This window comes from Cryptomeria japonica, chromosome 10 (assembly GCF_030272615.1).
Source record: "Cryptomeria japonica chromosome 10, Sugi_1.0, whole genome shotgun sequence".
NCBI lineage: Eukaryota > Viridiplantae > Streptophyta > Pinopsida > Cupressales > Cupressaceae > Cryptomeria > Cryptomeria japonica.
Window position 1 is genome coordinate 771,472,330 of NC_081414.1, and position 144,179 is coordinate 771,616,508.

The 144,179-nt window shown below is 34.8% G+C and overlaps 1 protein-coding gene across 1 annotated transcript; it reads left to right on the top strand.

Annotated features, from left to right (window-relative positions):
* The first annotated feature begins 38,764 nt into the window (after nt 1-38,764).
* LOC131026999 (L-ascorbate oxidase-like) lies at nt 38,765-87,597 on the top strand. Its single transcript, XM_059212790.1, has 7 exons — nt 38,765-38,957; nt 40,809-41,011; nt 41,180-41,292; nt 41,349-41,556; nt 41,764-41,934; nt 42,042-43,064; nt 87,355-87,597. Exons 1-7 carry the CDS (start codon nt 38,765-38,767, stop codon nt 87,595-87,597), a joined length of 2,154 nt encoding a protein of 717 aa, XP_059068773.1.
* Nucleotides 87,598-144,179: the final 56,582 nt, after the last annotated feature.

Genomic DNA, 144,179 nt, shown 5'->3' on the forward strand with positions numbered 1-144,179 from the left:
TGCTATTCTCACTAAGATCATGCATTTTCAGCATTCAAATCCTCCATCTAAGTGTAGTCAAGTCACTCAAATTTGTATAATCCGATCTGAGAGCATTTTTCATACTCGCATTTACTAGGAGGCAATAAGTCGATTAGCTATGGTTTTTCATTTCATTGATTTAATCTACTAACCATGCTTGCAATGATTTATTGAGTGCATTGTGTTTGAAGGTACAGGTACACTTCACAAAGCACGACATTTTGGCACCCACCGTGGGGCCGAAATCATCATTTTCAGCCTCCCAAGCTTCCTCAAACTTCATCTCTGCCGAATCAGAATCAGATTATCATACAAGTTGTCTTTCTAGCTCGTAGGAACTTCCTTTCAGTCTCAGATGACACCTCATCCTAACTCATACGAGGTATAAATCCGTGTCGTACAATTTTTTAGACTATAAATTCTTTACTCATTTTAGCTCATTCCTGTGTCGTATGAGTTAAATTTCACTGTCATATGAAAGCTAATTTTGTGTCATACGAATTTCCAGCTATTAAATCTTATGTTGTACGAGTCAATTTTGGTCCCTGTGTGAAATTTAATCATTTGTCATTATGTCTGATAAATCATTTCGTACGAGTTTCTCCAGCTGTGATTTAAAAAAACAAAAAACTGCAAATTAGAAATTTCAAATTTGTTTATATGTCGGTAATACATAAGTTATGCCTATTTGAAGTTAGGCTAAAATTGCATCTAGAACTCTTGGAGACCTTTCCAACGAGGTAAACGGCTTGTAATTTCGAGTCCCGAGCAGCAAGTTATGCCTATTTGAAGTTAGGCTAAAATTTCATATAATTTTTCTGAAAATTTCAAAGTTTGGATCACTAATGCTAATCTTGTTATGTCTATGAGATGTTTGTAGCCTAACTCTTTTCTTGCAGATACGCTTGTCAAAGATACCCTTGTCAAAGACAAATTCAAAACACAATCATGACTACTAATGGATCTATTTTGCAGGTTGCCTAAGGATTCAACAAAAAAATTATGTATTCTTTAACATTTTTAGGCACACTTCAATTTGGGCTTAAATAAATGAACTATCATGTCTTATGTGCTTGTGATGATAGGCGAGTATGCTCTCACCTTCCTTAGGTGATCAGAAAGCTAGACTCATCTTTTTTGCTTTCAATAGTGCATGCCTTTAGTGGGCCTATCATAGTGGGAAAAAGTAATCACCCTATGAGAACGACCCAAGTGAGTACAGCTGGACCTGAGCATTCCAACTCACTATAATAAATAGGTCTCTAATGATTAAAGTCTCAGAGGATGGGATTATTTGAGTCTTCTCTTTGAGATCTATCATATCGGACATTTTGTAGGGCCTCACCATCTCAATCACGTTTACGTGACTACAGCTTGTTTCGGTATCTTTTCGGGCTATAGGCCTCAATCACGCTTGTGTGACTTCAAGGGGTAATTTCAAATGGAATTCCTGACTAAGAACTATAAAAATAGAAGCTACCTGATTCACCTCCGAAAGGGTGATAATCTTTGTGCAAGAGAGATAGTAACTCTCCCAAGACACTTGCCATATCGTGCCCCCATTAGCATTTGGAATCGGACAATACAGCATTGAGAATCCATTGCATGAGACTCAACAGCCGTATTCTGATTAGCTATTGGGTGTGTACCTAAGTTAGCAAGCAAAGGTTTTCATTCTCAGCCAACTTCCTTAGGGTTTAGCTTGATTGAGAGTCATGTATCACATCATGTGTTTGTTGTGTATTCATCCCTAAATTGCAAAATCAGACACTTCAAACTGGAAAACCAAAGTAAAACATCAAAATTCAGTGATCAAAACTCAAACAAACAAACACTTTTTATCACTATTCAAATACCTGTCGTATGAGTCAAGAGTGTCTGTCGTACGAGTCAAGGTTCTATGTCATACGAAAAAACTGTTGTTCACATGAAGTCACTAGTCTATCATTCTGTCTTGTATCTCTTGTTGTCCTATGCTACATAATCTGGCATACGAAACATTGCATTTGTTACTCCAGAACTGTGTCTTACATGCCTAGTTTTAGCTTTATCATTTCTGCCTGATCAATTTGCAGTAAGCATAAACACCTGTTATCTATCAATCTTTGCTTAAATTGTCTTCTTGGTTTCCTTGGTCAAGTCATCACTCATCAAAATCAGACTCTAGAACATAAACACCTTAAGATTTTCAAAGTGCTTACCCCCAACAAGTTGAAGTTCTAAACATATCAAAGTGCATTATCACCCTCTTTGATAAACTGGTCACTCAAACATAGTTTCTCATCAGGATCAATCATCCTTTATCATGAAACTGAAACATTTGGTCAGGATAATCTTGTCCCATATCATAGGATACATCGTTCCTACTGGACTTGGTTCTTATCAATCATCATCATTGCACTCCTAAACTGAAGATCGAAAAACTTGCAAACTTTTAAACACTTGAGTCCTCTTTTAGTGTCATATCACTCTATGGCCTTAAAATTGACTATTGATTAGTTACCAAAACAACCTTTAAACAATCAAATCTTAGGACAATATCAAACACAATCCCCATTTTAACAAGAGAGCAGAGACATACGATCACTGAAACATTTGAAATAGCTGAAAATCATATCAACATGACATACCAAAGCAAAACACAAGAAGAAAACATGACAAGCCAACATATCAGAGAAATCAAACAAGTTCAAAATCAAAATCCAACTATGTTAAAACCTCACAAGGATTTAAATACATCTCAAAAGAAAGGTGGCTCTTTTATGCACCTCTTAAAGAGATCCCTAAAGGATTTGGCTAAAGAAGATCAAAATTGTGCACCTATATCTAACAATGATGCATCCATCCATAAGAAAATTGATGCTCCAAAGGCATCTATTCCTACACCTCCTAAAAGCTTGCAAGAACCTTCCATAGCATCCTTGCCAAACAATACATCCAAAGCTGAAATTTCCCAAGCAATATCCATCAAGCCTATTTCAGATGATCCTATTCAAAGCTCATCTCCTTCATATCCAACCATTAATTCATTGCAAAATCCTCATAGTGCTCCCTTGCAAATTGAAGTCCTCATTAATAGAATGCTTGTTAAACATGTCCTAATAGATGGGGGAGCTAGCTTGAACATTTGCTCTATGAATCTTGTCCTTGCTCTAGGCTATTCAAAAGATGCAGTTAATCCCAGGAAAAGGATAAAAATCAAAGCATATAATGAAGAAGAACATTCATCTAAAGGAATGGTGATATTACCCATCACAGTGGGGCCCTTGCAAAAAGATACAGCATGCCAAGTCCTAGACTTGGACCTACCATACAATATACTCTTAGGAGGACCATGGTTACAAGATATACAAGCTATTACATCAAAATGTCATCAGTGCCTAAAATTACCTCACAATGGACAGGAAATCACAATAGCAGCAGACTCAAATCTAGTGCAGTGTTGTAATAATCAGAAATCAGCTCAAGAGGTCATAGTTTCACATAACAGAGAGGAAGCACCTTCAAGCACACAATCCACGGAACAATCATTTGAATCAATTTTGTCAAACATGGAAGAACAAATGCAGCTAAAAGATCAAGGATTCGGAGAATATTTGCTATCATGGAAAAACAAACAAGAGCAACTTCAAATTGAGAGGGATGAAGAAGCAGATATAGTAATAGATGTAGTTCACACATATGCAAAACAAATGTTAGGAACTAGCCTACTTGAATCAGAATCACATTTGACTGACATGGACTTAACTGAGGATGATCAGGATTTTCTTATACGAGGTCATTCTGATGAGAGTATCATTCTAGACATCGACATACATAATGAAAGCTCTGACATCTCTATCATGACCCCTAATATCTTTGAAGCTATTCAACTTGAAGATCATTTATCCTTAAGCTATCTTGAACCTATGGAATGGGAAAATGAAGGACATACTGCTATTGATACCTTTCTGAATGACCATGCCATATCCTTATATCTTAATGAAGTCAAACCTGCAACAACTTTCACCAGGGATTCTGCTAACGTATCTTCAAGTCAAAGGGATGTCAAATCTCCTAGTCACAAAATTGAAAATCAAGAAAACAATATCAGGTCTAATGTTGAAAACCATTTATTGGCAACATTAGACGAGGAAAAAGTAAAAATAAAGGATGCATCTAATGGTGAAAACCTCCTTGAGGCACCAAAAGATGGGAGATTTGACACCTTACCTGAATCTTATCAAGAAAAGTAATCTATCCTAATAGCACCAACAAAGGCAACTATCATTGGCACAACTGATCTACATCCAACAATATCTTTATCAGAACTAGCAAGGCAAAAATATTTGAAACCATTCAAAAGATGGCAAGTCAATTTTACCTGTTCATATATAGATGTTCCAGGGTTTGATCCATATCTTACAATACATCACCCGAATATCAATCCAAAACAAAGCATCAATAATGGAACACATCATGGATCAAGAACAAGCAGCAATAATGAAACACATCATGGATCAAGAGCAAGCATCAATAAACAAACAAAATATAAATGAGAAGTAGGCATTCTATTTATCAAAATGGTAGTAGAATGGAATATTAAACAACTTCAAGTCTTTGGAGACTCCGAGCTTGTCATTAATCAAATCAATGATGACTATCAAACAAAAGATGACAAATTCATGCCTTACAAAAAGATGGTGGATGATATCAAGAAGTACTTTGTAGAAATAACATTTAAATAGATCCCCAGAAATGACAACAAAGCAGCAGACGCCATGGCTACACTTGCTTCTCTATTGCAGACACAGGAAAATCAAGAGTGTTATGAATTCCTGGTTGAAGAGTTGTTTCATCCTACCTATAATTGTCTTGATTCCCAAACCATCGGTCAAATCATTGGACATGATTCATCATGCTATGGCCAAACTTACACATACCTAAAAGACAATATCTTACCTCTTGACTTATCAAAAAACCAAAAGAAAAACTTTATTCGCCAATCCTCTCATTTTACTCTCATCGCGGATACCCTGTATAAACGAGGTCTAGACGGTACTCTCTTAAGATGTCTTGAACAAGAAGAATCTGAGAAAGCCTTACATGAAGTCCATAACGGCATTTGTGGCACTCATTCAAGTGGTCTTACCCTTTCGAAGAAACTCATACGCTTGGGCTATTATTGGTCGACTATGGAACAAGATTCTTTTAAAATAGCAAGAACATGCAAACAATGTCAAATCCATGGGAATTTGATCCATGCACCAACACAAGAACTACATGCTTTAGTAACATCTTGGCCTTTTTGTCAATGGGGACTTGATCTAGTAGGAAAGATAAATCCTTCTTCATCTAATGGACACAAATTCATCCTAGTAGCTACTGAATATTTCACAAAATGGATTGAAGTGGTACCTCTCATCAATATCACAGGAGAACAAATCACTGCATTTATTTTGAACTATATCATCTGTCGCTATGGAATACCAATGACCACTATCATTGATAATGGGCGACCATTCAAGAATCAAGATGTACAAGAGCTATGTGAGAAGTTCAAAATCCAGCACAGATTCTCCACACCATATTATCCACAAGGAAATGGGCAGGTAGAAGCATCTAACAAAACTATCCTAAAAATACTTAAAAAGATAGTGAACGATGCTAGGAAAGATTGGCATATCCAACTAAATCCTACTTTATGGGCCTACCGCACCAATATCCGCACACCGACAGGTGCCACACCTTTTTCTCTTGTATATGGATCAGAAGCCATATTGCCAATCAAAGTAGAGATACCTTCTCTACATGTATCACTAAAAGGACTCATCCCAGATGAAGAACAAAGAATATATAGACTGCAAGAGTTAGAACTAATCCATGAACGTAGACACAATGCCTTTGATCATCTAAAGGTATATCAGTAAAGAATGTGCAGGAGCTATAATCATAAGGTTAAACCAAGAATCTTTCAAGTGGGAGAACTAGTGCTAAAAGAAAATCCATGCAACCAGGCAGATCAAGAAAAGAAAGGAAAATTTGAGCCAAACTGGTTAGGTCCATTTGTGGTCACAACAATATTTGGGTCAAGAGCATATCAGTTATCAACACAAGTCGAAGATCAGCTCGAAGAACCTATCAATAACATGCACCTAAAAAAGTTCTATGTCTGAACAATCAGAAAAATCAAAAACAGTGAAAAATCAAAAAAATCAAAAACAATGAAAAATCAAAAAAATCAAAAATAGTGAAAAATCAAAAAAATCAAAAATAGGGAAAAATCAGAAAAATCCTAAAAAGTGAAAAAGCAGAAAATTGAAAAAAATCAAATATCAGAAAAAGTGCAATAAAAATAGACGATGAAAACCTGGCAAACAGGCACTATCTATCGGCTGGCTCTTCCGTCTATTAGTTCATACATTCATTTTTCCATTAGCGTTGATCATCATGAAGCCTTTATACATACACAGACATCCCAGGTGGCTTCTTACCATGGTTTGGATCATTGGATATATCATAACGACTTTGTTTCTAGGCTTGGGGCAAAAATCCTACACCTAGTTGGGGACAAAACTCTTGATCATTTGAGCTTAATCAAACAAGTAGAACAAACAGTTAGACAACTCTTATCAAGCAAAAAACTAAGACACATCCAACATTGAACACAAGATCAAACTATCAACTATCAAGCTATCACGAAATCAATCTAAGCACATCACACACTTTTCAGTGGATAATATCTAACATGATTGTAACATGATTGTTCAACTTTTTTATATTGCTTTTCGCTATCATGATTTCTGAGTGACTCTAGGATGTCATTGACTAGAGGAACAAGGAAGAAATGTGATATTTTTCTTGTCTATTGTCTGAAAATTAATCATTAATATGTGCAAATTTGTCTCAGGACATGATCATTAGAATATCATTGAAGACATTTCCGATTTGCATATTGAAATGGTTAATACTGCATGTTTTACGCAAACAACACTCAGGTCATCTCGGTTCAATTATACCTTGATGCTTGTGTTAACTTGCTATATCAAAATCTAGGAAAATAGTGCTCAGGTCATCAGGGTTTAATTATACCATCGATGTTTGCACTCACTTCCCACATTTCAAAAGCTCAATGATGACAAAAATGCAAAATAATCCAGTGACTGGTCCAGTCATAGCTTTGCATTCCTTTGCATTTTAGCTTGCATTTCATTCTTGCATGGATTCCAAAAGCTCCTTTTATCCAAGGTTAAATCTATCGCAGGAATCATCAAAGTATCATCACAGGTGTATACGGAATCAAAATAACGCATCTCTTTCATGATATTATCGACCTAGCTCAAATCTTCTACTATCTTCGTCAACAGAACCAACAATCAGCATATCCAAAATATTTTTACAACTTGATATCAACAAAATATCAGTTCTTTATCTAATCAACCTTATCAAACCAAATCAATCAATCAAACCTAATCAATTCTATCACATCTTATACAGGATGTATCCTTCCTGAAACTAGACATTTTGATCATGTCTTATACAAGATGAATCCTTCCTGAAACCAGACGTTCTGATCATGTCTTATACAGGATGAATCCTTCCTGAAACTAGACGTTATGATCATCCATGTCTTATACAAGATGAATCCTTCCTGAAACCAGACTAAATCAAATCAATCAAGATTTTTCAATCTTACCGATCTAGGCAATCAAGCTAATCAAAGAACTTGCACTTTCATCAAACCACAGTTGCAGAAATCAAATCAAATCTATCGAGATATCAATCTCGCAAAAACTCCAAAGGTCAGTTATCTCAATTGATCTCCCGAGGGGGCATCATTATATCAGGATTTAGCAATCAAGAGCTGGGGCATCCTATCAAATCAATACCATCATTAAAATGAGATTATTCTTTGAATCAACGTGTCATCACACCTCGCTTCAAAGAGGGGCAAAATGTATACACCTAAAAATGGTCTGAAGATAATTAATTAAATAAGCAATTATTTAATTAATCTCCCTCCCCAATTTAATTAAATTCACTAAGCAATTTGATTAAATCTATCTTTCATCTATTTATTAGTAAATCTAAGGATTTATTAAATAGGTTCATTTCACTCCTTTAATTAATTAATTCAAATTAATTAATTCCCCCCATCAAAATCAGTTCTTCTAAATCTCCTAATTAATTAAAACAAATCAAATCATGAGTTGTTGAAATTAATTAGCCATTTTCTTAATATTTGAATTTCTAAATTCAAATTCTCCTAACTTCTACCACTCCTAAACCTAACCATTCCTAAACCTAACCCATTCTGCCTACCACCTTGTCCCCTTTCATCCAACATCTTCTAGAACCTTTGTGACACTTGTCACTAAGTGTTACCTTTAATCCAACTCCCTTTGCCATCTTCCTCCAATTTAACCATTGATATCTTCAGATCAATCTCAACCATTGATTCATGCCAACTCACCCCTAGCCTTGGAAAATCCTATAAATAGACCTCATTTTGGAGCTCAAAGGGTCCCAATTTCATATGATTTTTGCATATCATTTGATCCCATCTTATTCATAGCTTAAGCATTGTTAATATAGGCATCTAGCTTATAGTTTATCATTTTTAACAATGTTATCATGCTCATTTTAGCTTAAATCTTAGCTTAATCATGCTAGGATAATCATGAACTCATGTAGCTTAATCATGCTATTCTTGCTAAGATCATGCATTTTCAACATTCAAATCCTCCATCTAAGTGTAGTCAAGTCACTGAATTTTGCATAATCTAATCTGAGAGCATTTTTCATACTCGCATTTACTAGGAGGCAATAAGCCGATTAGCTATGGTTTTTCATTTCATTGATTTAATCTACTAACCATGCTTGCAATGACTTATTGAGTGCATTGTGTTTGCAGGTATAGGTACACTTCACAAAGCACGACAGAAGGGACTAGAATATTGGTAGGGGGGTGAATCAGTATTCCCACAACTATTAAAACTTTTACTGGACTTAAAATTTCTGATCTAACTAACCAAATATGCTTAACACACATGAAAAAAAATTGTGAAATAAACATGAAAATCACAGTCACAAAAGGAAGACCAGATTTTATACATGGAAAATAATAAATGGGAAAATCCATAGAGAGTGTTATCTCTCAAGAGAATATAACTAGTTATATGGTGTTTTACAAAAGGGCTCACTACCGGGTGGCTCACTGCTAGATTACAAAATGGCTCACTATCAGACTGCTCACTACAAAGATGCAAAAGATGGCTAATTGTTGGAATGCTCATTGCAATAGAATGGTTGAACTGAAGAGGATTGTATCTCTAAATGTATGAGATAAGTTCCAAGATTAAGCTCAGATCACAAATCACAAACCTTACAACAAATCCAATGAAATATCTATGTACAACTATCATTCAGCACTTGCAATAGGTCCAGTAAAGGACTACTACAATACTAAAATACTTGTTGGTATTTTGGTATGGTTTTGTCATTGATGTCAACACCTACTAAAACACTAGCACTTTGGAGATCCAATAGCATTCACCGGCAAGCAAGTAACTATTGCACAGTTACTGGTATATAGTTCACCGATAGGATTTAATAATCACCGACACTCGGAATGATGTGGAAGACACTTGGTGATGTTGAAGACATCATTTGGACATCTTGTCCTAGAGTTTTGATCATTGGTATATTCATATTTGCATATTTGCTTTTACCGGCAAATAGGTCTAGGGTTACCTAGGGTTACACCGACAAGTTTATCTTTTCGAGATCAGCATGGCACGCTATGGAAATGATTAATTAATGTCATAAATAAATTAAGCCGACATGTTCAATCGGTTAGTGCATCAGATGTTATATTGTTTGTAAAATGTTTTATTGCAATATCTTTTAGAGCCGACCTACTAAAATTGGTCTTAGGTTATGGTATAAATGTAAGATCTTAATTGTAAGATCAAGTGTGGAATGCGAAGAAGGTATATTGTGAAGGGATATGCGAGATTAAGCAGAGCTATACACGAAGGCATCATTTGAAGGTGAAGTTAGGGTTTTGTGAAGGCATATCATCATTACACTGGTACTGAATCCAGCATATGAAGATGCTATTTCAAGCAGTACATTCTTATTGGATTTAACCATCCAAATTGTAGTCAGTGTGACTCCCATTTGGGTTTGAGCAGTGAGTTCTAGGCGCTTGGCCTTTCTACATGTGCAGACCCCATTTATGTACACTTACTATCTGCAGTAGTATCATCCGATTGTGGATAAGGTTTCCCACCATTTATAGGGTTTCCACGTACAAATATTGGTGTCATGTGTTGTGGATGATTTTATGTTCTGATTTCATGCATTAATCTTTACCGGTAATGCATTTATCTGTTAAATCTGTCCACCGGTATAACAGACTGTCTCACTGGTATTAAAGCAGTAATTGATTAAGTTATTTTTGGTTTAAAGTTTTAGACAATAGATTAACCCCCCCCCCCTCTCAATTGTCCTTGGGACCTAACAATTGGTATTAGAGCTAAGTCCTCTTTTGCATAAGTTTAACAACTTGAGGAGATCCAATGTCTACTAATTATTTTAGGAAGGACACTCCTAAACTTGATGGAACCAAATATGGGATATGGAAGATCAAAATGGAGACACATATAAATTGCATTGGAAAGGACATCTAGGATGTTACAAAGAATGGTTATACTACTACTACTCTAGGTCAGCCTGCTCCAGCTAACTTGACTAAAGATGAAGAAAATGATTGCAAAGCAAGAGAAGCACTTTTGAGCGCATTATCAAATTAGCAGATCATGGGACTATCAAATAGGTCTATTGCTAAAGCTATTTGGGATCATTTGGAAACACTGAATGAAGGAGATTCTACAGTCAAAATTGCAAAACTTGAAAGCTTCCGGGTCAGGTATGAAAATCTGAAAATGGAAGAAGATGAAAGAATCTCTGCTTTTATGGAAAGAGTAAACGAAATTGTTTTGGGTATAAAATGTTGTGGAGGAACTCTAAGTGAAGATGAAATTGATTCAAAAGTTTTAAGAGGATTGCCACTGGCATACAAAATGAAGGTTGTTTCTATAAATGAATTAAGAACAATGCCTAATACATCGGTAACTAGGGATACACTAATTGGAAAACTTTCAGCCTTTGAAATTGAGGAATTTGGTCCTCTTGCTACTATAAAGACAGATTTAGCCTTCAAAGCATCAACATCATCTGCATCATCATTTGACAAATCTGATTGGAAAGCCTTTTATGCAAGAGAACTTGAAGAAAGTAGGAAAGAACTTGAAGAACTTGAAGAACTTGAAGCACTATTTGCAAGAAAAATGCCTAAAGGTCCAGTTGGAAGTAAGTATGAAGGTAAAGCACCCTTTAAATGTTTTAACTATAATAAAATTGGTCATATGGCTTCAAGATACCCTGATAGAAATGCTAGACTAAGAGAAGAAGCCAGAAGGACGTACAAACCTAACCCTGAATATCAAAGATACAGATTCAAGAAAAATAAGGACAAATCTTGTTATGTAGTTGATGAAGGAGTGACTGATGATTCTAAAGAAGATCCGGTAGACAATGGATGGGTTTTTGTTGCTATAACAGAAGATCAACCGACACCTGTAGCGCAACCGATAGAACAAGCCTTGGCAGCTAAAATTGAGGTAAAAGATGAATGGATAATTGACTCTGGATGCTCACATCATATGACAGGTGATAAAGCTAAATTCTTAAACTTTCAAGAATACAATGGCGGCTTAGTAAGATTTGGAGATGACAAAGCTTGTCAAATCAGAGGTAAGGGTTCAATATCTCTTGATGGTAAACATAACACTGACAATGTCTACTATGTTGAAGGTTTAAAGCATAATCCTTTGAGTGTTGGTCAATTAGTTGAGAAAGGATTTCAGTTACAATTTAAGAATGGAAAATGCAAAATCATGAACAGAACTAGCTTAGAAATTGCAACCGGCAATCAGACTAGAGGTAATATCTTTCATTTGAATAACAGTGAAAAGTCATACTTGATTGCACATATAGATGAAAGTTGGTTATGGCATAAGAGACTCTGTCATGTAAACTTTGATTGCATGGTAAAGATCAGTACTACTAAGGTAGTTAGAGACTTACCTAAGATTGTCAGACCTCAGAATACAATATGTAAGGAATGTCAATTTGGAAAATAGGTTAGAGCTAGCTTCAAAAGCATTCCTAAAAAATTAAATAATGCTTTTGATTTAATTCACACTAATTTATGTGGTCCAGCTAGAACCAAAAGCTTACAAGGTGATAGATATTTCATGCTAATCATTGATGACTATTCTAGAATGTGTTGGGTTACTTTTCTCAGAGAAAAATCTAAAGCACTTGGAAAATTTAAACTGTTCAAAGTAATGGTTGAAAATGAAACTGGTAAGAAAATTAAGTGCTTAAGATCAGATCAAGGAGGAGAATTCACATCTAAAGAGTTTAATACATTCTGTGAAGTGAATGGAATCAGAAGACAGCTATCAGCACCCTGGACACCTCAGCAAAATGGAGTTGTTGAAAGGAAAAATAGAACTATCTTGGATGCAGAAAGAAGTATGATTCGGAAGCAAATTTACCACTATGTATTGGAGAGAAGCAGTCAGTACAGCGGTCTATACATTCAACAAAGTTCACATCAAAGGTGAAATCGGTAAGACCTCTCATGAACTATGGTTTGGTATTTCTCCTACTCTTAAATATTTCATAATATTTGGAAGCAAATGTTACATTAGAAGAGATGAGTATATTGGGAAATTTGATCCTAGAAGTGATGAAGGTATATTTCTTGGTTATTCATCTAAGAGTAAAGCATATAAATGTTTTAACAAGAGATTACAGAAAATTGTTGAAAGTACAAATGTAAAGATTGATGAATGATTCAGAGGAACTTCAAGGTACATAGATTCTGAACTGGAAATAGAAATTCTAATAAATGAACCTACACTGAATCCATTGATACAGAGTGAAGATCCAGGTACACCGGTATCATCTGAAAATTCCATTGTGACTGAAGAAAAATAGCAAACAAAGACACCCCAGTATATAAAGTTGAATCATTCTGAAGATCAGATAATTGGAAACAAATACAAAGGAGTTATGACAAGAGGAAGATTGGCAAATGAAGAGGTATGTCTTATTTCTCAAATTGAACCATCATCAGTTAATGAGGCATGTGAAGATAAGTATTGGACTAAAGCTATGGAAGAAGAATTAGAACAAATTGAGAAAAACAATACTTGGACATTAGTTCCCCGACCTAAAGATAAAAATGTAATTGGAACCAAATGGGTATTCAGAAACAAAGTTAATGAAAATGGTAAAGTTATCAGAAATAAAGCAAGACTAGTGTGTAAGGGATATTCTCAGAAAGAAGGAATTGACTACAGTGAAACCTTTGCACCGGTAGCTAGAATTGAGGCAGTTAGATTATTTTTGGCTTTTGCAGCACATAAGAACTACAAAGTATATCAGATGGATATTAAATGTGCATTTCTGAATGGAAATCTTGAAGAGGAAGTCTATATTGAATAACCTAATGGATTTTCTTTGACAGATAACAAAGCTATGGTTTGCAGGTTAAGGAAAGCTTTATATGGATTAAAGCAAACTCCAAGAGCTTGGTATGCAAGATTGGATAAGTATCTTTTGAAAATTGGTTTTTCTAAAAGTAATGTTGACAGTAACTTATACTATAAAGTGACTAATGATGACATCTTGGCTATTGAAGTTTTTTTTGATGATATAATTTTTGGAAAAGAAGATGGATTATGTAAAGAATTTTCTATCAAAATGCAGCAAGAATTTGAAATGTCTATGATTGGTGAAGTAAGATTGTTTTTAGGATTGCAGATTTCACAGATTGAAAAAGGTATGGTCTTGAGTCACTCAAAATAATTAAAGGAGTTACTCAAGAAATTTGGGATGGAAAACTCTAAACTGATAAGCACACCTATGACTACAAATGATAAACTATCTTTAAGAGATGAATCTACACCAGTTAATCTAACAAGGTACAAATCTATGATAGGAGGTTTACTATATTTAACACAAGCAAGACCTGATATCATGAATGCAGTATATATTGTTTAAAGATTTCAGAGTAATCCCAGAGAAAATCATGAATCAACAGTAAAAAGGATTTTTTGGTACTTACAAGGCACCCCAAATATTGGGTTATGGTATCCTAAAGATGAAAACTTTGAATTATGTGCATACACAGATGCAAAATGGGTAGGAGACATTGATGACAGAAAAAGCACCACCAGAGGAGCATTTTTTCTTGGAAATAGATTAGTTTCTTGGTTAAGTAAGAAACATAGGTGTACATCATTATCAACAGCAGAATCAGAATATGTTGCAGCAGCAACTAACTGTACATAGGTAATTTGGCTTAAACAAATGTTGAAAGACCTGAAGGTAGAATGCAAAGAACCTATAACTATCTGTTGTGATAACACAGTAGCAATTGATATATCTAAGAATCCGGTATTACATTCTAAAACAATACATGTCTCTATCAAACTGAATTTTTTAAGGGAAAAAGTTGAAGCAAAAGAAATACAACTGGTTTATGTGAATACTAAAGAACAACTTGCAGATATTTTCACTAAACCTTTGCCTAAGGAGACCTTTGAATATCTTAGAGAATAGCTTGGGGTCATATCCCCACCGATAGATACTTAGAGAGTTGATTTCTATCATCAACCGATAGAATTAACAGAGATATATTCTTACTCCGGCTTTGATGAGGAAACTACTTCTCAGGGGGAGTAGTTGGTATAGTGAAATTGATTGGTATTTCGTATAAAATAATTGGTATGTTAGAACTTTGGCATTTGATGTCAAAGGGGGAGAGATATATATGGAAACACACATTATCTTCTTTTGGAGAGATTGGTATGGAAACTTTGGATAACACATGTTGCTCCCAGGGGGAGAGATTGTTGTTTAAGAGAGACTATTACTCTCTGTATTCTGGTTATGATCTTTTTAGAGATTGTTGGTTTTTGGTATTTCTGTTTTCGCACTTTGATGGTTTTTCCATGTGTTGCCATCAATGCCAAAGGGGGAGATTGTTGGTATTTTGGTATGGTTTTGTCATTGATGTCAACACCTACTAAAACACTAGCACTTTGGAGATCTAGCAGCATTCACCGGCAAGCAAGTAACTATTGCACAGTTACTAGTATATAGTTCACCAGCAGGATTTAATAATCACTGACACTCAGAATGATGTGGAAGACACTTGGTGATGTCGAAGACATCATTTGGACATCTTGTCCTAGATTTTTGATCATTGGTATATTCATTTTTGCATATTTACTTTTACCGGCAAATAGGTCAAGGGTTACCTAGGGTTACACTGGCAGGTTTATCTTTTCTAGATCAGCATGGCAGGCTATGGAAATGATTAATTAATGTTGTAAATGCATTAATCTGATATGTTCAATTGGTTATTGCATCGGATATTATATTTTTTGTAAAATGTTTTATTATAATATCTTGTAGAGCCGACCTACTAAAATTGGTCTTAGGTTATGGTATAAATGTAAGATCTTAATTGTAAGATCAAGTGTGGAATGCGAAGAAGGTATATTGTGAAGGGATATTTGAGATTAAGCAGAGCTATACACGAAGACATCATTTGAAGGTGAAATTAGGGTTTTATGAAGGCATATCAACATTACACCAGTACTGAATCCAGCATATGAAGATGTTATTTCAAGCAATACATTCTTATTGGATTTAACCATCCAAATTGTAGTCAGTGTGACTCCCAGTTGTGTTTGAGCAGTGAGCTCTAGGTGCTTGGCCTTTCTACATGTGCAGACCCCATTTATGTACACTTACTATCTATAGTAGTATCATTTGATTGTGGGTAAAGTTTCCCACCGTGGCTTTTCCCCTTACAGGGTTTCCACGTACAAATATTGGTGTCATGTGTTGTGGATGATTTTATGTTTTGATTTCGTGCATTAATCTTTACCGGTATTGCATTTATCTATTAAATCTGTCCATCGGTATAATAGATTGTCTCACCGGTATTAAAGTAGTAATTGATTAAGTTGTTTTTGGTTTAAATTTTTAGACAACTAATTCACCCCCCCCCCCCTCTCAGTTGTCCTCAGGACCTAACAACTATCATTCAGCACTTGCAATAGGTCCAGTAAAGGACTACTGCAATACTACAATACTATCTACACTTCTGATTATGTACTAACTTCCTTCATTGTCCACACCTCACTACTTCTCTCTTATGTCTCCTTCACTACTCCATACTCATCCACACACACCTTAAACACTTCTTTTCACACTATCACACATATCACATGCTTATACATATATACCAAAGGATATATACATGGGAATAATGTGTTGGCCTATCTTAACATGCATCCTTTTATGTCTTTGCAAGATCTCAACACGCTTACTTTTACAGAATTCATTTACCGATGCATATACCATGATTTCCGGAATGGGACGAGGTCATCTAGACCCAAAGATACTAATCCATTATCATAAAACTAAAGCATAATATCTCCAAACTTGAAAGATACAGATTCCATGCATACCAAGAGTACCATAATGCAAAAATTGAAGAGATACAACTAACATGACCAAAAATAGTTGATACCAGGACACATAACTGATACCCAAACTAGAGCAAACACAATACAAAATTTAGAAGATATGGATCTTTCGAATATCACTCTATTATAAAAACTTTATCATACTTCATTACTCATAATACCAAATGCACAACACCTGTTCATAGAAAAAATTGCACATACCGACTGCATACAACATTGGAATCAAACCTGATAATAATGAACTATGCATAACTTATCCTGACCAAATAGTATAACTATATTGTCATTAATATACTGCATACATAGTTTGGTCCATATCGAATAACTAGTTTTACATCAATGACAATAATATTTACACAATTCTAACACTATTTACTATTGAGGAAGAAAATAACAAATGCACACAAGCTCAAACACCATGCAAAAGATCTATCCCTAGGAGATTGAGCTCTGGAATGAAAAACGAAGTAGGCAAATACAACATAGAGGAAGAAATAATTAATACCATTAATTATTTCTAAAATGGAAAATCTCATGGGACAAATGGCATATCAACATAGTTCTAAAAGGCCTATTTATAGTGGATTGTGGGTGACCTTCATGAGGTATACTTTGAAGCTATTAGATAAGGTTCATTGAGGAGAAGATATTAATAAAGGGGTCATTAAGATGTCAACAAAAGATGGAGATAAGAGAAATATCAGGAATTCAGAACCCACTGCATTTTTAAATGTCCTCCCAAATGTCCTCCCACTCATTGTGAATTAGACGCAAATTGGATTTATCAATAGGAGATACATATTAGAGGACCTTATTACAATTTGGGATTCTTCATTGGGTGAAGAGAAGTATCTAGGAGGCAATAATATTTCTTCTTGATTTTGAGAATGCATATGAACTGGGTAGAATGGTCCTCCATAATGATGGTATGGGTGCTTCACTTAGTGAGCCTAGGTTATATCACATAAATTCATGGCATACTAAAGAATCCCCCTTTTTTCAAAAAATATTACTCTAAACTCCCTTCTTGTCACCCTCTCCCAATACACGGCCCGAATCAAAAACCCCCCTATTTTCACCAGATATTGTATTTTTCATAGCCTGAATTAAAAACCCCCTATTTTCACCAAATATGCAATATATTATTTTTTCATTTTTAGGATATTAAACCCCCCAATATGAATGCATGTGATATAATACTGCCTAGCCAATGAAGCCCCGATGAATGATGGTCCTAGAAGAAATGGGATTCTAAAGTACCTTATGCAAGATGATCCAAGTTCTCTTCAAGGATGTCAATCCCCAAATTGATATAAATGGAGAATCAACTAACCCATTCAATCTTATAAGATCTATAAGATAGGGGTTCCCTTTAGCCCCTTCCCTATTTGGTATGGGTACCTGCAAGAAGTTGTGTCCACTTTTTGGCCAAAAAGTGGAAGTTTTTTCCCATTTTTTTCAATTTCATCATGTTTGACCTAAATATTTGAGGCACTTAGAGAATGAATCTTGAAAAAATTTAGTAATAGAAAATGTAGCGTTCAAAGTCTACTTTCCAAATATGTAATTTATTTTAATACCCAGATCTAAAAACCGAATTTTGCATAGGCATTACTAAAACCTATAGTTTAAAAGTCACTTTCAAGGACCATACCTTGCCCGTGTATGACAAGCATAATTTGACCTAAATGAAATTGTTTTTATAAATCCTTTTGGGAAAGGATCTTTCACTCACACACCTTTGATGAGAATATTTTCTTTTTATTTTTTTCTCCATGTTTTTTTTTGTTAATTTTTTATTGGGCATAATCATTGTTTTGAAAAATTCTTGTGTACGGCAAGCATAATTTGACCTAAACTTAATATTTTTTGGTTTTTTTTTTTAAACTGTATAGAATTGTCTCTAGTTTGATGCCATATAAAATGTTTTCAAAAACTTAGAGACAAAAAAGTTATTAAAAAACTAAGAAACCATGTTCTTTCGAGTTTATGGACCTCTTTCATTAGTAATTATTTTTAAAATAAAAATATTGATCCATTTTCTAAAAAATTATATATTTTGAACCTAAACAGTCTCTACTATAATGGGTTATCATTGTTTAAAAAAACTCTGCAAATTTGGTGTTCAAATATATTTTTGAAGTCATTATTTTATATGAAGATTGATTTGGCCTTCAAGTTCTAGGTCAAACCAAGTCCAAGCCAAAGGGTTGGGTCTCCAACCCATTTCCCAAGCCAAAACTGAAGCCACAACCGAACCAAAGTTTGAAATGTTTAGAAACGGGATCCCTTTTCATTTTTTTAAATAATTAAAAACACATTTAGCAAACTGGATCCCGTTTAGAAAACAAAACGAGAAAATGGGATCCCATTTCCCTTTTTTTAAAATAAACTATTTATACATTTTTTTTAATTTCTTTATTTAAACAAACTATATATACATGAAATATAACATTTAATTTTAAGTCACATTTCCCTTTGTCTTTTTCCTTTCTTATACTTTAAGTTATATTTCATGTATATTTTGGCAGGATGTTTGAGAGTGGTTTCAGATCTCTAGGAGTTATAATACAAATTCTATATTTTAGAAGATCTTATAAATTGTGATGTAATAGGACCTATAGTGTCATAATACAACCTATTATGTCATAATAGATCCCATTATGACATAATAGGTCCTATTGTGTCATAATAGGTCCTATTGTGTCATAATAGGTCCTATTATGACATACTATGACCTATTAAGTCATCATAGGTCCTATTATGTCATAAGACCCCTCAAAAGGACCTATTATGATATTATACCTCTTACTAGGACTTATTATGACTTAAGACTCCTTAGTAGGACCTATTATGACATAATAGGACCTACATAATAGGTCCTATAATGTCATAAGACCCCTTAAGAGGACTTGTCATATCATGATAGGTCCTATTATGTCATAAGACCCCTTAAGAGGGTGTATTATCATAATATACCCCTTAGGAGGACCTATTAAAGGGTATTACGTCATAAAATGACTAATTATGACATAATAGCATCTATGATGATGTGATTAATAGGTCCTATTATGACATCATAGGTCATATTACGTCATAAAACGCCTTAAGAGGACCTATTATGACTTTATACCCCTTACTAGGGCCTGTTAAGGGGTATTATGTCATAATAGGACCTATAATGTCATAATAGGTCTTGTTGTGACATAATAGGTCCTATAATGACATAATACAACCTATTATGTCATAATACGACCTATTTTGTCATAAGACCCCTTAGGAGGACCTATTGTGACATATGTAGAGAAAGATAAGTTGGTTGGAAGAGAGAGATGGTACATTTAGAGAGAGTTGAGGGGTATTATGTCATAACAGGACCTATTGTGACATAATAGGACCTATAATGTCACAATGTGACCTATTATATCATAATAGGTCACATTGTGACATAATAGGACCTATAATGTCACAATGTGACCTATTATATCATAATAGGTCACATTGTGATATAATAGGTCCCATTGTGACATAATATGACCTATTATATCATAATAGGTCTTATTATATAATAAGACCCCTTAACCAGACCTATTATGACATTACACCTCTTACTAGGATCTATTATGACATAAGACCCCTTAGTAGGACCTATTTTGACATATGTAGAGAAAGATAAGTTGGTTGGGAGAGAGAGGTGGTACTTTTAGAGAGAGTTCAGGGGTATTATGTCATAACGGGACCTATTGTGACATAATAGAACCTATAATATCACAATACGACCTATTATAAGTCGCATTGTGACATAATAGGTCCCATTGTGACATAATAGGTCTTGTTATGTCACAATAGGTCCTGTTGTGGCACAATAGGTCCTGTTGTGGCACAATAGGTCCTGTTGTGGCACAATAGGTCCTGTTGTGGCACAATAGGTCCTGTTGTGTCCCAATAGGTCCTGTTGTGACACAACAGGTCTTGTTGTGTCGCAATAGGTCCTGTTGTGACACAATACGACCTATTATGTCATAATATGACCTATTATGTCACAATAGGTCCTATTATGTCATAAGACCCCTTAAGAGGACCTATTATGACATAAGACCCCTTAGTAGGATCTATTATGACATAGTAGGACATAATAGGTCCTATAATGTCGTAAGACCCCTTAAGATGACATGTCTTGTCATAAGACACCTTAAGAGGACCTATTATGACATTATACCCCTTAGTAGGACCTGTTAAAGGGTATTATGTCATAATAAGACTAATAATGACATAATAAGATCTATCATGATGTAATAGGTCCTATTATGTCATCATACATCCTATTATAACATCATAGGTCATATTATGTCATAAAACCCCTTAAGAGGACCTATTATGACTTTATACACCTTACTAGGACTTGTTAAGGGGTATTATGTCATAATAGGACCTATTGTGACATAATAGGACCTATAATGTCATAATGCGACCTATTATGTCATAATAGGTCCTATTATGACAAAATATGATTTATTGTGTCATAATAGGTCCTATTATGTCATAAGATCCCTTAAGATGACCTATTATGACATTATACCTCTTACTAGGACCTATTATGACATAAGACCCCTTAGTAGGACCTATTATGACATATATAGAGAAAGATAAGATGGTTGGGAGAGAGAGATGGTACGTTAAGAGAGAGGTAGAGATGTATATATAGAGAAATATAGGTAGGTAGGGGGTAAGGGGAGGTGTATAGAGAGAGCGGAGATAAAGAGTAAAGAGTTAAGGATGTGAGAGAGAGGTAGAGACATAGTTTAATATTTTGGGAGAGAGGGGACACAGTGAGATAGAAAGGCAAAAAAAGACAAAGAGAAATGTGACTTATATATAAATTTTATATTTCATGTATATATAGCTTGTATTTTTTATAAAAAAAAAAATTAAAATTAAATTTAAAAAAAGGTAGCATGACCCTGTTTCTTAGATCTAGGCTCGAGATCCTGAAGCTAAATGGGATCTTGTTTCAAATTTTGGCTTGGGATCGCGACGTGAAATGAGATCCCATTTCGTTTCTCATGTGCTCCGTGTGATTTGCCATTTTTTCTAAGTGTAAAACTTCCACACTAAGTGGACACAACTTTGTGCACTTACTCGTATAGCTTCTAAAGCCCTTTTATTATGCACTTAGGGGTGGGTGCAAGAAGTTGGGTCCCAATTCCGTAGAAGTTTACGAGCAAAAACGTTTGCCGCTAGAAATGAGTGCCCATTTTTTTAAGAAATAGACATCCATTTAGCTTCAAAGCCCCGACCCATAAAAACAAAATGGGTGCACATTTTGAAAATTGGGTGCCCGTTTAGGATCAAACCACCGTAGAGAAACGAGTGCACGATTTTTAAAAATGGGCACACGTTTTTCAAAACGATTACCCATTTCTAAAAACGGGCACATGTTTTTCAAAATGGTTACCCATTTCTAAAAATGGGTACCCATTTCTAAAAACGTGTACATGTTTCTTAAAGTGCTATAAATTTCAAAATGCGTGCCCATTTTTTGAATTTTAAATAACGGGCGCTCGTTTCATAAAAGATGGAGCAAGAAACACACCTATGCCTGGATTTTTGCTTCGGGTTAGGCTTGGTGGGACCAAGCCTATTCTTGGTCCTCCAAAAAAATGGCTAAGGCACTGGAATACCAAATTTTTGCCTTGCCATAATTTTTTGAAGGTCTTCCTGATCATATTTTTTGATGAAACAAAAATCCATTACATTTCTCACTATCCTAATTTTAAAAATGTAAATTTCATAGTGATATGATTAGTTTTACTATTTTTGCATTATTTATTAATCGAAAGTGGTACCCAAATGTAAATTAGTGAGGTTTAGTAAAACTTTAATCTTTTTTGTTTTTAGTTTTTTTTGAAAATAAATTATATGACATAAATCTACATACAATTCTTTTGAAGATTGAAAAAAAATTAAAAATTATGAAATTCTCATCAAATTATGGTAGTCGTACAGTAGATGTTTTGAAAATGTACTTTATAGTCAATTACAAATTAATTAAAAAATATATATTCAATAAAAAAATAAGAAAAAATATTCTCATCAATATTTGGTGCCTTATGTATCTTTTCCCAGAAGGATTTGCAAACATTTATTTATTTACGTCAAAATATGGTGGTCGTGCACATGTGTGGTATGGTCCTAAAACAGGCATTTTGAAAAAGTGGTTTTTAAACATGCCTACTAAAAAGAAATTTCTACCATGTGGGTATTTAAATAAATTACATATTTGAAAATTAGACTCCAAGCACTATATTTTCTATTACTAAAGTTTTTCCAGATTCAATCTCTAAGTAACTCAAATTTTGACATCAATCAACAGAGAATTTGAAAAATAGGGAAAATACTTCCACTTTTTGCCCAAAAGTGGGACTCAACTTCTTGCACCCACCCTTAGAAATAAATCAACCAGTCCTAAACTAATGGGAATCACTCTTCTTGAACAATCTGCCCTATTAAATTTATAATTTGTATATGACACTATTGTGTTTCCTAATTTGGACAAAGAAAAAATGGTAAACTTGATCAGCAGACTAGAGTTTTTTTCATGACATTTCTAGCTTAAAGCTATCTCAAAATAAGACTACATTACTTGGATGTACTAAGAACCCTCCTAACTATTTTGATCAATTTGGGTGGCAATAGAGAGTGCCAAGAAATATTGTGAGATGTCTAGGCATACCCATCTCTATCTCTCCCTCACTACCTAGAATGTGGGTATGGATGTATGCAAAGATTGAAAGAAAACTGAGAAGTTGGAACATAAACATCGTATTTCTAGCAGGCATTATTCAAGCATGCCAAAAAAATTTATCCTCCTACACTATTAACTATACATATATTTTGATTCTTTGCTAGATATCAATTGAGAAAGTACAAAAAATTATTGGGAAATTTCTATGGTCAAGTGGGATATGGAAAAGAAGGATGCATGTTGTCAAATGAGATTGGTGTTGCTTGAGTCAAGACCTAGGTGGATTGGGGCTCAGGAATCTTTAAAAATAGGGTGTTTCCTTGGCCAAAAAATATATTTTCAAGGCCTTATAAGGTAAGGATCCATAGAAAGTCCTAATGAGAAGGAACATTCAGGCATCATAAAAAAGTTAAGAGATGGCAAGGTTTGCACTTCCATGATATTCTTTTTGAAACTTTTAGTGCTAACCCATCAGGATTTGATATTTTTATTAGCATTTGGAGGGCTTGATAAATGTGTAGAGGTAATGCATAAGGTACAATGGTAGTGAATAATACAAATAATAGGGTCTATGGCTTTAGGTCTACTTGGTGTAATATTTAATGTAAATATAGATCTTCAGCACTCTTGCGAGTGTGCTCTAGTAAGAATTGGAATCAAAAGGGCTTCACTAAATTAATAACTTGTTCTTAAAATGCTTTATCAAAGTTGGAAAAGACTTAAAATATAATTCAACCTTTAGAAAAGCAACAAAAGGACTTACACGGTTATGCTTAAAGTCTTATCTATCCTTAGAGCAATCAGTAAAGATGGAAAATGATGAAAATAATTTTATGTAGGTTAAATGGACTAATGGAATTCTTTCCCCTAGTTTCAAAGTCCACTCACTATACAAAATTCTCACCCAAAATAATGGGGTGATAGAACATGTGAACAAAAGTTAAAAAATTAACTTCAGTAACAAAGGATTAAAAAAAATGTTCACTGTTATGTAGTCTAGTAATATTAAACCTAAGAGAAAATGTTTTAGATGGCAAGTTTTTTCATAAAATTTGGCCATCAACCTAAAATCTTCTAATTGTTGACTATGTGGTAGTATAGAGGACTTTTAATTTTTAGTGTAAGTTTTCCAAATGTGTCTAGTCAACATTTGGTTGGAATATTGATAGTGAAGTCTTCAATATCAAATTATTGCTACTTATGTCCAAGATATATGTAAGAAGTCTAATCATTTTTTGTTTGTATTGACTATTGAAATCCTTTCAGTCTTGTGGTACAAAAGAACTGTACATGTTTACTAAGATAAATGTAGGGTGGACTAATTCTATTTTAATACTCACAACTCATGATTGTTGAACATGTTTTTACATTAAAGACGATAGCCGATAGATTTATGAAGATAATGGATGAAGAAATGGTTGTAATTTACAAATATGATATCCAAGAAGCTAACTTTTTTTCTCACAAACTTAAGGAAGATTTATAAGGGGTTTGAGGAAGAGTAAGAGTATATTAGTTTTATACACAAGTTCGTGAAAGTACACCGGTATGAAAAGAAGAGAGATGAGGTAGTAATATATATGAAGATGACACACCACAATTTTGATTGCACCAACTGGGAGAGGATATCTCCATCCTTGGGCAAGGAATATGACACTTATGAGATCAAAAGAATTTCTCCCAAACTGCTTGACAAAGGGAAGGCTAAAAATAATGAAGACATTGATAAAGAATAGGCTCCCACTAATAACTTTTTTGTTGCTATTTATATAACTAGATATTATACACAAACTTACATAATAGGCAACTTGTTATAACCAACAATAACACAAACTATTTTATCTTATTCAGTTTTGGTGATGTAGCCTAGTTGGGGCTTTCATAGTGTGATCAACTTGGTCACTTTATATATATCCAGATTATGTAATATATTGCTCTTATTTTGGTAATAGATCTTCAATTACCAAAATATTATATAAAATATGTAGAGATTTTTGTTTTGAAGTGCCAAATGTTCTTATATGTGAGTAATTGATGAAAAAATATGCCTTCCAAAGATATATCTTCATATATTATTTATAGATTTTTTAAAGCTACATATGGTAATATTAAATTAAATTATTATTTTAATATTTTAACTCTTGACTCATTTTTTTTCATCTAAAAACCTTTCAATCAAAACATTATTGTGTGAAAGGTTGTTGGTCAAAATCGTTTCTATCAAAAATATATTTCTAAAATAAATAAATAAATTAGATTTTTTCCAATTCAACCATATAAAGAAAACACACAAAAGAAGTTATTCTAGAAAGAGAGGCTATAAATTTTTAAGATACAATTATTTTTAACTTTTCACTGATTAATTTCAATTGTTTCTAAGATTGTGAGATTCTTATTTGTTCATTTTAGTGATTGTGCTCATGTATAATTGAGTCCTTATACCTATATGGCATCACCAATGTTGTTTATTTACATGTCATCTCTCTATTATAATCATGGTCAATAGTTTATAATAGGATTAAGGAGACATAACAACAAAATTAATCCAATCTATATTCAAAATATCTATATGTCTATTGCAACTAGCTTGTGGTCTTGCATACAATGTGAGGGATGGCCAGTGTGTCACAACCCTCCTCTATCACTCTTTGGATTTGATACAATTCTATTATATAATTTTTGTTAAACTATTTAAAATGATTGAATAAATGTCATAAAAGAATAAAATAGACACACACACACACTTGGAGAATATAATTCAAAAAGGCATTATTTTTATTTATTTATTTATTTTCCACTCCCAATTATGGCACATGTTGTAGGAAGAATAAGAAGCTTCTAGATGAATCTCCACCACCTTGAATGTATCTCCCCCACTAAGTTTAATCAATTTACATGAGTCAAATAGTGGAAAAGAATCTCCTTTTTAATTAATTTTTTTTAGATAGTGGAATGGAGGGATTTTTCTTATAAAATGATATGCAAGTTTCAAAGAAGGCAGTTGATTATGTTTTGAAGAAAATTTCCTAGGTTTGTAGCAGTAGGATCTCCTTTGGTAGTCTCATTTTTCGTTGCAGGATTCTAAGTTTTTGTTTGGAAGATTCCTCTCAAAGTTGCAAGGAAGGATCTAAGGAGGATTCAACACCAGACATCAATAAGCCAGATTCTCTTCTTGTTATTTCACATTCACATATGAGAAAATGGTATTATCTTCCTTTATAAAATTTTAGTGGTAAATCTTTTGGGGGTAATATTGAAAAAGATAGCTTCATTATTTGTTTAATTCTTTTTTTTTAAAGAGGAAATATTAGATCTTGCTTGCATGTGAAAGATAGCTTTAATATTTGTTTAAATTTTCTTTAGAAAATATCAGATCTTGCTTTCTTCTCTCATGTCATTACTGGATTGGGAATTTAAAATGTAATTATTTTCTACATTTAAATCTTACTTCCCTATGAACAAAAAATGCCTGATAATAAGATATAAATCTCATATATTTCCCTGTGAATAAACCTTTGTGTTATTCAACCCTGTGAATGGATCTTTATTCTTATTTGATTTCATAATTATTTTTATATATATTTGGTTACAAACTTCTCTCTATGAACATTAGTTGAAATCGAGGAATATATTTCCTTGTGAATAATCCTCTGTGTTATTCATCCCTGTGAATGGATTGTTATTCTTATTTGATTAAATAATTATTTTTATATATATCTGGTTATAAACTTCTCTCTATGAATATTAGTTGAAATCGAGGAATATATTTCCCTGTGAATAATCCTCTAAGTTATTCATCCCTGTGAATGAATCTTTACTCTCATTTGATATCATGATTATTTTTATATGTAGAAATAAATCCCTCTCTGTAAATATTAAATCCTAAAATTCTTCCTTTGAAAGCTTTGTTTAACTCAGCATAATCATCTATCTTTCAATTATCTATACATTGGTGGGAACGAATTAATCTCCCTGGGCTGTTTCATCTCTGTGATTATATTCATATTCACATAAAATATTCCTTTTGTTATATTTATATCTCTCTTATATTGTAAATAGATTGGAAATAAAACAGAAATATATAACCACATATAATTATATATATATATATATATATATATATATATATATATATATATATATATATATATATATATATATATATATATATATATATATATATATATATATATATATATATATATATATTATTAAATTTATATCAAACGAAAATGAACATATTAAACATTGCAAGCAATTTTAATTTTGAAATCACATCATTTATGAGTATTGGGTGACCTGCAGGCCAATGGAGGCGAGTTAGTAACCGTCGGGGAGGTGGTACCCTCCACTTCCCCTACGGTCACTGTCACGGTTGTGGCCGCAGGGTAGTGGAGGGGACCACGAGGTCCCCTCACCACTGCAGGCCTGCTTCCACAGTACCCGCAGTGGTGATGGGACCCATGGGTCCCACTCCCACTTCCTCCCTTTCATTTTTTTTTTCCTAAATGTCATTTCAATTAAATTCGTGGCAATTTGTATAATGTTGATTTTTATTTTTTTTTTATATATATATATTAGTTTAATAAAAAATTTAAACTTAGGTAAATTTTTAGATTTGTAATTAATTTTGGCAAATTTTTAATTGGAAATTAAATTATATCTTCTTAAGATCCACTTAGCAATTTATCCATGTCAATATGATTTGAAGCTAAATTCTATTTTTGGGACTAGTGACTTTATGGGCGATATTCTTGCATGTAACTTACACTACCTTCACCTCATGCAAATTCCTTACATTATTTACATTTATTGGCATTTCCATCTCCATGCAAGTTACACGTTTAATTATTATTATGCAAGTTTCCTAATTGTTATTATTATGCAAGTTATAATTCAAGTTTTGAATAATAAATAATTTTAGTTATGGTTTTTATTCCATGTAATTCATCAAGTAGTTAATTCAATTAATTGAGCTTTGCAATGTCTAATTATACGCGTTCAATTCATAATTATTTCCAAATATGATGTTTATCATAAGTTAGAAAATTAAATTAAAGATGTTGGAAAACCAAAACCTAGTAGCGTTCGGTATATACAGTGCCTCTGGGTCACACTTATGAGTAATGTCATCGTGTTGAACTACTGCACTTAACGCCTAATAAAGCTACAACAATGACGTCTATGGAATCGTCCCTATAAATCATCGGGGAGTAATAAGGGACACTTGGAAGTTAAAATCCAAGGGGCGGGTAATCCCCCTTGGATCGATAATTTAATAAGATAATTTTGAAATGATCTTTCATCTGCTGAGTTAACCATAGTAAACCCCTGTTAGGGTTGATTGAATGGAATGCTTTTATAAAATTGATTTAATCTCTAAGAATTGTTATCGATTGAAAATTGGTCAAGGGTGACGCTTATGATAAGAATTAGGATCTAGTTGTTTTCGGCCACAAGCAATAGGCCATCTTGAGCCTTTGCTTAAGCACTACCATCATGGGTAGCAACTGCAGAGAAACTGTCTCGGACATTGACCCTAGAAAGGGTTGCGTACCCACTAATCAATTTACATCAAACCATAGAGTAGAAAATAGAACTACATACTTTATGCCTTGATCCTGTGCTGAAACGGGTATGTAGGTAGTCTTGGGATAGAGTTGTCCCTAGTACTTAGGCGTTCATGGGTATTTAATTACTCCTAAGGATGGCAACCTCAGTGCACTTCTATTATAAGAGTGTAGTACTTAGTGAGTGGCTTAGGACCCGAATGGTCCCGATGAGTCTAAGTCTCTAGCCAGAGCACCTCCTATCCCGATTGGATAGATGCCTACCGTGTAAGGGTAGATGCCTATCCCATATTGGATAGATGAAATCAGATGTCCTGTATGGACAGATGCCTAACCCGTATGGTTAGATGCTCATCCCAGATGGATGAATGCCTAATCCAAATGGATGGATGCCCAGAGTATGTGATTGAATCAAACACAAATGATTAAATTAAACAAAAAAAAAGAGAATGGTCAATTTTGTTGAGTTAACTTATGGTGGGTTCTTACATGTGGTATCAGAGAAAAGGTTCAAATCTAGGCCTTGTGCTCGCTTCAATTTATACAACTAAGGGAATTTTTTGCAATGGTAGAAATGAAATTTTAAAATCCTAAACTAAGAACTAACTACATAATTTAACTTTTAGGTGAAAACCTAGAATGGCTAGAGGAAGAGGAAGAGGAAAAGGAAGGGGTAATGGAAGACGTACTACCACTAGGACTCAAAGGGAAGAAAACCATGAGGAAAACCATGAAGAAAACCATGAGGAAGACCATGAAGGGGATCAACATAACCCAGGAAATAATGAAGATGGGGTCGAGGCTATAATCAACCTTCTAACCAAGCAAAGAGATAAAATCAACTTCTTGGAACAATCAATGTAGGACCTTAGGGCAAGGCAGGATGACTTTGAAAATCAAAGTGGTACTGAGAATGGAAACCCTGGTAGCAATCAAGGGAATATGGTGGGTAATAGAAAAGAAAATAAAATATTGGAACTCTCCAAGGACTTAAATAGAATCAGCCCTCCTAAGTTCGATGGAAGGCAAATCGGTGAAGGAGCTGAGAATTGGTTAAATGAAATGGAAAATTATTTTCAACTAAGAGATTTTAGTGAAACAACCAAAGCCTTATGGGGTTCCTATCAACTCACAGGGGAGGCAGCTAGTTGGTGGACCAACACCAAGGAACAAAATGGGTATAGCAGGGATACGGTCACATGGGATCAATTTGTTCACCACTTCCCAAAGAGGTGGCTCCCTCAATTGTTCTTTGATGAGAAGGTGATAGAACTCCATAATCTACGTCAAGGGCCCTTATCAATCCAACAATATTGCGATAAGTTCGCCAAATTGCTTAAATATGTACCTATGTACTAGAAAGATGAAGAAGGCCAAGCAAGGAAGTTCATTTTGGGGCTAAATACCAACATAGGGGTAGAGGTTGACATGCATGGACCCAAAAACATGAATGAAGTACTTGAGAAGTCCCCAAGGCAAGCAAGGAAGATTCAAACATTAGCAGGGTGAAACTATAATGGGAACCACTCATTTAAAATGAAGTAGGAATTCAATGGGAACACTAACTTCAACAAAGGTCAAAGGAATAATTCTTTCGAAAGAAGGCCACCCCTAATCAATATCAGAGGAATGGAAATAATAATAATAATAACAGGGGAAATAATAACAGGGGCAACTATAATAGGAATGACCAGCAGAATAGGGTAACTTATCCACCCTGGGCCAATGAAATAATAAATGATCCCCCTAGGAATCAAGGCAGGAGGGGTCCTCCAGGTGGATGCTTTATGTGTGGGAGAAACCATTTTGCTAGAGAGTGTCCGAGGATGCAAGGTCAGATTAGGGCCAATCAACCCCAACAAGGGCCCCAACAAAGGATTCATGCAGCAGTTAGGAATTGAAGAGGAAGATACCAGAATGTTCTCGTGGAAACTACAGGTACACTATTTGAACAACCAATTTCAATTCTAATTGACACTGGGTCATCTGAATGTTTCATCTCACCTGAATTAGTAAGAAAATATGCATTAAAAGTTAATCAAATGGAGTCATCATGGACGGTTCAATATTGGGATAAGGCAACTAGGGAAGTAACTAAGTGTTTGTCGAGGGCAAGGGTACAATTTTTTGAGTTTGAAACAAGGGTAGATCTCTATGTGGCACCCCTAGGATTATATGATGTAATTATTGGAATGGGTTGGTTAACAACCCATCATGCTAATGTAGATTTCTATAGCAAAGTTGTTGAATGTTTGGATGATGGAGGAAAAGTGTTAAAATCCAAGGAAAGTTTAATCCCATTAATATAGAAACCATATCAGCCATGCAATTAAAGAAGGAAAGAAGAAGAGGAGGCCTAATCTATATGGTTGAAATTGATGAAGGAAAAGAGGAAAACACCCCAACCTTTGAGAATACCCTTTTCTTAAAAGAATTCAAGGATGTATTTCCAGAAGAATTACCCGGCTTACCTCCTAAAAGGAAGTTTGACTTTTCTATTGACGTACTACCAGGAGCTGAACTAGTATCAAGGGCACCTTACTGAATGAACACAACCAAATTACAAGAACTCAAAATGCAATTAGAGGAACTCTTAGCTAAAGGATTAATAAGGCCAGGTGTATGACCATGGGGAGCACCAGTCTTGTTTGTTAAGACGAAGGATGGAACCTCAAGACTATGCATCAATTATAGGATGTTGAACAAGGTCACAATAAAGAATAGGAATCCCTTACCTCACATAGAGGATATTTTTGACCAAATGAAAGGAGTAGAATTTTTCTCAAAGATAGACCTCCAGTCAAGGTACCATCAACTCAGAATTAAGGAGGAAGACATTCCAAAGACAGCTTTCAGGACTAGATATGGGCATTATGAATTCACAGTAGTTCCTTTTGGTGTAACCAACGCCCCAACTGCATTTATGAACCTAATGAATAGTGTACTCCATGACTACTTGGATAAATTTGTTTTGGTATTTCTGGATGACATATTGATTTACTCTAGGAATGAGGAGGAACGTTTAGTACACCTACAAATTGTTTTGCAAAGGTTGAGAGAACATAAGTTATATGGTAAATTGTCAAAATGTGCCTTCTTCGAGGAAAAGATTCACTACCTTGGGCATATAATGTCAAAGGAAGGAAAAGCAGTTCATCTAGATAAGATAAAGGCAATAGTAGAATGGTCAATCCCTAAAAATGTTTCAGAGGTAAGAAGCTTTATGGGGCTAGCAGGTTACTATAGGAGGTTTGTGGAAGGATTATCTAAGATAGAAAACCCCATCACCTCATTACAAAGGAAGGGTAAAAGGTTTGTGTGGACAGAACAAAGTGATAGGCCTTCCAAATCTTGAAGGGAAAAATAACTTCAACACCCATTCTAAAAGTACCAGATCCAAATGAACACTTCACAGTCGTAACTGATGCTTCTATTGAAGGTTTAGGAGGAGTACTTGTCCAAGATGAAGGGGTAGTAGCTTACGAATCTAGAAAGCTAAAGACTCATGAAGTCAATTATGCACCCCATGACTTAGTGTTAGCAACGATTGTGCATGCCCTACAGAAATGGAGACACTTCTTACTAGGGAAGCCCTTTAAGTTGAAGTCATATAACCAAGGACTAAAGTACATCTTTACCCAACCTCGCTTAAATGCTAGACAAAGAAGGCGGTTAGAGTTTCTAAGTAAATATGATTTTGAAATTGAATATATTAAGGGGAAGGAAAATAGGGTGGCAGATGCTTTGAGTAGGAGGAGACACTTGATGACTATAGCAACATTCAAAACTTCTTTCAAAAGACAAGTAATGGATGAGCAGGAACGTGACCCATGGTATGAGCAAGTCAAATTGACTATAGAACATGATCCAACCAATCCTAAGGCTGAAGGGTATACATTGGATGAGGATGGGTTACTCAGATACAATAATAGAATCTATATTCCTAATTCAAGAGACTTAAGGGAAGTAGTCTTGTCGGAGGCTCACAATGCCCCTTATTCAAGGCACCCAGGAGTTAACAAACTTTATGCAGATTTAAAAAAGTTATACTTTTGGCAAGGGATGAATAATGACATAGTCAAGTATGTGGCTAAATGTTTGGAGTGTCAAAGAGTAAAGGCAGAACATAGACATCCAACTGGATTGTTATAGTTACATGATGTACCTCAACACAAGTGGCAAGTTATTAGCATGGATTTTGTGCAAGGGTTACCCATGTCACCTTCTAGGCATGATACAATAATGGTGGCAATTGACAAAATCACTAAGGTGGCACACTTTATACCAGGGAACTTGACGGATGATGCACCTACCTTGGCTAGGCATTTTGTTAAGGAAATATTTAGGTTGCATGGAATACCAGAGAAAATCATATCAGATAGAGATGCTAGATTCACTTCAAGGTTTTGGACAACTCTTCAATCAGCTTTGGGAACTCAACTAAATTTTAGCACTGCATACCATCCTGAAACCAACGGTCAAACGAAAAGGACAAATTAGATTATGGAAGACCTACTTTGCATGTGCTGCATGGACAAACAGAAGAAATGGGAAGAGTACCTACCTCTGGTAGAGTTTGCTTACAATAATACATATCAAATATCCTTGGGAATGACACCTTTTGAAGCATTGTATGGTAGACCATGTCAAACACATTTGAGTTGGGATAGTCTTAAAGATAGAGTAATTGTTGGACTAGATATGTTGAAACAGATGGAAAGGAAAACTAAGGAAATTAGGCAGAGATTGAAGGAAGCGTCAGATAGGCAGAAAAGTTATGTGGACAAGAACAGGCCACCAAGGGAGTTTGAGGTGGGAGAGAAAGTCTTCCTAAGGGTTAGGCCATACAAGAGTTCCATAAGGTTGGGGAAAAAGACTAAGCTTGCACCTCGTTATGTTGGACCCTTTGAGATATTGGGAAGGATTAATCCAGTTGCATACCGGTTGGCCTTATCTCCCTAGTTGAGCTGAATCCATGATGTCTTCCATGTATCTCTTCTTAAAAAGTATGTACCTAATGAGAAACACATTTTGAATTGGGATGCTTTACAGGTCCAGGAAATGGGAGGAATAATGATAGACATTCAAAATCTTGGAGAGGCGCCAGTGCCAATTGCGCAACAAAGGGGTTGATCAATGCAAAGTACAATGGAACCAGTATGATGAGAAGAATGCCACGTGGGAAGATACTAGAGAGATGCAGTAGTTGTTTCCTCTTTTGTTTTAATCATGAGCTATAGACTCTTTTGGTTGCATTCAATAAGTGCATCGGGATGATGCACAAATTAAGGGGGGGAGGATGTCACTACTCTCCTCTATCACTCTTTGGATTTGATACAATTCTATTATATAATTTTGGTTAAACTATTTAAAATGATTGAATAAATGTCATAAAAGAATAAAATAGACACACACACACACACTTGGAGAATATAATTCAAAAAGGCATTATTTTTATTTATTTATTTTCTACTCCCAATTATGGCACATGTTGTAGGAAGAATAAGAAGCTTCTAGATGAATCTCCACCACCTTGCATGTAACTCCACCACTAAGTTTAATCAATTTGCATGAGTCCAATATTGGAAAAGAATCTCCTTTTAAATTATTTTTTTTTAGATAGTGGAATGGAGGGATTTTTCTTATAAAATGATATGCAAGTTTCAAAGAAGGGAGTTGAGTATGTTTTGAAGAAAAATTCCCAAGTTTGTAGTAGTAGGATCTCCTTTGGTAGTCTCATTTTTTGTTGCAAGATTCTAAGTTGTTGTTTGGAAGATTCCTCTCAAAGTTGCAAGGAAGGATCTAAGGAGGATTCAACACCAAACGTCAATAAGCTAGGTTCTCTTCTTGTTATTTCAAATTTACATATGATAAAATGGTATTATCTTCCTTTATAAAATTGTAGTGGTAAATCTTTTGGGGATAATATTGAAAAAGATAGCTTCATTATTTGTTTAATTCTTTTATTTTTAAGAAGAAATATTAGATCTTGCTTGCATGTGAAAGATAGCTTTAATATTTGTTTAAATTTTCTTTAGAAAATATCAGATCTTGCTTTCTTCTCTCATGTCATTACTGGATTGGGAATTTAAAATGTAATTCTTTTCTACATTAAAATCTTACTTCCCTACGAACAGAAAATGCCTGATAATAAGATATAAATCTCATATATTTCCCTATGAATAATCCTCTGTGTTATTCATCCCTATGAATGGATTTTTATTCTTATTTGATTACATAATTATTTTTATATATATCTGGTTATAAACTTCTCTCTGTGAATATTAGTTGAAATAGAGGAATATATTTCCCTGTGAATAATCCTCTATGTTATTGATCCCTGTGAATGAATCTTTACTCTCATTTGATTTCATGATTATTTTTATATGTAGAAATAAATCTCTCTATGAATAAGGAAATAAATCTCTCTCTATAAATATTAACTCCTGAAATTCTTCCTCTGAAAGATTTATTTAACTCAGCGTAATCATCTATTTTTCAATTATCTGTACAATGTTGGGAATGAATTAATCTCCCTGGGTTGTTTCATCTCTGTGATTAAATTCATATTCACATGAAATATTCCTTTTTTTTATATTTTTATCTCTCTTATATTGTAAATAGACTTGAAATAAAATAGAAATATATAACCACATTTAATTTATATCAAACGAAAAATGAACATATTAAACATTGCAAGCAATTTTAATTTTGAAATAATGTCATTCAAAATTTATGAGAATCGAGCGGCGTGCAGGCTAGTGGAGGCGGTTTAATAACCACCAGGGAGGTGGTACCCTCCACTTCCCCTGCGGTCACTGTCACAGCAGTGGCCGCAGGGTAGTGGAGGGGACCACAGGGTCCCCTCACCACTGCGGGCCTGCTTCCACAGTACCCACAGTGGTGATGGGACCCGTGGGTCCCACTCCCACTTCCTCCCTTTCATCTTTTTTTCCTAAATGCCATTTCAATTAAATTCGTGCCATTTTTTATAATGTTAATTTTTTATTTTTTTTATATATAAATTTTAGTTTAGTAAAAATTTTAAACTTAGGTAAATTTTTAGATTTGTAATTAGTTTTTTCAAATTTATAATTGTAAATTAAATTATACCTTTTTAAGATCCACATAGCAATTTATCCATGTCAATATGATTTGAAGCTAAATTCTATTTTTGGGACTAGTGACTTTATGGGTGATATTCTTGCATGTAACTTACACTACCTTCACCTCATGCAAATTCCTTACATTGATTGCATTTATTGTCATTTCCATATCCATGCAAGTTACACATTTAATTATTATTATGCAAGTTTCCTAATTATTATTATTATGCAAGTTATAATTCAAGTTTTGAATAATAAATAATTTTTCTTATGGTTTTTATTCCATGCAATTCATCAAGTAGTGAATTCAATTAATTGAGCTTTGCAATTTCTAATTATACGCGTTCAATTCATAATTATTTCCAAATATGATGTTTATCATAAGTTAGAAAATTAAATAAAAGATGTTGAAAAACCAAAACCTAGCAGCGTTCGATATATACAGTGCCTTTGGGTCACGCTTACAGGTAATGTCGTCATGTTGAACTACTGCACTTAACGCCTAATAAAGCTACAACAATGACGTATGTGGCATCGTCCCTATAAATCATCGGGGAGTAATAAGGGACACTTGGAAGTTAAAATCCAAGGGATGGGTAATCCCCCTTGGATCGATAATTTAATAAGATAATTCTAAAATGATCTTTCATCCACTGATTTAACCATAGTAAACCCCTGTTAGGGTTGATTGAATGGAATTCTTTTATAAAATTGATTTAATCTTGAAGAATTGTTGTCGATTGACAATTGGTCAAGGGTGAACCTTATGATAAGAATTAGGATCTAGTTATTTTAGGGCACAAGCAATAGGCCATCTTGAGCCGTTTCTTAAGCGCTACCATCCTGGGTAGCAACCGCAAAGAAACTGTCTGGGACATTGACCCTAGAAAGGGTTGCGTACCCACTAATCAATTTACATCAAACCATAGAGTAGAAAATAGAACTACATACTTTATGCCTTGATCCTGTGCTGAAACAGGTATGTAGGCAATCTTAGGATGGAGTTGTCCCTAGTACTCAAGCATTTGTGGGTGGGGTCTAGGCTTGGTAAGAGAAGGGTTGAGTAGAATCCTAATTTGAAAGATAAGCATAATAAAATGGAAAAAGTAATTCAACGCATACTCGGAAGGAATCCCGTATGGATTCGCTTGACTTCCCGAGGCTTTAAGCCAAATTTTGAGGTGGAATTCAAGCTTGAATTATGTTATTTAATTACTCCTAAGGATAGCGACCTCGGTGCACTTCTGTTAGAAAAGTGTAGTACTTAGTGAGTGGCTCAGAACCCGAATGGTCTCGATGAGTCTAAGTCTCTGGCCAGAGCACCTCCTATCCCAATTGGATAGATGCCTACCCCATAAGGGTAGATGCCTATCCCATATTGGATAGATGAAATCTTATGTCCCGTATGGACAAATGCCTAACCCGTATGGTTAGATGCTCATCCTGGATGGATGAATGCCTAATCCAAATGGATGGATGCCCAGAGTATGCGATTGAATCAAACACAAATGATTAAATTAAACAAAAAAGAAGAGAATGGTTCATTTTGTTGAGTTAATTTATGGTGGGTTCTTACACAGTGGATAAATTGTCCATATTGGTGACTTTTGGATTGGATGTAAATTGTCCATATTGGTGACTTTTGGATTGGATGTAAAAGTTGTGGCAACAATACACCCCATGAATACAATGAAAACCACACTCCCTATGATAACTTTACCCTCCTCCCAAGAATAAACAAATTTCTTAGAAAGAGAAGGGTTAAAGCCTTTCATGTCCTCCAAATAGGACATAAGATTGCCACTCTCTATTATAGACCAAATAATATCATTCTACTTGAAATTATCACTATTGTTTGGCTCAATTGGGATGAGATCACCTCCCATGGTAAACCGATTCATAGAAAAACCAATGAAAGTGACTAGGAAAGGGTATGACAAAGGTAGGTAAGATACGTCGACATTTATTAATGAGATCTTTTGTAGTGCAACCTAGCATAGCTTCTCCATGAAGCATCATAATTATATTTTTTGAATTGCCCTCAATAATGATTCTTTACATCCCTCTATCTTTAGCAATACCTATCCCATAAAAGGTCATCACCACTTTTGCTAAACTTGAGGTTTAGGTGCTAAGGTTAACGACATAAACCATAATCATATTACCTTCCTGATGAAACCACTCTCACTCGCCCAACTCGAGTTCCCTTTAGATGAACCGTCAAAATTTAATTTCATCCAACCAGTGTTAAGGGGGGACCTATTAATATCTTATATAAAATTTAATATCTATGAAATTGTATAATTTTCTACTATTATGATATCTATTTTCTCCTAAGGCAAAACATTATGTTAAGGTCCAACTATTTAAATCACACTAACATTTCTTTGAACATTAATAATAAAAATTATTCTTTCAATAATCATTATTAAAAATATTAAATTTATTTATATTATTCTTTCAATAATAAGAAAATAATTCAGTCAATATAAATGAGAAAGTAAATAATCTTGAATTCCTTTAACCCACAACTAATGTTAAAAGATTTAGGTCCGTGTTTCATTCAAGTTAAAAAGTTTAGGCACATGTTGTGCATTCATGCTAAAGATTTAGGTACATGTTTCATTCTGCGCCTTCCATTTTCCAATATTTGAGTATAAAAGCCACGGTGGGCGATCTGAGTGAATATCGCTCAGACGAATGGATTTATTAGCCGCCAATGATGAACCTATTTTGACTCGTCATCAGAAATATTGTACATGGACTCCGCGATTTACGTTAAATGTAAACACCTTTCTCGTTCCTGAAATTCCCTCAAATTTTGTGAACGCCGGTGGTGAGGCTCCAGGAAAGACACGGTTTATCACGAGGTTGTCTCCTAGATACAACGTGTGTTAAAGCTTTCATTACAATTTTATCTACTGCATCAGCAAGGGGAAGAAGTGACACCAAGAATGATTAGGGCTAGGCATTTTCTTTATTAGTTCCTGCCCACAGGCAGGATACTTATGCATTCATCTAGGTCATTTATTTATTTTAGCTGACCAATCATTATAGAGAATTAAAATCTGTGAACATAAATTCTATAGTTCATATTTTATTTTTATTTTAAATGATTATAATAATATGATTTTTCTTTGTTCTTATTGGTCTATAATGAAAAGAGTAGGTAAAAAAATAATTTTTGTCTAAGAAAAATACATTTTAATTTGATTGATTAAATGACTTGTCAGTAATATTAAATATTACATTGCTGAAAGGACTATAAAAATAAAAATAATATATTATATTATTTTGGGATCCATAGACCCCGCTTCAATCGTGCTACACCATACGATCTTCGTACATTGCATTCAATGTTCTGGGTACACTGCATTACATGCATTCTTTTTAATTTTGAAATATTAAAACTAAAAAGTCCTTTTAAAACTTTAAATGGCCCCACTCCAATTTTGAAATTTAATAAAAAAATTAAAAGAACAAAAAATTTGACGGCCCTCTTTTCTTTAATCATTTTATATTTTATATATATATATATTTTTTCTTCTTAATGAATATGGTAAAAACAAATAGTTTAAATTAATTATAATAGTAATTTTGACATTTTGATATTATTTTAATTATTATTATTAATCTTATTGAATATGGTAAAAACAAATAGTTTAAATTAATTATATATATAAATTTAAAAAATTAAAAAAATAATATCATTAAAAAAATTGTTTAAAATAAATTAATAAAAATTCGTGAAAGTAGGTTTATATTTTTACTTTTATTTTATGTCATAGACTAATAGTTTTATTCAAATTTTTATTTTTTATATTAAAAGTTTATGATCTATAAAATAAATTTTAAAAATTAAGGAAATAGTATCATAAAAAGGGAATTGTAACAAAAATTCACGAGAGTAGGTTTATATTTTTACTTTTAATTTATGTCAAAAGCTAATAACTTTATTCAAAATTTTATATTAAAAGTTTATTATCTCGTTCTCATATTGTGTATAGATTACCTAATGCATATAGTTTTTTTATAATATATGAAGATTTAATAATATTATTATTTATTTTTTAACATACATATAAATAAGAAATTTTTAATAAATGTATATATTTTTATTCTTTATTAATTTAATAGATTTATTATTTATTTTTTATATTATTATTTTGATATAGTTGAACTTTACATTTAATATTTTGTTTCTTATTTTTAATTTAAGAAGTTAAAACTTGCTTGTTATTCATTTTCATAAATAACTCTTCTTCCTTCTTCCTTCTTCCTTCTTCCTTTCTCTTTTTTTTTTCTATTTTATACTCTAAACTAACAACACTATTGGCAGGAACTTGACCCTTTGCGTCTCTTGTTATTTTTGTTTTTTTTGTTTCTGATATGTGAAAAAAGGAATTGAGTTTTCCTAGCTCCATTTTTTCTGAGTTTTGAAATAGATGAGAGACAATTTCCAACGTTTAATTAGGGCTAGGGTATTTGGACATAGCAAACACTGAAATTGCGGATTGTAGGTCCCATTAAATAGAACAATGGAGAAAAGGGGATTCACGTTTATTTTATTGAATGGCTCTGTCACTTGGTATTCCCACTGCTAGAATGACTATAAAATGAGGGGTACCCGCGTAGACAAAGCATATCGCTTTACATTTTAGTCTTAGAATTCATCTAAGGCTGTTTGCAATGGCTGGCAGAGCTTACGATCCAAGTGCTTGATGTGTGTTGTTATCTTTTGCAGATGAAGCGAAGGAGCATAATTACACATGGAAAGTAAATTACCAGACATGGGCTCCAGATTGCGTGCAGGTGAATATCATCTCTATAAATGAACAATACCCGGGGCCAACCATCAGAGCCAGACAAGGGGACAATATTACCGTGAAGTTAGAAAACTTGATGCCCACTGAAAACGTTGTTGTTCACTGGCATGGCATCCGACAGGTAAATGATCTCTTTTACTTTTCATTTCCGCTCAGTTTTAAATGCCACCCATCAAACGCTCCTACTTATATACAGTGGGTTGTTATCCATAGAATATAGTGCGTCTAATGTTTGTCATTTCCCTTTTGTTTTCGGGAAATAACTCTATCTTGGCGTTTTGCATTCCAGAACGGTACTCCCTGGGACGACGGAACGGCTTCCATGTCGCAATGCGCAATCTATTCAGGCGATACCTACGTCTATAACTTCACTGTGGACAGAGTAAGTTGGAGTCTTTTTCAGTACCAAATGTGTGTTTCTCTTCTCTCAAATAATATCGCTGATAAATCAAATGCAGCCGGGGGCCGTACTTTTATCACGGGCATTATGGTCTACAGCGGACAGCGGGGTTATATGGAATGCTGATAGTGGATGCGGCGGGAAAAGAACCCTTCACCTACGATGGTGAGCTGAGCATCATTTTAAGCGACTGGTGGCACAAGAGCACATACGAACAGGCGGTGGGCCTCTCTTCCAATCCATTAGTATGGGTTGGGGAGCCTCAGGTATATCTAAATGCTAATGATATAAAACCTTATAACTCACCAAGAATAAATTAAGATGAGTTTAATAAAATGTATTGCAAATTGCAATGTGTATGTTATTATTTTAAAATGGTATACACTCAAACCATCCATGATGGTTAAGCTGGGGTTTAAAATTCATTTAAATCTCACAAATCTAGCTTTTTGTTTTTTGCTGGTTTTTACCAGTCATTGCTGATAAATGGCACAGGACAATTTAACTGTTCAGCAACTAACAAGTACTGCAATGCTACAAACACACAATGCTCGCCTCTCGTCTCGCCGGTCCAACCTGGGAAGACATATCGTCTCCGTATTGCAAGTGTGGCATCTCTTGCAGCCCTCAACTTTGTGATTCAGGTTAGTCCCAAAAAGCTTCATTTATCAGTGAATGTTCAACTTGTTTACGTGCCGTAAATGGGTATTTTTAAACCTTTCCCATGTTTCTCACATTTGATTTTGTACAGGGACACAACATGACGGTTGTCGAGGCAGATGGACATTACGTAGAACCAGTGGAAGTAGACAACCTGGATGTATACTCTGGTGAAACGTATTCTGTTCTCATCACTGCAAACCAGGACCCTTCTCAAAACTACTGGGCCGGTGTGAACGTGAGAGGCAGAGACCCCAAGACTCCCACTGGACTGGCCGTACTGAACTATCTTCCAGATCTCCCAACCAAACTCCCCACCGGACCATCTCCCACGAGTCCCCAGTGGAATGACTACGCCTACAGCAAAGCTCTGGCTAAGAAATTTGTGGCTCTCAAAGACCACGAAGAGCTTCCCCCACTACAGTCCGATAGGCAGCTGATCCTTCTCAACACGCACAACAAGATCAATGGATACACAAAGTGGGCGATCAACAACATTTCGGTCGTGCCGCCTACAACTCCCTACTTAGCTGCCATGAAATACAATATCACGGGCGCCTATGATACCACCCCTCTTCCGGACGTTTACACTCCTCGTGACTACAACATCACCATTCCTCCGCCAAATCACAATGCCGTCGAAGGGAACGACGTGTACGTCTTCAAATTGAACTCTGTTGTCGATGTGATTCTTCAGAATGCGAATACTCTGACTCCCACCATCAACAACAGTTCAGAGATACATCCATGGCATATGCACGGTCATGATTTCTGGATTCTGGGATATGGAGATGGCGTGTTTGACCCCGTAAACCACCCTCCAAAGTATAACATGGCCAACCCTCCACTCCGTAACACAGTGGCACTGTTTCCATACGGATGGACGGCAATTCGGTTTAGAGCCGATAATCCAGGAGTATGGCCCTTCCACTGCCATTTGGAGGCCCACTTCTTCATGGGGATGGGAGTGATGTTTGCAAAGGGAATAGATAATGTAGGAGAGTTACCCACTACAGGGATGGGGTGTGGCCTGACCAAGAATTATATTCACATGCACCACTATCTCTCTACCTGGCTCGCAAGTTTTTCCAAAATAATGGCCATCAATTCCATGGTCAGTCGTCAATCATCCATTACAATAACAGAGGCTACATGGTAGCTACTATTCCTATCCAAGGCAGAAAGGCTGAAGTGTTCTTTTTTAGTGTTGAAAACACTAATGTATTTTCAATTGAATAAAATTATTATGGGAAAGCTGATGTATGTTTTAAAATCTCAGTTGCTATTTGTTACCAATGATTCAGCTTCAGTTGTTACAATAGGTAAATAAAAGTATTTTTATTAAAAGTTGAATTTGAATTTTTCATATTCAATTTTCTTTCAATTCACGACTTAAAAGTATATTATTAAGTCTCTATATATACAACACAACATGGTTATATTATAATTTGTAATAAGTGTGTCCTCGCTACAAATCATTGTTAATAATATAAATTCAAGTTTAGTTCTTAGAACATATGACAGTACTAAGTTGTGAAAATTGAATTTCATTTACAATAAACTTTGAAATTTAATAATAGAGCATTACATTTAACTTTGAACCACACGTATTATCATCAATTTAAAATTTAGAAAATTGATCTTTGTTGGGCATAAGACACAATTAGACTAATGATAGGCTTGCTAAAGACGGGCTAGCAACATAATTAGTAGAGAACTCCAACAACAAATGGAAGGTTGTAGGTTCTAGTCCTAGCTGATCCAAATAAGTTGTAGCTCAACATGTGGTATCAGAGCCTAAATAGGAGCTCCAAGCACCTATATTTTTTCTTAAGGGCAGTGTTGGAAGTAAGTCATACCTGGATCGCTAATGGATTGACCAAAGAGTGATCACTAGCCTAGTTGTTGGAGCACTCCAACAACAAATGAAAATTCCTCAATTTGAGTCCTAGCTAGTCCATGTGAGATGTAACACAACAATCATATCCAATGTTTGCTTACATATTCACAATATCCATATTTAAAATATAAAGAACAATGTCATTTTGTTAAATTGATCTAATTATATTCGATTTTCCAATATTCCAACTATTTGAGCACTTTTGTAATATAATTTAAATGTTTAATGTATGCTCATTTAAGGAAATGATGTATGTATGTCATTCTTTAAAGTATTCTCACCACCAAAAAATTTGTGATCCATTCATGGCATTCACAAGGTCATGATTTATGAATTCTTAGATATGGAGGACGTGTGTTTTATGTAATAATATAAACTACTATAAGGTCGTCCTTTGCAACAAAACATTGTTGTAGTGTTTGCAGATCGATGGAAAGCACTTAATTTAAAGTTAATAGTCTACGTGCATATGCCTTCCAAATCCATTTACAATTATAACAAGGTTATATGACTAGTGTCCAATCATTCCAACCACTCTTCCCTTAGCATTTTGTTGGGGATAGGAGTGATGTTTTCATATGAAATAGAGGACGAAAACTTTTCCACTACAATGAAGGGATGTCACCTCACTAATAATAAAGTCCACATACACTACTAATATCTTTCTTTGAGGAAAAAACATTTTAAGATAATGATTTTATCTACTATCAATCCCATCATTAATTATTAGTGTAACAATAATTCATAAGCATTATATATAGAAAATATCAATAAATCCTTTTATCAATTATCTGTTATCTTGAATTTTGGTGTTGTATTAGGAATCCTTATTATATTAGATGGTAGGAATTATATTAACTAGCATAAATCTTTTACAAACGTATATAAATATTTTGAAGAAAAGAGAGGATTGGTTCTACAACAACGAGAAACAATCAATTTTCTTGAGGAGTGTTGGAGATAGCCTACGATGTAAGTACCTACCTTTACCTTGGTTTTTTTCATCATTTGTGTTCTTCTATTGTCATTTATGTTTGTTCAATTTTTTGCTTTTGCTATTTTTCTTTTTCTTTTTGAGGATTGTCTATCCCTTATACCCTATTGCCGTGGGTGACTGAATGTTTGCACAAATGTTTTGATGGTCTAAGCATACCGTATGTACAGTGGGCTTATGGATGAAGAAAACAAACCCACTAATATTAAGAACCCAAAATAAAGAGGTAAGGATGAAAATGCTAAGGGAAAAAATATTTAAGGAAGCACTACAAGAAGAAGAACCAGAAACCCTACCAAAGCAAGCAGCCTTCAATGTGGTAATCAGAGGAAACAAATCAAGGCTCATCAAAGATCAAGGAGGAGGCAACAACATCCAAGCTGAAGGAGGTAAGGACCCAGTGTTGTGTAGGGTTTTAAGGCTTCGCCCTAATGAAGAAATGATCTATGCTCCCAAGAAAGGGAAAATAGACTCAAGAATCTAGTAATATTTTTTGCTTGTCTAGATAAAAATTTCCTCCCATCTATTAAATTCTTTGATAGCTGAAATATTACTATTCGGGGAAAAATATTGGGTATCTATGTTTCATTCTATTGCATTATTCGACAAGGGCTCTTTATTATTATTCTTAAAAATCACACTATGCAAGAAAGGATACTAGAAAAAATTATGGGATGTGGGTAAATCTCTATTTAAAGACATTTCATAGTCCGTAAATATTTCTCAAAATAAGATCCTATTCTATTATACCCCAAGATGGATAAACATTAAAAATATCCCTATGCAAATATGGAAGTTTATTCCAATCTTACTTAAACACATTGAGAAACCCCTCCAAATTGAGGGCACCCATGCTATTCTTCCACACATGGATGCTAGGATTCTAATCTCCTTCAATTAAGGAGTGCAAATACCTAATACTTTAGATTATACCCTTGATCTTGAACAAATTTTCAGGTATGAAATAACAACCCTTCAAGGCCTCAACTCATGTTTTTTATGTAAGAGTGATGGCCATCATAAAAGAGATTGTCCAAAACTTATGTTTAATAAAAAGAACCCTAATAATGTAGCCTTTAACAAATTTGTAAACCTAACTCCCTTGAAGGTGAGACCAATGGTCATGTTAGGGAAGCTCATAATAATAAATTAATGCTCACAATGCCTCTAAGAGAGATTCCAACAATAAGTATCATCATAAAGGAATCCAAGCCTTCAAGGATACTTCCTCTAAGGGGATTGATAAGTGCAATAAAAATGATAGGTTTGAGAAATCTAATCCCCTCTCTTAGGATGTACTTTTTGAGGCTACTAATGATATATCAAAATTTATAGTTAATTCATGTGACACTAGAAGAACTCTCCCTAGTGTTAGGAAAAATGAGGAAACCTTAACATCCATTGGCTCATCTCTTAGGGGAGTTGACGCCAAACATAAAGCTATGAGAATAGACAAAAAGGGGATAAATAATAGACATGTGAAGGAGAATCAAAATAATAATAATGAAAATGTCTTTAATCAAATCATTAAGTACAAGAAAAGTGTCGAGGAATTGGTGTTTCATAAACTAATAGAGTTTAATAAAGACAAAGACATAAAAAACTTATTTGTGGACTCTATTAATGTTGTTAATACACCAACTATTGAAGGGATGATGCTAAACCTAGCACACAATATCTTCCATGGACTAAAATGGGGATTGGTTTCAATTATAATACCACTTGTGGTATAAATAAAATTGGGAAGACCCCGCCATCTGACTTCTCTGACACAACCTTTTCAATGGGCTATGATGGGTCCATAGAAGATAGTGAAAATGATGGTATGACGATTGATTTTGACGATTTAAGCCCCACCCAAGAGGACATTAAGAAGGTTGATGTCATTGATGGAAAGATAGGCAACCCAAGAAAGACCAAATAAAAGAGGAATAATTACAACAGGAAGATTAGTATGGTCAAAATGGGCAATGAAGGTAAAGGGACTAGTCTCCCTAAATATTTTGATAGACTTTGCAAAAGTCACAAACATGATCCCTCAATATAATTTAATATGATCAGGCTCATCCGCTAGAACATTAGGGGATTAGAATCCCCAAATAGGAAATATAGTAATAAATCCTATTGTAATCTAAATAAAAATATTGACTTCTTGTTATTACAAGAAGTTAAAGCTACTAGATTTTGTTTGATCAATGACTTCAAGTTTATCTAGAGAAATGTCGTTATGTTCAATAAGGATCATAAGAAGGGGAAGGGAGGTATTGTAGTACTTGGCAATAAATCTTGGAAAATCCCATCAAAAAATCTTAAAAGTATAGACAAGAGGAATACTATAAGTCATAGGAGGATGGAATATAGATTATAGGAAAAATCATATGAGACTAAAATAAGTAAGACTAAGAACCTGATAATGTATATTTTATGAGCCTATATAAGGAAACACAACACAATTGGAGGAAAATCATAACATTTATCCACAATAATGGAGAGCGGGAATAGTATCAAGAGTTGGAGCGGGAGTTGTGCTAGGGTTTCTAGAGTTAATGGTGTTGCAGGGGATGTTGTAGGAGATAGCAACGATGGTGAAGAAGATGATAGATGAGGGCTTTTGGTAGTCAATACTGCCTTTCTTGAGCTGGTTGGCTCTCTCCTAGCTTGGGATTCCTTTTAGTGAGTTTTTTCATCACTTTCCTTTCCTTAGGCCTCACTTTTTTCTCCCAAAGGATATCAGTTTTGCTTCTTGTTCATCGGGATGTTGTTTTGGAGGTGGTTCATGTCGAATGTTGGTGTTTTATTGCCTACATGACCCCTACACCTTCTTTTGTCCATATTTCATGCTTCATATTGGGTGATTCAAACCCTTTTGCCTACATAATTGACCTTGTTTTTGGCTGCCTGCAAATCTCATGGTCAGTGGATGTGGGACCTCTTCTAGCTTCCCTACTTTGTGATGTCCTTTGCCTTTTTCCTACTTGTTGTTGGGTACACATTGTTCGGGCTCAAGATTTATTGGTCCTGATTTTTTTCCCCTTTGTGGTGTTTTGGTGATCCCTAGTGTTGCTTTTGGTGTTGTCTATGTTGGGAACTAGGTGTGGTGGTTTATGTCTTGCTTAATGTTGGGGATTCATATGCCCTATTGGTGGATCTATAGTTTTGTGTCTTCTTCTCCATGGAAAGGTGAAACAAATTTGATAACCATATAGAGTATTTTGCTAGTTGATTTGCCATTCTTGTAGGCTATGTTCCTGGAAAAAAAGAAAAATCCCCCATAGAATTGTAGGGCCATTGGCTTGTGCAACCAAATTGTGACTGTTGGATTGTATTTTGCTTTTTTCTTTGTGGTCTTCTTTGCCTTTCAATTTTTCTCTTCCTTTATTGGTGCTAGTACCACTAATGGTTAGAGGCTGATTGTTGGGTTTGAGAGATTTGAAGCATTCCCATTTTCTCTTTGTCTGAGGCCTTTTCTTCGTCTTCTTTACTGAAGAGGCTCGTATTTTTTATGCCAAATCTTTATTGTGTATCTTCTATCATGATGGAGGCTCTTCTTTGGGGGCTTGGTGATTAAGGCGATGGACCTTATTTTGTTCTACAGTGCTACTTTTCCTTTTCAGGTGGATGTCGGTGTAGGTGATGTAGTAAGGAATATTGCTCACAATCTTATATAGGTGGTTTGTAAGGAATATTTGGACCTTGTTGATCCTATGGAGGTGGGTCATGACATTTTAGCTAATATTGTTTGTAGGTATGCTTTTGACATTGTTATTAGCTAGTTATGTGTCTTTCAAGGTTTCTAGTTGCCTACAAAAACTTGGTTAAGGTTAAGGGATGCCTTTCAAAACCCTTCTAGTTTGTTTGTTCTAGCCCTCCCCTTGATTTCCCTATTTTGTGTCTACCTAGAGTGGCTAGGTATTTCATCTTTTTTTTGGGATGTTGGATGCCTTCCAAAACTAATTTCTTTTTAGACCTATGTGGTCTCATCATTCTTCAGAGCATGTCTCTATGTTTGGAGGTCCTTTAGGCATAAGGTTGCAAGAGGCCTTTCAAAAGTCACTATTTGTTTCTAGTTTCTTGTACTGGCTTGTTGCCAATGCAAGTTTGTTTTTTTGAAATATGGTTTGAGGTGCTTTGAAAAACACCTATGTTGTGAAAATCTAAGCCTGTTGTGGGCTTGGGATCTTTGTTCCCACTAGTTGGATATTTTTTTTCAAAATCCTCTCTTTGTAGGTGTTGGCAAGCTCTACTTGTTGTTTGGTTATCTCACTTCTTGTGCACCTATTTTTGGTGGTTATTTATCAGTAATGAGCCTATCCCATAGTTTTCTAACCAAAACATAATTTGAGGAAATATCAAACCTCCAAAACTCAATGGGCTAGAATAAGGGCTAAACTTAACTGCATCAAAGAAGGTGATAAAGGGTCAAAGTATTTTTTCAACTTTCTCAAGTATAAACAGAGTATGGAAGCTTTTGGTCCTATATTTGTAGATTGTTATTGGTGCCAAGAAAACTAAGAGATAAAAAATGCATTCATGAATTTCTATAAAACCCTATTTGTTGGATTGGTTGAAGGGACTGGAATACTAAGACGGGGGTGAATCAATATTCCCACAATATTAAATCTTTTACCAAACTTAAATTTTCTGATCTAACTAACCAAATATGCTTAACACACATGAAACAACAAATGTGGAATAAACATGAAAATCACAACCCTAAAACAAACACCAGATTTTATACGTGGAAAACCCAAATGAGAAAAACCACAGAGTGTGTTAACTCTCAATAGAATAACTAGTTATATGGTGTTATACAAAAGAGGTGGCTCACTACCAGATTACAAAAATGGCTCACTACCAGAATGCTCACTGCAAAGATACAAAAGATAGATAATTGTCGGAATGCTCACTGCAACAAAAAAGGTTGAACTAAAGAGGATTGCATCTCCAAATGCATGAGATTAGTTCCAGGATTAAGCTCAGATCACAAATCACAAACCTTACAGTAAATCCAGTAAAATATCTCTATACAAATGTCCTTCAACACTTTCAAGAGGTTCGGTAAAGGACTATTGCAATACTATCTACACTTTTGATTCTATAATAACTGCCTTCGCTATCCACAACTCGCTACTTCTCTATTATTCTCCCTGCTTTGTCTCCTTTGCTAATCAATAAACACACACACCTTAAACACTTATTTTCGCACTATCACACATATCATATGCTTCTACATATATGCTAGAAGACATTTACATGAGAATAATGCATTGGTCTAGCTCAACACATTATCCAATAAAACCTTGACCAAGTTGGAATCTGTGAGATCTCAACATGCTTCCTTTTACATAATTCATTTACTGATGCATATACCATTATTACTGAATAGGACAGGGTCATCGAGACCCAAAGATACTGATCTGTTATCACAAAACTCAAATATAATATCTTCAAACTCCAAAGAAATAGATTCCATGCATACCAAGAGTACCACAACACAAAACTTGAAGAGATACAATTAACATGACCAAAAATAGCTGATACTAGGAAATGCAACTAATATTGGAACCAGAGTAAACACAATATAGAATTCCAGAGATAGGGATCCTCCAGACATCACTCCATTATAACAACTCCATCTCACTACATTACTCCTAATATTAAAATGCACAACACCTGTTCATAGCAAAAATTGCACATAATGACTGTATACAATGTTCAGATAAAATCTGATAATAATGAACTATGCATTACTTATCCTGACCAAACCTTACAACTGAATTGTCCTCAATATACTGCATACATTGTTCGGTCCATATCGGATAACTCGTGACATCAATGAAAATAATATTCACACAAGTCTAACAATCTCCCTCTTTGTCATTGATGACAAAACATATGTGCATATAGCTCAACTCCACCGAACTCATACATTTCCTCTATATTTTCTCCCCCTTTGACATCAAGGACAAAGGATGCCTTTCATGAAAAAAGAAAAGAAAGAAAAACAAAGTATATACACAACTGCAAAAATGTCAAAACTGAATACCAGTCTGGATATAACCTTCAGTTGCTCTTCTTCAGAAAGATAAGCTTGTATTTCTCCTTTAGGTCAGGATAAAGTACTTCCCAAGAATCTATGGCCATTTTGATGCTAAATGAAAGACTTTTATATTCCACTAATAGATCAATGACAAGGGAGAAACTATCTAGAGCAGATGGGTTCTGTTCATACTCAATTACATTACTAAGCAATACTGAAAAGTCGTCCAACTTTGCTTCAACAATCTCTTTCACTTTCCAGAACTTATTCACAAAGTCTTATTTTTGCATCTACAAGAATAAGAGTTCAACTTGAAGAAAGCTTATCCTTTTTCTTTTTCCACCATCCTTATCACTCAAGAAATCAAAATATTTCCCTAAAGTACTCAATTCATCTTCAATTGGATTGATTTTTTCTTTGTGCTTTGTGTTATACCTGTAGATTCTATTGGCACTATGGATACAATCTCTCAACTCCTCAATGCACACTAATATGGCTCAAACCTCATTCATAATCGTGGTAATGATCAATGCTCATTGATCACCCTTCATGCTGATTAGGGCTTCCACTTCTCTTTTCTCGATTGACTTTATAGTCGGAACCTCTCCATTGTTGGATAAATCAGTAATCACAAAATAACCTACTTCATGATTGGATAGCATTTATCCAACATGATGCTATCATCCCACACACAACTGAGGATCAATCTAACAACTTCCACATCATCAAACCAAGGGAATGATGTCCATAAATTCAAACATTTTCTCTCCAATTCCTTAACACTCTGCAACTCAACATCACTCAAACCAGCATTAACATTTCTTATTTTCTTTGGGTTGATTTCATCTAGGAACACTTTGTCCAAAACCTTAAATTTCTCGCTACTAGATTCTCTGACAATCCTTTTGCTTTCCATGATTTCTCGCACTGTTCTCTTTCTTTATTTCTCCTCTACTATTCACAATATTCTTAAGCACAAATGACTAATAATGAATTAAAAAGATGATACATATCTTGCCAAAAGCTTCCTTTTAGGGTTTTGTATCTAAGAGTTGTCTTAACAATGATGTCAGCAAAAGTTATTTGATTGGTGAATAGCCTCTAAAACATATTCATGCTAGATCAATAACATGATCCACTCAGACAAGGGAGAGTGAAATATTTTTCCTTTAGAATAGAACTCCCCCTAAGCCAAAGCACTATACTCAGTTACCAGAGGAAGAGGTTCCTGCACCGGATTTTGGTACATCAAGATCACTTCCTTCTTTCTCCAGACCAAATTTTCCTTCTTCTTTGATTTATATTCTTAATCACACTCTTCTCAATAGATTTCTCCATATTTCCATTGCTACATTGATTAGCATAATGTCTAGAGTGTTTACACTTGAAACAACCGATCACCTTCTTTACCGAATGAGATACATATCTCCATTAGTTATCCTTATGTCCATAGCCATTGTAAGTATAACAGTATCCATGAAAGTTGTAATTCATCTTATTTGCTTCAACCAAATTGTGATTCTAACTCACAACATGGTTTCTACAATTATTTGCCTTATGACCAAACTTCTTGCAAGTATAACATTGAATGCTTCTATAGTTTGTAACCTTATGTCCAAATTTATTGCATTGAAAACAATAACCATTGAAAGATAGGTACCTTTGCACATTAGGTTGTCGAATCAGTGGCCTTCTTGCATTAGAATTCGTATTCCAATTCTTTCATGCATCCTATAGTTTCTTTTCAACTTCATCTTTAACTTCTTTACCTTTGTCTTTCTTATCTGAACATACACCGGGCTGAAATCCAAGTCTGGCCTTGTCTAAATTAGCTTTATGCATATTGATCAAATCTTCTAGGAGCTTGCTACTATTAAGGACCTTATTTTCTACCTTCATCTTCTTCACTTCTTCCTCTAACTTTCCACATTCCTCAGACTTTAGCTTGATTTTTTCATTTAGGGATTGCTCTATCTTGTCTTTCTCCTCAATCTTCTACATCAGATCTTTAATAGTCTCATTTTCCTACTTCAACTGATTGTTAACCTCCTTATGCCTCAATTTAATTTTTTGGATTTTCTCTCTCATCTTCTGCACACATTCATTTGATACCTTCAAATTTTCATTTAGTTCCTCATTCTTTGATTCAACACTTTCCAAATCTTCAAGAGTTGTCTACAAGTCTTTATCCACCTGAAATTCTCCAGTAATGCACATAGGTGCCACGATTAAACCAACATGGATCTTCCTCAAGTGGTTAAGCTTCCAAGCAAGGGACCAAAGCTATGAAACCAATTGTTGGATTGGTTGAAGGGACTAGAATACTTGCAGGGGGTGAATTAGTATTCCCACAACTATTAAAACTTTTATTGGACTTAAAATTTTTGATATAACTAACCAAATATGCTTAACACACATGAAAATAAAAATGTGAAATAAACATAAAAATCACAGCCACAAAAGGAAGACCAAATTTTATACATGGAAAATAATAAATGGGAAAAACCATAGAGAGTGTTATCTCTCAAGAGAATATAACTTGTTATATGGTGTTTTACAAAAGGGCTCACTACCGGGTGGCTCATTGCTAGATTACAAAATGGTTCACTATCAGACTGCTCACTGCAAAGATACAAAAGATGGCTAATTGTTGGAATGCTCATTGCAATAGAAAAGGTTGAACTGAAGAGGATTGCATCTCCAAATGTATGAGGTAAGTTCCAGGAATAAGCTCAGATCACAAATCACAAACCTTACAACAAATCCAATGAAATATCTATGTACAACTATCATTTAGCACTTGCAACAGGTCTAGTAAAGGACTACTGCAATACTACAATACTATCTGCACTTCTGATTATGTACTAACTTCCTTCGTTGTCCACACCTCACTACGTCTCTCTTATGTCTCCTTCACTACTCCATACTCATACACACACACCTTAAACACTTCTTTTCACAGTATCACACATATCACATGCTTATATATATATATATATATATATATATATATATATATATATATATATATATATATATATATATATATATATATATATATATATATATATATATATATATATATATATATATATATATATATATATATATATATATATATATATATATATATATATATATATATATATATATATACCAAAGGATATATACATGGGAATAATGTGTTGGCCTATCTTAACACGCTTCCTTTTACATCTTCGCAAGATCTCAACATGCTTACTTTTACATAATTCATTTAACGATGCATATACCATGATTTCCGGAATGGGACAGGGTCATCTAGACCCAAAGATACTAATCCATTATCACAAAACTTAAGCATAATATCTCCAAACTCGAAAGATACAGATTCCATGCATACCAAGAGTACCATAATGCAAAAAATGAAGAGATACAACTGACATGACCAAAAATAGTTGATACTAGGACACGTAACTGATACCCAAACTAGAGCAAACACAATACAAAATTTCAAAGATATCGATCTTCCGGATATCACTCTATTATAAAAACTTTATCATACTACATTACTCCTAATACCAAATGCACAACACCTGTTCATATAAAAAATTGCACATACTGACTGCATACAACATCCGAATCAAACCTGATAATAATGAACTATGCATAACTTATCCTGACCAAACAGTATATCTATATTGCCCTTAATATACTGCATACAGAGTTCGGTCCATACCGAATAACTAGTCGTGACAATAATATTTACACAATTCTAACACTATTTACTATTGAGGATTACAATAACAAATGCAAACAAGCTCAAACACCGTGCAAAAGATCTATCCCTAGGAGATTGAGCTCTGGAATGAAAAACGAAGTAGGCAAATACAACACAAAGGAAGAAATAATTAATACCATTAATTATTTCTAAAATAGAAAATCTCATGGGATAAATGGCATATCAACATAGTTCTAAAATGCCAATTTATAGTGGATTGTGGGTGACCTTCATGAGGTATACTTTCAAGCTATTAGATAAGGTTCATTAAGGAGAAGATATTAATAAAGGGGTGTCACCAAAAGATGGAGATAAGAGAAATATCAAGAATTCGGAACCTATTGCACTTTTAAATGTCCTCCCAAATGTCCTCCCACTCATTGTGAATGAGACGCAAATTGGATTTATCAATAGGAGATAAATATTAGAGAGCCTTATTACAATCTGGGAGTCTTGATTGGGTGAAGAGAAGTATTTAGGAGGCAATAATATTTCTTCTTGATTTTGAGAATGCATATGAGCTGGGTAGAATGGTCCTCCATAATTATGGTATGGGTGGTGCACTTAGTGAACCTAGGTTATATCACATAAATTCATGGCATACTAAAGAATCCCCCTTTTTTCAAAAAATATTACTCTAAACTCCCTTCTTGTCACCCTCTCCCAATACATGGCCCGAATAAAAAACCCCCCTATTTTCACCAGATATTGTATTTTTTCAGAGCCTGAATTAAAAACCCCCTATTTTCACCAAATATGCAATATATTATTTTTTATTTTTAGGATATTAAACCCCCCAATATGAATGCATGTGATATAATATTGCCTAGCCAATGAAGCCCCCATGAATGATGGTCCTAGAAGAAATGGGATTCTGAAGTACCTTATGCAAGATGATCCAAGTTCTCTTCAAGGATGTCAGTCCCCAAATTGATATAAATGGAGAATCAACTAACCCATTCAATCTTAGAAGATCTATTAGATAGGGGTTCCCTTTAGCCCCTTCCCTATTTGGTATGGGTACCTGCAAGAAGTTGTGTCCAATTTTTGGCCAAAAAGTGGAAGTTTTTTCCCATTTTTTTCAATTTCATCATGTTTGACCTAAATATTTGAGGAACTTAAAGAATGAATCTTGAAAAAATTTAGGAATAGAAAACGTAGTGCTCAAAGTCTACTTTCCAAATATGTAATTTATTTTAATACCCAGCTCTTAAAAATAAAGTTTGAATAGACATTACTAAAACTTATAGTTTAAAAGTCACTTTCAAGGACCATATCATGCCCATGTATGACAAGCATAATTTGACCTAAATGAAATTGTTTTTATAAATCCTTTTGGGAAAGGATCTTTAACTCACACACCTTTGATGCGAATAGTTTTTTGTAATTTTTTTCTCCACGTTTTTTTGTTAATTTTTTATTGGGCATAATCATTGTTTTAAAAAATTCTTGTGTACGGCAAGCATAATTTGACCTAAACTTAACATTTTTTGGTTTTTTTTTTTTAAACTATATAGAATTGTCTCTAGTTTGATGCCATATAAAAAAATTTCAAAAACTTAGAGACAAAAAAGTTATTAAAAAACTAAGAAACCATGTTATTTCGAGTTTATGGACCTCTTTCATTAGTAATTATTTTAATAATAAAAATATTGATCCTTTTTCTAAAAAAATTATATATTTCAAACCTAAACAGTCTCTACTATAACGGGTTATCATTGTTTAAAATTATTTTGATAATTTGGTGTTCAAATATATTTTTGAAGTCATTATTTTATATGAAGATTGATTTGGCCTTTAAGTTGCAGGTCAAACCAGATCCAAGCCAAAGGGTTGGGTCTCCAACCCATTTCCCAAGCCAAAACTGAAGCCACAACCAAACCAAAGTTTGAAATTTTTAGAAACGGGATCTCGTTTCATTTTTTTAAATAATTAAAAACACATTTAGCAAACTGGATCCCATTTCAAAAACAAAACGAGAAAAGGGGATCTCGTTTCCCTTTTTTTTAAATAAACTATTTATACATTTTTTTTAATTTTTTTTTTAAAACAAACTATATATACATGAAATATAACATTTATGTTTAAGTCACATTTCCCTTTGTCTTTTTCCTTTCTTATACTTTAAGTTATATTTCATGTATATGTTTGTAGGATGTTTGAGAGTGGTTTCAGATCTCTAGGAGTTATAATACAAATTCTAGGATTTAGAAGATCTTATAAATTGTGATGTAATAGGACCTATAGTGTCATAATACAACCTATTATGTCATAATGGATCCCATTGTGACATAATAGGTTGTATTGTGTCATAATAGGTCCTATTATGACATACTACGACCTATTAAGTCATCATAGGTCCTATTATGTCATAAGACCCCTCAAAAGGACCTATTATAATATTATACCTCTTACTCGGACTTATTATGACTTAAGACTACTTAGTAGGACCTGTAGTCACATAAATCTGTCCACTTAATTAAATGAATACTTAGTATTTATTTGATTATTTAACCATCAATTAATAATTAATTAAATTAATATTTAATTAATTCATCTTAACCCTCTTCTCCTATTAATTAAATAAATTATTCAATTTATTTGATTTAATTCACTTAACCAAATTCAGACCATTAATTAAATAAATAAAGCATATTTATTTAATTAAATATTCTCTCACATTTAAATAAATTAATATTTATTTAAATCCCCCAAAATCCCACCTCTCACATTTAAATAAATTAACATTTATTTAAATCACCTTTATCCTCTACCCACTTGCATTTTCCTACAAATGCAAGTTGCACAATTATTTTAAATAAATAATTTATTTAAATCACCTTTATCCTCCACCCACTTGTATTTTTCTACAAAAGCAAGTTGCACAACTATTTTAAATAAATTATTTATTTAAAATCCTATTTATCCTCACCCACTTGAAACCTTTAATGGTTTCCCTTAAAGTCTTCAAACTTGATGGCTTTAAAGTCTTCAAACTTGATGGCTTCCTTCTATAGTCTTCTTAAGCCTTTAATGGTTTCCCTTAAAGTCTTCAAACTTGATGGCTTTAAAGTCTTCAAACTTAATGGCTTCCCTTAAAGTCTTCTTGAGACTTTAATGGTTTTCCTTAAAGTCTTCAAGCCTTTAATGGTTTCCCTCAAAGTCTTCAAGCATTTTAATGCTTTATCTTCCTTTTTCTCATTTAAATAAATTAATATTTATTTGAATATTTATCCAAATGCAAATTACACCATTTAATTGAAATAAATGATTTTATTTTAATTGAAAATACCAAAATTCCTCCCACTTGCATTTTCCTACAAAATCCACTTGCATGCCTAAACCCCTTCTAGATTCTTCTAAACCCTTTCTAATTAACCTAATCCATCCCCTAAATATTGTCACATTCCTAAGCAAATTGGAGTCACTTCTCAAAGACTCCAAAGTCTTTGAAAAGCAATTAATGCTTTGTGTGTTCAACAAATTAACCTCTAAAGTCTTCCAAACCACTTATGGCTCATACATGACCATTAATGGTTAATTCCACTTGCACCCATGGTTAAGGACTTTGACCCCTAACTTAACCCTCATGTAACCCATGTGTCTCTTCAAAGCATTTATTTCTTTGACTAGGGTAACCATCATGTCCCCTCAAGCATTTAATGCTCCTTATCTCTCCTCTCAAGCCTCCTCATGGTGACACTTGTCAACATGGGATTGGGTTGAAAGTCTCACATGGATTGAATATCTTTCAATCCTAACCCTTGTTAAGATTACTCAATCTTAACCCTTCATTTCCTCATTTCTTCTATAAATAGAACCCTTCTCCTCAAGCAAAAGGAAGCATGAGAGTATTGTTGTTATACTGGTATTAGCATAGAGCTTTCTCATAGCATCACTATCTACACTTGCATAGCATTTGCTTATCATATTCAACCATCTTGAATCTCCGTATGGCATCCATGGCTAGTGCTAAAAGTTGAGAGCTACACTCATGTGGAACTTGGAGAGGAGAGGAACAAGGGAGGAGCATCTATGAGCATCTTGATTAGCTATTTTATTCTATGTTTATATGCTTTCTATTTCATGCTTAATATCTCTCTTGATATGCCTATTTAGGATAATCTTTTGTTGCTAACACTAACGTTTGTTTCTTGTGCTCTTGTGTGTGTTGCCATCAAATAGATTTTCTAATCCTTTTTGCAGAGCATCATTTGGTGAACCCGACGTGAATCAAAGAGCAATCATTTTGAAGACTACTAACTTTTGAATGTTTTAATTGACATACAGGTCATTCTCTTGCATTTTTGTTCTCAATTTAGCACCTTCGCAAATTGATACTTTAGCGCTATTGTCTATATTGTTTCTCTTTCGTGTTAAATAGCACTTTTGTTTTCACACAGAGTAGAGCTATTGTAACAGAGAGTTGTAAGAAAATTCCTTGTAACCGAAAACCAAAAATTTTAGGCTTGTAGAAGCCCACCAAAACATGCGGATTTTTCTAACTAATTATCTTTTGTGCAGGTTTTAACTAACCCCTACAATAGGATTATTTTTAGCAATTTTAGCTTAGGAAATAAATTTGTTCATATTGCTAACTTTGTCTTTCAAGTTAGGATAAAATAAATTCATTTTCCTTTTGGGTTAAAATCAACTACACTTTCATTTGGAGTTTTAAAAAGAACCACATCTTTCATTTAGAGCTCTAAAAAGAATCACACTTGTTCAAAGTTAAAAAGAATCACAAAAACAATCACGCAAATTTATTTTTTTGCAAAGTTAGGAACAAATTCTTTTGGTGCTTAAAATCAACAAGGCAAATTTTATTTCTTGCATCAAGCTAAAACTCACAATCCACACTTCCATTTTTGGTGCAAATAAAATTCAAAATTAACTTGTTTCATTTTTACAGCAATTTTACTTCATGCAAACGTGTTTTTCATTAAGTTAACCAGGATTTTTGAATTCTAGTTTACTCAAACAATTGCCTTTGAAAATTAAAAAGAACACCATGATTGTTGGAGCAACATCTCCAAATAGATAGAAAATCATTGCGATGACAAGTTAAAAGGAACGAGTGAATTTTGTGTTTGGCACACTTGTACAAAAGAGTTGGTCGAGTGGTCCTACTTCTAACACACACTATCCTCTCCCTTGGCTCTCGCGGTCCTAGGTGCAAGAGAAAAGTGTTAGTAACACTCAAATTTTATCTTTTTAAAAGAGGCCTGCCAAGGGATTGATACTCTTGGGAACGACCTCGAGCGGTAAATCCTTCAAGCCGCTATAGAAATTAGGTGTGAGCGAAAGTTGTAACCTTGGGTATAGCTATTCCTACAGTGTAACTGGCTGAAAGGACAAATGGGCCCCACCACTGGTTACAAGGCTCTTAAGTGAGTCACTGCAGAATGAACTTATGTCCAAAAACATCGAACATGACTAAACACCTTTAAGTAGTAGCCCACCCATTCTATTGATTGAGGATATTTGCAATATAATTTAGTGCAAGAGCATAGATGGTTTTTCTCCCAAGATACTCACCATACATATTTCCTTGAGTAGAAACATAGCTTTTTGAAAAGTCACTTGTGGCTTGATAAAAGTGGTGACTCCCCCATCATAGGGATCATCTATTTGTTATGCTCGTGCAAGACTTAGTATATCACATCCTTACCTACCAAGGCGGGATTCATAAGGTATGTAGTACCAAAGTCGAAGAAATATCAAGATGTGGGCTAAATTTATCACAACTGGCCATTTGACCTTAGGGATAAAAAGTGTTTGAAGTGTGTTCATTTTAGCCAAGACCAAGTGCAAATTGAGCCGACTTCAGGCTTTGGAAATACACCTTAAAATACATCTAAAAGAAGGGTCATATACAAGTCCAAGGATTGGGTTGATCTAGACCCATACTCATTTGTGCTTTTGGGGCAACATTCTTGTGTTTGTGTGCTTGCTTTGTTTTCTTGTCAAAGAAAAATCAAAAAATCACTCCCAAAAAAAAAGTATTCATCCAACCAAACATTTTTCAAAACAACCAAACACATCAAAAACAAAGTACAAACAACAAAAGAGTCAAAATTTTATGACCATTCTTCACATCTTGCGAAAGAAGAAGCGTCATCAGAATATCAACTTGAAAAGAAGACCATTAAACTCAAAGGCTTTGATCAAAAGGAGGAAATTCTTCTATATCAATAGACAAATCTTTGTCTCCCATAGAGTTTCCTTGCGTCACATGCGTCTCTACCTTCAAGGCAAAATAGATGAATTTGATTCAGAATCATTGAACCGCAGAGCTTTTATGCAATATAGAGCTCTGAGTTATCACAAAAACCAAGGCGGTAAGATTAATCCCAACTTTTTCCCAAACGTCTGTATCACCTACAACACAGCTCGAGAAATACCATCAACACCCGAAAGAGAAGAGGTGGAGTTTGTCCCATTTGTAACGCAAAGCTTTTATTGAAGTTGAAAACATTTTATCCATCATCTTTTTCATACATCATCACTTCATCATCAATCCGTTCAAACTCTCAAAACATTAAGAGGTTCTTGTCCCAAAGTTCTCTTTTTAGATATTGCTTGAATCAATCGCATCACATCACTTTTTAGATTGTTTCTACATCTAGGATAAGCTCATCCTAAGAGACACATGTATGCAGGTTAAAACTAGTTCATGAGTGAATCCTCTCATTACTAGGTAGTTAAATCTGTAACACATCTCAGATTTCTCTACACCTTATCACATCAAAACTTATCAAACAAACAAGCAATTCAAAGAAGGAATTTCGGTTACATCCACCTTAAAGGTGCTAGAGATCCATGTGCAACACAATTCACCAACCATCAATTTCTCATTTCAACAAAAACTCGTCATCATTTTCACACAACTTCAACAAAAAGCTTATAAACAAAATGGCCCAAACCCGATCACAGTCCAGGCAACGAGAAATAGAAAGGGAAGAAGAAGAAGAGGAAAATCTCAATGAATTTCAAGAAGCACTTGGAGGAAATGCAGATGACGAAAACCCAAGTACTCCCACTCCTGCAACAATAGAAAGGGCTCAGCATAACCCTCTCTTTAATAGAATTTTTTACGAAATACTCAGGAGCAATGCTAATGCTCACTTCTTAAGACTCACTCAAGAAGGAGCAAAACTCCCCTCTAACTTTGATCTTGCCCAATTAAGACAAGCATCAGAAAGACAAAGTCGCCATGAAGAGGAAAGAGGTAGAGATCCCATCAGATATAACATTCCTTGAGGTAACCCACCACCTCCTCCTCCAAATGAAATGGAGATGTTGCGGCAACAAGTCGAGAATCTTGCCCAACAACTTCATAGTGGTGTCAAGACCAACCAATTCTCACTCAATGACATCTGTCCTTATCCTTTTGATCGAAATCTTTATATGCCACCCTTTCCACGAGGATTCGAAACACCCAAATTTGAAAAATATAGAGGAAAGGGGGATCCCCACGATCATGTCAGAGAATTTCATTCCTCTTGTCTCGAAGTGGCATATGAAGACACATACCTAATGCGCCTTTTTCCCCAAAGCTTGGGAGGAACAACCACATCATGGTTTTCTTGACTATCAGGTGGCATTAGAACATTTGAGGAACTTATCCAAAAATTCCTCGCTCATTACTCTCATAACATTGAACGCGACATCACCATGGCTGATCTGTGCAACACCAAACAAAAACCAAGTGAACTATTCTCAGTATTCCTGCAACGATTGCGCCAAATGTCTAGCAGACGTTCTCTTCAGTTACCTGAATGAGAACTAGTGGAAATATTCATTTCCAACTTAAACGAAGAAATGGAATTTCACCTGGATGTCAAAGACATAGACTCTTTTAATGATATGATCACCAAGGGTTTAAAATGTGAACGGGCACTCATCAAGAAAGGACTCATCAAAATCTTTAATGAACCAAAAGATAGTCCTCGCCCGCGCTTCAATAGTGATAAACCAAGCTTCTGGAATAAAAACAAGAATATCATCAATGATGGGGTTGTGGATGCCTGGACTATCCAAAATGCACAACCTTTGGTTCGATTTGCAGGACATAATCCTCCACCTCAGAATAACACAAATGTTCCTTCAAATCAAAGTCGCATCACATCTCACGATGAACCAAGACCTCATCAGCAAAAACAAAAATGCACATACACTCCCTTAGGGGAACCCATTGAAACAGTATTGCGACAACTCATTTCTCAAAATTTGGTCACTCTACCTAAACTATCAAACTATGAGCCTCAGGTCAAACCGGCATGGTGGAGAGATACTGAACACTGTGAATTCCATCAAGGAAGAGGACACAAGACAAGTAATTGTCACCGCTTGAAAGATCTTATTCAGGATCTTATTGACCGAGGAGAAATTGAAATTGAAGGACATGACCCAAAAACAACAAATAATGATCATCTGATGTTCAAAAATCCACTTCCATCACAAGATCAAAGGGCTCCTTCCACTTGCAGGCGAGGCACTGATACCACTGATTATACACAGGTTGCGTATAATTACACTGTAAATCACCTGTATGATGCCAATGAACAAGTTGCAACAATAGCCTTCAAAAAACCCAACTCAAATTGCAATGTTGTTACACGTCACGGCAAGGTCACCAAAAAGGCAGCTCCACAAGGCACCACCTCCATCCCAAAGCAGTACAATCTTGTGGAACAATTAGACAAAACCCCTGCACTTATATCCATTTTAGAGCTTTTGCGCCTATCGCCATCTCATAAAACTATCTTGGATCAAGCCCTCCAAGAGGCGTCAGTCCCTACAAATCTGAATACAAACCAGTTTCAAGCCATGGTTGGAAGTCTAAAGTCATCACCTTGTCTCACTTTTTCCGAAAGTGACAACTCTTCCTTCCAACAACCTCATAACGCTTCGCTACACATTGAAGGCTTTATCAACCAGCATAGGATCAAGCGAGTCTTGATCAATAATGGAGCAGGCCTGAATATTTGTACATTATAGTTGGTCACATCATTGGGATATGTAGTAGAATCAGTGGATCCTCGCAAGAAGATCACAATCAAAGCCTATGACAATGCAGAGCGTTCATCCAAAGGAGCTGTGGTACTCCCAATCCGAGTGGGCCCCGTGGTAAAGCACATCATCTGTCAGGTTCTAGACCTTCCTCTGCCATACAATCTATTATTAGGAAGACCTTGGATACATGCCATGCAAGCCGTTCCATCTACCTACCATCAATGTATCAAGTTCCCACATAACGGTGTAGAGATCACAATTCTGGGCGATGCAAATCCCTTTGCATACTGTCATAATATCAACCATCAACCAGAGATTACCGTTCCCAATAATAGAGAAGCCATTTCCTCCACATCCTATATAAGTCTAGCCTCTCTTGCCAGTTCAAACACCACTATACCCAAGCAAGAAAAGCTTAAGATGAAAGTAGCAGAGGAAGGTCCTGGGGAATACAACTTGAGTCAACTCTTTTGTGTGGGACAAATGCCCACTTCTCCTAGAACACATGGTAAACCACAGTAGTTACTCCAGCAACCACTAATCATGCCAGTATGTGCTTTGACGCCTTTCATCCTTGGAAAGAGTCAAGAAGAAGAAACCCAAGATAAGGACTTGGCGGACTGGATCTATAAAGATCCCATCACCACTGATCTACCATAAGTTAAACTTCCTACGGAGCAGTATGGCAAAGGCCTCCTCATTATGCAAAGAATGGGGTATGATGGTCAGAGTGCTTTAGGATATTGCAAACAAGGATGACATGAACCTCTGCTACTAGAATTAAAGACCAAAGATAATACAAGCCTAGGCTTTGAAAAGGAGATATTTCCTAAGCTCAAATTCAAAGGAAAACCTAGCAAACCATTATGTCAGCCTACTACAAAAAGGACAGCTTTCATTATCAAAGCAGCCTCAAGCACCATCCCAACTACCCCATCGAGGCTCAAAACCCCAACACAATTATCACCAATGCCAATCATCCCACCAATCGAACCAGTAATCCCATCAACAACACCATTAGTAGCAGCAACTGTATCAGAACCCACAGCAGCATCTATAGCACCAGCAGTCCCAGCAGAAGCAACTGAGTCAATATTACCGATACTCCCCATACCAGATCCTTTAATCCCCACCAACCTTCCTGCAGCACCGATCACTACAAAGGTACATCAACCAATCACACCTGCAGTATTTAACTCAAAAGACATCCCCGTATGGTATAGTAATTGGATGCTGGAAAGTGACTCAGAGACCGACTCACATGAGTGGGAATTTGATTCAGTACAACTTAATACTTCAGATGAGGAAGACACATCACCACCTCCACCACGCCAAGACATCCCTGTTTACGGAGAAGCACAGATAAAGACCACTTGGGTTCCTGAACTGGAAACATCTTCCACAGACCCTACGTCTCATCCTATGCCTGATTCTGACAAGGAGAGTACCATTAACGACCTTCACCATAACGTCTTAACCCTCACTGATACATCTAATGCACTTAACCTAATCGATGAAGTAATGCCCATTATCCACCCTGAACTCATCAAATGGAACCAACCAAATCCCCCATGTCCTGACTTCTTCCAAAATGATGAGGCCATCATTGACTTTTTGGAATTAAGGGATAACCTACCAAGTGGGGATCACAAAGCTGGATTTGCCATCGAACTTAATAGCACAGCATACTTCAGGGCAGATGCCAAACCTTTCAACTACAAAAATATAACAATAAAACATGGATCTTCCAGTGAAAACCACACTATGGCACTATTTGATCCAACAAAAGCAAAAAGAAAGAGCATATCCAATGGTGAAAACCTCTCTGAGGCGCCTGAGGATGAAGGGTTTGACATTCTCCCTGCTCGTACACAATAGGAACGATCAACGATTCTCATAGAGGAAACCAAAGAATACAATGTGGGGACTCCTGAAAATCCTCATCTCATACATTTGGCATCTCTTCTCACTCCAGAGGAACAGCCTAAATTTATAGAGTTCTTTCAACAACGTCAGATCAACTTTGCATGGTCATATGCAGACATGCCTGGGCTTGATCCTGATTTAGTCATGCATCACCTCACCGTCGCAGAAGGAGCCAAACCTATCAAGCAGAAGCTTCGTAAGATGCATCCTCAGATTGCAGTGCTAGTCAAAATAGAACTCAAGAAACTCCTAGATGTTGGTTTCATTAGACCAATTGATTATGCAGTATGGATTTCCAATATAGTGCCTGTCGGCAAACCAAAAGGGGGCATCCGCATTTGTACTAACTTCAGAGATCTGAATAAGGCATGTCCTAAGGATGACTTCCCCTTACCAAATATCAACATCATAGTGGATCTAACAGCAGGACATGCCATGCTTTCACTCATGGATGGCTTTTTCAAATACAATCAAATAAAGATCACACCAGAAGATCAACATAAGACAGCCTTCACCTGTCCATGGGGCACATATTGCTGGAATGTAATGCCTTTTGGTCTCAAGAATGCAGGAGCAACCTATCAAAGGGCAATGACCACCATCTTCCATGACATGATGCATACTATGATGGAAGATTATGTTGATGACTTACTAGCAAAATCACTCACCAGAGAAGGGCATCTCCCCATCTTAAATAAAATCTTTGATAGACTGGAACAATACCATGTTCGACTCAACCCAAAGAAATGTGTCTTTGGAGTAACCTCCGAAAAAATTCTAGGATACATTGTCTCAAGCAAAGGTATTGAGGTCGATCCAGCCAAGGTAAAAGCAACCATGGACATGCCACCTCCAAAGAATATCAGTCACCTAAGGACATTACAAGGACGGCTTCAATCCATCTGAAGATTCATTGCACAATTGGCTGATAAGTGTCACCCATTCACACACCTGCTACACAAGAACATCCGCTTTCAGTGGGATGCCAGATGCCAACAAGCATTTCAGACACTTAAAGACTATCTCATGAATCCACCATTGCTGATCCCACCAAATCCAAGTAGACCGTTGTTACTCTATATCTCAGCAACTAGTACAGCATTGGGTGTACTACTGGCACAACATAATGCAGAAGGAAAAGAGTGTGCTGTTTACTACATCTCTCGCACACTGGTGGGCTGTTTACTACATCTCTCGCACACTGGTGGGCTATGAACTCAATTACACACCTATTGAGCGAGATTGCTTAGCAATAATCTTAGCAGCCACTAAACTGAGGCACTATCTGTTAACACACAAAGTACAACTCATTGCAAAGATTGATCCACTCAAGTATTTACTCAGCAAAGCAGCATTGACAGGTTGCTTGGCCAAATGGGTGATGATTCTAAGTGAATTTGACATCGAGTATGTAGACCATAAAGCTATCAAAGGTCAAGTCATTGCGGATCAGTTGGTCGATGCACCACTCATAGGCGATCATCCTCTCATTTCCAATTTTCTAGATGAAGAGATATTCATGATCACAACAACACAACCATGGAAACTATATTTTGATGGTTCATACACTAGGCACAACTTGGGGGTAGGCATTTTGTTTATCACACCTCAGGGTGATAGCATCCCGAAGTCTTACAGGCTCACATTTCCATGCACAAACAACATAGCAAAGTATGAGGCCTTGATCACAGGACTCAGGTTAGCCGTACAATGGAAATTACAAGAACTGCAAGTATATGGCGATTCCCAACTAGTCATTCGACAAGCAATAGATGAATATCAGACCAAAGATGATAAACTCATGCCATATAAGCAAATGGTGGACACTCTAAAGACATCATTTACTACTATCACTTTTGAGCAGATACGAAGAGATCAGAATCGAGCTGTTGACGCTATGGCTACCATTGCATCTCTCCTAGATCTTCCACAAAATTCAACATGCTACGAGTTCTTGGTAGAACAGCTTTGGATCCCCGCTTATGATATCCCTGAATCCGAGATGATATGTCGCCTTGTCGGTTCTGAATCCCCATGGTACGGTGAGTTCTACACCTATCTCTGCGATCACACCCTTCCTCCCAACCAATCAAATAACCAACGAAAAACCTTCATTCGCCAAACTGCTCGATATACCATTATTGCTAAAACCCTATACCGATGCAATCTTGATGGTACTCTCCTTCGATGTCTAGAACAAGGTGAGATAATAAAGGCTTTGGAAGAAGTCCATGAAGGAATTTGCGGGACTCGGTCAAGTGGTCCGTCACTAGCCAAGAAACTCCTGCGCAATGGATACTATTGGCCATCTATGGAAAAAGATTCCTACTACTTTGTCAGAAAATGCAAGAAATGTCAAGTTCATGGTGACCTGATACATGCACCAGCCCAGGAACTACAACCAATCACGACACCATGGCCTTTCTATCAATGGGGTCTTGACCTTGTGGGTAAAATCCATCCCTCTTCATCCAACGGCCACAAATTCATTATTACCGCCACCGAATATTTCACAAAGTGGATCAAAGCTGTTCCACTTACCCAAGTCACTGGCAAGCAGATCGCCTCATTCATCCTTAATTACATCATTTGCTGGTATGGTGTGCCCATGTCCATCATCACAGATAACGGTCTTCCTTTCAAAAATCAGGATGTCCGTCAACTTTGTGAAAAATTTCATATTCAACACCATTTTTCCACTCCCTATTACCCACAAGGCAATGGTCAGGCCGAAGCATCCAATAAAAACATATTAAGGATCCTAAAGAAGACAGTCAATGATGTCGGTCATGACTGGCATGTTCAACTAAATCCGGCACTATGGGCATATCGAACTAGCATTCAAACCCCTACTGGTACAACTCCTTATTCATTGGTCTATGGTGCAGAAGCTATCTTGCCTATTGAGGTCGAGATACCATCATTACGGGTTTCCTTGCACAATCTCATCGATGATGAAGCTTACAGAGTCTCACGTCTTCAGGACTTAGAGTTACTTGATGAGAAACGACAAGCTGCATACAATCACCTCAAAGCCTATCAACAGCGCATGAGTAGAAGCTACAATCATCGAGTTAGATCTCGTACATTTGAGGTAGGTGATCTTGTTCTACAAGAGAATCCTCATAACCAACCACACAAAGAACATCAGGGAAAGTTTGAATCAAACTGGCTGGGCCCATATGTTGTCACTGTTGTATTCGGGTCCGGGGCATATCAGTTGGCTACATCAAAAGGAGAACCAATCGTAGATCCAATTAACATCATGCACCTCAAACGGTTTTATACCTAATTTGTACAGAGCATCAGGCTCCCCTGCATACCAGAAAATACCAAAAACATTCAGAAAAATGTCCTGAAGAAAATACAAAAACATTCAAAAAAGTAAAGAAAAATCATGCATCCAAATGGTGAACAACCACTCTGGTGGCACCTTGGGTAAGTACGATGGTGAAAACCTGGCAAACAAGCACCACTCGTAAAGGCTATGGCTCCAATATCTTTCAGGCTCGTTGCGATCACATTCATACATACACACATCCATCCATCCAAACCATGGCTTGTTATTTGATCTGTAATCAAAGATAGTACTTCATGCGTCTTGCATCCCACTTTTTCATAGTCATGTCTACACTTGGGGGCAATACCCTTAACAAATCTAGATGATGGAAGTGGATTCTACATTACTAGTGATTCATTGACAAAAACAATCAAAAAGGTCTCACAAAATCCAAAAATATTCAAAAAACATCTCACAAAATCCAAAAACATCAAAAATAAAACAAAAACATGGCAACACATTGTACATACTCATCTGCACAGATACCAAACAAACATTGTGATATACTCCACAAAATAACCACTTATCAATCGACCACACAATCAACATCAACACTCAAAATTGTCTTCAACAAGGATGCATCCTTCCTTACCAAAACAAAGACAAGATGACATTTTCTTTGACAAGAAAATTCTGTTTATGCTATCAAATACTTGGTTGATTTATGGTCTAGTAATTTATATCAGGTTCCTATGGCATTGTTTGTGTATCTTCGACACATTATTCCGATGAAGTTCTGGGGCATGTACTAATGGTGTCTACGTGGGAAGTTCAATAAGCTATATGATCATAGGCAAAAATACAGTCATAGATCACTACGGCTTGCTGACTACAGCGTATACCTCGACCATATGAGCATGAACCATTACCAAAGATCCATATTCTTTATTCTTTATGTATATATTGTTTGTTTGCAAGTACAATGCTTTTTATTTGGTTCCTCCTACCTCCTCCAAACTGGATAAAGATTTTATCTCTTATTACGGTATGCACTTGTCTCAGGATATGATCAGCCTAAGATCAAGGAGGACGATCCAAGTCATGCATGAAAGGAGATAATCCTTGTCTGTTCCACAAGCAATACTCAGGTCAACTTGATCCATTATATCAAGTTGCTTGTATTAACTTGCTATATAAAATCCATGTAAGAAATACTCTGGTCATCTTGAATCTTTATGTCAAGTTGCTTGTATTTTCTTACAACATTTTAAAGCTCAATGATGAAAAATAAAGCACCATGGATCGTCATTCCATCTCATCTGTATATATTGCATTTTGTTGCATTCCACCCATCCATACATTCATAATAGCTGCATATCATGCATACCTAGTCATAATAATGCATACTCTATTTTACTCATCTTCTTCCATAGGACTCGGTCCTAGTCCTCCATATCTTCTATCTAACATCAAATCCCCCGTCACCCTCCCTATCTTGATCATCAACATCATCCTAATCCCTTCATCGCTTCCCATCCTCACTCATCCACAAAATTAAGCCAGTTACTCTGTCTACACAGATACATCGACTCCCACACACCTAGACTATCAACAGATACTCTGATCAAGTATCTTCGGGTCTCAACAGGTAATTTGATTATGGTAATCCTAGACTACATCAGGCATTTATCACAATGACCTAGTCTCAACGGGGTTACCATGATTCCCCACAACCATCCATCACACGCACACACTATCAATTGATCAACCAATCAAACACAATCCAATGGACAATTACATTAATTGTCTACGTCTCAATGAGTATTTTGCTTCATATACCTTGACTTCATCAGGCAATTATATCAATTGTCTAAGTCACATCAGGTCACTTTGATTCACTTACTCAGACTTTATCATGTCCAAGTGACCAACTGACATCAACTATCATGCTTTGACTTGACTGGGGCAATTAAATCGATTGCACCAGATTGTCCAACCAATTTTGATCAATTGTATAGCATCAATCCAAACCCCACACTACATCTACTATGTATCTCTTGCATGACCTCAGGGTACTCGCTGGCTTGTTGTTTCTTCATATTCACTCCATTTTCTCCCATTCTTTCATCATTAGTTCTAATTTCTTCTATTCTACATCCCCTCCACTTTTCATTCTTTTTCGAGAGACCGCCCGATTTTTCAAAAAAAAAAATCGGCCCATCTCTCGAGGGGGCATACCACCCATTAAATTTACATTTTATGGCGCATTTCTTCACACCTATTTTTCTTTCTTTGAAACGACGCGATAAACTGTACCGTCTCAAAGAGGGGCAAATGTAGTCACATAAATCTGTCCACTTAATTAAATGAATACTTAGTATTTATTTGATTATTTAACCATCAATTAATAATTAATTAAATTAATATTTAATTAATTCATCTTAACCCTCTTCTCCTATTAATTAAATAAATTATTCAATTTATTTGATTTAATTCACTTAACCAAATTCAGACCATTAATTAAATAAATAAATCATATTTATTTAATTAAATATTCTCTCACATTTAAATAAATTAATATTTATTTAAATCCCCCAAAATCCCACCTCTCACATTTAAATAAATTAACATTTATTTAAATCACCTTTATCCTCTACCCACTTGCATTTTCCTACAAATGCAAGTTGCACAATTATTTTAAATAAATAATTTATTTAAATCACCTTTATCCTCCACCCACTTGTATTTTCCTACAAAAGCAAGTTGCACAACTATTTTAAATAAATTATTTATTTAAAATCCTATTTATCCTCACCCACTTGAAACCTTTAATGGTTTCCCTTAAAGCCTTCAAACTTGATGGCTTTAAAGTCTTCAAACTTGATGGCTTTAAAGTCTTCAAACTTAATGGCTTCCCTTAAAGTCTTCTTCTTAAGACTTTAAGGGTTTTCCTTAAAGTCTTCAAGCCTTTAATGGTTTCCCTCAAAGTCTTCAAGCATTTTAATGCTTTATCTTCCTTTTTCTCATTTAAATAAATTAATATTTATTTGAATATTTATCCAAATGCAAATTACACCATTTAATTGAAATAAATGATTTTATTTTAATTGAAAATACCAAAATTCCTCCCACTTGCATTTTCCTACAAAATCCACTTGCATGCCTAAACCCCTTCTAGATTCTTCTAAACCCTTTCTAATTAACATAATCCATCCCCTAAATATTGTCACATTCCTAAGCAAATTGGAGTCACTTCTCAAAGACTCCAAAGTCTTTGAAAAGCAATTAATGCTTTGTGTGTTCAACAAATTAACCTCTAAAGTCTTCCAAACCACTTATGGCTCATACATGACCATTAATGGTTAATTCCACTTGCACCCATGGTTAAGGACTTTGACCCCTAACTTAACCCTCATGTAACCCATGTGTCTCTTCAAAGCATTTATTTCTTTGACTAGGGTAACCATTATGCCCCCTCAAGCATTTAATGCTCCTTATCTCTCCTCTCAAGCCTCCTCATGGTGACACTTGTCAACATGGGATTGGGTTGAAAGTCTCACATGGATTGAATATCTTTCAATCCTAACCCTTGTTAAGATTACTCAATATTAACCCTTCATTTCCCCATTTCTTCTATAAATAGAACCCTTCTCAAGCAAAAGGAAGCATGAGAGTATTGTTGTTATACTAGTATTAGCATAGAGCTTTCTCATAGCATCACTATCTACACTTGCATAGCATTTGCTTATCATATTCAACCATCTTGAATCTCTGTATGGCATCCATGGCTAGTGCTAAAAGCTGAGAGCTAAACTCATGTGGAACTTGGAGAGGAGAGGAACAAGGGAGGAGCAACTATGAGCATCTTGATTAGCTATTTTATTCTATGTTTATATGCTTTCTATTTCATGCTTAATATCTCTCTTGATATGCCTGTTTAGGATAATCTTTTGTTGCTAACACTAACGTTTGTTTCTTGTGCTCTTGTGTGTGTTGCCATCAAATAGATTTTCTAATCTTTTTTGCAGAGCATCAGGACCTATTATGACATAATAGGACCTACATAATAGGTCTTATAATGTCATAAGACCCCTTAAGAGGACCTGTCATATCATAATAGGTCCTATTATGTCATAAGACCCCTTAAGAGGGTGTATTATGAAAATATATCCCTTAGGAGGACCTATTAAAGGGTATTATGTCATAAAAAGACTAATTGTGACATAATAGGATCTATGATGATGTGATTAATAGGTCGTATTACAACATCATAGGTCATATTATGTCATAAAACCCCTTAAGAGGACCTATTATGACTTTATACCCCTTACTAGGACTTGTTAAGGGGTATTATGTCATAATAGGACCTATTGCGACATAATAGGACCTATAATGTCATAATAGGTCTCATTGTGACATAATAGGTCCTATTATAACATTTAGAGAGAGTTGAGGGGTATTATGTCATAACAGGACCTATTGTGACATAATAGGACCTATAATGTCACAATGTGACCTATTATATCATAATAGGTCCCATTGTGACATAATAGGTCCCATTGTGACATAATAGGTCCCATTGTGACATAATACGACCTATTATATCATAATAGGTCTTACTATGTCATAAGACCCCTTAACAGGACCTATTATGACATTATACCTCTTACTAGGATCTATTATGACATAAGACCCCTTAGTAGGACCTATTATGACATATTTAGAGAAAGATAAGTTGGTTGGGAGAGAGAGGTGGTACTTTTAGAGAGAGTTAAGGGGTATTATGTCATAACGAGACCTATTGTGACATAATAGGACCTAAAATATCACAATACAACCTATTATAAGTCACATTGTGGCATAATAGGTCCTATTGTGACATAATAGGTCTTGTTGTGTCACAATAGGTCCTATTGTGACACAATAGGTCTTGTTGTGTCCCAAGAGGTCCTATTGTGACACAATACAACCTATTATATCATAATACGACCTATTATATCATAATAGGTCCTATTATGTCATAAGACCCCTTAAGAGGACCTATTATGACATAAGACCCCTTAGTAGGATCTATTATGACATAATAGGACATAATAGGTCCTATAATGTCATAAGACCCTTTAGGATGACATGTCTTGTCATAAGACACCTTAAGAGGACCTATTATGACATTATACCCCTTAGTAGGACCTGTTAAAGGGTATTATGTTATAATAAGACTAATAATGACATAATAAGATCTATCATGATGTAATAGGTCCTATTATGCCATCATAGGTCCTATTATGACATCATAGGTCATATTATGTCATAAAACCCCTTAAGAGGACCTATTATGACTTTATACCCCTTACTACAACTTGTTAAGGGGTATTATGTCATAATAGGACCTATTGTGACATAATAGGACCTATAATGTCACAATGCAACCTATTATGTCATAATAGGTCCCATTGTGACATAATAGGTCCTATTATGACATAATACGATTTATTATGTCATAATAGGTCCTATTATGACATAATACGATTTATTATGTCATAATAGGTCCTATTATGACATAATACGATTTATTATGTCATAATAGGTCCAATTATGTCAAAAGATCCCTTAAGATGACCTATTATGACATTATACCTCTTACTAGGACCTATTATGATTTAAGACCCCTTAGTAGGACCTATTATGACATATATAGAGAAAGATAAGTTGGTTGGGAGAGAGAGATGGTACGTTAAGAGAGAGGTAGAGATGTATATATATAGAAATATAGGTAGGTAGGGGGTAAGGGGAGGTGTATAGAGAGAGTGGAGATAAAGAGTAAAGAGTTAAGGACGTGAGAGAGAGGTAGAGGCATAGTTTTAGATTTTGGGAGAGAGGGGACACAGTGAGATAGAAAGGGAAAAAAAGACAAAGAGAAACGTGACTTATATATAAATTTTATATTTCATGTAAATATAGCTTGTATTTTTTATAAACAAAAAAAATTAAAAATTAATTTAAAAATTAAAATTAAAATTAAATTTAAAAAAAGGTAACGGGATCTCGTTTTGTTTTTGAAACGGGACCCCGTTTTGTTTTTGAAACAGGACCCTGTTTCTTAGATCTAGGCTCGAGATCCCGAAGCTAAATGAGATCTCGTTTCAAATTTTGGCTTGAGATCGCGACGTGAGATGAGATCCCATTTCGTTTCTCATGTGCTCCGTGTGATTTGCCATTTTTTCTAAGTGTAAAACTTCCACACTAAGTGGACACAACTTTGTGCACTTACTTGTATAGCCTCTAAAGCCCTTTTATTATGCACTTAGGGGTGGGTGCAAGAAGTTGGGTCCCAATTCCGCGGAAGTTTACGAGCAAAAATGTTTGCCGCTAGAAACGAGTGCCCATTTTTTTAAGAAACAGACATCCATTTAGCTTCGGAGCCTCGACCCAAAAAAATAAAATGGGTGCACGTTTTGAAAATTGGGTGCCCGTTTAGGATCAGACCACCATAGAGAAACGAGTGCACAATTTTTAAAAATGGGCACACATTTTTTAAAACAATTACCCGTTTCTAAAAACGGGCACATATTTTTCAAAACGGTTACCCATTTCTAAAAACAGACACATGTTTCTTAAAGTGCTATAAATTTCAAAACGTGTGCCCATTTTTTAAATTTTAAATAACGGGTGCCTGTTTCATAAAAGATGGAGCAGGAAACACACCTATGCCTCGATTTTTGCCTTGCCGTAATTTTTTGAAGGTCTTCCTAATCGTATTTTTTGATGAAACAAAAATCCATTAGATTTCTCACTATCCTAATTTAAAAAATGTAAATTTCATAGTGATATGATTAGTTTTACTATTTTTGCATTATTTATTAATCAAAAGTGGTACCTAAATGTAAATTAGTGAGGTTTAGTAAAACTTTAATCTTTTTTGTTTTTACTTTTTTTTGAAAATATATTATATGACATCAATCTACATACAATTCTTTTGAAGATTGAAAAAAAATAAAAAATTATGAAATTCTCATCAAATTATGGTAGTCGTACACCAGATGTTTTGAAAATGTACTTTATAGTCAATTAAAAATTAATTAAAAAAATAATATTCAATAAAAATATAAGAAAAAATATTCTCATAAATATTTGGTGTCTTATGTATCTTTTTCCAGAAGGATTTGCAAACATTCGTTTATTTACGTCAAAATATGGTGGTCGTACACATGTGTGGTATGGTCCTGAAACATGCATTTTGAAAAAGTGGTTTTTAAACATGCCTACTTAAAAGAAATTTCTACCATGTGGGTATTTAAATAAATTACATATTTGAATATTAGACTCCGAGCACTATATTTTCTATTACTAAAGTTTTTTCAGATTCAATCTCTAAGTAACTCAAATTTTGACATCAATCGATAGAGAATTTGAAAAATAGGGAAAATACTTCCACTTTTTGCCCAAAAGTGGGACTCAACTTCTTGCACCCACCCTTAGAAATAAATCAACCAGTCCTAAACTAAGGGGAATCACTCTTTTTGACCAATCTATCCTATTAAATTTATAATTTGTATATGACACTATTGTGTTTCCTACTTTGGACAAAGAAAAAATGGTAAACTTGATCAGCAGACTAGAGTTTTTTCGTGACACTTCTAGCTTAAAGCTATCTCAAAATAAGACTACATTACTTGGATGCACTAAGAACCCTCCTAACTGGTTTGATCAATTTGGGTGGCAATAGAGAGGGCCAAGAAATATTGTGAGATGTCTAGGCATACCCATCTCTATGTCTCCCTCACTACCTAGAATGTGGGAATGGATGTATGCAAAGATTGAAAGAAAACTAAGAAGTTGGAACATAAACATCGTATTTCTAGCAAGCATTATTCAAGCATGCCAAAAAAATTTATACTCCTAGACTATTAACTATACATATGTTTTGATTCTTTGCTAGATATCAATTGAGAAAGTACAAAAAAGTATTTGGAAATTTCTATGGTCAAGTGGGATATGGAAAAGAAGGATGCATGTTGTCAAATGAGATTAGTGTTGCTTGAGTCAAGACCTAGGTGGATTGGGGCTCAAGGATCTAAAAAAATAGGGTGTTTCCTTGGCCAAAAAATATATTTTCAAGGCTTTATAAGGTAAGGATCCATGGAAAGTCCTAATAAGAAGGAACATTCAGGTATCACAAAAAAGTTAAGAAATGGCAAGGTTTGCACTTTCATGATATTCTTTTTGAAACTTTTAGTGCTAACCCATTAGGATTTGATATTTTTATCAGAATTTGGAGGGCCTAAGAAATGTGTAGAGGTAATGCATAAGCTACAATGGTAGTGAATAATACAAATAATAGGGTCTATGGCTTTAGGTCTCCTTGGTGGAATATTTAATGTAAATATAGATCTTCAGCACTCTTGCGAGCATGCTCTAGTAAGAATTAGAATCAAAAGGGCTTCACAAAATTAACAACTTTTTCTTAAAAGGCTTTATAAAAGTTGGAAAAGACTTAAAATATAATTCAACCTTTAGAAAAGCAACAAAAGGACTTAGACGGTTATGCTTAAAGTCTTATCTATTCTTTGGAACAATAGGTAAAGATGGAAAATGATGAAAATAATTTTATGTAGGTTAAATGGACTGATGGAATCCTTTCCCCTAGTTTCAAAGTCCACTCTCTATACAAAATTCTCACCCAAAATAACGGGATGATAGAACATGTGAACAAAAGTTAAAAAATTAACTTCAACAACAAAGGATTAAAAAAAATGTTCACTGTTATGTAGTCTATTAATATTAAACCTAAGAGAAAATGTTTTAGATGGAAAGTTTTGTCATAAAATTTGGCCATAAAACCTAAAATCTTCTAATTGTTGGCTATGTGGTAGTATAGAGGACTTTTTATTTTTAGTGTAAGTTTTCCAAATGTATCTAGTCAACAGTTGGTTGGAATATTGATAATAAAGTTTTCAATTTCAAATTTTTGCTACTTATGTCCAAGATATATGTAAGAAGTCTAATCATTTTTTCTTTGTATTGACTATTGAAATCCTTTCGGTCTTGTGGTACAAAAGAACTATACATGTTTACTAGGATAAATGTAGGGTGGGCTAAGTCTATTTTAATACTCACAACTCATGATTGTTGGACATTTTTTTACATTAAAGATGATAGCTGATAGATTTATGAAGAAAATGGATGAAGAAATGGTTGTAATTCACAAAGATGATATCCAAGAAGCTAACTTTTTTGCCCACAAACTTAAGGAGGATTGATAAGGGGTTTGAGGAAGAGTAAGAGTATATTACTTTTCTACACAAGTTCATGAAAGTACACCAGTATGAAAAGAAGAGAGATGAGGTAGTAGTAGATATGGAGATGACACACCACAATTTTGATTGCACCAACTGGGAGAGGATATCTCCATCCTTGGGCAAGGAATATGACACTTATGAGATCAAAAGAATTTCTCCCAAACTGCTTGACAAAGGGAAGGCTAAAAATAATGAAGACATTGATAAAGAATAGGCTCCCACTGATATCTTTTTTGTTGCTATTTATATAACTAGCTAGTATGCACAAACTTACATAATAGGCAACTTGTTATAACCAACAATAACACAAACTATTTTATCTTATTCAATTTTGGTGATGTAGCCTAGTTGGGGCTTTCATAGTGTGATCAACTTGGTCAATTTATATATATCCATATTATGTAATATATTGCTCTTATTTTGGTAATAGATCTTCAATTACCAAAATATTATATAAAATATGTAGAGATTTTTGTTTTGAAGTGCCAAATGTTCTTATATGTGAGTAATTGATGAAAAAATATGCCTTCAAAAGATATATCTTCATATATTTTTTATAGATTTTTTAAAGCTACATATGGTAATATTAAATTAAATTATTATTTTAATATTTTAACTCTTGACTCAATTTTTTTCATCTAAAAACCTTTCAATCAAAACATTATTGTGTGAAAGGTTGTTGGTCAAAATCTTTTCAATCAAAAATATCTTTCTAAAATAAATAAATAAATTATATTTTTTCCAATTCAACCATATAAAGAAAACACACAAAAGAAGTTATTCTAGAGAGAGAGGCTATAAATTTTTAAGGTACAATTATTTTCAACTTTTCACTGATTAATTTCAATTGTTTCTAAGATTGTGAGATTCTTATTTGTTCATTATAGTGATTGTGCTCATGTATAATTGAGTCCTTATACCTACATGGCATCACCAATGATGTTTATTTACATGTCATCTCTCTATTATAATCATGGTCAATAGTTTATAATAGGATTAAGGAGCCATAACAACAAAATTAATCCAATCTATATTCAAAATATCTATATTTCTATTGCAACTAGCTTGTGGTCTTGCATACAATGTGAGGGATGGCCAGTGGATAAATTGTCCATATTGGTGACTTTTGGATTGGATGTAAAAGTTTTATATGGACTTTTCCCCCAATTTAAAATGTTACTAACTAATGTAGGATGTATCCCCTCTTCTAGGTGCCTATACATGTATGTATCCATGTGCAATAAGTTCCTTCATATTCAAGTTCGATTAGATAATGTTGGATTCATTTCTTGTCAAAAATTATCGATTAACATTCATTGTTGTGTGCACTATTATTCTCCAATTATTTACCATCACAATTAAATTGCATTTTTACTCTTTCATGAACGAATGGATTCTACTTGACTAATTGCATAACTATTGTAGTCCTTTCATACATAGCTAAGTGGTCAAGTTATTCACTCTTAGTAAACTTCAAAGTAGCTTCATTCTTTTGTGTCCCATTCTTCATATTCCTTATTTAATAAGTAATAAGAGAGCCAAACAATTCATCCATTATCAACTTATCTTGATCTCTATCTTATAGGAAAGACATTTTTATCATACCTTATAGGAAGAGATCTGAGAACCCTCTTTATAATAACAACTTCCTTCACTTCCTCAAATAATCCTCCGAGAACTCTAACAACTTCATCCACCTCAAGCAAGTAGTTAGAAATGTTTTCCTCTTCTTTCATGTTTAGGTTTTCAAACTTGCCTCTATAGGTTTTCAACTTTGCTTGTTTTACTTTGTTATCTCCTTCATAGATGCCATGAAGTTTTTCCTAGATGTCTTTAGTATATTTGTAATGCATCACTTTCACAAATTTAGAATTTGGCAATCAACATAGGATAACATTCTTTGATTTGGCATTGCTCGCATATGCCTTCTTACCAACTTGATATGTTGGAGGTGTAGGAGGTACAATATATCCATCCACAAGAAATTGTCAAACATCGAACCCTAATGATCATAGGTAAGATTTCATTCTTATGTACTCCAAAAAGAATAATTTATTGCATGTCTTGTTTGAGTAGGAACCTTGTTTACTCACCATGTGTTCCAATCTAAGATCTATCTTTATTTGTTAGGATACACCAACGAATCAGGGTTCTAATTCCAATTGTTGAAACACACCAATATATTGAAGAGGGAGGGTGGGGGGGTGTTGAATCAATATATAATCAAATCTCAACTTTATTAATTTACAACCACTAATTACTTAATTATAGGAGCATTAGTCTAATCATCAATAAGTGCAAGAAAAGAATGCAACCGCACAAAGAAAAAATACACCAAATATTATATGGAAGCCCTAGAGGGAAATAAACCATGCTGAGTAAGGTGTTTAGATCTACTGCCAAATCCTATCTCACAGAGAAATATGAATGTTATAATCAGTTATGAACATATATTATGTAATCGCCCTTTATTTTATAATATTCAAATTTTTTGAGTTAGTGTACAATATATTTTAAATGTCATGTCTATACTTGTTTGAAGGGAATGATATTCCATTTCTCACATTAAACTACATTATGGATATAAATACACTTGTCATCATCAATTCAAAGATCTTCCTATGGCATCTATATGACCATGATTTCTAAATTCTTTTATATGGACAAGATGGGTTGAAGCTAGAAAAAGACCATCTAAAAAACAAGAAATGTCTTCATTTATTACAAATGAGTATTTAAAAATGTTTTGGATTTTGACCAATGTAAAAAGGCCTTTAAAATATATTTATATTTTTACTAAAACTTAAGAATGACCTTTTAGAGTGTCTACAATTATTTAATAATTTAACTATGTCAACTATGATAATTATAGACATCCACTCTATTCATCATATCATATCATGATAAAAATGGAGGAAAGAATCATACACATTCATTGAACTATGTCTAATGAAAATTTCCAATGTGATAAGATGGTGAAAATGTTATGTTTTAAGTGGTAAGACAATGAAGGTTTTATGTTTCAAGTTGCATTAGAGGGAAAAACAAAGTATCAATATCAAAGGGTGGCAAATATTTAGTGTGCTTCATGTTGTTCATCATTTAAAAATCAATAAAAATTATTGTTCCTTCCTTTATAAACTTAAGAGTAATAAATAGACTTTTCAAGTACTCTATTAATACCTAAATGGTAATTATGGACTTATCAAATGTTAAGAATATACTTTTATTTCCAAATTTAATGGTTATTTATACTAGTGTATAAATATTTAACAATCTACATAAAATATATTAAGAGATATCATTCTATGTGAAAAATTGATTAAAATATAGGTATCTAGAGAAAAATATCTCTCTCTAGTTTATATAAATTATTACAAAAATATATGTTTGTAGCTAGCATAGTTGCAACATGTAAGACACTAAATCTATTCCCATTATAATTGTAAAATAAGTAATACTAATTTTATATTATAATTTAATATTAATCCTAACCCCAACCCTAATCCTAATTTAAAATGAACCCTAACAATAACCCTAAATTAACCCTAAATAAGAAATCCTAACCCTAACCACAACCTTAATTATAACCTTGACCTCATGCTATATCCTAGAACAATAACCCTTAGTCTTATCCCTAACCCCTAACCTAATTGTAAACCTAACCCTTGCCCTTATTCTAATCCTAATCCTAACTATAACCACAATTCCAAGCCTATTTGTACTAATTCTAACACTAACCCTAATTCCAATGGCAACCCCAATTTTTATTTTTATTATAATTGAACCCTAACCCTAACCTAACCTTTCAATTAACATTAATAAGGAACTTACTCTAATGCTAATTGAAGCCCAACCTAACTATAATCCTTACCTAATCAAGTAAGATAGTAATTGAATTCCATGAGTGACAATATCTTTTGGCTAGGGTTGTAGGGAAATATTTTTCTACTTACTAGATAGTGGATGATACAAAATTCATAAAAAATTAATAAGATGTTACATAAAATTTAAGCATGTTGACAAGAGAAAACATGATAGCCCAACCTAAAATGAAAAATTATAAGAGAGATGTGGAGATTGGGAATGGGGAGAAATGTTAACATGGTGTTAAATTTTAAGTGAAATCATGAAGGTCTAGGTTTAATGATAGAAAATCAAGGCGGGTTTCAAGTATTATGGATGCCACATGATTGTACTTTGGGGATCGGAAGAGATAGAGGATGAAATCTAGAAATCTAGAAGAAATGAAAGGATAAATCAAGGGCATGGCAATTAAGGATCCCACACGCCATTTATTATTTTTTAGGTAATGTGGTGTGCAAAATTTTGCAAGCATCCTAAATAGTGGAGTCAAAGAAATTAAAAGAAGAATAAAAGAATGGGGGATTTTGAGGGTAAAAAAAATCATTCCATTAGAGAAATATTTACAAACATAAATTGTGTAAAAGACAAAAGAAAAAGGAAGGAATATAAGGTTTTAGAGACAAGTGAAAATCTTTTGGGTAGAAAAATTCCCCAAAACCTAATATATGTTAGCAAACCAATCAGGAGATAGTTATACTTGGAGGATTTATGGATTTTTGTAATTACTACATATTAAAGAGGCCAAAAATAACCAAAGTGCAATTTTGACAATGGATCTTATTGAAGAATATGTTTGATGAAATGCCAATAGGGGCCTTATAGAAAAAAAAACAATTATGAAAGTACATTGGTTCGTCATTCTAAGAGTGATATACAAACTAAAAACTCAAGAGAATTAAAAAGAGAGGCTCCTTGGTAGGTGGACCAGCCAAGTGACAAGCTCTTTTAGAATTATAAGTTTTATTTACCCATCCAAAGGTTAGCATTCCTCCTCATCTTGTTAGAAGAGCTCTATTGAACTATTAGTCCATTCCAATCCTATGTGATGGGTGGACCCAAGGATTTCATTGAAAGAGATAATAATTTAAATGTGTGTGATTTTTTATAATCTCATGGGGATAATGAAGCAAAAGATTAGATTAATTAAAAAGAGAAATCTTAAAGAATAAATCAAAGTATGGAAAATCTATAGATAAACATAACAAAAATTTGAAACAAAAGAAGACTCTAGTTGTTAGTATTTTTAGTTTCTAGATATTGTTTATGTAGATTATTTCTTGTCATAAATATTTTGGATTACACTCTTTGATCCTTTATCGGGATGAAGAGAGAGTTATAGGAGAATAAATGAACAAGTTGTAGACTAAGAATAAAAAGAAGAGAGAAGTGAGAGGGTAATGGTGGCACAAGGATTAAGGAGAAAAGGTAAAAAATAAAATAATAGACAAAGAAGCCTAAGCTACAAATATAAGAAATGAAATAAAAATAAAAACAAGATAAAGAGAAGATAAAAAGAAGGAAGAAAGAGAAACTAGAAATGATTAAAATATAAACTATGAAAATAAGAAAAAATAATACAAACAAACAAGTAAGACTAGAAAATTGGCAACCTCTAATTATTAACTATAGCATACAAATAACAACAAAGGCATACCTAGGAGAAACATAAAGGTAAAAAATTAAAAACTAAAAATATAAAAATAATTAACAACAAAATGAGCAAAGCAACCAAAACCATACCAAACAACTATGTCTATGCATTTTAGCTGACACGCTATTTGTAAATCTATTTGCATGAATTAATGATACATTCTTGTTTGATTGTGCGCCATTTAATTCTATCAATGTTGTTATCTAATTTCTTTATTCTTGTATATGCAACATCAATTAATGAACATAAAAATGTCAAGCCTCTACAAATTAATTATTGAATTATTTTCCTTTCATTATTGTACTTGTGCATATCTTAGTTTGTATTGTTAACCTTATGTAAGTAAGTCCTACATGTGGATAGCGAGTTTTATTTTGATGTTTTACCATTTTAGTTTAGATTTACTTGTTTTATTTTTCTCTTTTCACTAACCCACTTTTCCCCTAACTAACCCTCTTTCCCCTATCCAAACTAGACTTTATTAACCAAATTTGATTTCCCAAATTTAATACTTTATTCTTTCCTTTCATATTCCTAATATTACTTTTTGTTCAAATTATTTTTTTTTATTATATTAACCTATGTACATTTGGAACCTTTTTATATTTCATGTCTTTCATGTCCTTAATATTACAAATCTTCTAAAATATAATGATTTTAAAATTGTTTTGATTTTTCAATTTAAATCTTATCTTAAATGTTGTTGATAAAAATAAGTAAATTATCACATGATTCATATCGTGTTGTCCATTCATGTTCAAACATTAACCATAACTCTAGGTACATTTTTCAAAATTTGATCATGAAAGTGTTAGTGGGTTATATGTTTAAATACTACTCATACAAATGATTTTATGTGCATAACTTGTGTACATCTAGAATCTTTTTATTTCATGTCTTTCATATATTTCAAAATATATTGATTTTAAATTATTTTACTTCTTCAATTTAAATCTTATCTTAAAAGATTGAAAAAAAATATATATCGCATGTTCATATCATGTTGTTCATTCATGTTCAAATAGTAATGCATGTCCAGATGATTTAAGTTCCTAAACCTCTTTCATATCTTTTTCATCTCCTATTTATCATCTTCTACTCCTATCAATTACTCTCATATAATACTTGTGGGATAAACACTCTTCATTTACGCCCTAATCTATTATCCCACATTCGTCTTGAAACTTGGATTCCACCCTAAGAACATCTACAATTATCTTGCTCCTCCTCATTTATAAGCCGGGGAAAATTAGTCCATCTCTCACATCTTTGTTTTCATTTTCATTCTAGTTAGGTAACTTGCATTAATCTCTTGTATCTTTCAATCATCTTGCATCCATCATATCAAATCTTTGTTTCCTCGTAGCCTTTTGTGCATGTGCTTCTGAGAGAAATATTGTTATAAAACACAAAATCTTGAGGAATAGGAGTGCAATGGAGTAGGTTTTCGTAGCATGCATTTGTGTTCTAGCTTAGATTTTTGGTTTGCATGTGTGTTTATTGTAGGAATTCCATTGTTGGATGATTAATCTATCTAAATATTCTCTCATAAGATCTCAGATCGGATTTTCGCATCTACAAATACTTATTTTAATGCATATGCTTTAATATAATCTCATGGGGATAATGAAGCAAAATATTTAATTTATCTAAAGATAAAACATAAAACACAAATCACAGTATGGAAAAGTTATAGAAAAAAATAACAAAAAGCAAAAACAAAAGAGGACTTATATTGATTACAGATAAAACCTTGCATCTAGAAGATACCTTCACCTGAGACTTTTTTTAACTCATCTGAAATCTCCCTCTTTTCTTATATATAGCAACTTGCTCATTTAGATTTGGGATTCTTTAACGAGGGAAGCTCTATCAAATTCTATGGTTGGGAAAGCAAGTTTTGTATTATTATACCCATCAACAAACAACTATGTCTATGCATTTTACTTGACATGCTATTTGTAAATCAATTTTCATGAATTAATGATGCATTCTTGTTTGATTATGCTCCATCAAATTCTACCGATGGATTTATTTAACTTATTTATTCTTATATATGTAACAACAATTAATGAACATGAAAATGTCAAATCTCTACAAATTAATGATTGCATATTTTCCCTCTCATTATTATACTTGTGTTTATCTCATTTCATATTGCTAATCCTATGCAAGTAAGTAGTACATGTGGATACCAAGTTTTATTTGACGTTTCACCATTTTAGTTCAAATTTACTTGTATTCTTCTTCTCTTTTCACTAACTCACTTTTCCCCTAATCACCCCCTCTTCCCCTATCCAAATTAGATATCATTAACCAAATTTGATTTCTCAAATTCAATATTTTATTCTTTCCTTACATATTACTAATGTTCCTTTTTATTTATTCTTGTATATGCTGCAACAATTAATGAACATGAAAATGTCAAAACTCTACAAATTAATGATTGCATATTTTCCCTCTCATTATTGTACTTGTGTTTATCTTATTTCATATTGCTAATACTATGCAAGTAAGTAGTACATGTGGATACCAAGTTTTATTTGATGTTTCACCATTTTAGTTCAAATTTACTTGTTTTCTTCTTCTCTTTTCACTAACCCACTTTTCCCCTAATCACCCCCTCTTCCCCTATCGAAATTAGATATCATTAACCAAATTTGATTTCCCAAATTCAATATTTTTTTCTTTCCTTTCATATTACTAATGTTCCTTTTTATTCAAATTATTTATTTTTATTATATTAACCTATGTATATCTAGAATCTTTTTATTCAACGTCTCTCATGTCATTAATATTACAAGTTTTCTAAAATATAATGATTTTAAAATTGTTTTAATTTTCAATTTAAATCTTATCTTAAATACGATGTGGATAAAACGAATTAAATTATGACATGATTCATATCGTGCTCTCCATTCATGTTCAAACATTAACCATAACTTTAGGTACATTTTTCAAGATTTGAACATGAAAGTGTTAGTGGGCTATATGTACAAATAATGCTCATACTAATAATTTTATGTGTATAACTTGTGTACATCTAAAATTCTTTTATTCCATGTCTTTCATGTCTTTTAAAATATATTGATTTTAAATTGTTTATTTTTTCAATTTAAATCTTATCTCAATAGATAATAAAAAGGAAAATCATCACATGTTCATATCATCATGTTCATTCATGATCAAACATTAACCTTAGCTCTTGGTACATTTTTTGAAATTTTAGTATGGAAGCATCGGTGGGCGATCTGTATAGATAGTGCTCACAATGATTTTATGTACACAAGCACGAAGCTATTTTGATTCGTGATCGGAAATATTGTAATGTACACACCTTTCATGTTCAGAAATTTACACAACTTTTGTAACGCCGGCACAGTTTATTATGAGGTTGTTTCCTGGATACGGTGTGTGTAAAGATTAAAGAGAGAGCTGTTTAAAATAATTATCTGTTGCATCAGCAAGAGGGGAGAAGTGACACCAAGAATGATTTGTGGCCAGGCATTTTCTTTATTGTTTTTGTTTCCCATTTTTTCTGAGTATTAGAGTAGGTGAGAGACAATCTCTAACATTTAACTGGTTAGATTGAGTTAGATGTTTGGATATAGCAAACATTGAAATTGCTCATAGTCGCTGAACAATGATTTTGTGGGTCCCAATAAATAGAATAATAGAGAAAAGGGAATTCACGTTTATGGAATAGCTCCTCCACTTGGGATTCCCACTGCTAGGATGACTATAAAATGGGCGTTACGCGGAGCGAGAAAGTGTCTAGCTTTAGATTTTGGTCTTAATATTCACGGGGACAGGGTCGCAGGGACGCGTTTCCAGGATGGGGGACCAAGGGCTTCAGTTTGGGGACGGCAGGGGGCGGGCGTGGGGGTTGGCGGGGTGGTGGTGTTCATATAGCTATACATATACATATAGTACTTGCAAAACTAGTTTTGAAAAGATGTATGACAGTATAATAGTATAAGAATTAGATTTCAAATGAAACTATAGGAAATACCAAGATTACTTAGATTAGTAATTGCTAAATGCTAAATAAAATTTGACAAATGAAATTGTCAAATTGGAGATTTCTATTATATCGAAAAAGGAAAACGAAAATATGAATATCTGATGCCATTGCAAAGTCTATAATAATAAAAATGATTACATGATTCATCATTACAATGAGTAGCCAAATACAAATACATGTAGCAATAGAATTACAAAAGAGACTAGAGTCAAAGACAAAATGATAAAACTCAAAATGTAGCTAATGGAGGCCTCTAATCATCTGCGAACTCCTCCTCACTGGAACTATTGGACTCCTAAAGATCAAGGTCCCTCAAGCTCACACCAACTAGCCCTGCATCTGAAGTGGTAGGATCATCCTCATCAATTTGTGAAGGCTCCTCTGGCTCTACATCCCATCGTGACATTGGACTCTCCTTGTACACAAGTGTCTTGCTGTCCATGAGATGCAAAGCACTATGTATAGCCACAAGCTTCTCTGCTCTCTTAGAGGTAAGTTTGTTCCTCTTAAGAGAGTGGATGAAGCTATATGTAGACTAGTTCCTCTCAACAGCTAAAGAATTGGAAACCTGGGATAGCAGACGGATGGCTAGAGTGGTGGTCAAAGATTTCAGGCCATGACAATTCCACCACAAAAGTGGGTCCTCCTGTGCCATAGTGTCTATATCCATCTTTGCCACATCTAAATAACGTCTAAGAGTGGCAAATCGTCCCCACTCAATGTGCATTGTGTTGGCATCTCTGGAATCAAACATCTTCTCTATGCACCTAAAGAAACTCGCCTTCACCTCATCATCTTGAATCGGTGTCAATCTACCCGGTCTAGCCTTGTACCACTTAGGATTCAAGGCAAAGGTAGACATATGCAAAGGAGTGTTCAACTTGCCCCATCTACGCTGAATAATAGGTTGGATTTGCTCATTCTAGAATGGTAGAGAGGGGTCCTTCACTCGTACAGCAGCCATCATCTAGTCAAGCATAGATTCAATGCACTCATACACCTCTCCAAGGTTAGGTGCATCCCCATCCCCATATCTGATCACCTAGAATAATGGAGAAATCATGGAGACAATGTATTGTGCATCAGTCCAAAACACATCACTCTTCACTATCTCCTTCACCCTTCTCCCCTACTCTATCTTGGCCTCAACTCACCTATTCCACTCATTAATCATAACCATGAGTTGCAATGCCTCTTGCAACTCAATCATTCTCTCCAAGAGAGTGAAATAGGATGCATATCTAGTCTCAGCTGGTTTCAAAAACTCCTTCTTCACGAAGGTCCTGAAGAGTGCATGTGAAGTATGGTGGTTGCAGATAAACATATACACATCTCTCACATCGGTGACCACTCCTCTAATCCAGTCTATCTTCCCCATGTCCTTGAGTGCATTGTTCATGACATGCACACAACATGGGGTCCACCAAATGTGTCTATAGGCTGCCTCAATGAGTCTCCCTGCTGCTCTACACACATGGGCTACATTTATCACTACTTGGACCACATTTTCTGGCCCAACCTCCTCAATAGCCTCCCTGAGGACCTGAAACTTGAAATCAGCATCTTTACATTGCTCTGTACAATCAACTGCTCTAAGGAAGTATGAGCCCTCTGCACATGTGACCATGACGTTGATGAGTGGACGATGGCTCATGTCTATCCACCCATCCATAACTATGTTGCACCCCGATGCCACCCAACATGCCTTCATCTTCTCCATCAAAATATTGATCTTGGAATAGCATTTATCCAAGATCTAGGTCCTCATTTTCGTCTCCCCTTGTGGCACATAAGATGGTCCTCCCTTGGCCACCATAGCCATCATCTCCTTATAATAAGGAGACTATGTAACATGAAATGGAATGCCATAGGCAAAGAAGAACTTGCCAATGGATTCATCTATCTCATCTCTTAGCTGCACATTAAACATATCAGCAATGGGGTTGCTCTATAGTTTTTGCAACCTATGTTTCCCAGGCCTGGCCGCAGTAGAAGTGGAAGTGGATGGATAGCCAAACATCATTCCTCTCATCTGCGAAGCATGAGAAGTATGTGGCACATTTTGGTTGCCCTGAAGTGCTGCCCTAGAAGACAAAGTAGTAGGCATTGATATATTTGTGTCATCTGGAACCCCCCAAAGCCTGTTGCTCAATTTTGTACTGTATATTTTTAGCTTCCTCCAAAAACTTACAATGTTTCACGCATTTTCCTCTCCAAAACAGGAAGTGTGCATTCACCCTACTAATGTTACCAAACCATTCAGTGTCACAAATGTTGCACTTCCACTTCCTTGTTACCCCACTTGAATGTGATGTGCCTTATACTGATATTCATGAAGCAAACTATTTTAGAGGAGACTTAGAATCAAAATGACCCCTAACATATGGTGCCACCAACTCTAAAGGGCAACCTGTACTAGCTGGTGCACTCGCCATAGAACTAGATTGGGCTCCAGGATCAGCCCCATGGTCACCCCTCTCATTTTTAGGTTCATATTCTGAATCATTCTCACTATGAGAATGGATTTACATGTCATCTTCACTCATGCCTTGGGAGCTCATTGTGAAATTGACACTGCATTTCACAAAATAAAAATAAAAATAAAATCAGCCTAGTTTAACAATATATTTTTTCCCTATTCATCTCAATTATTCATCATTTTGCCCTCAAGATTCAACATCAAATCTCATTTTGAGATGAATAGGGGAAAAAAATCCAAAAATGACATAGAACAATGAAAATCAGAAAATAAAACCAAAAAAAAAAAAGAAAAATTTGAAAAACCCTACCTTGTGCTTGAAAAACCTCTCCAAAATGTAGAAGAATCTTCTTCTTCCTCTTCTTCTTGCTTCTTCTAGCTCCTATCACGCTTGCAATCACTTTTCTCACCCCTTCAATCACTCTTCTTCAATTTTTTCCTCCTCTTCAGCTTGCTGGAAAAAAAATCAGTTTTCCAAAATGAGAATGAAATCTGAAAAAAAAACATGTTTTTGTGTTGTTTTGGGGGATAGGGTGGGGCCCACGTCCAATTAGGGTTACCCCTTAACCACCCAAAAAGTCACATGTTTATATTAAAAAAAATTGTTTGCTTTTGATGTGGGTGACGCGGGAGACGTCTGGGCGTCTCCCCGTCCCTCGAGAGATGTCTGCACATCTCTCGAGAGACGGGGAGACGCCCAACCTTTCCAAAGGAGATGGTCAAACGTCTCTTGGGAGATGTCTCCACATCTCCTTGGGATACATGCTAGCTAAAATAATAGGAGCTACATGCTAGCTACTATCCCTATCCAAGGCAGAAAGGCTTAAGTGTATTTTGTAGTGTCTGATGTATTTCCAATTGAATAAAATTATTAGGGGAAAGGAGCCAGTAGTTGCTATAGCTAACTTCGCGCATCTTAAGCTTCTAAATGGTTCATCTCATTTCGACGATTTTTTTTTGGCTCTCTATGTATGTGACTTAACTACTTAAAGTTATTGTTTTGGCTTGTGGGTAGTAACGATGCATGTTGTGGAATTCATTATGTGCACAAAGGTCAAAAAGTACACATTTCAAAGTGTGGTCCAATACATGATCACCTTTGAGCCAATAGTAGATAACTCAAAATAGCCAGTAGTAGTGGACAAATGCCCCAATAGTAGTGGACAAATGCCCTAGTAGTGGTGAACAAATGTCCCAGTGATGAGCTAATTATGGTCAAAAAAGCTAAGAAATGCACCACTATTGGTGCATGTGATATTTACTAATGGACCTTCCATTACCATTTTTTTTGGTTCCTACTATGTCTACTAATGGGGGGTGAGGCTGACAAAAAGATGACGGTTATTGGTCCTATTGGCTCCTTTCCCCTATGGCAAGGCTGATGTAAGTTTTAAAATCGCAGTTGCTATTTTTGTTACAAATGATTTAGCTTTAGTTATCATAATAAGTAATACAAAAAAAAATTATCAAAAGTCAAATTTTATTTTCTCATAGTCTATTTTCCTTTATTCGTGCCTTACATTATTAAGTCTTTATATTTACAACACAACATACTAAATTATAGTTTGTAATGCTCGATAATAATACAAATTCAAGTTTAGTTTTTAGAACATATGGTAGTACTAAGTTGTGGTGAACCCAGATATATAGATATATATGCATATACATAGCCCATATGACAGAGTATTTGGTTGTAGCCTTGATATCAGCAAGACTCGGATATCTATATTTCTGAGTATAGATTCAGTATATATTTCTTAGTATTGATTAAGATATACATTTCTGAGTATATATTTTTGAGAGTATGATTCTGAATATAGATTCAGATTTCTTCAACGACATTCTACAAGACTTGTTGGAGACTTAGTTAAGTTGAATATATAAATTTGAATGTTGTTCGAACTAAAGATAATATCGTGCCAATATGCCCATCAAAAAGTTGAAGAGGAAAGTACGATATGAACAACATTTTTATATATTAAAGAACCTCACAGTAAAGAGGGTTATCATTTTGATATGCTCACCGATTTATTAAAGGATATGTGCGATTAAATTATAGAATATAAAATAATATACAGCAATGATCTCATAAAATCGAAATGCTTTAGGAAGTGCAAACTTATTAAAGAGCTACGATTTCATTGGCTAAGTAATAACTAACAAAAGGTGTGGGCTCACTAAGTCAATGATTTGGAGTAAATGTGGGACCCACTAAAATATGAGTGGGACCCAGTCAACAATTTATTTTAAAGAGGTGGTTCTTATTTAATATGAATTGTCATTCATATAAAGTGGTTATATAAGACAAAATCTATTTTGTCTTATTCAAAAGAGATGTCAGCAAGGAGACCCGATAAATGAAGAGGTGAGTTTTTGTGGCAATAATAAAGTGCTACCGTGTATCTATGATCAGTAACCAATACGTATGACAAATGCAAGTCAAAAGACACGATTAAGTGAGTGGTGTGACAGAGGAGTATGAACTTTACTAGATTACATAGCATATGTTAATCGGTAAAAATATAACCAGTAGCCACAACCCACGATAATTACAAATAGTTGTTAACCAATGTTAATATAACATAACTATTCATCGGTTAAGGAAAGGGCATGATTACTAATCATAACCATTGGATACGAAAGGAAGCAACCCTCCAGAAAGTTACGTGAGAAGTATATAAAGGAATTAAAATCATTTTGTGTAGTGTGTGGTAAACGTGAGTATAATGTTGAAAGTATAATTCTGAAATAATTTTCAGACTAAGTGTATGGAAAACATGATGTGTTGAGTGAGAGTAATTTGCGGAGTGTGAAGAATAAAATAAAAGAATATATTTTGGATGAATGCGTGGAAGTTTTGAAGATGTATACAGCAGAATAAGAAATTAAGATAAAGCAGATGTAAATAGTATAAATACAGACATAAAGGAAATTTATTCAGATATACAAAAGGAACATGAACAGGCTGAATAAGAATATATAGAAGATCATTCCAGATTTGTAAGAGCTTTATATGGGCAGACTTGCGATAGTTTTATGGCAGAGTTATAAAAAGGATTATGTACAGATTGAAGATATTATAGAAGATTATTGAATGCAAATTTCTGTAGATTTGTGTAGATAGATTCAGGAAATATTTACAGCAGATTTATGAAGCATTGTGTGCAGATTCATAAAGGATTTTTGAGTAAGTGTGATCTGTTTATCAAAATTATTAGGAGGAGATTATAGCAGATTTATGAAGCAGACTTACAGCAGATTATAGATAGATGTATGCTCACTTAATGGGCAGATTATAGGTAGATTTGTGAAAAGTTTATAAATTGATTTGTATCACAGATTGATAAGGTAAGTGTGGCCAGATTTATATGACTGGTTAGTAATGTTCATCATAGCAGTTTGAAGAAAGGAATTAAGTGTCCATCATCAGTTGAGATAGCAACATTGTCAAGATAGAAATTCAGACTTATATGAAGTGGGTTGGTGCTCACTAATTATGGATTGGGGAGTTGGCTTCGAGTGGGTTGGTGCTCACAAATTCAGATTTGGGAGTTGGTGCTTCTAGTGGGTTGGTGCTCACAAACAGTGTTAGGGGTTGGTGCCTCTAGTAGGTTGGTGCCTACAAATAATATAAAAGAAGAAATATATAAAAGCATTGATGTATCGTGGTTTTCTCCCATAAGGGTTTCCACATATATATATCTTGTATTCTATTTGTGTTCATAATAGTTATATTACATGTGAATGTTGATCAACAATGAATATGTTTATAAGATAAGTTATATACATGTAATTGAAGTTGAAAAAGTTTAAGTTGGTGAAATTTGTTGTTATACTGATTCACACCCCCCCCCTCTCAGTATAACCATGTGCTCTTCAGTGTGCGGATTAAAGAAAGCCCTATATGGACTGAAACAAACCCCCAGGGCCTGGTATGAAAGAATTGACAACTAGCTCATGGGATTGAGATTCTCAAAGAATAACGCAGATCCAAATCTATACTTCAAACGAATCAAAGGCGCGAGATGTTGATATTGATCTTGTATGTTGATGATCTTTTGATTATAGGAGAAGGTCACCTTATTGATCAATGTAAGAAAGACCTTGAGAAGGAGTTTGATATGAAGGATTTAGGCCTTCTACATTACTTCCTTGGATTGGAAGTTTGGCAAAACTCTGACAATATTGTGTTTAATTAAGGAAAGTACACCTTAGACATATTGAAGAGATTTGGCATGATGAACTGCAGACCGATGACTTCTCCCATGGAAACTAATCTTCACAAATTGAAGGAGGCAGCAACAAATTCCCCATTGGTAGATCATGCGCTCTACAGGTAGATGATTGGATCATTAATGTATCTAGTCAATACTAGACCTGATATTTGCTATCCAGTAAATGCCTTGAGTCAATTCATGTGTGAACCTAAGAAGATTCATCTTATGGTAGTAAAACATATAATGAGATAGCTTCAAGGCACTCTCAACTATGGACTCAAGTATAAGAATATTCATTTGAATCTACACGGGTTCACTGATTCAGATTGGGTTGGAAGTGTGACTGACAGGAAAAGCACCTCAAGGTGTTGCTTCAGCTTGGGTTCAGCCATGATATCTTGGATTAGCAGAAAACAGTCTTTAGTAGCTCAAAGCTCTACAGAGGCTGAATATATCACAGCTTCCATGGCTGCATGAGAAGTTGTATGGCTATGGAAGTTACTTGTGGGATTATTCGGAGGACCAATGAAGCCTGCTATAATTCATTGTGACAATCAGAGTTGTATAAAACTCTCTGTAAATGTAATAACCCACCATGATTCATCCAACAAAAATGAGTATATATTTTTTTTTTTTATTATGTTTTATTCAATTGCATACTCTGGGCATCCATCCAAATAGGATTGGGCATTCATCCATTCGGGATGAGCTTCTAACCATACGGGTTAGGCAATTGTCCATACGGGACGTAAATTCCATCTATCCAATACGGGATAGGCATCTACCCATACGGGGTAGGCATCCATCCAAACAGGATAGGAGATGCTCTGGCCAGAGACTTAGACTCATCGGGACCATTCGGGTCCTGAGCCACTCACTAAGTACTACATTCTTCTAACAAGAATGCACCGAGGTCGCCGTCCTTAGGAGTAATAAGAAAATAATACAAGCTTGAATTCCGCCTCGGAATTTGGCTTAAAGCCTCGGGAAGTCAAGCGAATCCATACGGGATTCCTTCCGAGCATGCATCGAATTAAGTTTGATTATCTTATCTTTCAATTAGGATTCTTGCTCAACCAAGCCTAGACCCCACCCACGAACACCTGAGTACGAGGGACAACTCCGTCCCAAGACTGCCTACATACCCGCTTCGGCGCGGGATCAAGGCGTAAAGTATGTAGTTCTATTTTCTAAACTATGGTTTGATGTAAACTGATTTGTGGGTACGCAACCCTTTCTAGGGTCAGTGTCCCAGACAGTTTCTCTGCGGTTGCTACCCACGAAGGTAGCACTTAAGCGAAGGCTCAAGATGGCCTATTGCTTGTGGCCTAAACAAAATAACTAGATCCTAATACTTAACACGAGCGTCACCCAATTGCAAATCACCAATATCCCTTCGAGGATGAATAAATAAATAAATAAGAAAATAAATTCCACGAGAGCTTTTAACTTGACCATCCCTAAGAGGGGTTTACTATGGGTTATCTCAACGGATGTGAAATTCATTTAAAGGTTATCTTATTAAATTATCGATCCAAGAGGGATTACCCGCCCCTTGGATTTTTAACTTCCAAATGTCCCTTATTACTCCCCGACGATTTATAGGGACGATGCCATAGACGTCGTTAATGCAGCTTTATTAGGCGTTAAGTGCAGTAGTTCAACACGACGGCATTACCCGTAAGCGTGACCCAGAGGCACCATATATACCGAACGCTGCTAGTTTTGGTTTTCCAACTTCCTTTATTTAGTTTTCTATCTACGAGCTATGAAACATCATACTTGAAAACAACTACTAATTGAATGCGCAAAGTTCAGTTAATTGAAGTAACTATTTGAAATATAACTTGCATAAAAATGACCATCATGAAACTTACATATTAATGATTACATGTGTACTTGCATGAAAATGTCAATAAACATAATTAAACCATAAGTAATTTGCATGTTATAAAAATAGTGCAACTTGCATGAAAATGTCAATAGACGTAATTAATCTATAAGTAATTGCATGTTATAAAAATAGTGCCACTTGCATGAAAATGTCAATAAACGTAATTAATCTATAAGTAATTGCATGTTATAAAAATAGTGCCACTTGCATGAAGATGTCAATAAACATAATTAATCCATAAGTAATTTGCATGTTATAAAAATAGCATCACTTGCATGAAAACGTCAATAAACATAATTAATCCATAAGTAATTTGCATGTTATAAAAATAGCGCCACTTGCATGAAAACGTCAATAAACTTAATTAATCCATAAGTAATTTGCATGTTATAAAAATAGCGTCACTTGCATGAAAACGTCAATAAACATAATTAATCCATAAGTAATTTGCATGTTATAAAAATAGCGCCACTTGCATGAAAACGTCAATAAACTTAATTAATCCATAAGTAATTTGCATGTTATAAAAATAGCGCCACTTGCATGATTAAGCAAACTAAAAATAGTGATTGATTAAGGCATTCGATTCATGAATTAATTGCTAAAGGCGAACAAAGTAACCCAATGAACTTAATACTTGGTAAGAAGAGGGTTGACTATAACGTAAGAAAATGGAGCATGCTAGTTTAATACTTGGCAAACATCTAGGGAAACCATTTTAAACAAAACAATGTTATACAAAGAACAACACGCCGATTAACAGATGATTAACCAGAGGGTACCGTGATAATATTAATTGGTTATCAAATGTTACTTGCCGATTATGTAAATCGAATAACAAGGTAAAACAAGAGTCGAACACAGAGTGGAAACTGAGGAAATATTAGTTAGGCACTGCACAACCCAAGGCTTGAAGACAATATGGATAGCTATCGGGTTTAACCGGTTGACAAGGAAAACACACTGAATACAATCAAATGGGTTCCAAGGGTCTCTATACCGATCATATCAGTCGAGTAGTTCAATCTTTACCGAATGCGAAAAGAACAACACAGTAATTTAATTGATAGAAATCAAATTAGTACCGGAGATAACAATCAATCAATGAAGAAACATATTCTAAGGCACAACTAAGACATAAAGGAAAATGCATACCTATTTAAATTCATGGCAACAAATGGTAGAATACCTATAATAGCGACTGGTAGTAAGGAACAAAATCAGTGGATGGCTACAACATTACCCTATGAAGACATGTCGATTCGGATGCATGACAAAATAAGAAAAGTGGATAAAACCAACAACATCCACGCACTTATACAGAGCTCAAAACGATTAGAAGGGATATGCTTATCGATCATTATAACTCGGTGAAAGGAGGGAGTAACCCAATTATATTATTCGGTTGGTATGGTGAAATCAAGGGGGGTGCATGGTCATTGCATGCATAAAAGGGACAGATTGAAATTTGAAAAAAAAAAAAGTCTCCGATCAGACATATATTCACAATTACATCTTGATGGTAATAAAGGTTCGGAAAAAAAAACAAAGGCAGACGATAGAGCACCAAAAACATAAACTAATAGAACATTACGTAGGACACTATACAGAGGTAAGGCAAGGTCAATAAAATCTCCAACCTGGAGTCCAACGTCCGATGGAGTATTCTCGAAGATGCAGAGCAGTCCACAATTTTTGTCGAACACCTCCAGTATCAAAACCCAAAATCCTTCAAACAACCAACTCAAAAATTCCTGGATGCTTGAAGATGGAGTAGAGTCTTCCTTGATCCTCCAAATTGAAGAGAAATCCTCCCAACAAAAATTCTTAGCTGCTAATGGAAGTGGACTACAAAGGAGATTTCAACTTGCAGAAATTTCTTATGGAATAGCTAGCTTTTCTTTTGAAACTTGTACCTATTTTATAAAAGAAATTACCAATTCCCACTACCTATTTTTTTAATTGAAAAAAAAGAGATTCTTCTCCCAATTTGGCCTCCATGCAAATTAATTAGGCTTAGTGGGAGGAGTTACATGCAAGGAGGCGGAGAAGCCTCTAGAAGCTTCTTATTCCTCCTACAACATGTGCCTTAATTTGGGTGAGGGAAATTAAATAACAAATTAAAATATATATGCATTTTTCATGTGTGTGAGGTTTATTATTTTTATTCCCTTACAATATTCATTCAATAATTCATCCAAAGAATATAAATAGAGTTTTGTATTTAAATCAAAAAAGGTGATAAAGGAGGGTTGTGACAGTAAACCCTGTATTTCATGATAGATCCAAACACATTGAGATCCCTTATCACTATGTGAGAGATGTGGTGGATAGAAATGTGATTCAATTACAATATATCAGTACAGGAGACCAGACAGTAGACATACTAACCAAACCTCTAGCCAGAGTAAAATTTGAACACTTTAGAAAAGGTTTTGGTATGATTGAGTTATAATTAGTTTTTGTAATCTGTACTAATATATAAGATGTTTAATGTGTAAACTTCTTTTGTCGTGTTATGACTTTATGGGATCCACCCCCGGTGTACAATTCTAAAAGGTGATGAGCTTTTAGACTATGAACACTTGTATTAAACATTATGAGGTGATGATCTTGTAATGTTGATATCATGTTGAATTGATATCACTCTGACTCATGGATGTGCCATGATATGTTATGGTAGATATTATGTGACGTAATGTCAATGCACATGCATAACCTAGATATAAGGGAATTCAACATTGTTAAGTATTTTATATCCAAGATATCACGTGTTATATGATACTAATATCACATGTTATGTGATCTCTATATCACAAGATGATGTGATATATTCTTGTGTCACTCATTATGTGATGCTTCATGTGACGAGCATATGTGATATGATCCTTTGTATTATGTAGTCATATAATACATTTTATTATGAGAAATATGGTGCTTATTTCATAGGTCTATAGTTATCTTCCCTAGCTAAGAGGGAGTGTTGAAACTTACTAGCTTCGGTAAGATAAATGATTGAATGAGAGACTTCATTTATCTCTCATTCAATCATCTACCTTATCGATATAACTACAATATAATTATAGACCTCATGATTAAATAAATGAACTTTTTATAATCATCTTATATGCATAATCGATAATATTACTCATGTTGTAATCAGACCAGAATTATAACTACCATAGCTATCATACGATAGCATCGATTGATGCTATCATATGATAAATATAATAGTTATCATCCTAAAATGCATGTTAATATCGATCATTTATTTTTTTATTATGATTGACTTATCCCGATCATTTATCGGGTAACTATATTACTTCACGTTCCCTCGATTATTAATAGTTATCGGCATAAGCATGTTAAATGACATGGCCAATAATTATCAGTATAACACAAGATAAAGAGAGATGACATGACCGATAGTTATCAGCATAACACATGGTAAGTGGTTACTGAAATGGTGTCTATGCACCAATCAAGACATGTCTTGATCGGGCATGTCTAAAAGACATGACCGATCAAGGCATGCCTTGATCGGTGAAGCATAGAACTATAAGTATATGCAAATGAAGTGTTGAAGATGCATAAAAATAATTAATGTTATCTTCAGCAACCTATGACATAAGAAACAGAAAATATCATTAAAGAAAATAATAATATATATAAATTCATACTTGAACATAAATTTGAATATCATTTACACTTTTCAACTTCTACAACCTACATTAGTATCTTGTCTTCTTCAGCATTCTCTATTGGCCCTTCCCCCTTTTCATTTGTCATATTTTTCAAGAACTCTTCTTCACACTAATATCCCAAATTTGTAATTGTTTATATGCCTTTAATAAGACCAAACTTTGTTGCAACTTGAAGTTGTTCATCTTTGTAACTCTGCAATTATCTACTACAGCAATAGTACTCTTTTCACTTGCCCATCGACAATTTCATTTGTCTCTTTTTCATGTAATTTACCATCAAATTTTATTTTGTATATTTTTTCATATGGAATGAGATGGACCAATCTAGCTAGTAATTTAACTAGAACCAACCTTTCTCCCATAAAATATTAGAATACAAACTAACCAAAGGTGTTTAGTTTGAGTAACTCTAAACAAAGAGAGACAAACAACTTGAGTACTATTATTTTGTTGTGTAGAAGATTGATTGATGTATTTAAGTGTTGTTTAATTATGTTTGAAAGAATGGACAAATGATAATATAAATAGATAAAATAGAGTTGTAAACACACAAAAAAAAATTGAAAGGATACAAAGGTGCGCCTATGAATGAAAGTAGAACATTTTTCTACTGGACTAATGTGCTCAGTGCCCTAGTCTAGAGGTTGTCCAAACTATAGAAACTATCCAAATCTGAGGTTAGAAGACACAAAACTCTTGTTCCACAAAAATCCAAGTCAAATAGGTAGGACTAGCATTGGGCACCCATTCCCAGATCTTTGCTTTCAAAATTATTGTTATTGTTTACGTCTTTGTAAACAAAATTCATGTATCTTTGGACTATTGCAAAATTTTGCATTTGCCCCTAAAAAACCATAAAGAGAGGACAACTTTTTTGTGGCTATATAGGATCTTGCCTTAGTTAAGCTCCCAATTTGGTATTTCTACCTCCACGAATAGCCAAATTGGATATCAAATAAAGTGTATTCTCTAAACCTTAAATGTGTCTAAGATTGTAGTGAGAAATAATATGCATAAACATAAAAGGAAACCCTATTCAAGTGTGTTAGAGTGATTCCTAGATGAATCAGTCAAAAGATGGTTTACAAACCAACTCAAGAGTGCATAAACATGTAGATAATAGCAAATGAATGGTAAATATCAAATCTGAAGATTTAAACTCACAAATGTGAGAACAACATAAGATCATACCAAACGCTTAAGGAGAGCTACAAGTCAATCATCAGTCAGTAATGTTTATCACCCTCCAACATTCCTTGAGATTTCAATCATCTTTGCAATGATGGTGAGTGAAGAATGTTAAAAACTTGATGTTGCAAATTATCCTTCAACTTTGCAGACATGTGTGATCAATTCAGCAGAGCTTCGCTATAATAAAGATTGGATATCCAAATAAGGAAAGATGCTAGCTTTTATATGAGTCACAAGGTTGAGTTTTGATAATAATAATAATAAAAAAGATGACATAAAACAATCATAATCAAAAATTAAGACCAAATTTTGTAATGTCAAGACCGACACTGAAAATATTTAAAATTTTGAATAATTTTGGTGGGACATGTGTGTTGGGCACTGAATTCCCACCAAAATAGGTTCGTAAAAGGGATATATGAGAATCTAGACTTGTGATTGTAGATTCGGTCCTAATTTTGATTTTTGACAATGAATAAATACAAAATAAGATTTAAGAGAGATTTAAAATAGAATAGGATGCATCTCCTTGAGTTGGGGGGTAAATTCAAGGCTAGAAATGGCCCTAAAATGGTTTAAATGAGTTTAAACTAAAGAAACACTCAAGAGAGTATGAAATCAGGCTCACAATTAGGAATACAATTTACGACACTACATTTAGCCTCCACTTTAATAGTCAAATGACACTACATGAATATGTAATCTAAAGTACATAAAAGTAAATACTCATTAAAAAGGATACTCATAAGGATGTTAAATGAAGCCCGCAATGTAGGGATACCTACAATACAATGTTAGGAAATGCATCCTACAAAACCACTTCTAAGAGTTATGAAATTTGAGGGTACATATATGACCACTTGTTTCTACATTCTTCTTGTGTAGGTAGAAACATGATATCATGTATACCACATCATATTGTGAAAGGAGTAAAGAAAAATGATTCTGGTAGGTTCATTTAGTAACACAACACTATGTCGAGGAGCACTTCATACAAAATAGAGAAGAATCATGATTCCAATGCAATAAACAGCACAAAAAACAAAGTTCTAAAGCTCGTGTTATGATAAAATGATTGAATATGAAAATTTAGGGTTTAGAGAAATCGTACCATAAATAGTGAATATTTTTACTTTTCCACTATTCATTTGTCTTTTTCACTTTATCGTTGTTGTAGACAAGTCCATGTGAGTGACAAAACAAGGATGTTGTGTTGACAAGTATATCAGCCACCCAAACTCCAGATGCTAAGGGAACATGTCATAGAAGGCATCCAAACTCATAAGGTGTGCCACACTAAATTTGCTATGCTTTCAATTTTTTTTATTTTTATCTTGAGGAAAACAAAATAACCCTTTTTAGGGCTCTAGTACCCTAACTGAGTGCTAAAGTCCATCTTTGGTGCTAGAGTCCAAATTGGGTGCCTAGGTCTTATTTAGGTGTTTAGGTCCGATCTAGGTAGAAGAGTCTAGATTCAACTCCATGGTCCAAACAAGTGTCCACGGGATTTTACATGAAATCTAGTGATTTTGATAGGAACTTGCTTATTTGACTAGAAGCAATGATTAAATCTCTCATTTTTTATCGTAGGTCCCACCAATGATGATAAGAAAATGTGGGAGGTCACATATATAGACTATTACAAGACCAAGCATATTCCATATCACTTAACAATGCAACACATATTTGAGAGGTTAGCCTATGGTGGGTTTACAACATGTCGAAGATGAAATTCATCATGTCATGATGACTCTCATGGATCAGTGAGACGTAGATACCTCCATGTTCCAACTTCTTATGAGGGAGATGATAGCCACACTAGATGATGTATACAAGATATTGTGGCTTCTAGTGCGAGGTGACACCATGAGTCTAGTAGGAACACATACACTAAGCATCATTGAGTGTGATCAAACATATTATGTTGGTCAAGTCATATGAGAAGATTCCAAAGGTTGCATCAAAGAAACAACATAGAGGAGGATGAGGAGAATGAGGATAGAGATGGAGAGAAGCAGTAGGACCAAGCTTAGTATCAAGATCAGTGAATTGAAAAGGAGAGATGGAAGAGAGTACAATAGAGAGAGAGGAGAGGGATGATGATACATCACTAGAGAGACCAACATCTTGAGCATGTGTATCATGATCATCACCTTCTTCAATAGAGGAACTAAGTCATTATGAGTTGAGTGGAGTTGCCACTACTATGCTCCCAGCTATAATAATGACTACGATGTTACGTGATCCTACCAATTCAATCAATATTGAATGGTGATATGAAGATCTAGGTTAGAACATTATATATACGCATTGACTTTAGAATATTACATGTTTCTTTCTATTTTGATATATATGATGAGATACTCGATTTCATATGTGTTTACTTTCTTGCAATTGGCACACAAGGATGGCACGACTTTGTGGGTCACATCATAGTTGATATTGTCCCTTTTGTAGACATACATCAACCAATTTAGGCCAACTATAGGCCTCATCATAGTGCAAGACAACACGTGGACATCTTTGAGCTCATGTAGCTAAAAGAAACATATGAGGAGAGGATGGTAGATTACTCTTGCATGGAGTTCGTATAGACAAAGGTGAAGTGAGTACAAGTTGAGAGAGATTAGTTGTAGCATAAGTATATAATATATAGAATGCTCTTTACCATTGTCAATGCCATCTGTCAATAATACAACAAGAGCATTGGATAAAGAAAAAGTATAAAGAAGGAAAGGACAATCATGAACCATTGGTTGTAAAATAGGAAACTTAGCTAAGCATCATTTTAAATCATCAAAGGTTTTTTGACAATCTATGTTCCATTTGAAACTGTTATCCTTTTTAAGAAGTTCAGTAAAAGGAAAAGTTTGGTTTTCTATTTGTGAAATAAATCTTCAAACAGCCTAATTTTTTCCTTATAAGTTACGAAGTTGAAAAATATTTTTAGGAGGTGGCATGTTAACTAAAGAATAAATTTTCTTTTTGTAGCATCATAAATTGTACACCCTTAATCAGGGTTGTACAATTCCACACTTAGGTTAGCACCCATATGTTGCATTTTGCATTTTAAATATTAATTTAAGTATTTAATTAATTAATTTAATTAAAAATAAAGTCCTCTTTTATCATTCCATGCATTATAAAATTGGGCCCTTAACTCTAAGTGTGCCCCGTTTTATTTTATCTTATCTTTTTCAATTAATTAATTAATTAAATCTTAATAAAGTCCTATTTCGACCTTCTAGGGTCAAATTAACATATCTAAACACCTTGGATTGGCACGCCGAGCTAGGTTTAGCTTTGTGATCACAAAACTTTGCATTCCTAAAAATTTGGAAAAAAGTCAGTCGAACCATGGTGCGGAACCATGGTCCCGACTTTTTCTCCCCAAATTTTGGGATCATGTTTTGACGGTATTACAATGTTTAAATCTTTCTTTGTGCAAAATTATATCAATTATAGGTCGGCCTATGATCAAAACTAAAGTTAGAATTTCATATATATAACCTTTCATTTCCTTATTTGAAGGATCCATCTACAAGAAATTGGAGGAGACCTCTTATGAAGTGAAAGCAAAGGTTTATCAAAAAATCAACCATTCCTCAAGTCTTCATCAACCCTTTTTCATCATCAATCGAAGCTTAGGAGATACTGAAGAATAATAAGGAGATCACTGACTGTTGATTGGCTTGTACCTCTCCCTTAGGGTATCTATGATTTCATATTATTTTCATAGCTCTATGTGAGTTTCACATCATTCATTTTCATATTTACATTATTGCTTTAGATCTATATTGCATTTGTGATTTGAAGCATAAAAATTTACATTATGTTCATTTAGGGTTCATACTCAAAACATAGGGTAGAACTCTAATTTGTATTCTAGCTCATTAGGATCTTACAAACACATGAGATTCTAGGGTGCACACACTTTTCAATATTACATCGGCAATTTGTGAAGGTGAAAATCGCCAAAATAGGGGATTTGACTAAGACAAAACCCTATATAGCCACTCATACAACATTTTTTCAGATCACAGATGCAGGTAAAGGATTTTGATGCAGCTACAAACTTTCGAGAAACTGGAATTTGCAAGTACAGGTCTAGATATAGACGAAGGCCCCAAATCACTAGGACTAGGGTGCCCAACACCATGGTCCTGGACCAATGCGCCCAGTGCCCTGGTCCTCTGCATTTTTGGGCAGTTTTTGGTAATTCAGATTGTGGGGAACTCAATTTGGAGACTTCAAATTACCAATTTAGTACAGTAACAAGGACCAAGGCGCCCAACACCCTGGTCCAGCTTAGTCAAGCTCGAATTTTAGTGCCAAGTGCAAATCAAAATTTCCTCTTCAATTTTGTACTTTGTCTTAGTTTTAGTTATGTATCTTTCTATTATTGCAATTTACATAGTTGCTTTTGTTCATTTCTTTAGTTTAGCTTATCATACCTTACATTAGACTCATTTCCCTCCAACAAAGGAATAGAAACCATAAAGATATTTCTTGACTCTCTTTCATAAGAGGAAGTAAAAGTGAATCATCTCCTTAGCCTCTTTAATATTCCAATGTATGGAGGAAAGTGGGGTTAGGTCATAGTTTACCCGATCCCATTTTTCACCATCACACTTTCTAACCACATCAATGTCATGATGAGAAACAATGAATCCTAATAGTTATCCACTATCAATGCCAAAGACATATTTACGACGACTCAAGCTCATATTATATTCTTAGAGTATTTAATATTTACTTGGCTTAGATTTATTTGTATTTAGTTTAGGATATTCCTTTGCAATCCGTACATGTAATTTGTCCTCTTGTACATGTGTGAGGACAAGTCATTTCTTTTATTTTCCTTTATTAAGGAATATTAGTTTATCCTCCTTAAGAGGATGGTGACACTTTGCACACACATATTATGAATGGTGGCATTCATAGATTTGGGAGTTACTTTGTATCTCCTCTTCTCATCTCTATTTAAGAGATGCTTCTCCTCTCATTCTTCACATATTATTCTAATGAACTTCTCTCTCTCTCTCTCTCTCTCTCTCTCTCTCTCTCTCTCTCTCTCTCTCTCTCTCTCTGCTTTTCCTTCATTCATAATGCATAAGGGGTTTTTCTTTGTTTTTCTCTTTTCAAAATCTCTTGTGTCTCCTCTTCAAGTTTTGGGTGATTGCTCTCAAGTTGTTCTCTACTTTGGTAACATTACTTCAATCAATATACTTGGCTTTATTTTTTATTTTCTTACTCTTGTATTTCCTTTCATGGTATCAAAGCAGGTTACTAATCCTTGTTTAAGTGGAAGTTGATGAAGGTTGTCATTTTTCATTTTGGAGCTCACCTTTCTTGAAGGCACTCTTTGAGAGAAGAGAAGAAGTTTTCTCTTTAACGTTTTGTTGTGTAGGTTTTAGTTTAAGTTTTAATTTTTAGTTTTGGAAGGCTTGTCGCCAAAACTCTGTTCTAACCTCTTTATTTTCCTGCATTCTTTAATTTATCCATTTTGGAAGGCTTGCCGCCAAACTTTTTTTTTCTTTTAGTTTAATTTTAGTTTTGGAAGGCTTGCCACCAAACCCATTTTGTATAACTTGTTTTGCAAGGCGTGCCGCCAAAACTATTTCATCATTCAGTTGCATCTCTTATTTGTTTGTAGATTCTTCTTTTTTTTTGCAAGATTTTGTTAAAAAAAAGGTTTTATATTGATCTTTGATATCTGGTTAGTCCTACATGGTAGGTGAATTGGCTTGGGCCATGGGATTTCTCCCTATTGGTCTCGGGTTTGATTCCCTGCCAGATTAACCCAGCGATTGGGGACTGCGGGTGGACTCATCTGCTTCCAGAGGACTAGTCTCCCCTCATCTCTCCCCTCCTCTGACCCCAACTTGGCATCTATAAGTCCAATGTAAGGTGGGATTGGTTGTTGGGATGAGACACGTGGATAACTCTGGGTTACCAATATATATATATGGTTATATTCTCCAATTTATGTATTGCAGGATTTTGTTACCAAAAGTTTAATATTCTAACGTATTTTGTTTATTGTGTATTCGTCATATCTCATTATGTATTCTAGCATTTCCAATGCTACAGATATTTGTAACGACCCTGCATAATATATCAAAACTTTTTTATCATTTATTAATGTTTGTAAAAAATTTAACACATCTACCATCTCCCTGCCTCTACACCTGTTTGTATTGATTCCTATCTACTCAGCAAGAAACACCTCTTCTTTTGATTTCTTTGTAACATCTCTTTTCCTTTTGTTGCATACGTTATTGTTGTAGGATTATTATTAGTTCTTATTCGATCTCATGAAATAAGTCTTTAAAAAGTAAATCTTAAACAGTTTTAAATTTCATATCTACCATGTATAAAGTATATCTTAGTTTATTTAAAATAAAAGTTTAAGTTCTTTTCTTACTAAAACGTATTTCAAATTTTTTTCAAAGTTTATTAAAAAAAAGTTTAAAATTTATAACATTAAAAAGTTTTAAATAGTTTTTAAAAAAGCAATACACATTTTATTATATATAAAGTCTTAAAATAATATTTTTTATTATTAAAAGTTTTTTAATTAAACTTTTTAAATAAAATTAAAGTTTTTAAAAAATTTTAATAAAAAAATTCAAGCTTTTACCATATACAAATATAAATTTAATCTTTCTTACAAAAACAATTTAGATATAGTTTTTTGTTTTTGATTAAAAATGTAGCGTTAATCAGGGCGCTAACCCTTAACATAGCTAGAGACTATCAAAACAACAACCAAAACAAGGCTGCAGACCCTTAGAAAGGAACAGAGGAAGAAAAACAACCCAAACCCACTCAAAGAAGAGGAAGGATTTGGGGGAGTGGGGAGGACTTCCCTTTCGCCTACGACAAGCCACAGTCTAGGGGATACAATTTTTAGGACCAGCAAGAGATAGGTCCAGCGGGGAGGACCCCGTAAGGTTATAAATAGTATTGTCAACAAAGTGTTGTTGCAAAGCAGCAGAAGGTTGTTGCAGAGAGGTAGCAACAGTAGCAGAATCAGAAGCATCAGTACGAGAAGAACGGGGCAGCGAAGCTAGAGCAAGAGGAGTTGAAACCATAGGGGCATAAGAGGAGTCCACCAGAGGGGCCAAAACATCGATAGCAGCATCAATAGCAATAAGAAGCACCTCATCCTCATGAGAGGAGCCATCTGAAACAACCTGGATGGTCGGGTGATCAGCAGTAGCATCCTTCCACCAAGTAGCAGCACCTTTGTGACACGAAATAGAGCAGTCTGAAGCAAGATGACCCGTACAGAAGTATTTCCTGCAATGAAAGGGGAGGCCCTCAAAATCCAACAGTTCTGTCCAAGGTCGATCCCCCACCATGAGAACAACATCCCCCGGGAGAGGCAAGGACATGTCAATGTCCACAAGGATGTGGGCAAATGTAGTGTGGTCCATTGAGGACGTAGCATTTTGACCTTCAAGAATCAGCCAAAATAGTTACTGATAGCTTCATAGCAAGAGTGCTCTGAAAAATGAAGAGGGTGATTTGGGAGGCGAACCCAAACTGGATGCACATTAAGTGGTTCAGTGAGAGGGTTAAAAGAGGTTGACCATGGGTTAATAGAAAGGGAATGCACTCCCCAAGCCCACAACTTGTCCAAAACCAAATCTCGATCAGGCAGAAAAGTAAACGAAGCAATGAAAAATCCTTTAGCTCAAGGAAATAGCTCAATATTGTGAGCCACCAAAGGCCTCCAAGAGTCACACACCTAGCGATGGAGATCCATTAGTGAAGGCCAGAGCCTAGAGAATCTGCACACAAGAGCACAGTGTTGGTAGAATCCAATGTTGTCCACCACATCCTGTCCACAAACCACCACAAGGGAATTTTTGGCACAGGGAAGAAGATGAACCCCCTTGGAGGAATGGGCAGCAGGTCTAGCCACACGAGCAAAGCTATAATTTTGAGTAGAAGAAGGTTTGGGTTGGATGTTTGTGCCAATAGCATCAGCAACAGACAGTTTAGGAGCATCACTAGAAGCATGAGCAACAGCCCTTGAATGAAAAGCCACATGTGGCAGAGGGCACGAACCCTCCACACTGGCAGCACCCACCATAGAAGGTAAAACCCCAACAAGGGGAGGATCACACGACCCAGCAGGAGGTGTCATGTGGGGAGCATAACCAATGAGGGTACCAATGGCTCCAGCACGACGTGGAAGGGGAGAGAAAGCATCAGCATTGAACACAGCACGAGCAGACGCAGCTGGAAGAGGAGAGTCGTTGCAAGCAAAAATGTTGCAAACATTTGAAATCACAGAATGAGCGGGAGCAGGAGTGCCAGACATTGTTCACTCTATTTCAAGATTATAAAGTTTTTTGTTATTAAAGATTTGAAATTTATTATTTTTGATAAATATATTTTTTTAAAAATTATTAAAATTTAGTTCAATTTTGATCAAAGAGGTTATTTTTCATCTTTTAATCAAAGGGGGCCATTTTTTTCATTCTAACCATTACTTGCTCATGTTTATTATGTCATCATGTCTAGTTTAATTCTAGAAATTAAATTAAATAAATCTAATTATCATTCATGGAAAACGCATATTTCTTTTATTTTTTGTTTCAAGCACCCTTTGGATGTTGCTACTAATAAAAGTTCATAGCCAGCTACAACTGCTCCTAAAGCCAACCAAGATAGATGGAAGGCTCAAAATGAGGAAGCACTTGGTTTAATTGGTATTTCGATGGTTCCTAAATTGTATGTTCTTATTGGAAATTGTACAAAAGTGTATGAAGAATTAACTTATGATAGCTCAAATGAATCTCGAAAAAATTAACTTCAAGATCAACTAAAAGACGTCAGGTATATGGATTTTAAATCCATGGATGAATTCTTATTAGATTTTGATTCTATTAATAGTCAATTAACTGGTTTAGGAGTTAACCTAGTTGATATACATTTAATTCATCTTATTTTTTAAAAATGTCTTCCTCGTCAATTTCAACAATTTATTACTAATATTCATGCTCAACTTGCTATTCCTAGTTTAGCTACTCAATTAACTTATGATATTTTTCATAATTTATTACATCAAGAGGAAGCTAAATTAATTCAATTTGGTACTCTTAAAAGTAGTGAACATGCTTTTATGTCTAAAAATCAGAATCATAATAATCATTTTAAATCCAATAATAATAATCATAATAATCATTATTCTGATAATAAATTTCATTCTAAATCCTATAATAACAATTCAAATAATAATCAAAAGAATAATTATTCTAAGAGGCCCCATTGTACGTATTATGGTAAGGATGGTCATGTGTCTAATTAATTGTTTTAAGAAACAAAATGGTAAAAAGACCATGAACCAAAATAATCAAAACAATCAACACTATAAACCTAATTATAAGAAAGGTAATCAGAATGGTAATTCATCTCATCATGCATTTACTTGTAGTTACAATGTTTCAAAGCCTCTTGAATGGATTATTGATTCTGGTGCATCTCAACATGTTACTTCTCATAAAGAAATTTTTGATTCTATGCATCCTGATACTTCAAATATTCATGTTCAACTTGCTAACAATTATACTTGTAAAGTAGAATCTATTGGTGATGTCAATGTTCCTAATGGTAAATTACATGATGTTCTTTATGTTCCTAAATTAAAATCAAATTTGATTTGCGTTGCTAAGGTTTGTCAAGATTATAATATTGAATTCTATATGGATATGTGTTATATCATTGATCAAAAGCATAACCAAGTTATTTCTAATGCTAAAATGGACAATGATAACTTATTCAAATTTTATGAGTTTGCTCATTCAAAGTATTAATTGCTTACTACCATTGATTTTAATGTTTGGCATGAAAGACTTGGCCCCATAAATTCTAATAATATTGCCTTGGTGCAAAAAGAAAATATGGTAGATGGATTGCCTAGCATTGCTCCTTCTAAGATTGTATGCACAGGATGCATGAGTGGTAAGATGCATAGGGAGTCCTTTCCTCATGGTCAATCATGGAGGGAAAATCATAAATTGCACCTCATTCATAGTGACCTTTTGGGACTCATGGAAAATACCTCCATCCAAAGATCAAGGTATGCACTTACTTTTTTTGATGATTTTTCTAAGAGAACTTGGATCTATTTCCTTCATAGTAACGATCAAGTTCTTGATGTTTTTACTGAATTTCAAATGTTTGTTGAAAGGCAATCTGGTTTTAAGATTAAAATCCTTAGAACAAATAATGGTAAGGAATATGTTAATAATGTATTTAATGGTTATTTGAAATCTTTTGGTATTAAACATGAGCTTACTATTCCCTATACACCTCAACAAAATGGTGTAGCTAAAAGGAAGCATAGAACCATTGTTGAAATGGCTAGATAATTATTGCATGCTAAGAATATGCATTATAAATTTTGGGTTGAATTTATGGCTTGTGATACTTATCTTATTAATAGAACACCTACCAAAGCCTTAAAGGATATAACTCCTAAAGAAGCTTGGTCTGGTAGAAAGCCCAATTTAAACCATTTAAGGATTTTTGGTTCCATTGTTTATGTTCATAAACCTAAACAAAAAAGGCACAAATCAAATTCTAAATCTTCTCCTTATATATTTGTTGGTTATGATGAACATTCTAAAGCATATAGAGTTTACAATCCTATCACTAACAAAGTTAAAGTTGCTAGATATGTTTGTATTGCTGAAAATGGTATTCATGATTGTTCTAATGTGCAAGATAATGAATTTGTTTAAAGTAAGGTTGTGGTTGTGGAGGACACACCTCCTTCTCTAAACCCTAGTCCTTCTCTGAACCCTACTCCTAATGCATCTATTTATAAAAGTGATAGTGATGATGATCATGATAATTCTACTCCTAATTATTCTTCTTCTAGTGATGATTCTATTACTTATAAAAGGAAGCCTAAATGGTTTAAGACTTTGATTCAAGAAAGTGATGATTATTTAGCTAGAATGGATAAACTTAATGCTAGAAGAATAAATTATTGCAATTATGCTTTGATGACTACTACTATGAATTTAAATGATCCTATTTATTTTGAGCAAACTAAAAATCAACCTCATTGGAAAAATGTTGTGCAAGAAATAATATGATACTTTGCTTGCAAATCAATCTTGGGATTTAGTTCCTTTACCTCATGGTAAAAATCTTGTTTCTTGTAAGTGGTTATATAAAACTAAATTGTGTTAGCATTTTTGATGTTTATGTTGTGATTGTCATTGATGGACACACACTTGTATTGAGATCCCCTTTATATGTATGAGCTCATGCTCAACCGGTATTTGTTCCAACCGGTATGTTGTACTCTAGTCTTTTGACTAGTGGTGATTTTGCAGAATGTGTTTCCCGATCTGAAGCGACATGTCGACCCCAAGCAGTTCGCAGATCACAAGCGGTACGAGGAAGCAAAGTGGCACAACACATTCTTACCAGTCTTCATTTTTGTCAAACCGGCAACCGGCATTTTTGTCAAACCAGCAACCGACATTTTGTATGAACTGGTAACACTCTGTGATGAGTTACCAACTGGCATTTTGTGATGAGTTACCAATCCACCAATTGTTTAACGGTGCTGACACATTGACGGTGATTCTTGTGTCGTGAGTATGTCTAGATTCACTGAACTTAGGAAATTGTAATGTAATCCTATTGGACCGACATGAAATCAGATTCCTTTAAAAGGACATCATGTCTAGGGTTTTTAAGTTGTTGAAAGAGCTATGAATAGGGTTTATGTTGAGCTAGGGTTTAAGGTGGAAGAGCAGAGTGATCTTATCAAAGAAGATCAAGTTGTAACTGAGAGTGAGATAGAGAAGACTGAAGTAATGCTGGAATGCATTAGCTGTGAGCAATACTGGATCTAACCAAGTAGTTTGTGCTAGTAGATAGATCAAACACTTATTGATTACTCACATCTTTGACAAGTTTGTAGCCCTTAACCAAGTAGGCCTCAAAGCCTTTGTAAAATCCTCTAATAAGGTGGTTCACACATGTGAATCTAAAATCCTCTAACAAGGTAGTCTTTAATCAGACTTATCTCCTAACAGAGATTGAGATTCGTAATAGGATCTGTTCTAGTGAAGAACATTGTAAGACCTTAACCGGTCTGGTTTCTATTCTGCAGATAGTGACTTGTGAGTTCCATCTCACCGTGGTTTTTCCCAGTTGGGTTTCCACGTCAAATATCTTGTGTTATGGTTGCATTGCTTTTGTGGGTGAATGGTTTATTCGCATTTTGGTTTGTATGTGTGATAACCGGTTTGATTGTCAGACTGCTTTACCGGTTTATCTCTAGACTGTGTAAGTGTTTTAGTGCAAAGATTTTTGGCATACTAATTCACCCCCCCTCTTAGTATTCATCAATTGGTATCAGAGCCAACCTTTCTATAAGTTTAACCACTTGGAAAGAGATATGGGAGAATACACATTGAGGGAACTTACTCAACGGCTCACTAAGTCTGAGCAAGCCTATGATGATCTTATGGTCAAATACAAGGCATCTCAAGCAAAAAGAAGAGAACATGCAGAGAGGCTGATGGAACTATCTGAAAGTAGTTCTGAAGATGAAGCTAACATGGAAGCTATGATTGTTGAAGTGAATAAGCTGAATGATTCAAACTCTAATTTGAGAAAGGAGTTGGAAGGACTGACTATTCGGTTTAGCCAAGAGCTTGAGAACTGGAGAAAGGCTGAAGATCTGGTAAAAGACAGAGATCATGAGATCTCCAAGTTGAAACAAGAGATTAGTGCACTAACTGCTCGCCTTCATGAGAGTAGAATGGAGAAAGAAGACATGCAAGGAGAACTGAACATTGCCATCTCAGAAAATGCAAGTCTTATGGAGACAAACACTGCTATTTCCAAAGAACTCTTTGAATCAAAGGAAATACTAGCTAAGTTTGGCAAAAGTACAGTCAGGCTAGAGAAAAAGCTTGAGTCATCTAGACCAGCAAAGAATACCAATGGTCTTGGTTTTTCTAGACATGAGGAAGGAGAATCCTCAAGGACAAATGCTGAAGCATCAAAGAAGCAACCGGCACTCAAAGGAAAAGGTAAGCAAAAATTCAAACCTGTTTGCTTTAACTGTCTTAAAGAAGGACACACTGCCAATGTGTGTAGGAGCAAAGCCTACAATAATTTTCCTTATTTTATCAACAATATACCTAGATCCAATAAGTTCAATGGTCATTGTTATGCATGCAACAAGTTTGGGCATAGAGCATTTGAATGCAGGTCTGTAATGGATAACACCGGAAGATATCCTCAGAGGACCAAAGGAGCTAGTCTTGAATCTTTTATGAACCGGAACCACAACCGGTTTAATGTCTTCAATCATCAGTCAAGAAGTGGTGGTCATCAAGCAGCAACCGGATGGAGAGAAAGTTGTATGATCTGTCATGGTCATGGTCACACTACTACAACATGCAGAAGGAAGAATGGAAACATGTACAATGGACCTTGGAGAGCACCTGGACTTGTTTGCTATCACTGCAACAAACCGGGTCACATTGCAAGATTCTGCAGAAGCAGAAAAAGTATATTTGATGATATACCGATCACTCAGGAAGGAGAAATAGATGTTGAAAAAGTTCAAGAAGACATGAAGAAAGTATGGAAGAAGAAACTAGTATTATTGGAGGAGGAACCGGTTTCTGCACCCAGTGTGGAAATATCGAAACCGGCAAACTAAGCCTCAAAGGCTTAGGGGGAGCAAACGAAAAAATGCTTTTGAACCCCCGGTTAACACGAGTAAAAGACCTTAACCGGTATGCTACACCTGTCACTTGGCAGAAGACCAAAAATGGTAAAGAGGCAAATTAGGGTTTACGCCCTAATATAGGAGCATTAATGATGGTAGGTGAGAGACATGTATAAATGCAATTTTCAAATCATTTCTCACTATCTGTTTTTCGAGAGAAGAAAAGTTTTCAAGTGCAGAGCGAAGAGAAGGTGATTTGAGCTTAGATTTTGAGGAATTGGAGAGATTTGAAGGAGATTCAAATATAGTTTGCAATCGGCAGTGGAGAACTCAAAGCAGTGATTTGGCATCCGACAGAGAGCGAAGCAAAGCAGAATCAAGAAGCCCTAAATTCGCGTGTGAAAGGTATTTTTCGGATTCTTGAAATACTCTTCAATGGCTTCCGCATCTCATACCAGTTCAAGCACATCCATTGAGTCAGAAAATTTCACTCAGAGGAAGTCCAAGTATAATGCTTTGTCACAAGTCCTAGCTGGAGTCATAGTCGAAGAAGGAATTTTAGACTATATTGATTGCAAGATAGAAGACCTAGGGTCCTTAGCCATTCATACTCAATTAAGTCTATTTTGCGATAAGGACAAAAGGATCAAACCAGAGTTCAGTATCTTAGAGAAGAAGAAACTCCATAATGCGGTGTATTTTCTGGAAGATTTCACAGAGGATCACATCAGAATCATCCTGAGTAGAGTCCATGGTGACAAGATGTACCTGGAGAGAACGCATGATATCACGCCTGGGGCAATTCATGCAGTCACCGGTTTCTGCAACATAGGGGAAGTACCAGCCCTAAGAATGGTAAGCAAAATGGAAATGACCAAGCTCACCGGTTCGACAAGTGATTCATGAGGTATGATAGTTAATCCTATCAAGGATGAACTGGTAAAATATGCCTGCATGGTGGTAGGCTACAGGACATTCTCAGCCAACAGGATTAATTCTGTATCTACTGCAGCAATAAATGTCGCTTACCGGATGATTATAGAGGATAAATCATTTGACCTATGCACTGGTATGCTGAGACAACTCCTGTCAAATCTCAAGGCAATCAAAAAAGACAATTCACTGAGATTTAAATTTGGACAACTACTAGTAGGATTGTTTTTCTAATTCCAAGGCTACTTTCTGGATGTAGGAGATGTCCAGTGGTCCCCTGACCAACTGGTAACCAAGCAGATAAAGGAAAGTGTTGAAGCCATTAGAACCGGCTACCCTGAGATCTTGAACAAATACTTTGATGAGTTCAGAAGAAAAATGAGTCAGAGGATGCGAATCTCAGGTGACATAGAGAAGAAGTATGAAGACATCTGTTTCACTATTCAGGTGGACAAATGTCTAATGGAGGCTGTTGAGCCTAGAATGGAGGAAGTGAAGCCTATGGGCTATGAAGTCATGTATGACATGTTGGAAGGGTATGCTTCAACCCTTATTGCCTCGCCTCTTGATCCAAAGGTGAAGTGAACCAGAACCTACTTGGAGAGGATCGCACCGATTGAAGAACCAACGGTGAAGAAGGGAAAAGAACTGGCAGCCAAGAAAGCTAAGGTAGTGATTGTGGCATCAGCACTAGCTACCACTGAGACTCCAAGAGTGACCAAGCAGTCACCGGCAAAGAAGAAACCGGAGGTAACACCGGCAAAAGTCTTCGAAAGAAAGAGAAAGACTAAGGCAAATGAACCAGACTCTGAAGAAACTGAGTCTGATGAACAGCCAAAGAAGGCTAGACAGACCAAGAAGGTGAAGAAGAATGAACCGGCAACATCCGCACCGGTAAATATAGATATCTCCTCTTACAAACCTTTGACACATTGTAAAAGAACAGTAAAGAATATTAGGAGAAACTTACTTCATGATTTAATTGATTATTATGATGATTTCAATAGTGAGGAAAAAGATGAAGTACTGCAGGAGATTATTCTTTATTTATGTAGAAATGACCGGTCACCATCAGAGATTAAATCTCAAACACCAGATTCATTGTATAAAGCATTGGATAACAAATGGCGCATTGCCATTGAAAAGGAACAAGAGATTAGGGAGAAAGTTTTTGCACATTACTTCCCCAAACTCTCAAACTCAAAATTATTTGATGTATTATATCAAAATAAAGGTCTCTTCTTCACAAGGAGAAGAAGACTCTGGTTGCTAGAAGGGAGAGTTGATGATGTAGAAAAGGATACACATCAACACATGGCCCATGCTATCAGTTCACACAAAGCTCGGATGGCCAACCTCCAAGCAGAAAAGGAATCGGTTATTTCCAAACCGGATGAAGTTTTTGATGAGGAAGGAAACCTGGTGGAGGAACCAATCGACACCATAGATGTTGATGCCCTAGATACAGAAGATGTCACTCAGGATATACCATCTGAGGGAACTGAACAGGGGCAACAGGCCGATCAAGGTGGTGAACAAGCTGTGGACACACAGCAAACGGGAAAAGAAAAAGAAGAAGGATGAAGATGAGAAACAGAGAAAGGAGGAAGAGAAAAAGAAAGAGGAAGAGGAGAAAAGAAAAGATGAAGAGAAAAAGAAGCAAGAAGAAGAAAGGAAAAAGAAAGAAGAAGAGGACAAAGAAGAAAAGAGGAAGAAGGAAGAAGAAGAAAAGAAGAAGAAAGAAGAGGAGAAGAGGAAGAAGGAAGAGGAAGACAGGAAGAAGGAAGAGGAAGAAAAGAAGAAGGAAGAGGAAGAAAAGAAGAAGAAGGAAGAGGAAGAAAAGAAGAAGGAAGAGGAAGAAAAGAAGAAAAAGGAAGAGGAAGAGAAGAAGAAGAGGGAAGAAGAAGAAAAGGAAGAGGAAGAGAAGAAGAAGAGGGAAGAAGAAGAAAAGGAAGAGCAGAAGAGGAGAGCAGAGGAGAAGAAAAAGGCAAAAGAAGACAAGGAAGAAGAGAAGAGAAGAGAAGTGGAAAAGAAGAAAGCTGAAGTAGCCAAGGAACGTGAAGCGGCTAAAGGCTCTCAGTTGGAGACTTTGAAGGCAACCGGAAGTCAATCCTCACCGGTTGATATCTCTAGTCCTATCGATCTCCAATCTGCAAGCGAGTCGGAACTTATGCAAAGCATCAAGGTTGCTCAAGAGCGCCTTGAGATCATCCGCAGGAAAAAGGAACAAGACATCATTCAGGCAACTGTAGACACGCTCACCGATTTAATCCCCGGTACTAATCTTCCTGACACTGATTCATCACTAGCACAACTCAAACTTCTGTGTACTGTAGTGGATGATCAGGTGCAGAGCCTAGAAGAAGCAGCTGAGGCCAATGTAAAGAAAGAGCACCAAAAGGCTCTTAATGTTGCTCTAGTGAAGAAACTGAATGAGCTTAGGACTGAACTATCAAAGGATCAAAAGGACATAAGGAGTGCTTTGGATGAGGGAAACTTGCTACTCAGCAAAATCTGTCAACCTCATCTATTTTGTGATGATGTACTAGCTAAGAAGCAACAGCTTCAAATGGACTTACAGTCCTACTTAAGCACATTCAAGACTCCTTACGAATCCTTTGTAGCATATGGGCAAACCGTTCACTGGTTCCAGATCCAGTCAGCCAAGATAGAGCAAGAGATTAGCACAAGATCTAGGGATTTGCAGGAACTCCAACTAATATTACTTCCACGACTGCAAATTCTTCAGAAATGCTATCTAAACCTAGAAGCACTGACAGTTACCCAAGAACTGAGCACAATAGATGCCATGGAGGAACAGGTATCACAAATGCAGACAGAGAAGGAAGTGGCAACCTCCCTACTTGAGTCTTGGTCTCTCTCCATGAAACAATTTTTGTAGGACTACAAAGCGGTTTTTGACAAGTATTATTCATTATTGTCATAAACTCTTTTATATATATATGGAAATAGGTTTTTGTAGTGGCACTTTGTCATTGTTGGCAAAGGGGGAGAAGTACATGGTTTTAAAATTTTGATGGTCTTAAATTTTGAAATTTTGATATATCAGGGGGAGAAGTATATCAGAGGGAGAAGTATCTGTTTTTGGAATTTTGATATATGCTGTGATATATGCTATATGCTCTAATGATTATGCTCTGAATGCAAAATTGCTATACACTCTGTTGATTAAAGGATAGTGTATATGCTTAGGGGGAGCAATTTTGTTAATGGCAAGTTTTTGTTGTAAAACACTTAGATGTCAAAATTTTATTTTCCTAAGTGTTGCCATCAATGCCAAAGGGGGAGATTGTTGGCATTTTTTATGTTTATGTTGTGATTGTCATTGATGGACACACACTTGTATTGAGATCCCCTTTATATGTATGAGCTCATGCTCAACCGGTATTTGTTCCAACCGGTATGTTGTACTCTAGTCTTTTAACTAGTGGTGATTTTGCAGAATGTGTTTCCCGGTCTGAAGCGGCATGTCGACCCCAAGCGGTTCGCAGATCACAAGCGGTATGAGGAAGCAAAGCGGCACAACACATTCTTACCAGTCTTCATTTTTGTCAAACCGGCAACCGGCATTTTGTATGAACCGGTAACACTCTGTGATGAGTTACCAACCGGAATTTTGTGATGAGTTACCAATCCACCGATTGTTTAATGGTGTCGACACATTGACGGTGATTCTTGTGTCGTGAGTATGTCTAGATTCACTGAACTTAGGAAATTGTAATGTAATCCTATTGGACCGACATGAAATTAGATTCCTTTAAAAGGACATCATGTCTAGGGTTTTTAAGTTGTTGAAAGAGCTACGAATAGGGTTTATGTTGAACTAGGTTTTAAGGTGGAAGAGCAAAGCGATCTTATCAGAGAAGATCGAGTTGTAACTGAGAGTGAGATAGAGAAGACTGAAGTAATGCTAAAATGCATTAGCTGTGAGCAATACTGGATCTAACCAAGTAGTTTGTGCTAGTAGATAGATCAAACACTTGTTGATTACTCACATCTTTGACAAGTTTGTAGCCCTTAACCGGGTAGGCCTCAAAGCCTTTGTAAAATCCTCTAACAAGGTAGTCTTTAATCGGACTTATCTCCTAACAGAGATTGAGATTCTTAACAGGATCTGTTCTAGTGAAGAATATTGTAAGACCTTAACCGATCTGACCTTAACCGGTCTAGTTTCTATTCTGCAGATAGTGACTTGTGCGTTCCATCTCACCGTGGTTTTTCCCAGTTGGGTTTCCACGTCAAATATCTTGTGTTATGGTTGCATTGCTTTTGTGGGTGAATGGTTTATTCGCATTTTGGTTTGTATGTGTGATAACCGGTTTGATTGTCAGACTGCTTTACCGGTTTATCTCTAGACTATGTAAGTGTTTTAGTGCAAAGATTTTTGGCATACTAATTCACCCCCCCCTCTTAGTATTCATCAAATTGAATACGAATAATGAAGTTACAAAGTTTAAAGCTATATTAGTTGCTAGAGGTTTTTTTTCAAATTGAAAGCTTAGATTATAATGAAACTTTTTCTCTTGTTGCTAAAATGCCTACTATTTAACTTGTTCTTGCTTTAGCTTCACATATGAATTGGCTTATTCATCAAATGGATATTAAAGTGTTTTTCTAAATGGTGATTTACATGAGAAAATTTATGTCTCAGCCTCGTGGTTTTGTTAAAGAAGGTAATGAACATTTAGTTTGCAAGTTAAAGAAATCAATTTATGGTTTGAAACAATATCCTAGTGAATGGTATTCTAAGATAAATGCATTCTTTCTTTCTCAAGGTTTTATTAGAAGTAAAAATGATCCAAATTTATATATTAAACATAGTGAAGATGACATTGTGATTATTATTTTATATGTAGATGATTTAATTTTAACTTCAAGTTCCAATAATTTGATTTCCGAAATTAAGCTTCAGCTCAATCAAAAATTTCAAATGACTGATTTAGGACTTTTACATTATTTCTTGGGAATGCAAATTTGGCAAACAAATAATGGTATTTTTCTATCTCAAAGTAAATATGCTCAAGATCTTTTGGACAAGTTTAAAATGAATAATGCTAATCACGTTTCTACTCCATATGAATTAGGCACAAAGTTAATACTTGATATTGTAAAGCGGAAAAATCGAACCCTAGTTGTTCTCCCCTCCCCAACTCCAAGGAGAGAGAAGGGAGAGTCACTAGGGTTGATGGTTTTCACTTAGGGGAGACTTTACATTCAAAAGAGGGGTTGAAACCCACAAGATCCAATCCCTCGCAATGCAAGATTGGATTCTAAATGAGTTTCAAGGGTTGTGATAGCAAGGATACCCTCTTTTGTAAAGAATGTAGAAAGATTGAACTAAGAATGCATGTAAAGTAGGAAAGATTCGCTTATAAATAGAGATAGGGATATGGGATGAAGCTGCGGACCTGGAATTAGTAGTAAAATGTCAAGACAGTGCTGTTTTGCAAATTTGAGCGAAAATTGATGGGACGATGGCGCCCGGCGTGCACACGGTCCTCCGAAAAATCCGCGAAACGAAGGGGGATCTGTTCGTCTCTGCACAAGGATTCCAGATCTTCAATTACAGCCGCGTACCTGCAACCTTGTTGTAAGAATGTTTGTATTCTTACATGCGAAGGTGTAATGAATGTTGTATTTTGTATGTTGTAAGTGATCTCCTCTTCAATGGTTGAATCCTTGTCTTGAATGCAACACTTAGCCTTGAATGGAGACTTAGAATGCTCAATTGCTTGAAGGAATGCTTGAATGCTTGAATCCTTGAATGTTTGAATATCACTTCCGCCTCTTGCGCACATATCTTTTTTCCTTTTTCTTTTCCTCTTCAAATGGGAGGGGAAATGTAGTTTATATACTTGTCAATTAGGGCTGATAGACTGATTTTCCCGATCTTAGGCCGACCAGGAAACATTATTTCCCGAATTGCAAACTTAAAGACCCGATGCCCAAAAGAGACCGGGCCCAAAATATGGCCAGGGACCAGGACGCTGGGCGCCATGGTCCCACCTCCCGGGACAGCAAGGTGCAAGGAGGGATCAGGCCAGGGTGCAGAAAAATGCAGTTTTTGGTGTTATAAACAGGTTTCAGGGTCTCCATTCAGGTTCAAAGTTGCGCCACCATCGTGAAGACCCAAATACAGTCGAAATTGCAAGTGTCACAATTTTAGGACGCTACAGATATAAATACTCATTTTGTTGATGCAACTTTATATAGACAATTAGTTGGAAGTTTAAATCATTTAACTCTTATTAGACCCGATATCGTTTATAGTGTGGGTTTAGTTTCTAGATTTATGTGTAAACCTCAACAAACTCACTTTAAAGTTGCAAAAAGAATTTTCAGATATATTAAAGGAACTCTTAATGTTGGTTTATTTTACGATGCAAATTGAGATTTTACTTTAAAAGGATTTACTGATTTAGATCTAGGGGGAGATCCCAATGATGGGAAATCTACTTGTGGATATTGTTTCTTTATTGGCTCGGATGTCTTTTCTTGGAATAGTAAGAAACAACAATCCACTTCACTTGGTTCCACAGAAGTTTAATATAAAGGATGCACTAATGCAGCTAAAGAAACCTTATGGCTTAGAAGATTGCTTGAAGATTTGGGGCTACTTCAACAAGATCCAACACCTTTGTATTGTGACAATCAAAGTGCCATTGCCATGGCTAAGAATCCTATCTTCCATGCAAGGACCAAACATGTTGCTCTCCAACACCACTTTATTAGGGAACAAATTGAAGACAAGCAAGTTTCATTTCTATATTGCAAGGGTGAAGATCAAGTTGTAGATATTCTACAAAGCCACTTTGGAAAGAAAAGTTTCAATTTCATTGTAAAAATCCTGGTTTGCAACCCATTGAAGGGTTTGATGTAAACTCACCAAATAAAGCTTAAGGGGATCTGTTAGAATATTTAATCTTTACTTGGCATAGGTTTATTTGTATTTAGTTTAGAATATTCCTTTGGAATCCCTACATGTAATTTGTCATCTTGTACATATACGAGGACAAGTCATTTCTTTTATTTTCCTTTATTAAGGAATATTAATTTATCTCATTTCAAAAGCTCGTGTCTCCTCTTCAAGTTTTGGGTGATTGCTCTCAAGTTGTTCTCTACTTTAGTAACATTACTTCAATCAACATACTTACTTGGATTTATTTTTCATTTTCTTGCTCTTGTATTTCCTTTCATATATTTATGTGTGTGTTCAAATAATTGATAAAGGATTTTGACATGACCTTAGCAGGAAATAGATTTAGCTAAGATATCATCGACATAGTCTAAAAATTTATATGTTGCAAGTGTCGCAATTTTAGGACACTACATTTAGCCCCCACTTTAGCGGGAGTATAAGCGTATGCCCATACTTCTGGTAAAGTACAAGGAAACAACATTGAAAGACTTTCACCACGTCAAGGAGGCAAGATACACCAAGCCCCCAGTGGACTAAGGATCTTACGACTTCGATTGACAAAGTAAAAGGGAAGATCACGAGGGAGAACCATGACTGTCAGTAGTAAGGTTCCCTCACTATGAGTCACGCAAGAAAGATATCAAAATTTTCAAGGCAAAGCTAAATTTGTCAAGAAATTTTCAAGTATCTTGAAAAGATATGAACGGGATGTATGCCCCCCTACGTTAAAGCGATCGCACACGCCTCACCGGGGGTGATTGCTTTAAGGTAGTGATACATATAAGAAATGAGAAAGGAGCACATTATCACAAGGATTTAGCCCCCAAGTGTGAGATAAGCCCAAGGATAATAGACACAAAACACAAAGCACGAGGTGACTTCGCTTTCCTCGGGGTCAGTATGCTATATGATAATTCATGTATATCATATGTATGTATGCATAATTGTTCTTCATTCCCCAATCAAGGAAGGTCACCTAGAAGAAGGGAACACATGTGTCTTTTGAGTCAACATGAGAGAGACCAAAAGAGATCTCAATGTTTTGCATCGTCCTCAAGTAGACAACACTAAGGACAACAAATAGAAGAATGAGAGTAACACATAGAAGAAGTAACAAAAGAGATCAAGAGAGGAGGAGAGAGTCTACTATGCTAATGAACTAGTCTAGCACGTCATCTACCCCCCGATCTTGTTGATCAATATTTCGGGAAGGTAGGAAACACGCTAGAGGAGGAACATCCAACACAGCAGATGGAGCTATCACAAGATCCAAACAAGGGCTATGTTCATGTTCCGAGCCACGTTGTTCTTGTCTAGGAGCTAGGATAAGTGCTTTAGAAAATTCGTTAGATAAATGGTTATCAACATCAACATATTCATACTCACTATCAGAATGAACCGGAGTAACATTTTCATCTATATCATCATCAAGATTTATAAAAATAGGATTCTTAACTCGCACAGGATCAAGGCCATCATGCATCTTATGTTTAGGAGATTTCAGCTCAATCGTCGGCTGAGGAGAAAATGGAATAATACTGGTTGAAGGTGTTTTTGGGGATTGCAAAGTTTGAGAAGCAGCTGCCTGAGCTCTAAGACGACGCTTTCGTCGGCGTTCATGTGCAGAATGATTTCGTCTAGTCTTAGTAGGGAGTTGAGAGGATTGAGGAGGAGGAATGTTCTCATCCTTATCACTTGGGTGTTTAGGTTGTGGTCTCTTAGGTTGAACAATAGGAGAAGAGGAAGGTCTCTTCTCTCCATAAGAGGAAGGAGGAGGAACTTCTCCATATAAGGGAGGAATATTCATTTTAGGAAGGAGACCAAGTCCATCATGACGAGGAGGTATAGGTCTACTTTTAGGAAGTTTATTAGTCATAGGCATAGCCACATTCATAGGGATGGGTTGGGAATCTTCTTGAGGAAAGACATTAGTTTTATCTTTCAAAGGAAGAACTTCCTTCTCAAGAATGATAGGAATATCAAGTTTGGGTGTTCTAGGTTTTCTTAGAGATAGGATCATATCTTTTTTCCACTTTTGATAAGATTTAAAAAGATGATCACTTCACAGAGGAAGAGATTGGAATTGTTTAGGCCAAAAGTAATCAATAGGAATGCTAGAAGTTCTTTCAGCTGGTTTAAAGAGGCTATGATTGATAGTAACAACTTCACCATTATGGGGAAATTTCAAACACTTGTGAATAGGAGAAGCAATAGCTTTCATGGAAGATAGCCAAGGATAGCCTAGCTTCACACGAAATTGTTCAGATGATGGAATAATAGCAAATTCCACATCAAGGGATTTGTTATGGACCTCAATAGGTAATGTAATAGAACCAATTGTAGGAGAAGAAAATGCATCAAATAGTTTCACAACCACATTTGTTTCATCATAGATCACTTGATTCAATTGCAAAGTAAAAAGAAATTCTTCAGTAATGATATTAACCATATAAGAAGGATCAATAAGCACTCCACGGCAAGGTGTATCCTTGACTTTTGCAACTATATATAAAGGACCATCAGGTGCCCTGATAGTTTCACTAGAATCAAAGGTGATGGAAGGTTCTTTAGGGATTTTCTGCTGCTCTACAAAGTTAATCACATTCGGAGTCATAGACACAAGATCATTAGGTGAGACAGAGGAATCATTAGTATCAATCGCATTAGAGGTATGAGAAGGCAATGGATCAGTAAAAATATGAAGATTTTGGTTAGGAGGAGCTACAGATGTGTTGCCTTTGTCATTCACGCCAGAAACAGAAATAGTATTATTATCAATCAAATCTTGAATTTTACCTTTTAAAGCAAAACATTTTTCAGTATCATGCCCAGGATGACGATGAAATTGACAAAAAGATTTGTTATCAAAATAGGGTGAATTAATCTTTGTAGGATCTATCTGCTTTATAGGAGGAAGAGTAAGCACATTTTGTTCCAATAACTTATTCATAATACTATGCAATGATTCATTCAAAGGAGTAAACTTTCTTTCTTTCTTGAAAAACTTAGAAATAGGAGGCACACCTGATGCCGCATTCACATTGTTGTTGATGATGTTTTCATTGAATTTAATTGACTCTCTGTTCGGTTTAAACTTCCCAAATGGTTGCTGACTACTATCACCCTTATCACTCGGAGCCATAGGATTTGCTTGTTCCATTTGACTCACAGTCAATTGATAATTGTGAAGAGTTGTGCACAACTGTTGGAAAGAAGTAAACTCAGAAAACAGAAGTTTTTCTCTAATATCTTTTTGTAAATTAGAAATAAAGATTCTTTGAATATCATTTTCAGGTACTGGAAAAGAAATTTGAGCATACAAATGCTTATATCTACCAATGAAATCAGTCACTTTTTCTTTAACACCTTGTTTACAATGCATTAAATCAATCAAAGTAACTTTAGGACTTATATTGTTTTGAAATTGTTGAATAAAAGCATTTGCAAGTTGTTCGAAAGAAGTAATAGAATAAGAAGGCAACGAGCAATACCATTGTAGGGCTTTATCTCTTAATGTTCTAGTAAACAGTTTTGCAAGCAACCTTTGGTCATAAGCAAAATCAGTACATATTGTTTGAAAGGTCTTAACATGTGTTAGAGGATCACCCTTACCATTATAAAGCTCCAAATGCGGAATTTCAACATGTTTAGGGGGGATAGCTCGAACAATGTCAAGAGAAAGTGGGCTCGCAACATCAAATGTGGGCACACTAAACTTAGATTGATTCATAGAGGCAATTTGTTGCTGTAAAGAAGAGACAGTTTGTGCAAGATTGTTAATGGTCGCTTCAGTCGAAGAGTTCATATTAGACGTGTTAGATTGTGATGGAGGTGTTATGTTATTGAAAGAAGGTATTGATTGAGAGTAAGGTGGTGGGACACTATGATAGTTAGTCATAGGAGATGATTGGAAAGGAGGAACACTACAAGGAGGAATGGAATGGTTAAATGAATTGCCCCCTTGCGTCATGTTTATTTGTGGAGATGTAATAGGAACACTCATTGAAGGAATGAATGAAGGAAAAGGGTTGATTGAAGAAGAGGGATTGCCCCCATGACTGGTGATCATAGGAGGAATGTCTTGTATTGAAGTAGTCATTATGTTTGATGTAAAAGTAGGTATACTAGCAATAGGAGTTGTCAAAGGAATAGAATGATTAACTTGAGTAGGAGGTTGTGTATAACCTAAGGTTTCGGCACAACTTTTCATCGGCATCACATTCAAATCCACAATGTGTGCAATACCACGCAAAATATCAATTCCATTCTTATCACTTTGAACCATATGCTTTAGACCCTCAATTAATGAAAGAGCTTGACTATCAGGGTATTCTTGAGACATCCATTGTCGAAAATCATCAAATTGGTTATCCAATTTTGAAAGTTGTTCTATAGAAACCTCATGGAGAGCTTCTTCATCATTAAGCGGATTAGAGGAATTACCCATGTCCTCGTTAAAAAGGCCATTCAAATTAGGTTCCATCTCCTCGGTAATTACACCTTGGAAGGACTTAATTCTAAGGCTTCGTCTAATGGGAATAGTGTAAGTAGGGCTTATTGTTGTAAAACTCATGCACTAAAGAAAGAGAGAAGATTTTGAATTTTAGAGGTAGCAAATTTCAATAAAACCAGCCAATCTCCTAGATTTAAGCTGTTAAATGCAATCAGGACAATCTCCCGAAATTTCAGAAAAAATGTCCAGGACCGTGGCGAACGGAGTGCACACGGTCCTCGCAACTTTTTTTGAAATTTTCAGGGATGAAAGTTATGATGATTTTAAAGCTAATTTGAAAAAATCGAGTGATTTTACGATCTGTAGATAGGCCAAATTAAAGTTGCAATCTCAAAATTGAACCCTACCAAGATTGTTGAAAAATGTAAAATTTGAATTTTGAAAAAGAGGGGGAAACTAAAATTTTGAATTTTATGATTTTAGAAGAAATACTGAAAGTAATGCAGGCTTTGAAATTTAAAAGTTGACTCGATTTCATGCAAAATTCGAATTTGAAAGTGGAAATCAAAGTTGTTGCAATTAAACACTTAATTTCAAAAGTCACAAATTGTAAAGGTTTGAATAAAGTACTGAAATTTCGAATGAAGGCCAACACATTTTTCAGATTTAGGACTGTAAGAAACACAATTTTGATATGAATTTCAATTTCAACAATTTTTGAATGATTAGAAGCCTCAATCCAAGCAATCGCTAGACCAACTTTGACTTTAATTTTGAAAGTGTTAGAATGATAAAATCAGCCAAAATTCTGGATTTTAGCAGAAAAATACAGTAAGATCTAGCTCCCGAAATTTCGGAAAAAATGTCGGGGACGATGGCGCTCGGGGTGCACACGGTCCTCGCAACTTTTTTCCAAATTTTTAGGGATGAAAGATATTGTGATTTTATTGTGGAATCCAAAGTTACAGCCGATTTGGAAGTGTTTTGATTAGTGAAATTATCAGTCAAAGGTTGAATCAAGAAGGTTTTAAAAATTAGGGTTTTGACATTTAACCACTTAATTTTCAGAATTAAAGCACAAATATGAATTGATAATTTGCAATAGAAAGGTAGATCTAAAACAAGCATTAACAATTAAACATTTCACAAGCTTAATTACTTAAAAAGAAAATTTTAGGGTTTTTATGCAATCAACCTCTAAAATTTGCAAAAGATCAAACATGGAAATATAATTAGGAAAGAAAAATTTTCAGATCTAACCATGAATAATCAGAATGAGGATGTTCACGTCGGGTTCACCAAAATGTAAAGCAGAAAAATCGAACCATAGTTGTTCTCACCTCCCCAACTCCAAGGAGAGAGAAGGGAGAGTCACTAGGGTTGATGGTTTTCACTTAGGGGAGACTTTACATTCAAAAGAGGGGTTGAAACCCACAAGATCCAATCCCTCGCAATGCAAGATTGGATTCTAAATGAGTTTCAAGGGTTGTGATAGCAAGGATACCCTCTTTTGTAAAGAATGTAGAAAGATTGAACTAAGAATGCATGTAAAGTAGGAAAGATTCGCTTATAAACAGAGATAGGGATATGGGATGAAGCTGCAGACCTAGAATTAGTAGTAAAATGTTGAGACGGTGCTGTTCTGCAAATTTGAGCGAAAATTGACAGGACAATGGTGCCCGGCGTGCACACGGTCCTCCGAAAAATCCGCGAAACGAAGGGGGATCTGTTCGTCTCTGCACAAGGATTCCAGATCTTCAATTACAGCCGCATACCTGCAACCTTGTTGTAAGAATGTTTGTATTCTTACATGCGAAGGTATAATGAATGTTGTATTTTGTATGTTGTAAGTGATCTCCTCTTCAATGGTTGAATCCTTGTCTTGAATGCAACACTTAGCCTTGAATGGAGACTTAGAATGCTCAATTGCTTAAGGAATGCTTGAATGCTTGAATGCTTGAATGTTTGAATATCGCTTCCGCCTCTTGCGCACATATCTTTTTTCCTTTTTCTTTTCCTCTTCAAATGGGAGGGGAAATGTAGTTTATATACTTGTCAATTAGGGCTGATAGACTGATTTTCCCGACCTTAGGCCAACCAGGAAACATTATTTCCCAAATTGCAAACTTAAAGACCCGATGCCCAAAACAGACCGGGCCCAAAATAGGGCCAGGGACTAGGGCGCTGGGGGCCAGGGACCATGGCGCTCCCACCTCCCGGGATAGCAGGGTGCAAGGAGGGATCAGGCCAGGGTGCAGAAAAATGCAGTTTTTGGTGTTATAAACAGGTTTCGGGGTCTCCATTCAGGTTCAACGTTGCGCCGCCATCGTGAAGACCCAAATGCAGTCGAAATTGCAAGTGTCACAATTTTAGGACGCTACAGATATAAATACTCATTTTGTTGATGCAACTTTATATAGACAATTAGTTGGAAGTTTAAATCATTTAACTCTTATTAGACCCGATATCGTTTATAGTGTGGGTTTAGTTTCTAAATTTATGTGTAAACCTCAACAAACTCACTTTAAAGTTGCAAAAAGAATTTTCAGATATATTAAAGGAACTCTTAATGTTGGTTTATTTTATGATGCAAATTGAGATTTTACTTTAAAAGGATTTACTGATTTAGATCTAGGGGGAGATCCCAATGATGGGAAATCTACTTGTGGATATTGTTTCTTTATTGGCTTGGATGTCTTTTCTTGGAATAGTAAGAAACAACAATCCACTTCACTTGGTTCCACAGAAGTTTAATATAAAGGATGCACTAATGCAGCTAAAGAAACCTTATGGCTTAGAAGATTGCTTGAAGATTTGGGGCTACTTCAACAAGATCCAACACCTTTGTATTGTGACAATCAAAGTGCCATTGCCATGGCTAAGAATCCTATCTTCCATGCAAGGACCAAACATGTTGCTCTCCAACACCACTTTATTAGGGAACAAATTGAAGACAAGCAAGTTTCATTTCTATATTGCAAGGGTGAAGATCAAGTTGTAGATATTCTCACAAAGCCACTTTGGAAATAAAAGTTTCAATTTCATTGTAAAAATCCTGGTTTGCAACCCATTGAAGGGTTTGATGTAAACTCACCAAATAAAGCTTAAGGGGGTTTGTTAGAATATTTAATCTTTACTTGGCATAGGTTTATTTGTATTTAGTTTAGAATATTCCTTTGGAATCCCTACATGTAATTTGTCATCTTGTACATATACGAGGACAAGTCATTTCTTTTATTTTCCTTTATTAAGGAATATTAATTTATCTCATTTCAAAAGCTCGTGTCTCCTCTTCAAGTTTTGGGTGATTGCTCTCAAGTTGTTCTCTACTTTAGTAACATTACTTCAATCAACATACTTACTTGGATTTATTTTTCATTTTCTTGCTCTTGTATTTCCTTTCATATATTTATGAGTGTGTTCAAATAATTGATAAAGGATTTTGACATGACCTTAGCAGGAAATAGATTTAGCTAAGATATCATCGACATAGTCTAAAAATGTATATGTTGCACCAACGTTCTTTAATCCAAAAAGCATAACTACCTAACAGAATGTTCCCCATGATTTTATAAAAGTTGTTTAATATTGATCTTGAGGATTACTTTAAAATTGGTTGTATCCTAGGAAGCCATCCATAAAGGACAATAAGGCATGGCTCATAGAGGAATGAATAATCACATCGGTGTTTGCAAGGGCAAGTCATCTGTTAAGGAAGATTTGTTAAGATTTTAAAGTCAACACTCATTCAAATATGGCTATCTGATTTAGTAAACACAACAATGTTTGAGATCTAAGGAGAACAATTGATAGGGTGGATAAAGCCAACTTCTAAGAGCTTCTCACTCTCAACCCTAACAATGTAACATTGGAGTTCATTTTTTGCAAGCTTGGCATTGAGATGCAACACAAGATTATGGGTCACAGTTCGAGGATCACTATTGAGCATGTCCAAATAGATCCAAGCAAAAAATTCAGGAAATTCATGTCGAAGAGAAAGAATATTCGTGTTGTTCATCGACATCTAGGCATTTTCTAATTTTAATCACCTTTTTAGGATTATCTGGATCCATTGAGACATAAATAGTATCTCCTATAAGAAGAGTACTATGTTCAATAATATCCAACATATGAGAGAGTTCTTGAGTCATTTACAAGGTATCATTTAATAATTTAGCTTTTTTCCAAAAGTATGCTTCAGCATTTAAACAATATGGAAATCCGCGACTATGATGATATCAAGGAAGGTGGGCATAAGCTCCCGTGAATATAACCAAGGAATCATCCATGGAAAATATATCAAATAAAAGTATATTGGGGGTGAAACTAGCATCAATTAACTGAGGATTAGTTAAAGAAAGAGGCTTAGATGATGTATAAATCACATTCACATTGAGAGATGGTTATTGGGAAGCTTTGGTGGATATTGAAGGATTGTAACCTAGACCAAATGAAGCTTCACACATGTTCGGTTCTATGATAGCTTTAATTTCTTGTTTATTTATGCCACAACGATTGCATCTATATCCACTCTTAATTAAGATATGCAAACCACAACCACAAAGAGAGATTTTTTTGATAGAGATGGCAGAGCCTCATGAGTCAATGCCATAAGAAGATGAAGAATTAGAAGAACTTGTTGAAGCGGTTGTGAAATTAATCTTAGACTATTTAGAAGAAGTTAAAGACATAGTGGATGAAACTAATGCTACCTTTTAAGTCTCAAGTTTTAATGGAGGTTCTTCAAAAGCTCCAACGTAGGAAGGTGTAAAGTCCTACAAACCCCAATCATCACCTCAGAGTACCTCTTTGGGTGAAGTTTCATCAATAGGAGAGGATGTATTCACTTTTGTTCAAGGAATTGTAGAATTTAAAGGAGATTTAGATCCTACTTCTATTTGTAAACAACTTTGCAAATTTGTATTTCCTTCCATTGTGTACAATTTTTTATTGTATATGAACTTGATTATCCAATGAAGAGCAGAACAAACTGGTTGCATAGCATAAATCCACGGTCTATCTAGAAGAAGGTTGTATGTGAGAGTATCATGCATGACATGGATAAGCATGGATAGAGTCATAGGTCCTATGTAATAGGCCCAATGTGATTGTACCTAACGATTGTCTACCAATATTATCAAAGTCACAAATAGAAAGAATCTAGTTGAGTGAGAGAGGTATTGATGCAGGAGCATCCCCGGTTCATCGCAATCTTGCATCAACCAAAAATATTTTCTTTTTTATTTTTAGTTTTAGTTTTCCTTTCTGTGTGTCCCGGTTTTGGCACACTGGTTTCCTGTGGAGTTGGTTTCTTCCTGAAGACCTGATCACCCTTCTTTCTCTCTAACCGCATCTCATTTGGATCACTTTCCAGCAAGATATCGATATCCGTTTCCTCGACAGTTCTTGTTACTGGATTGTTTTGTTGTTACTGATTGCTTAAGACCTATTCTAGTGATCTACCGGAATCCATTCTGATGCTTGCAGAACCTTGGACGTTGATCTCTATGTTTCTTGACATGTGGTCGACCTTCTACGTTTCATCCTTTGGGATTTTTCGGAGGTCGGCTTCACTCATTTTTGCACGTTAAGGTTTTGATCCTTTTGGGCCAACCTAATCCTTTGGATCAATATATATTTGCAATCATGCTTTGCAATGGGGAGATCAACTCGAAGATAAAGGAGTATCAGATAGATAGTGCTTAGAAGATAGATCTTTTGACTCAATGTCCCTGTGAGACCTATTCTACTAGGCATGTGTGCTGGTATGTTGTCACCCGGTTGTTACCAATTGGATGTAATTGACTTTTCATACAATACATTAATCTGTTCTACATTTGCCTCCATCATATCTGTGTGTTTCTGTTGTGTTAACTCTTGCTAACTGGGTTGGACTGATCTCTTCGAGGTCCCTCCTCATCGGTGATTGCTTCAAGTGGTATGAGAGCGAAATTCCTTCAAGAGGTTGCATGTCCTGAATCTTGTTGTAGGGTGGCGGATTGCATATCTGACCTTCAATTGCAGGGGACTAGTGTGGATCGATGGCGCAAAGAGGAACTAGGAATGGTGGAGCGCGTGGGAATGCAGACCCTGCTATAATGGAGATGACACACCACAATTTTGATTGCACCAACTAGGAGAGGATATCCCCATTCTTGGGAAAGGAATATGACACTTATGAGATCAAAATAATTTCTCCCAAACTGCTTGACAAAGGGAAGGCTAAAAATAATGAAGACATTGATAAAGATAGGCTCCCACTGATATATTTTTTGTTGCTATTTATATAACTAGCTAGTATGCACAAACTTACATAATAGGCAACTTTTTATAACCTACAATAACACAAACTATTTTATCTTATTTAGTTTTGGTGATGTAGCCTAGTTGGGGCTTTCATAGTGTGATCTTGCAACTAGCTTGTGGTCTTGCATACAATGTGAGGGATGGTCAGTGGATAAATTGTCCATATTGGTGACTTTTGGATTGGATGTAAAAGTTTTATATGGACTTGTCCCCCAATTTAAAATGTTACTAACTAATGTAGGATGTATCCCCTCTTCTGGGTGCCTATACATGTATGTATCCATGTGCAATAAGTTCCTTCATATTCAAGTTCTACTAGATAATGTTGGATTCATTTCTTGTCAAAAATTATCGATTAATATTCATTACTGTGTGCACTATTATTCTCCAATTATTTACCATCATAATTAAATCACATTTTTACTCTTTCATGAACAAATGGGTTCTACTTGACTAATTGCATAACTATTGTAGTCCTTTCATACATAGCTAAGTGATCAAATTATTCACTCATAGTCAACTTGAAAGTAGCTTCATTGTTTTGTGTCCCATTCTTCATATTCCTTATTTAATAAGTAATAAGAGATCCAAACAATTCATCCATTATAAACTTATCTTGATCTCTAGCTTATAGGAAAAACATTTTTATCATACCTTACAGGAAGAGATCTGAGAACCCTCTTTATAATCACAACTTCCTTCACTTCCTCAAACAATCCTCTGAGAACACTAACTTCATCCACCTCAAGCAAGTAGTTATAAATGTTTTCCTCTTCTTTCATCTTTAGGTTTTCAAACTTGCCTCTATAGGTTTGCAACTTTGCTTGTTTTACTTTGTTATCTCCTTCATAGATGCCATGAAGTTTTTCCTAGATGTCTTTAGTAGATTTGTAATGCATCACTTTCACAAATTTAGAATCTGGAAATCAACATAGGATAGCATTCTTTGATTTGGCACTATTAGCATATGCCTTCTTACCAACTTGATATGTTGGAGGTGTAGGAGGTACAATATATCCGTCCACAAGAAATTGCCAAACATCGAACCCTAATGATCATAGGTAATATTTCATTCTTATGTACTCCAAAAAGCATAATTTATTCCATCAAACAATGGTGTCTTGTTTGAGTAGGAACCTTGTTTACTCACCATGTGCTCCAATCTAAGATCTATCTTTATTTGTTAGGATACACCAACGAATCAGGGCTCTAATTCCGATTGTTGAAACACACCAATATATTGAAGAGGGACGGCTGGGGGATGTTGAATCAATATATCATCAAATCTCAACTTTATTACTTTAAAACCATTAATTACTTAATTATAGGAGCATTAGTCTAATCATCAATAAGTGCAAGAAAAGAGTGCAACCGCACAAAGAAACAATACACCAAATATTATGTGGAAGCCCTAGAGGGAAAAAAAACCACGCTGAGTAAGGTGTTTAGATCTACTGCCAATTCCTATCTCACGGAGAAATATGAATGTTATAATCAGTTATGAAGATAGCAACCTTCGTGAGATTCTAATCCCCTCAACAATACATCATTTCTGGACATGTTACGACATATATTATGTAATCGCCCTTTATTTTATAATATTCAAAGTTTTTGAGTTAGCGTACAATATAGTTTAAATGTCATGTCTATACTTGTTTGAAGGGAATGATGTTTCATTTCTCACATTAAACTATATTATGGATATAAATACACTTGTCATCGTCAATTCAAAGATCCTCCTATGGCATCTATATGACCATCATTTCTAAATTCTTTTATATGGACAAGATGGGTTGAAGCTAGCAAAAGACCATTAAAAAACAAGAAATGTCTTCATTTTTTACAAACGAGTATTTAAAAATGTTTTGGATTTTGACCAATGTAAAAAAGCCTTTAAATTATATTTATATTTTTACTAAAACTTAAGAATGACCCTTTAAAATGACCTTTTTAAGTGTCTACAATTATTTTATAATTTAACTATGTCAACTATAATAATTATAGACATCCACTCTATTCATCATATCATATCATGATAAAAATGGAGGAAAGACTCATACACATTCATTGAACTATGTCCAATGAAAATTTACAATGTGATAAGATGGTGAAAATGTTATGTTTTAAGTGGTAAGACAATGAAAGTTTTATGTTTCAAGTTTCATTAGAGAGAAAAAAAAAAGGATCAATATCAAAGGGTGGCAAATATTTAGTGAGCTTCATGTTGTTCGTCGTTTAAACATCAATAGAAATTATTGTTCCTTCATTTATAAATTTAAGAGTAATAAATAGAATTTTTAAGTATTCTATTATTACCTAAAAGGTAATTATAGACTTATCAAATGTTAAAATATACTTTTATTTCCAAATTTAATCGTTATTTATACTAGTGTATAAATATTTAACAATCTACATAAAATATATTAAGAGATATCATTCTGTGACAAATTGATTAAAATATAGGTATCTAGAGAAAAATATCTCTCTCTAGTTTATATAAATTATTGCAAATATATATGTTTGTAGCTAGCATACTTGCAACATGTAAGACACTAAATCTATTCCCATTATAATTATAAAATAAATAATACTAATTTTATATTATAATTTAATATTAATCATAACCCCAACCCTAATCCTAATTTAAAATGAACCCTAACAATAACCTTAATTTAACCCTAAATAAGAAATCCTAACCCTAATCACAACCTTAATTATAACCTTGACCTCATGCTATATCCTAGAACAATAACCCTTAGTCCTATCCCTAACCCCTAACGCAATTGTAAACCTAACCCTTGCCCTTATTCTAATCCTAATCCTAACTATAGCCACAATTCGAAGCCTATTTGTACTAATTCTAACACTAACCCTAATTCCAATGGCAACCCCAATTTTTATTTTTATTCTAATTGAACCCTAACCCTAATCGAATTCCAACCCTAACCTACCCTTTCAATTAACATTAATAAGGAACTTACTCTAATGCTAATTGAAGCCCAACCCTAACTATAATCCTTACCTAATCAAGTAAGATAGTAATTGAATTCCATGAGTGAAAATATCTTTTGGCTAGGGTTGTAGGGAAATATTTTTCTACTTACTAAATAGTGGATGATGCAAAATTCATAAAAAATTAATAAGATGTTACCTAAAATTTAAGCATGTTGACAAGAGAAAACATGAAACCCCAACCTAAAATGAAAAATTATAAGAGAGATGTGGAGATTGGGAATGGGGAGAAATGTTAACATGGTGCTAAATTTTAAGGGAAATCATGAAGGTCTAGGTTTAATGATAGAAAATCAAGGCGGGTTTCAAATATTATGGATGCCACATGATTGTACTTTAGAGATCGGAAGAGATAGAGGATGAAATCTAGAAATCTAGAAGGAATGAAAGGAAGAAAGCAAGGGCGTGGCAATTAAGGATCCCACATGGGTAATGTGGTGTGAAAAATTTTGCAAGCATCCTAAATAGTGGAGTCAAAGAAATTGAAAGAAGAATAAAGGAATGGGGATTTTGAGGGTAGAAATAATCATTCCATTAGAGAAATATTTACAAACATAAATTGTGTAAAAGACAAAAGAAAAAGGAAGGAATATAAGTTCTTAGAGACAAGTGAAAATCTTTTGGGTAGAAAAATTCCCCAAAACCTAATATATGTTAGCAAACCAATGAGGAGATACTTATACTTGGAGGATTTATGGATTTTTGTAATTACTACATATTACAAGAGGCAAAAAATAACCAAAGTGCAATTTGGACAAGGGATCTCATTGAAGAATATGTTTGATCAAATGCCAATAGGGGCCTTATAGGAAAAAAAAAAACAATTATGAAAGTACATTGGTTCGTCATTCTACGAGTGATATACAAACTAAAAACTCAAGAGAATTAAAAACAGAGGTTCCTTGGTAGGTGGACCAGCCAAGTGACAAGCTCTTTTAGAATTATAAGTTTTATTTACCCATCCAAACGTTATAATTCCTCCTCATCTTGTTAGAAGAACTCTATTGAACTATCAGTCCATTCCAATCCTATGTGATGGGTGGACCCAAGGATTTCATTGAAAGAGATAATAATTTAAATGTGTGTGATTTTTTATAATCTCATGGGGATAATGAAGCAAAAGATTAGATTAATTAAAAAGAGAAATCTTAAAGAATAAATCACAGTATGGAAAATCTATAGATAAACATAATAAAACTATGAAACAAAAGAAGACTCTAGTTGTTAGTATTTTTAGTTTCTAGATATTGATTACGTAGAGTATTTCTTGTCATAAATATTTTGGATTACACTCTTTGATCCTTTATCGGGATGAAGCAAGAGAGTTATAGGAAAAGAAATTAACAAGTTGTAGACTAAGAATAAAAAGAAGAGAGAAGCGAGAGGGTAATGGTGGCACAAGGATTAAGGAGCAAAGTTAAAAAATAAAATAATAAACAAAGAAGCCTAAGCTACATATATAAGAAATGAAATTAAAAAAAATAAGATAAAGAGAAGATAAAAGAAGGAAGAAAGAGAAACTATAAATTATTAAAATATAAACAATGAAAATAAGAAAAAAATAATACAAACAAACGAATAAGACTAGAAAATTGGCAACCTCTAATAATTAACTATAGCATACAAATAACAACAAAGGCATACCTAGGAGAAACATAAAGGTAAAAAAATATTAAACTAAAAATATAAAAAAAAAAATAACAACAAAATGAGCAAAGCAACCAAAACCATACCAAAAAAATGTACATGAAGAAGAGAAATCAAAAAAGAAAGAAAGACAAACAATAAAATACAATATCTTTTGATCTGAGACTTTTTTACTCATCTCAAATATTCCACTTTTCTTATATATTGTAACGTGATCATTTAGATTTGAGATTCATTAAAGAGGGAATCTCTATCAAATTCTTAGGATTTTCAAGCAAGTTTGATATTATTATACTCACCAACAAACAACTATGTCTATGCATTTTACATGAATTAATGATACATTCTTGTTTGATTATGCGCCATTAAATTCTATCGATGTTGTTATCTAACTTCTTTATTCTTGTATATGCAACATCAATTAATGAACATAAAAATGTCAAGCCTCTACAAATTAATGTAATGTCAAGCCTCTACAAATTAATGATTGAATATTTTTTCCTTTCATTATTGTACTTGTGCTTATCTTAGTTCCTATTGTTAACCTTATGTAAGTAAGTCCTACATGTGGATAGTGAGTTTTATTTTGTTGTTTTACCATTTTAGTTTAGATTTACTTGTTTTATTTTTCTCTTTTCACCAACCCACTTTTCCCCTAACTAACCCTCTTTCCCCTATCCAAAATAGAGTTTATTAACCAAATTTGATTTCCCAAATTTAATACTTTATTCTTTCCTTTCATATTACTAATATTACTTTTTATTCAAATTATTTATTTTGATTATATTAACCTATGTACATTTAGAACCTTTTTATATTTAATTTCTTTCATGTTCTTAATATTACAAGTTTTCTAAAATATAATGATTTTAAAATTATTTTGATTTTTCAATTTAAATCTTATCTTAAATGTTGTGGATAAAAATAAGTAAATTATCACATGATTCATATCGTGTTGTCCATTCATGTTCAAACATTAACCATAACTCTAGGTACATTTTTCAAAATTTGATCGTGAAAGTGTTAGTGGGTTATATGTTTAAATATTGCTCATACAAATGATTTTATGTGCATAACTTGTTTACATCTAGAATCTTTTTATTTCCTGTCTTTCATATATTTCAAAATATATTGATTTTAAATTATTTTACTTCTTCAATTTAAATCTTATCTTAAAAGATTAAAAAATATATATATCACATGTCCATATCATGTCGTTCATTCATGTTCAAATAGTAATGCATGTCCATATGATTCAAGTTCCTAAATCTCTTTCATATCTTTTTCATCTCCTATTTATCATCTTCTACTCCTATCAATTACACTCATATAATACTTGTGGGATAAACACTCTTCATTTATACCCTAATATATTATCCCCCATTCGTCTTGAAACTTGGATTCCACCCTAAGAACATCTATAAATATCTTGCTCCTCCTCATTTATAAGCTAGGGAAAATCAATCCATCTCTCACATCTTTGTTTTCTTTTGCATTCTAGTTAGTTAACTTTTGCATTCATCTCTTGTATCTTTCAATCATCTTTCATCCATCATCTCAAATGTGTGTTTCCTCGTAGCCTTGTGTGTATGTGCTTCTAAGAGCAATATTGTTACAAAACACAAAATCTTGAGGAATAGGAGTGCTTCATAGCATGGGTGAACTCACAAAGCTGGTTCCCACTTTTGCCAACGAAGGAAATTGGCGAAAGTGGAAAATTTTGTTTACGGGGGGTTCGAGCGAAGTGGGCATGTTCAAACAGAATACCCTTTGCAGTTCGAGCGAAGACCCTACTTCACTCGAACCCCATCTTTCGAGCGAAGCACCTTTAATGCCCATTTATGGCATTTTTCAATTATAGCGCGGGGGTTCGATCGGACCCCCCTTCAATCGAACCCCCTTAAAAATGTTCGAACCCCTTTTTTAACACTTCTTTGAAGATTTCTACATTTTTTTGCCGATTTTTGGCCTTGAAACCTCTGGTTGAAGGCTCAAATGGAATGATCTTGACAACCCAAAATGTAGTATTATAGTCCTCAAAGAAAGCTTTCCAATGAATATAATTTTATTACATATTGAGTTTATTATGAACTTGTTTTTTTAATTTTTCCAAATATAGGTTTTTCACCGAACATGAACTTCTCTGTTCAACGCATTGGGAAAAATAGGAAACTAATTCAAAAAAATTCTGAAAAATATCTAAGCCCTAGGTATTTATGTCTTCTTTCTAACAAAAAAAATAAAATTGAATTTTGATATATATAGAATAAGTTATGTGTTCAAATGTAAACCTATGTCTGAATTATGACTAGTCAAACTTCAAAACTTAATAAAATGAAAAATATTAAACATATCACTGTCAAACCAACTACAAGCCTTGGATATTGATGTTACAAACCAAAATTCGAAAGAATTGAGTTTTTATCATTTATAGAAAAAAAGTTATGTGTTTCGGGAAGCACATCACTCTTAAAAAATGTAGTTTGTTGTAAAAAACTACTTTTTGAGGGAGATGGAAAAAATTTTAAAAAAATCCTTCAAAAAAATTTCAAAAAAATATATATAGAATCTACAGACAAAATTATACAAATCACTACTTTACATCATCTTCAAATTCTTAATAGTTTAAAATTTATAGTTGTCGGAAGTTGAAGATTATTTTAAAATTGTTCATCTCAGTGTCAAAAGTGGCAAAAAAGTGGGAACCATTATTGTGAGTTCACTCGCATGCATTTTTGTTATAGCTTAGATTTTTGGTTTGCATGTGTGTTTATTGTAGGAATTCCATTGTTGAATGATTAATCTATCTAAATACTTTCTCATAAGATCTCAAATCGGATTTTCGCATCTACAAATACTTATTTTAATGCATATGCTTTTATATAATCTCATGGGGATAATGAAGAAAAACATTCAATTTATCTAAAGATAAAACATAAAACACAAATCACAGTATGGAAAAGCTATAGAAAAAAATAACAAAAAGCAGAAACAAAAGAGGACTTATATTGATTACAGATAAAACCTTGCATCTAGAAGATACCTTCATCTGAGACTTTTTTTAACTCATCTCAAATCTTCCTCTTTTCTTATATATAGCAACTTGCTCATTTAGATTTGGGATTCTTTAATGAGGGAAGCCAAAAATTCCGACGAAGAAGGTATATTGTGATCAAACTTGATTTTTTTTTGAAAAAATGCCCGATTTCATCGAAATTCCGACGATAATTCAACATTTGGTTTTGATGTAGAAGGAATTGGCAATGACATTAGGGTTTTTTTAGAAAAAGTGCCTGCGTTCGTCGAAATTCCGACAGCCACGTGCATTACTTAAAAAAAAAAAAAAAGACCAAGTCATTTCATAAATCCCGCCTCTTTACAAAATCTCGCCTCTATAGCGAACCTATGGGTTTAATCGTGGCGGGGAAGCTCATTGGTCACTTCCCAAGGAACTGCCCCAAGTAGAGCTTGAACTAAGATTGCTGGAAGCTCTAGAGATTTACCACCCTATCAAATTACAAGGTTGCCCTCATTTCAATCCCTTCCATTATTTTATTCACGCGAATCATATTGTTCCCTTTTTTTGAGTTTTGTATGAAAATAGTGATCATAAACTGAAAAATATTGGCATGGCATGGATGGTGTGTCATTGTTGGTTTTGCTTGGTGAGGCCAACTTTAATGTAATAAAAACAATGCTTTGATCACATTCTTGAATATTTATAAATCGAGTCAGACTTGAATGTCACCTATAATTGTTATGCTACAACTTAATCACATGTCTAGTGGAGTAATAGACGACCTTATTTTGCTGGACGGATTTGGCAATTGGGTCATACTGTCGTGAGTGTCTCCCATTACCATTCCATTGTAACCTTTTAGACCACAACTATGGGATGCATATGGGACAAGTCACTGCTTAGACTTTAAATCAGAATACTTCCACGGCCAAGGATTTAAACTTTAAACCTATACATATACTATTGTTGTCCATAACTGAGAAATAACTACGAAAACCTAGATGAGCTATTGTTTCTCAATTTATATGGATATATATGTGTTGGTGTTTCCTACTGGTTCTTAGATGTTCTCTAAAGAACAGTCATATCTTCATTAGTTTACTAATTTGAAAGAAATTAGGAAAGGTCTAGTACCTTGTAGAGTCACTATAAAAGTTTTAAAAGAAGATTGTGATTTACCTTCCTCTAAATGTGTTACTAGTATAGGGAGATCCTCTGTCCTCTACTTCCTTGATCTTCTTGAGACCTATTCATTCTTATAGTATGTAGTTCAGTTAATTCATATATCATACTAAAAACCCCATCTTCATTATTTTCATCATTGATCTTTGAGAACAGATTCAAAAAAGTCATATTGTTTATAGAGATATATGTCTTCTTCTACTACACCCCTCCATGATATTACATTAGTCATGTAGACTAATTTAACAATTGTGTTCTTACAAGAGCAATTTGAAGTGAGGTGGCAAAGCTTGTTGCAAATATAGTAGATTATAGTTTTGGATTGAGGCTTGGGATACTTGCACTTGCAAAGGTAAGTGTGTTCGGAGCATGAAAATGATGATGATTAAAGGATCACTTACAAAAAAATGAGTTTGTATTTTTTGTGAGAATAATGCTTTTGAGTAAAGGGCTAGCAACCAAAGGGACCAGTTTAAGGAAAGTAAGGATCACGAGACTTGTTTTATTGCTTAGTAAAATTTTGAATATATTTGTTCTGATTGATGAAATGAATTATTTCAATTTGAGCCATATCAATGAGATGAATCAAAGAACAAGTAGCAATAATTGTTGATGTAATAGGGATATTACCTAGCTACTTCCACTATTAGGTCATTTTTATGCCATATCATTTAAGTTTACTTAAGGTATACATAGGATACTTATCACTTTATGTCTCATATCATAAGATTAAGATACTTTCATAATCTTATGATATCCTACATGTCTCATCTTGACCTATATAATCAAGGGGTTCTATTTATAATCTCATTCATTCATATTGTAAACTCGCATTCATTGATAGGAATATAGTTTATTCGTGTCATATTGATCTTCTCATTTTGTTGTGCTTTCCATTAGACCTCTAGATCTTGGGTGGCTATCTCCATAGTCAAATCTTAAAATATTTACCTTTCTAGATTCTATAAAAGAAATGGTTTTATCAAGAATATCATAAGGAATAGCTTCTAAATATTTGCATTTGATAACAATATTGTTAGAGCATTTTGCTTTATAGGAAAATAATCTAAACTAGACTTTTTTTTTCAAGCTAAGACAAAACAAAGTAAGGTAATACAATAATCACTTTCTCTAAATTGAGATTTTTTGGCAAAATTTTCCAAAAAAATCTCTAAATTAGTCACATAAACATACTTTCTCACTATCTTCCCCTCCATATAACCCCTTGGATCAAATAAGGGTATAATTCTAAATGCTCTCAAGTTATACATAGTAATATCTTTGTCACATTGTTTTAAGTTTCAAATCTCATGGCAATGGTTACTCTTGTCATATGATTGCTATTGTGTAGATGGGTCCTTGAGCCCTGGTTTAATCCCATTTTTTTATCTATATCAAAGATATTCTTGGCATCCTCACTCAATGGCGATCAAGCTCTCCCTACCCAGATTAACCTATCTCTAAATTTGGAAAATGGGTGCAGAAGTTTGAGTATGAGTACTCTCCAGTTCTTTGTCATGCTTGTAAGGAGAAAAATAAGGATGAAACTTTCCCTATTTCCCAGGAGATTCAAAATATTGATTCTAATCAAGGGAGTTCCCCTTTGCATTGTTCATGGATATATAATGCTTTGGGTTCTAATGATGGATGTGCCAATGATATTATGTCCCTTCATTGTCTCAAGAAAATAGGATTTGGAGAGAAGGGTCCTTCCTTTGTGCTCAATCAAAGAGCTTTGGATCAATTTTTTAAACCACCCTGATTTTA

Coding starts and splice junctions, on each gene's coding strand:
- LOC131026999 (XM_059212790.1), top strand. CDS start 38,765: ATGGATTTATTAGCCGCCAATGATGAACCTATTTTGACTCGTCATCAG. Junction 38,958..40,808: donor GTCTCCTAGATACAACGTGT/GTTAAAGCTTTC, acceptor TATCTTTTGCAG/ATGAAGCGAAGGAGCATAAT. Junction 41,293..41,348: donor GTAAGTTGGAGTCTTTTTCA/GTACCAAATGTG, acceptor AATCAAATGCAG/CCGGGGGCCGTACTTTTATC.